General features: G+C 47.6%; 23 protein-coding genes and 2 long non-coding RNA genes across 25 annotated transcripts in view; 12 read left to right on the forward strand and 13 right to left on the reverse strand.

Moving 5' to 3' along the window:
- The window catches only part of DDX47 (DEAD-box helicase 47), an 8,181-nt gene extending 1,994 nt beyond the window's left edge, over positions 1 to 6,187 (reverse strand). The window contains exons 1-9 of the mRNA XM_042793221.1: positions 6,096 to 6,187; positions 5,320 to 5,413; positions 3,748 to 3,936; positions 3,027 to 3,098; positions 2,366 to 2,484; positions 1,784 to 1,855; positions 1,543 to 1,659; positions 1,241 to 1,387; positions 800 to 937 (exon numbers count right to left, since the gene is read on the reverse strand). Of these exons, the coding sequence (XP_042649155.1) occupies positions 800 to 937; positions 1,241 to 1,387; positions 1,543 to 1,659; positions 1,784 to 1,855; positions 2,366 to 2,484; positions 3,027 to 3,098; positions 3,748 to 3,936; positions 5,320 to 5,413; positions 6,096 to 6,173 (1,026 nt within the window). The 5' untranslated portion in view covers positions 6,174 to 6,187. The remainder of the gene's footprint in view (positions 1 to 799; positions 938 to 1,240; positions 1,388 to 1,542; positions 1,660 to 1,783; positions 1,856 to 2,365; positions 2,485 to 3,026; positions 3,099 to 3,747; positions 3,937 to 5,319; positions 5,414 to 6,095) is intronic.
- Positions 6,188 to 11,157: 4,970 nt separating this feature from the next.
- APOLD1 (apolipoprotein L domain containing 1) lies at positions 11,158 to 15,975 on the reverse strand. The gene is made up of 2 exons (XM_032995467.2): positions 15,917 to 15,975; positions 11,158 to 13,747 (listed from the first exon to the last, which is right to left on the reverse strand). Exon 2 carries the CDS (start codon positions 13,740 to 13,742, stop codon positions 13,005 to 13,007), a length of 738 nt encoding a protein of 245 aa, XP_032851358.1. The 5' UTR covers positions 13,743 to 13,747; positions 15,917 to 15,975; the 3' UTR covers positions 11,158 to 13,004.
- A 16,400-nt stretch (positions 15,976 to 32,375) lies between these two features.
- LOC122153365 (histone H1.10-like) lies at positions 32,376 to 33,322 on the forward strand. The gene has a single exon (XM_042791944.1). It carries the CDS (start codon positions 32,391 to 32,393, stop codon positions 33,060 to 33,062), a length of 672 nt encoding a protein of 223 aa, XP_042647878.1. The 5' UTR covers positions 32,376 to 32,390; the 3' UTR covers positions 33,063 to 33,322.
- On the reverse strand, positions 33,278 to 34,077 carry LOC116962243 (histone H2A-IV). The gene has a single exon (XM_042791949.1). The coding sequence runs from the start codon at positions 33,984 to 33,986 to the stop codon at positions 33,597 to 33,599; it is 390 nt and encodes a 129-aa protein (XP_042647883.1). The 5' UTR covers positions 33,987 to 34,077; the 3' UTR covers positions 33,278 to 33,596.
- A 148-nt stretch (positions 34,078 to 34,225) lies between these two features.
- On the forward strand, positions 34,226 to 34,778 carry LOC122153371 (histone H2B 5). The gene has a single exon (XM_042791955.1). It carries the CDS (start codon positions 34,306 to 34,308, stop codon positions 34,684 to 34,686), a length of 381 nt encoding a protein of 126 aa, XP_042647889.1. The 5' UTR covers positions 34,226 to 34,305; the 3' UTR covers positions 34,687 to 34,778.
- Positions 34,779 to 36,076: 1,298 nt separating this feature from the next.
- On the forward strand, positions 36,077 to 36,521 carry LOC116962247 (histone H3). Its single transcript, XM_032995506.2, has one exon. It carries the CDS (start codon positions 36,111 to 36,113, stop codon positions 36,519 to 36,521), a length of 411 nt encoding a protein of 136 aa, XP_032851397.1. The 5' UTR covers positions 36,077 to 36,110.
- A 249-nt stretch (positions 36,522 to 36,770) lies between these two features.
- LOC116962254 (histone H3) lies at positions 36,771 to 37,354 on the reverse strand. The gene has a single exon (XM_042791947.1). The coding sequence runs from the start codon at positions 37,318 to 37,320 to the stop codon at positions 36,910 to 36,912; it is 411 nt and encodes a 136-aa protein (XP_042647881.1). The 5' UTR covers positions 37,321 to 37,354; the 3' UTR covers positions 36,771 to 36,909.
- Positions 37,355 to 38,652: 1,298 nt separating this feature from the next.
- On the reverse strand, positions 38,653 to 39,195 carry LOC122153370 (histone H2B 5). Its single transcript, XM_042791954.1, has one exon. The coding sequence runs from the start codon at positions 39,123 to 39,125 to the stop codon at positions 38,745 to 38,747; it is 381 nt and encodes a 126-aa protein (XP_042647888.1). The 5' UTR covers positions 39,126 to 39,195; the 3' UTR covers positions 38,653 to 38,744.
- Positions 39,196 to 39,279: 84 nt separating this feature from the next.
- On the forward strand, positions 39,280 to 39,926 carry LOC116959391 (histone H2A-IV). Its single transcript, XM_032983831.2, has one exon. It carries the CDS (start codon positions 39,472 to 39,474, stop codon positions 39,859 to 39,861), a length of 390 nt encoding a protein of 129 aa, XP_032839722.2. The 5' UTR covers positions 39,280 to 39,471; the 3' UTR covers positions 39,862 to 39,926.
- Positions 39,927 to 40,649: 723 nt separating this feature from the next.
- Positions 40,650 to 41,357, reverse strand: LOC104355690 (histone H1.11L). The gene has a single exon (XM_009972044.3). It carries the CDS (start codon positions 41,336 to 41,338, stop codon positions 40,652 to 40,654), a length of 687 nt encoding a protein of 228 aa, XP_009970346.3. The 5' UTR covers positions 41,339 to 41,357; the 3' UTR covers positions 40,650 to 40,651.
- Positions 41,358 to 59,847: 18,490 nt separating this feature from the next.
- Positions 59,848 to 60,361, reverse strand: LOC104356348 (histone H2B 1/2/3/4/6). Its single transcript, XM_032983832.2, has one exon. It carries the CDS (start codon positions 60,304 to 60,306, stop codon positions 59,926 to 59,928), a length of 381 nt encoding a protein of 126 aa, XP_032839723.1. The 5' UTR covers positions 60,307 to 60,361; the 3' UTR covers positions 59,848 to 59,925.
- Positions 60,362 to 60,576: 215 nt separating this feature from the next.
- On the forward strand, positions 60,577 to 61,846 carry LOC116959390 (histone H2A-IV). The gene has a single exon (XM_042791948.1). It carries the CDS (start codon positions 60,650 to 60,652, stop codon positions 61,037 to 61,039), a length of 390 nt encoding a protein of 129 aa, XP_042647882.1. The 5' UTR covers positions 60,577 to 60,649; the 3' UTR covers positions 61,040 to 61,846.
- Positions 61,847 to 69,042: 7,196 nt separating this feature from the next.
- Positions 69,043 to 69,921, reverse strand: LOC104361490 (histone H2B 1/2/3/4/6). The gene has a single exon (XM_009967637.3). It carries the CDS (start codon positions 69,757 to 69,759, stop codon positions 69,379 to 69,381), a length of 381 nt encoding a protein of 126 aa, XP_009965939.2. The 5' UTR covers positions 69,760 to 69,921; the 3' UTR covers positions 69,043 to 69,378.
- A 177-nt stretch (positions 69,922 to 70,098) lies between these two features.
- On the forward strand, positions 70,099 to 70,576 carry LOC116959389 (histone H2A-IV). Its single transcript, XM_032983829.2, has one exon. It carries the CDS (start codon positions 70,116 to 70,118, stop codon positions 70,503 to 70,505), a length of 390 nt encoding a protein of 129 aa, XP_032839720.2. The 5' UTR covers positions 70,099 to 70,115; the 3' UTR covers positions 70,506 to 70,576.
- Positions 70,577 to 70,648: 72 nt separating this feature from the next.
- On the reverse strand, positions 70,649 to 72,248 carry LOC116959388 (histone H1.01). Its single transcript, XM_032983827.2, has one exon. It carries the CDS (start codon positions 72,183 to 72,185, stop codon positions 71,523 to 71,525), a length of 663 nt encoding a protein of 220 aa, XP_032839718.2. The 5' UTR covers positions 72,186 to 72,248; the 3' UTR covers positions 70,649 to 71,522.
- A 9,479-nt stretch (positions 72,249 to 81,727) lies between these two features.
- On the forward strand, positions 81,728 to 82,162 carry LOC122153372 (histone H4). The gene has a single exon (XM_042791957.1). It carries the CDS (start codon positions 81,764 to 81,766, stop codon positions 82,073 to 82,075), a length of 312 nt encoding a protein of 103 aa, XP_042647891.1. The 5' UTR covers positions 81,728 to 81,763; the 3' UTR covers positions 82,076 to 82,162.
- Positions 82,163 to 83,089: 927 nt separating this feature from the next.
- Positions 83,090 to 83,627, reverse strand: LOC122153368 (histone H2A type 2-C). Its single transcript, XM_042791950.1, has one exon. The coding sequence runs from the start codon at positions 83,563 to 83,565 to the stop codon at positions 83,176 to 83,178; it is 390 nt and encodes a 129-aa protein (XP_042647884.1). The 5' UTR covers positions 83,566 to 83,627; the 3' UTR covers positions 83,090 to 83,175.
- An 819-nt stretch (positions 83,628 to 84,446) lies between these two features.
- Positions 84,447 to 84,920, reverse strand: LOC122153367 (histone H3). The gene has a single exon (XM_042791946.1). It carries the CDS (start codon positions 84,886 to 84,888, stop codon positions 84,478 to 84,480), a length of 411 nt encoding a protein of 136 aa, XP_042647880.1. The 5' UTR covers positions 84,889 to 84,920; the 3' UTR covers positions 84,447 to 84,477.
- A 1,286-nt stretch (positions 84,921 to 86,206) lies between these two features.
- On the forward strand, positions 86,207 to 87,567 carry LOC104355659 (histone H2A type 2-C). The gene has a single exon (XM_009975003.3). It carries the CDS (start codon positions 86,269 to 86,271, stop codon positions 86,656 to 86,658), a length of 390 nt encoding a protein of 129 aa, XP_009973305.3. The 5' UTR covers positions 86,207 to 86,268; the 3' UTR covers positions 86,659 to 87,567.
- A 104-nt stretch (positions 87,568 to 87,671) lies between these two features.
- Positions 87,672 to 113,753, reverse strand: LOC104355901. The gene is made up of 3 exons (XM_042793125.1): positions 113,410 to 113,753; positions 111,559 to 111,988; positions 87,672 to 88,086 (listed from the first exon to the last, which is right to left on the reverse strand). The coding sequence occupies exons 1-3, from the start codon at positions 113,717 to 113,719 to the stop codon at positions 87,759 to 87,761; spliced, it is 1,068 nt and encodes a 355-aa protein (XP_042649059.1). The 5' UTR covers positions 113,720 to 113,753; the 3' UTR covers positions 87,672 to 87,758.
- Positions 93,871 to 95,145, reverse strand: LOC122153375. The gene is made up of 2 exons (XR_006165264.1): positions 94,997 to 95,145; positions 93,871 to 94,058 (listed from the first exon to the last, which is right to left on the reverse strand). It is a non-coding gene; the product is annotated as an uncharacterized LOC122153375 (long non-coding RNA).
- On the forward strand, positions 95,623 to 96,385 carry LOC116962878 (histone H1.10-like). The gene has a single exon (XM_032998030.2). It carries the CDS (start codon positions 95,633 to 95,635, stop codon positions 96,320 to 96,322), a length of 690 nt encoding a protein of 229 aa, XP_032853921.2. The 5' UTR covers positions 95,623 to 95,632; the 3' UTR covers positions 96,323 to 96,385.
- Positions 96,941 to 99,736, forward strand: LOC116962876. The gene is made up of 3 exons (XR_004407856.2): positions 96,941 to 97,184; positions 98,040 to 98,257; positions 98,612 to 99,736. It is a non-coding gene; the product is annotated as an uncharacterized LOC116962876 (long non-coding RNA).
- On the forward strand, positions 105,079 to 105,976 carry LOC116962871 (histone H4). Its single transcript, XM_042791956.1, has one exon. It carries the CDS (start codon positions 105,118 to 105,120, stop codon positions 105,427 to 105,429), a length of 312 nt encoding a protein of 103 aa, XP_042647890.1. The 5' UTR covers positions 105,079 to 105,117; the 3' UTR covers positions 105,430 to 105,976.
- LOC116962864 (histone H3) lies at positions 107,114 to 107,566 on the forward strand. The gene has a single exon (XM_032998016.2). It carries the CDS (start codon positions 107,137 to 107,139, stop codon positions 107,545 to 107,547), a length of 411 nt encoding a protein of 136 aa, XP_032853907.2. The 5' UTR covers positions 107,114 to 107,136; the 3' UTR covers positions 107,548 to 107,566.
- Positions 113,754 to 121,896: the final 8,143 nt, after the last annotated feature.

Below are 121,896 nucleotides of genomic sequence, written 5' to 3' on the forward strand. Positions count from 1 at the left end.
GTGTGTTCTGACATGGTTAGACAAGAGAGAAGGGCACAAAAACTGTAACGATGTCATTCAAGTTGCTGCCCCCACCATTGTTTTTTTTAAACTTTCATCCTGCAATGTCAAAAGCAGTGTCTTCAAAAGAACCAACATACTTTCTTCCATTTGCAGTGCGTAGTATCTTCAATCATTATAAGGAACAACAGCAATTCCTCAAATCTACGTTAATCGTATGGTTTCTGTAACTGGGCTGGGAAACAAAGTCACACCCCTAAGATAATACAACGCTTTCTATAAGGTACAGTTAGTAACTCACTTTTTTCAGTTTGCTAAACTTTTGTGGTATGAAGGTGAAATATAATAAAGACCTTTTTCTTGATCAAATCCTCATTGAACTTAATAGGAGAATTTTTATGTATTTTTTTGTTTTAAACACAGTTTAAAGTGTAAAGGCAGACCTGGATCACCAGAACAGAGATGACTACCCGAAACTAGTAATACGTTAAAAACTATTTTCAAAGTCTAGAAGCCCTCTGATGTAATATGGCAAAACACATACTCTGAGCAGAAATACAAAGACACAGAATGTCCCTCACTTCCCTTCTTCACTTATGGGATCAGTTCTACAATCCAGATGAGGCCATCCAAAAGTGAGATACCAACTCTATTGCAGAGGCTGAACTACATCTTTTAATCTACAGAAGTGTGGACTTCCAGTCAGTAGAACTGAGAAAAGGTGTTTCTGTTCCTTTGTTTAGCTTCACTATGCCTCTCAGTGACCAGAAGTTCTCAGCCAGCACGCAGACTAGCTTACCTTAGAGTGTGTAGGAATATCAAAGTTTATCACCACATCTACATGTGGGATGTCCAAACCTCTGCTTGCAACGTCAGTAGCCAGAAGAATAGAACGTGCCTTTGCCTTGAACTTGTTTAGAGAGCCCAAGCGTTTATTCTGGAAGAGAGGAGGACAAAAAGGGAACAGGAGAAAAATGTTTTTTGGTTAATATGCTCTTGTTATAATACTGGTACAGAAGAACTGGGGGAGAAACTACTCAAAAATCTAATTTCTCTAATTGCTTTTCAAACTATTAAAGGATCAGTGGCAACATTCATATTAATTAAATTTCTAGGGACCAGTCCAGTCCACTAGCTGTGATATGCTGTTTCTGCAAGGTAGTTGTGACTCAGTATGGTGTAGCCCATTTCCCAAGGAACAGGCCTCCTGTCTACTACATTCTGTGGGGTACGCTCATACCTGACTCATCTGCCCATGGAGAGGAATGGCAGTGAACCCCAGGTTACGAAGCAGTAGAGCAGTCCTCTGAGTATTGTTACACGTACTACAGAATATCATGAAAGAGTTTCCAGCTAGTTCATTCAAGATATAAACCAGGTAGCTGTCCTGTAAAGAAAGAGAAGGAAAAAACAACGCCAAAAAAATCACGTTACCACATTAAAGAGTGAGTATAAGCCAGAAAAGATGACAAGATATTGGGCAGATGGGGGAACAGCAAGACAAGACACAATCAGAATAGGAAAGAAGAGAAGTGGCATTACCTTGAATTTGGAGGGGATGAAAATGTAGTACTGCTGTAGTTTTTCAACTGTCTGATATTTGGAAGAAACAGCACATTTGACAGGATTCTTCAGAGCAGCACGCTGGAGTTTTTGAACCTGGGAAGATCAATGTAAGTTAGTACTAGATGGACAGAGATCTTGTCAGAAACCTGTATCATACAGTCTAGTCTAGAGTATAGCCTGATGGAAGGAGAACTAAAGCAGAACACTCTGCTCTCACCTTCTTGGTCATGGTAGCAGAAAACAGGAATGTCTTCCTGTCTCGAGGAATCACTTTTAAGATCTTATCCACCTGTAAAAATAGAAAGGAAATGGAAATGCTGAATACAACAGCAAACAAGACATAAGCTTCCTCCAAATATAATGATCATCCAAACGAAGAGTAATGCATGTGTGCAACTTAGACACACAGTAGGAACAAATTTCCCCTCTTCTGAAGGGAAGATGCAGGCTGATAGCTTGTTGACAATGAGGCAGTGTGAACTCCAGAAATCCAATAAGCAGTGCAAATATCGGGCAATATTCCTGCAGGAACATGCGCATGATCATGTTCTACAGTAACTGTGTCAATATCAGGCACTTCAGAGAAACCAGTAGATTTCAGAGCAAAATGCCTTGCTAGTGCTCTGCAAAACTCTGCAAAATTCTGTTCCCAGCACAGACTTTTGTACAATTACTAGATCTTAGTTATAATTTACTATTAATTTCTACAGAACAGATCAGTGTTTACTATGTGACTGTATAAAGCAATTTTAAAGGGACTCATCTGGTGTTCCAAACTCTTCTTTTAGCAGACTCCTACCTCTGTCTCAAAATCCATGTTAAGGATCCGGTCAGCTTCATCCATCACTAGGAACTTCAGAGCTCGCAGGTTGAAGCCCTTTGTGTTCTCCAGATGATCAACTAGGCGGCCAGGGGTTGCTACCAACAAAATCAAGAGAGCAAATTTAGAATGAAAGGAAAGGAAAAGATCCAAAGAGGCAAGAGAGTCATTCATTACAGAAATGGGATTCTTTACTCAAGAGAAGTAAAGGCAGATTTCTTTGTGGGAAGGACTCTTTCATAGGATATCTTCAGAGTGTTTTGAAATAAGACTAATGGAGTCAGACTCTGAAGCACGCCCTTTCTCTCCTTTTCCCCCCTAACAGAAAAACAAAACAAAACAAAACAGACTGTAGACAATCTGTACTGAGAAGGATGAGACTATCATTTGAATACTTGAGAATGAAAAAACAAGCTGAAGACAGTCTAGCAGGAATGCTTTGGAATGAGCTTGTAGCAGTAACACTGCTACTGGTATATACTTTAAAAACATTAACAAGCCAGCACTCATAACTCAGGACAAGAACAAATGAAGGATGCACTCTCACTTCTCCAAATGCACAAAAGCTTTTGCTACTCTTTCTTTGGACAACTGCAGTTTGATAATATTCATACCCTGTATCCCCAACATATTAACTTACCAATTATAACATGTGGCTTCTTGGCTAAGGCTAGAGATTGTGACATTGTGTCAATTCCACCCACAATAACCGCTGCAGGACAAACAGAATATAGTGAGTCTCTCAGTGTAGCACCAGCCAGACTCTGGCACCATAGTGTTTCCTCCTACTCCCTGCCACCCACAACTCTGTACAACAACTCTGCTACTTATCTTTATGAGAATTCACTTTATTTTAGCACTCCTGACCTTCGCAGGCTTGTTAAACCATACAATTAAGTCCTTACTGACCCCAGGCATTTTATTTTCACAGCTGAAGAACTACAGGCAGAACTCAGCTGCAAAGATCTAGGAATTCTCAAAATTCCCACACAATTTTTATGTTTGTAGAGAGTATCTAAAGGAGCAATACAGTCTGTCTGAAGGAAGATTAAACTACATGACACTATATAGAGTGGAGCTCTATGTAATTTCACTGGACACAACCTCACTATTGAGAAGACTATCTTCTACTTCCATCTTTAACTGTTTGGACATAAAATGCAGAAGAGCTGCAGACTACTCCATGAGGAAAGACCATACAGTCCTTCTTTCCCAAACCTGATACCAGATCTCTCTCACAAGCTTTTCTCACCTTTTGTTCAACACTCCATAAAAATACACTCTACTTTTTTCCTTTGCAATCTAGAGATGACAAACTTTAGTCTTCAAGAAAAATACTCCAACATCACAAAGCTACTTACTACTGTGGACACCGATGGAGGATCCAAGAGCTTCAAACTGCTCTGAGATTTGGAAGGCCAGCTCCCTCGTGGGTGTGAGGACAAGAGCGAATAATCGCTGAGGTGTTTCTAGCAGTGCTTGAAGAATTGGCAAAGCAAAGGCTCCTGTTTTTCCAGAGCCAGTTTCTGCCAGTCCAATAATATCTCTGCCTACAAGGAGCAGCAAGGAAGGCAAAAACTGTTACAAATCTAGACCAAAAAAAGAAGCCTTTAAAGCACTGTGCAATAAGGTACAAGAATTCCCTAAGGGTAGAAAGATACACATACACAATGGGTAATGAAGAACAACGTGTCAATATAAAGAATTTCAGAACATCTCTGCAGACCTTTTAGAGCTTGACTTCATCTGTACAATAATTTCACTCTCAATCTTTTCCATTCTCTAGTTAGACTTCTGCCAATATACAGGTTTTCATACAAACTTTAGGTTCAAAAAAGGCTTTACTGTATTATTTCTCAAATCTGTCTGTCAATTTACAGCATATTGCCTCTAGCTGGGTAGGACAGGTATTCTACACCAACTGTTGTCTGTTTACAGGCATACAACAGGACTACCAAACTCTCCTTCTGCAAGCTGCAATCAATTTTGTGCCACTGATTAAGAGAGTAATCTAAACCAGTTTGCAGCAGGAAGGGTTAAGACAGCAAGCTCTCTGCCCAAAACCAGTGCAGGCAGCAGGGTAGAATTCATCAGTATAATCCATTCTGACCTCCTAAACTCCTACAGCTGAGAACATGCTACCAACAGGCCTTAAACTAGAGGACTTCTCAGAAATGCAATCTTACTTTTGCTTTTTTCAACAGAATCTTATACGTGGAGTAAAAGAGTCTGACAACAGTTAAGTACTAGGACAGAGTAGACACTGGAAGTTTATTCTTACTCTGTCATTACATTGCTCTGTCCCTGCTTCACAGTGTTTTTTTTTTTTTTAAAAAAAACACCACAAGCTAAATATTCTAGAGGCAGAAATGTTTGCTGAATTCAGTAATTTATTTTAATTCCACAATACTTACAGAAAGTCACTGTGGTTTGGTTATTATTTATTCCAGAAAACTATTTTCAAAGGATTTCCTACTCTCAGCAAAACAGATTATACAAGCTACGTAACTAGTCTGCAATTTCAGACACTGTAGGTCTCTATCAGAGGCACAGTCCTAAATCTATCAGAAGTTTCTTGTGTATCCCTGAATATTTCAGAAAGACAATGGTCAATGCAGACTAGCAGCTCAAATAAGTGATAACAACTCCATTTAACTTAGAGTGTCAGAAACATGCAACTGTAATGAACACTCAAGAACTCAGGTTTGTACTCATGTGAAAGCCTGCAACTGCAGGCAGTATTACAGGAAAAATTAGTATTCCAGACTCCACCTAGGAAGGACACTAGAATGAATACAGAGACTACTAGACAGAGATCTTCAATGATGAAGTGCAAACACTCTCATTCCTGCCACTTCTCACTCAGCAAAACTCATTCACATAGAGCTACTGGGGCATCCCCAGATTCACGATCAGAGAATCACACTGCTCACCTTGGAGAGCCACTGGAATAGCCTCAACTTGAATCTTTGTTGGCATCTTCCATCCTAACTGGTCACAAGCTTCACACAGTACGTCTGTCACTCCCTGAATATTATTGAAATGAAAAAAGGGAAATAGATGTCAACAAGGACACCTAAATTAAATCACAGAATTAAATACATGCTGCAACAGAGCCAAGCTTGTCTCTAGCAGAGATAAACCCCATCAGGCCCTCTATGCAACTACACGAAAGAGCAGGCCACTCTCTGTGACCCCCACCTCCATCAGTACAGAAATTTGTTCAGCAGTGTTAAAGGTGACTGCCATCAGTAAGAAACTATTCATTTATTCCCTAGTTTACACAAGCAACTTCTCACACACACACCCAGCTGTCTCTCTTTCCCTCTGGCCGTACTCCATTAGCATGGAAAAACACCTGGGCAAGTTCACACAACTGAAAACGCGGGCAGACGGCTGAGGAGCACAGGCCAGAGCAGCAGCGCCAACCTCCCCGGAGCGGGGGCCCGCACGCCCGGGCACGGCACCGCGACCGCGTACCGACGCGGCGACGGCGGCGCAGGCGCCCGCCACCCGCGCACCGGCGGCTCCGCCGGGCCTGAGGCCGCCTCCAGCCCGGGGCCGTGCCACGGCGGCGCGGCGGGGGCCACGGCGGCGCGGCGGGGGCCACGGCCCCGCACACGGCGCTGTGCGAGGAGCTCTCTTCCTCCCCCCCGGCCTGGTACGCGGGGTGGGGGAGGGAGCAGAAGCGGCTCCAGCCCGGCCTTACCAGGTCCTTAAAGCTCCGCGGCTGTTCCACCGCCACCTCTGGCTCCGCCGCCTGCCCTTCCTCATCTCCTGCCGCCATTTTGGGCCGTCCCCTCCAGGAGCGGCGCAGGGCGCTCTGGGAATTGTAGTTTCCATCCCTTTGGGGGGTGCTATGGGATTTGTAGTTCGGAGGAAAGGGCCAATCGGAGCGGGCGGGGCGGGGCTCGAGGGGCCACGCGGGGCGGCCGTTGCCGTTACCCGACGGGGCGGCCGCTCGCTCTCCCAGCTGTTGTGGGCGGCTGGGGCTGGGCCGGCGCTCCGGGGTGGACGGGCGGCTCTGTCAGAGCCCTGCGACGGTGGCAGCGCTGCCGTGAGGTACCGGTGGTCTCATTTTCTTGAGGTCAGAAGGTGCCTTCTGCATCCGGCGTTCTTCAGAGCGCAGCCCTCCGGGAAGCGGGTGTAATGCTCGGGGTACCAAGCGCTGCCGTTTTCTCCTCTCCTGATGCGAAGGAGCCGACGTCGGCCGAGTTGCCGTGTCTGTGGAAACACCCTGACGCTGCACAAGGTTATTGAGCAGCACACTCGATGAGGCCTTTCTTCTAAATATGTTCAAGGCTTGTTTTCTTTAAACTTAATTTGGCTTATGCTTCTGCAAGGCGAGTTGATTTATGTGGCGAGTGCTATGCTTTGCTAAATGAGAAGCGGTGAATGGATTTTCACTGAACTTCCGAGAGGTCTCCAGGGAAGGGGGAGTTACGGAGCCATAGCCGTAACTCTACATTATAATACATATATGTATTGAGATAAGCACACACTGAATTGGCTGTGTGACAACCTGCCTGCTTGGCGCTTGCCACAAATGGCCGAGCCTCCGGCCCACAGCTCGCATTTGCATTGCTTGGGCAGTGTGCGTAACGGTGTTCTCTGTTCATAAATTCTACAGCTGTGAAAGAACAAGACAGAATGAGCTAGCCAGGCAAAAAAAAAACAATAATATATATAAACTTACATATATAATGCATATAAAGAGCAAATAAACTTCTTCAGAAGTGCTGGTATGAAAAATGTTGAAATACTAGTGAAGGGAAAAGAAGTCAAGAGCTGTCATTGTTCCACCTTGCTTTCCTGTTTGTGGTAAATGCCCATGTACAACTTTGAAGTGCCAGAAATACATAAAATAAACTGAACAGTGGCAACTCACAGCACAAAATGGAGAGATTAGGGGATGGGAATAGATGCAAACATTTCCCCAGCTCTCTTGATTGCTTTTGTGATTCGGGCAGGGAGCCTGAAAGTGCACAGAGAGGGGTGAAAATGGTGATGGACTTAGTGTCCTTTAAGGTTGAGCAGCATCAAAATGTCATGTCATGATGGTAATTCCTGAGCTCCTCAGTTTCCATCTGGTCTGAGTGACCTCTCTGATCTGTAGTCCCAGGCAACCTTCTCTCTTGGTGAACCTCCTTTGTTTTAAGGAAAAGGATGCTAATATATCCAAGAGCTCAGACTTCAAAAGGGCAGCAGAGCTGACTGTAAAATGGAACTCATGACTGCATTTCTGAGCAGACCCCCCTCACGCTTGCTGGTTGGGAAGCCTGGCTGGGTGTGCTTGCAGTGGAAATGCTGACGTACCTCAGCATCTGTCACTGGATTCCAAGTGTGCTATTTCCTCTGCTCCCAGAACAATGAGGAAAGTGAGGGGAAATCTGAACAAACTCTCTGCGTGACAGAGAGGAGAGGAAACCTGAAACAATTCACTGGGCAGCAGTGGAAATGAAACTGCTGCATCCCACTGTGCTCAGAGGCAATGATTTTAAAATAAAAAGAAAACAACAAACAAACAAAAAATCAACAAGAACCACCCAGTGTAGATTCTAGTTATGACAGTATGTTTCAAAAATTACAACGGTCTGAGCCATGAGCTTGCTATATATCAGTGCTAAAGGTTAAGCCTGGCCAGCACTTAGACATGAACCTTTGTAAGGGTCACTGGGATGCCTCAGGAAATGGAATCAGGGATGTGAATGAGAAGTCACTGCCTGTGATTCTTTGTTGAACTCATTGCACATATAATATGGTAGGTGCTGTTTTGGTGAAAAACAGGGTGAAGCAATTATATTCTGGTGAAAACCCAGTTTGAGTAATTCCCTTTTATCAGTAGATATATTTGAATGAAAGTTCCCTTCTGTCCTAAACTGCTGGTGGGAGCACTTGTGTGGTAAAATAAGTACCACTTCTAAATGGTGATTCCATTTTTGTGCTTTTTTGGCACAGAACACTGCAGATTATACTGGATTTAAAAATTTTCACTTCAGGGCTTTTAGACTTTGCTTTTGATCAATTATGTTCCTAGCCCTACTGCATGTTACAAGCTCAGTCTTCCTTAGGGGGAACCGGGTGAGAGCATTGGCAGCAAATGAATTTTAGTGCAGGTATAAATGCTGACTATTTCATAAGAGATGCATAATAAACCAAGATGGGCAGTGTGTACAGTAGGTCACAGTTAATTGTAACTGGTCCTGTCTACCCACTGGGATGCCCAGAGAGAGGTTATTGGGATATCCAGACTCCCTGACTGTACTTGGGCTCCTTTGTCATGGACGCCTTTTATTATGCTTTCAAAACATACTATGGGATTCTGTGTTAAAATGTGGTTTGCATTTCTGCTTCACTGTTGAATCATTCTTTCCTGCAGCAGTTTCAATAAAAGGGGAGTAAAAATGGCATCAGGAGGCCAGGCTTCATAACTGCAAGCCCCAGCTAAACATCAAATCACACACGTACCCTTCTCCGCCTGCTGCTTACCTACCAAAGGAAGGGTTCCACCAGCACATCTACTACTTTGAAGGGTAAATAATGCAACTACTAGCAAAAAAGCTGCTTATCAAAGACAATTCCCACAAATGTTGCATGTGACTACGGAACTCTTATGACCAGGACTGGGACCCCAGAGAGTTGTAAAGGTTCTATGATCCCTTCAGGTTAAGTTAAGGTGGAACAACAACAGATGACTGGTTAAAATGTTTTACTTGTCATAGAAACAACTTAAACTTGAAAAAGGCTAGTAAGCAATGAGGTCTCTTAGTGACAAATGTATCAGAAAGAAAAGAAAGGAAAGAATATGAAAGGAGAGGAAAAGAGTCCGGTCACTACCCCAGGCTCCAGTGTTGTCTCAGGTCTGTAAATCTTGGGTGGTGGGTGCACACAAAGCAAAGTTTTCTGTTGCCTTTTAAGTTCACCGTTATCAGCTGATTAGCATACTAGACCAAGAGAGGCAGGCATTCCACAAACTCATTTCCATGAGAGATGAGGAAAAAGTGGAGCATGGGTTCTGCACATGCACTGACAGGGAATGGGGTGTACCAACCCTTTTGTCCAATTGAGTCAGCGGTCGTGCATGCCCCCCTCACCCACCCACCCTTTATTTTTTCCTCATTTTTTGCTGAGGTCCATCTGCTGCTGGTTATTTATATCTCTTAGCAGTCTTTTGACCTGAACATATGGTTTCACTCAGTCCACATTTCCCTCCTTTGAGTCTTATATAAGGAGTTTGGCAATACAACGGCAAGTGAATGAAGCCATGCATCCTTTGATACACTCCACGCTTCCTTGGGTGGCGTTCCTGAGACTGATCACAAGGGCCACAGCTTGTCAAAGTTTTCTATGTCATTGAATGTTTGAGGCATTAATTCCTTCAATTCCTTACAGGGAGTCACAATATTAGAACTAAGCCAATACTAATACTGAAGTAGGTGCACCCCTGTCTCAGCCCAGGTCACTTCTGCTGCTTTTTTAGTACCAGTTCTGGTGCTCATCTGACCCAGCAGTGAGCTGTTTCAGGGAGCAAAATGAGTAACAAATTAATCTTACCCCCAAATATGGTAGGTTTCTGCCAGCACAGCTTCCAAGGCTGGCTCTCCAGGGTATCACATGAAATCCAGTGCTGACTGCATGGGAGGAGACAGAACAGCATGCCCGGAGGCTGGTAAGGAGGATCTGACCACCTCCTGCCCTGCCTGCTGGCTGCTAGATCAAGTGTAGCTGAGGTGTGAGGCTGCAGACTTAGATTCACAGGACCACCGGACTTAGAAGGTGTCCAAGAGCACTGGATGGGTTTTGGGGCAAACTAAGTCACACAGCTCCTCTATCTTGTGTAGGTCTTCCTCTGTCTTGTGTACAGATTTTCCAGCCTGCAAGCCCCACTCTCTGCCTGAGCCTCCCTTTGCATTCCTGGCAAACCTGGAGAGGGGAGTGGCTGGGACCTGGCCAGGAGAGTGTGGTACCTTGGGCTCAGTTACACTCGCACAACAGCACTGTGCAACAACCCAAATCCTGTCTTCGAGTGAAAGGTTAGTCTAGGGAAAAAACAGAACAGAAACAGGATTTTTTGCCTGTGTGGCTAAGACTGGAACCAAAACTATCTGACTTGTCCTCAGCTGCTGAAGCAGTGGCTGTGATTGCAGTGCAGGACTGTGGTGAGCAGAACAAACCAGCCTTTGTGAAGCTCTGAGCTATCAAATTCAGATCCTTTTGCCAGTCAGATTAGTCTGTTCAGAGCTGTTGTTCCTATGTTGTTCCCTGTGTGTGAACACATGGACAAAGCTGCATTGCCAGAAAACTGGGGAGAAGATAGAAGTATATGTTACATATTTAATCTGTAATGATAAAACCAGCCATTTCAGAAGCATGGAAAAGTTGTAACTGATCTGGTGGACTTAGCTGGAGATATGCTGGAGCACTAGGAAAAAAATCACATTGTGTCTGCCTTTGCATAGTGTGGAGTTTACACTCCAAAAACAGATGCTCAGACATATGCACCTCAGTGTTTGCATGTCAGAGACCAACATCCACAGCGTACATGGGCACACCAGGATATGCACTTACACAGACATAAGCGCTACACTCTTACACAAATGCCAGCTGTGTGGTATGGAGCTGATGACCTCTTCATTCTCACCTTCTGAACACGTCCAAGTGCTCATATGGATTCCCTGGCACCAGTGCCCGAAGCACGAAATCGAGCAGGGTGAGCCAAGGGGCAGGAATGTGATCACATGCAGGTGTGCAGAGAGACACTGACACAAAAGTGCTTCATATTCATTTAATCGAACTAGCAGTGTACTTGTTCATTTCTGGCAAACAGGCCTGGGCATTACAAGCATCTGCGTCACACTCTGAGGGACCAAAGCTTTTGTTCTTCTTATGTGTAAAAACAAATGTTGTCATGAGAGGAAGAGACAAAAAGGATGAGGATTCAAGCTTTGTGAGATGAAATGTTGCCCTTCCTAAGAGTTTGCTCAGTGTTACAGAATTAGAGTGGGTTTTTCTGATTGTTTTGATTCATGTATTTGTAGGGAATTTTCCCGTATCCACTGGGGCATACTTATGGAGGTGGAATTATCTCTACATTAACTCATCTAGTTGTCTCAAGCTAGTTTCTGGGGTCTCTTCCTTGTACCTCTTCCAGGTACAGACGCGATCCCCATCATCACGGTACTTGAGCATTTTTCAATATTTGTCCAAGAAACATCCTTGTGAGGTAAGGTAGTGCTACTATCACCATTTGTAGACAGAGAACTGAGGCACTGAGGGGTCAAAAGTCATGAAGGACGTATTTAGCAGAACAGTCACTTGAAACTTGAAACAGGGTCCCAATCCATCCTCCTGCTCTGCCACTGAATCATCCAACTCCTCTGCACCCCTCCTGAGTATTAGTACCAGTATATATTTTGTTAACATGAAGCCTTCCCTGGGAAGCATTGCTAGGAGTATGTGTAGCTCTCCATGAGTGCTGCCTCCTCCCTCACAGACAAACTGCTGTGGGTCTCACAGGCTGCTCAACTGCATGGAGAGTGGCATCTCCACCCCTCAGATGTGCTCCCATCACAGCTGGGCTCCAGCTCAGACCAATAATAACACCAACCTACGCTTCCCTCCATGCTGCAAGAAATATAACTGCTTTCTTCCACCAGTGCCCTGAGGCAGGCTCTGGGCCCAGGGTCATTGACCTGTCCTTCTCCCTGTTTTCGTTCCTAAGATCTGTCACTGGTTGACCCTGTTTCACCTGTCTTATAACTACTAGCACTCAAGCCATGTTTTTCTTTTCCTAGAGGGACTTGCCCTCCCTCACAGCCAAAGAACAGGTAACTTGCTCTCACATTCCACAGACTTGCTTTGCCTCTAAGAACAGCTGCTTTCCTTTGGAGTAGAGGCCTCCTTTATAAAAGAAAAAACCTATATATCTTTAAATACAATATCAAAACATTAAAATAACCCTATGTAAATAAATAGAACACAAATATCACAGTTCTGAGCCTGGAGAGGTTTCTTTAAAAGGGATAACAATTTCTGCCTCTGCTATTTCACCCTGGGATGATGATCCATCCATACAGTCTGTCATATCTGGACCTGCTTCCTTCAATAGCCTTTCCAGATGTACCTTGGTAATGGGACTGTACTCTTCTGGAAATTGGCAGCTGCTGGCTTTTTGAGATCACTCCATCCCTTTTAGCACTCATAGATTTGTAAGTTATTTACAAACCAGGTTCAGTCAGAACCAGGACTACAGGGATTTCATCAGCCTCTTGACCCAGTTCTTTTTGCTGCCTTGGGGAAACATGGCTGGGGAAACATGGGTCTGAGGAATGACTGCCTACTGCTGCCTTCAGGCTCTGGGATCAGCTTCTGTGTACACAATAGTCCACGTGTCTATCGTAACCTCCAACGTGCATCAGTTGTTGGGAAGTGTGTATGTGTGTGGAAGTTTTAGCTTCCTATCAGGAAGGAGTTTGTGTTCAGATATAGATAAAACACGACAGATGTGCACAGCTGTGTGGATTAGCACCACCAATATTATGATAGCAACAGTGCTAACGGTGACAATTAATAACATAATATCTCCAAGCTTGGTTTTAATTATGGGGCAAATGGTGTTTCAGCTGGATGGTCTCAGGATCTCAGCAGTGGTTTTTGCACTCAGGTTGAGTCTTCTGTGTGGGGAAAGCTCTGTCCTGGACTCAAGAAGTTCACAGACTTCATCCATCGCTCTGGTGCAGGTCTCGAGGTTGGCAGCCAGCTTCTGGATCTTGGCCTTCAGAACAGCCTGGCTCACTTTTGTGACCTCCTTTGTGTATTCTGGCACGAGGAAGCTGTGGGAGCTGCAGAAGACCATGAAGCAGATGGAGTTGTACAGTGAGATGGAGGCCCTCTTCTCCGACTGGCGCAGTGTGGGGTCCCCCGGGCCCTGGCCCCGGCGAAGGAACTCCAGGCAGCTGAGGATTTCCCTCATCTGTTTCCTACAAGTCATTGCGATTTCCTGCACCTTCTTCACCTCCTGGGAATTGCAAAGCACTAAAGAGAGATCGGAGGTGATGCTGACGGCCCCCCCAGCAGTGGCCAGACCCAGACCCACAGCCGATGCCAGGAGAGAGGCTCCCAGCGTCGCTGGGCTCAGGGACAGCCCCACAATGGCTGTGACTGCTCCCGCAGCGGTCAGGGTGCTCCCGCTGACATTGGCAATCAGGGACCTTTTGCGGAGCTTGTTGAGTTTACGAGCCACCTTGTGAAGGTGAGCAATTTGGCCACGCAGCCTCCGTCTCTGATCCAGCAGTGCTATGTGGAAGTGTTGTGTAGGGTCTGGTGTTTGGGGAAAGGCAGCATCATTTCTCTCCATGACCTCTGTCCAGAAACAGAAAAGGCTGGGTTAGGATTTATGTTAAAAAACCCTCCGTGAGACATGCTCAGCCTGGACCACCATTTCAGGGGTGGCATCCAGCCAATTTTTTTTTTGCTTCAGCCAGCTACTTGAAAGGTTTGCTGTCTGCACACACATACACACTCACGTACACACACACACATCCATGCACATACACACATGTACTTTTAATTACCATGTTCCCCTGTAACTTTCAGACAGATGAACTTTTAAAGGTTTTTCTTGTTCCCTGAGAAGACTAAAATATCTGGAAGGCTGGGGTCAGAGGTGCTGTTGTTATTACCTCTGTGAAGACACAGACCACCTCTTCCAACCCTGGGGACAGAAATTCCCTTGAGACTAAGTGACTCAGTGCCAAGAGTAGTAATGCTGCCAGAAGTAATGTGTTCTCCTCATGATGGGATTCAGAGGATCTGCTATATTGAAGTGCATCTTTCACAAGAAAAATCAGGCTCTGAGGAGATGAAAGCCACCCATCCCCGGTTGCTATTTAGGGGACATTTGCCACTAAAGGAGGACAGATGAAAACTGTTGAGGGGAGTCAAGGTCTGGGTTTTCCGTCTAAGAGGTGAGAAGCTCACTGATGCCTCAGACGGGTATTGTGAACATCATTCCTTTCTTTAAGCCTGAGCAATTCAAGGTCCTGCAGTATTTTTTTTTCCTATTGTAACCTGGTGTCAGGGTCTGGACAAAGGTGAGAACCACTGTTCTGTGGTAGTTAGCCCAACCTGTGGTGGTGGATCCCCAGTGACAGTGGCAGGGAGGCCTATGGACTTTGTTTAAAAGGTTCATGCAGGGCACATCAGAAAAGTGAGCCCACTTTCAGTGCACACTCCCTTGGGGATGCTGGAACAGAGGAAGTACAGGGGCCTGTGAATAGAAAAAGTTTGAAAACTGATGGGTATGGCAACCTCCCCTGGCAAGATAGCAGGAGAGTGTCTTCCCTTCTAGAACATGAATATTCAGAGCTTTGGTGCTAGGTGATCTCTGTTCGCTCTCTCTGTTCTTTGTCACAAGGGTAGAAAGAAATGTTCCAATAAATGTTTGCAGGTTGCTCTAGGGCTGCAAAGTGCTTTACAATGGAAGCCTTAACCCTGCTTACATGTAGGGCAACTGAGGCAAAGGAGGTAACAGGAGTGATGTAGCATCACCAGTTGTCTGGTGAGAGAAGAGCTTTTGTACTCCACAACACTCTCTATGCATAAGGCTGTGCTGCCTCTGCACCTAGCACAGTCTAGCCATAGAGTTAAGAAGCTGTAAGTCCATAATGCCCTCATAGCCAAAAGAAGTCTCTGTAGCAGAAAGATCCTTTCCCAGAGCCAACTAAACAAAATTATCCATTGCTGAAGCCACCTTTTCACTTCTAAGTCTTAGTACTGTGTGAACTGGAGGTGCCTGGTCCCTTACACAGACATACTATATAGTTAGGATCCATGGGGCTTTCATTCTGCAAAAGCCCTGTGTTTCAGAAGGAGGAAACCTACCATAGTCTTTCTATCTTGAAGCATGTAAGTAAATAATTCTCACTGTAATTTTTTTCCCTTCTATTTGTCCTAATCCATCTCACACAGAATCCTTTAGGACTCTATGCCCTTCAGAACAACAACCCCAGTCTCTCTTGGTACCGTCAGGCCATTTGAACTACTTAGTACATTGTTCTTTTCTTAACTGGAGGCAGCATCCTCTTATTTTTTTAACACTGTAGTCAGAGATAAAACTGAAAGCCCAGGGACTAACACTAAACTAAATGGATGCCAGCATTGAAATAACCAATGAGCATATCATCAATAACTTAACAACAGATCGATATGATGATCATTAAATATACTGATTCCTGTAGCCACTTAACAATTTGTTCTGCAGATTTTCTTGCTGAGAACAGTCTCAGGTAATAACAGTGGCCATCTCACTGCAGTTAATATAACAGTCATTCAATATATAGCGTAAGTCATATAGTGATGCATGTCTTTTGAATACACTGATTTATGCCAGCATAAAGGAAAACAAACCCAACTTCTACTCTTAGAGAAAAATCTCCCCAACAATAAAGACTAAAAATTAGTTCAAAACCTGCAAACGCTTTCCTAATACAGTACCCAGAAAGACTCCAAAAAATACTGGTTCAAACTTACCTTTAGTTTCCAGCCAACCTCCCCAAAGACAAGTTTTGATCTGTTTCTGGAGGAGACCAATTTATAGCTCCTGTGGACCAATTGCTGCGATGGGAATGCTTTGCCTCATACTGGGAGTTTGCCATTTCCTGCTCTCCCTCGTGCAGAAGGATGTGACACACTGGAAAGTGACCTGAGGGACAGCGAGCACACATCATGTTCAGGAAACGATCCCTGCAAATGAACATTGTGTGTTCGCTTTTCCTGAAGTGTAGGGGGAAAAAAAATTAAAAAAATCTCAGCCTATTCCTGGCGCTGAGCTAGTGCAGTCATTCCCTCCAGGGAACTGTTGCCTTTCCTTCCCCTGAAATAGCAACTGACTTTACTCTGTGCTGGAGCCGTTAATTGCTTGATGACTGAAGTTTCCCCTCACCACACATCTAGAGCCAGGGGAGCATCAACCGGCCAGCTACTTCATTCAAGGCCGGTGTACTTTTAAAATCCCAACTCTTTGGGACCATTGTGTGTGTGTGACTGGCTGGAGCACAGCAACGCTGTGTGAGAGCTGGAGCAGTGCTCCACTCCATAAAAGGGAAGCAGCTCCACAGCAAGATGATTGCTCTGAATTCCCATCTCTTCTCCTTCTGAGTAGATAAAACTGTGCAGCATCTTCCAAAATGAGTGATGTCCCTGTGTTTTTGCTCTGTTTCTTAACCATGGGCACTGTGATGGTTGAGGAACTACCATGTTGTTTTCCTAAGGTGCCTGCCCATCAATCAATGATCAGAAAGAAAGGGTCATGGGGATCCCCTCTTTTGCTGCCCACTGTTGCCTGGCAGTTGTGGCCACATACAGATGTGGCCACAAGGAGGAATTTATAAAGGAGGAACAGCCTATATGTTTGAGGAGGAACAGCCTATGTGATACTCCTGGCTCTGCCTTTCACACTGAGCCAGGGTCAGCTTTAATCAAAGACAGATTCTTTGGATGGGTTCAGGGAAAACGGATTTTTTGGTGGCACTAAGTGGTGGAGCCTACCTTAGACCAAAGTGGCATGTATCCTTATTGATACTGGGCCTGTGGTGCCAGAGGCACCTGTTTTGAGCAGTTGTGCTTGAAGATGGGACATCTACTTTCTTGCTTGGTGGACTCTTACTCCTCAAGACTGTTTGTTGACAGGGAACCACTGATTGTGCTCTAGTGTCCCCCTGGCCTGGCTAACATGAAAGCTACCTAGCTGTCACTGAGTGGCAAGGCTTTACTGTTGAATGTGTGAGATGCATAGCCATGCAATTGCTGGAGCTGACCTTAGGAAGGGACAAGGGCTGAGAGGCAGCAGGCAGGGAGAGAAGAAGGCTGGGATTATTAATTTTAATGGCAGCTTGGTTTTAGATCATCTTTAAATGACTGTGAAACAGTATGTCAAGTGTTTTGTCAGGGCTGGACCTGCATAAGATGAGACATGAACAAATAAATAAATAGCATTGAAGAGCTACTTCAACCTGTCACAGACCTGAAAAGAAGAAAACATTATTTTTAAGATGCTTAAATCTTGGTCTGTTACACTTCGTACATATTGCACGTTAACAGGAAGGTGAGTTTTGACAATGAAGGAAACTGTGCTTTAGCCCTTCCCTTTGTTTTAGCAGACGTGCTTGAACTGGAGCCCATCTGCCTTGGCAAAAGTTTACAGTTGATAGACACAAGAGTTCTTTAACACATTCCCAAATAGAATAGGCTCTTTTTATGTATCTGCATTAGGACTTATGCCAGCAGAGGTGTCCTTGTTAGGACAGTGAGTTTTGGTAAAAATGAAATAACGAAGGAAAAAAGATTAATGGTCTAGAATGAGCCTGAGAAGATGACATAGTTTTGGTTGCCTTTGTTCCTTTTCCAGTGCTCTTCTTTCAATATTCTCAGCTGAAAAATGTTAGCTAAAACCCCTGTGATGCTCAGTTCATGGGTGAGGACATGATTAGAGTGCAGAAGAGACAATTCATTTTTTTTTTATAGTATTTCCTCACGGAGTTTCCTATATACTGAAAGACCTGCACTTTAAACAAGACGAGAGGTCTCAGACTAGGATGGTTTCTTACAAGGGTCATCCCTGGGTTCCTTCACCATCTAAAGAAAATGTTTCCTCATAATCCACCCCAATAATGAGATGCATATCCAGAAAGTCAGGACTTCCCATGAGGAGTTACAGATGTCAACTTGATTTTTAAAAAGAAATGTGTATTAGAATAAGAAATATTATTTCCTAGGGAGTTGCCCTGCATCAGCATGCTGGGGTCAGGTTTTGTCCCTGCTGACGTTCTCACAAGCATCCCTTTGGTGAGAGTGCTGGTGTTCTCTCCCACCGATAACTTCAGAAACCCCCTCTAGCCAAGGTGAGCAGGTAGGAATGGGAGGAGGACGAGAGAGGAGCAGCTTCTCTGAGCACCTCCCAAGGACTGAAAGGCTTTCAGTGCCATTAGAGGGTCTGCACAGATGTCACCAAGTCGGTCCCAGTGGCCTGCTTGCAGTGAATCTTAGCTACCAGGGATGTCAAGACTTGTGAGGTAGGTGTGACCTTCCCTGGGCAGTCCTGCAAGCCAGTGGCGGCCTCGCCACCCTGCCTGCTGTATATGTTCACCCAACCCCTCTGCTGATGCAGTCTCCTCATTCTTGGCCTACAAAGTATTTGGGCTTGAGGGTGGAAGGGGCACAGCAAGTGTTTCACAGCTACCCCAGCCAAAAATGGTCCCTCTGCTCCACCCTTTCCCATCTAGCCACATCCTTTTGAAACGGGCAGAAGCCAGACCCATGCAAAACCTGCCCTGAAGGCATTTTGTGGGAGCAGATGACCAACAAGGGGAAGGAAGGATGTTTTATTGCCTCAGCTCTCTTCCTTCCAGTGGATTTTGGCAGAAAGGACTGGTCTTTCTGCTCTTGCTCTCTTCCAGCAGAAGTGTTTACTCTGAAGCTGCTCAGAGCTACTGCAACGTAACATTTGAATGTAAATTTGTAACATTTGAAGCTGGAGTTTCAAAGGTACACTTCCTTTATTAATATTGTCTTGATCAAATAATTGAGTAAATTTGATCAAATTTACATTCGAATACCGTCTTTTTAACAGAGAATTTCTGTCATGCTTGGTACTTTCAACCTTAACTGCTGGATCCTGGGCTAAAAGTTGTTTTGTTTTGTTTTGTTTTGTTTTGTTTTTCCTTTTCTTTATCCTGTGGTCAACAATCAATGACAATCTTCACAGCAAGGCATTTATTCAGATTCAGTGGGAACATGAATAGGCCAAAACTAAAACAAATAAAGCAAATTAGATCAAAAGGGCTGCACTGGCTTTTAGTAACCTTACCAGTAGATCCAAATTAATTTTCTGAAAGCATTCCAGACTGAGACAGGCTGCTCTGGGCTCTGGTCACCGGTGTGTGTGGGGCTTCAGCTGGGTTTGCAGAAAGCTAGGAAGAGCAGAGCAGGGTGGGGGGAACAGGACAGCTTGTGGAATGGAAACACCTCTTGTTATTTCCAATTATGTAGGATATTAGCCAAGTGCATTGACTGTGCCTGTGCTTGCTTTGTGAGCAGGCATTCATGTAACAAAAATACCATCATAAATTGCCTTGTCAAAACACTGCCAACAGTGTTTGCAGAGACCAAGTCTTTATTTGGACATGGAGAGTGAATTTCTGCAATGGACTTAAACAAACCAGTTTATACTGCCATTTGACACCTTTAATTATATGTTTCAGTGCAGGCTGTATGGCATAAGGCTTGTTCTCTGACGCACAAAAAAGCAACTCCCCACTTAGCCTGTGTGCCTCCAGCCTTGCCTGTGGAACAGCTGACGTGACTGAATGTGGTCATATGTGGGTTCTGCTGAGACTCGTGCTGCTGGAGGACTTTTCTCTCTTCAGTGTCTCAGCAGTGGCAGCAGCAGCACCACAATGAGCAATCTGAGTACCTGTACCCTCAAGCACTGTAGAGAACAGAGAATCTTTACCGTGTTTCCAGAACTGCAAATAAACCTAAGAGCTTGGTGAAAAGTAGAAATTAGGTAGCCTAGTTTCTTGTGGCTCTTTTCCTGTGGATTTCTTGATGGCTGAGCTGATGTTGCAATATTTCTCTTGAAGGAAACAAGTCTGGATTCTTCTCATCTACAAAACTACTTATTTTCATGAAACTCGCAAGAAGTCAGTGTCTTTAAAACCTTGACTACTTTGTCAAATTCTGGATGAGGTTGCCCTGGAAGCTGAAAAGCTACTGGTTGACAAAACTGCCAACAGCCCCGTTCCATAGCCCTCATTTCTGTAGGGAGTCAGGATAGAATAAATCCCTGTGTCCTGCATCCGAAGCACAAAACACAGATGTCCCTGGTTTCTTATTTCCCTTTGCTGGCGTGAATCTTGCCATGCTTAGCCGGTCTTTGGTTTCATGTACTGCTCTGTGTACTTTCCCCTTCCAGGGTGATGTCTGTGGCCTCCAGTGCAGGAGGAGTTGCTGGTGTGGGAGCCTTCGGGGGTGTTCCTGTACCACATGCTGGCGGGTCTGGGCAGTGCCCCCAGGACCACAGTTTGAATGGGAAAGAAAAGCAGCTCAGCTGGGAAGCATGACACCAGCAGCATGTCTTTACCAAGAAAACTAATGGGCTGGGAAGACTCAGGTGTAAATCCCCAAAACCAGTTTTGGGAGCCTTGGGGTAACAGACTACTGGGTAGATGTAGCCTTTATTAGCTAGGAAATGAGAGTGTCTGTGTTTCCATTAGGCAACGCAGGATAGAGCTTTTACCTGGATCCCCTATTTGCTTCCTGCCAGTAGCAGACTGCTGTGTGGATTAGTGATCTCTAACACTCTCACTACCTCTTTCTCCTCAATTCTTGCTCTCAGTTCCTCTGATATGGCCTTTGGTGAGGTAACAAGTCTCAGGTTTGAGGGTACCTAGAAAAGTTAAAATCAGAGGCTTGAGGGCATCAAACAACAACTTACTAATCAGTCATGGAGGAGGGAAGGGCTAGGAAAACACATTTGTCAGGAAGATTGGATTTGGAATCATTCTGTATTTGCACAATGAAAAGTTCCTGATCCTGTCTCTGTACTTGGCACTGGCCAAGGCCAGAAAACTGCAGTGACTGAGTTCACCCCACATCCCTGTGCACTTCCCTACCAGCTACCTGGGCTGTGGCTGGGCAATGTGATTTCAAATGTGCTGAAAAAGCATATGTTCTGATATTGAACCAATGCATAAATAAATAAAAGTAAAATAATAAATAAATAAAAACAAAAAATAATGATATGTATTCTCAGTGCATTGACATTGTCTGACTTAAATTTTATAAAGAAAATGTTACTATTTTACTATTTTTTATGAACAGTGTTTCCTTTTAAATATATGAAAGAAAAATATGTTCTTAGAATTTGTGTTCTTATTTAATCTTAATTCTTCTCTTGCTTCTTCAGATTAACCAGCTGCTCTATTATGCATAATTTGTAGCTAGTCAAGAGAGATATTTAATATTCATGACAACACATGGGCATTTCATTGAAAAATAAATTAGATAAGAGGGCTTGTAATCAACTTTAGGTATTGGAGACAGAGTGATTTGGATAGATTGAGGCTGCATTGCAGGTCTGCATATTAATTCCATGCTAGTTTTACTAATGACATTGACTTTGTGTTGGGAATATTTGGCTTGAAAACCTCAAATTTCATAAAGGGGGATTTATTTGACTTGTCCTGAAATGGTCACAGTCATGTGTCACTGTTGCGTTCTTTCATCATCAGAGAAGAGAGTTTATCTACAATTCTTATATAAATCGGCACTACATTTGAAGAAGATGAACCAAAAGCTGAGAGGTTTGGACTGTGATGGAAGACCGAATTCTGGACCCTTCTAAATTTTTCATGTCTCCTCTCAGTTTTCTGAAACACTTGACAGACTCCTTTTTTTTTTTTTTTTTTTTTTTGGGGGGGGGGGGGGCGTTGTTTTGCTTTGGCTTGGTTTGGTTTTAAATTATGATTAATTTCATATTGTTAAGGTTTTACTAACAGGATTAAAGTTCAGCAGGAAACATTCCATCTAAAAAACACACTGTGACGAAAACAAAATAGTGGAATTCATTACATTGATTAACCCTCCCATCTGTCACTGTAGAAACATGACAGACACACAAGGGCCTAAAGAAAACCAGGAGAAGTTAACAACTGTTACCTTGAACTTCAGGCAGGGATGCATCTCAGCTAATTTCAGCCCTCCTCAGAGATTCACACGCAGGCACTTCATTCACTTTCCGAAGCTCCCTCTAGAGCCAGGAGAAGAAACAGCTATCCCCAAAAGCTGATTCAGTCCATCTTTCAGGCACCTGCTCTGTAATACGTGATTTATTATAGACAGCAATTCTTCATCACTCTCCCACCCCGCTCGATGTCCCCTGGGTTTGTTAGGTTAATGCTCCAATTTCAAAGGTCCTGACCACGGAGACTGCTCTGAGCCAGAGATGGTCGCAGTAACCCAGCACTTGGTGTCCTGCAGTGCTGGTAGAAGATGCTATTGTGGAAGAGTGAGGGTGGCAGTGGTACATTCCTGCCTGCCCCCTTCAATAGTCGGCCCTTCTTGCCCATGGATTTATTTGGTAACTTTTGACCCTGCTGACGCCAGCTGCCTCCACTGCCTCCTGAGACAGTAAAGTCCAGAAGTTCCCAGTTACTCATGGTATAAAGAAGTATTTTATTTTGTCTATTTTCAGCTAATGTCCTCCTTTCATAGTGACCCTTATGCTAGCTATGTGGGATCAGGGAAATAAAAATCCATGGGTTTGGTGATCTTGCACTGCATGGTACATGGCACATGGTCCCTCCTTATGCCTGTGAGTGACAAGTTGTCAGTCACATTCTCAGGATTAGCAGAGGACATGTACAAGCCAGACATGTACAGAGGGACACAGGGCTTTGCAGAGATGCACTTGGGAGTGCAAAGAAAACACGTGATGGACAACATCACTGCATCACAGTCCTAATGGTTTCTTCTAGGTCCATGGAGAGATTCAGTTTCAAATGGCTGAATCTGAACTGAAGAAAGAAAAAAAAAAACACAATTCACATCATTATTAGTTTTGTCAAGCCAGGACTTTTATTTTCAGGTCAGGTCTTCCATTCTCAAAATATTATAGTTGCAAAGTGATTCCTCTTGGTAACCCATCAGGGCTGGGAAAAATAATCATATCATAGAATCATAAATCATAGAATGGTTTGGGTTGTAAGCGACCTTAGAGATCATCTAGTTCCAACCCCCCTGCCATGAGCAGAGACACCTTTCACTAGACCAGGTTGCTTAAATCAGAAACATTTTGTCCTATTGCCAGTGAGTTTAGAGGAAGGGTGAAAGGGAAATACTTCCTCACCAAAGGCCATATAGATTTCTTTTATACCTTTGTTAGCATTAACATTAGCACATAACCTGGTGTGAGGGCCTCACAAATTACTTGTTACACACTACCCAGACCTGATTAGAAAGAATAGCTGTCAGTAATACAAAACTCTTTGAAGGGAAATTTATGAAGAGGGGGTGGTAGTCTCATGAAGAAGCTAAGGGCATCTTTCAAGCACAGCACCAAATCTGCTAATGGGAGATCTGGTGAGAGCAAGTCACCACTCCCGTGAAGACTGGGAGCCTGCACTTCCAGAAGAGGGGAAGCTGGCCAGCTGCAGAGCCATGACATGATGGGGATGAGAGCTTGGCATTTCTCTCAGGCTCCTAGTTCAGACATGTGCTGTGCCTGAGCGCTCTGCTGGCTGGTGTTCCTGAAGCAATTTCATAAGACTACAGGGTTGGTCAGCAGATGCTCTTGGCCCAGGTGGATTCAGCCTGCTTCCTGCACCCTCCTGAACAAATGATCAGGACATGGGATGGAGCAAAGGAAACATGGGAGAGAATGTGCTTCCCTGCATCTGTAGATACACCCTGTATGATTAGGAGAAGCCATAAGGGCAGGGCATGGGTGAGTGATCCTGTGTTTTGCAAACACATGCAGTTTTAAAAAATACTTTCTAAAAATGGCATCATTCTGGGAGCTACAAAAAGGCCTGGAGGGGCAGTAAGCCTCTCTGGTAGTGTTTCATCAAAAGCAGTCCTTGAAAAGATTAGGTAGTGCTTCTTTTTCACCAGTCCAGCCATACAAAAAAAACAGCCCACCCAAAACCAAACTAAGTAAGCAAACAAACAAAAATGAAAAAAAAAAAAAAATATATTTCCTTAGCTATTCTTTGATTTTTTTTCTAACCCATCCCAGACACAAACAGTAAAGAAAGACCTGGCTTTTGGGTCTAGTTGATCTGGGCCTAGAACAAGACTTACAGAGGACAGTAAAGAGGTTTGTATCTCCCCAGGCTGGATGGAGCCAAGATAAATCCTGTTGTCACTGAGGACAACCCAGAACAACTTCTACCTTACACTCTGCTTCTCACTGCCAGAAGATGCTCTGCTGGCAGCTGGAAATTGCTGGGGTGAGATGAGGGGATTCTCCTCTGAAATACCAAAAATAGTATTTTCAAGGAAGATTCTGCAAAAAAACATCTTAATAACAGAATTTCCTTTGAGGTCCATGACATTTGGAGCTCTGAAGAAAGGTAAACCCGAAGCTGCACCAAGGAGGAATTAAATTACCAAGGACCACTCTTCTGACTCACACTTACATCAAGATCACTGTCCATACAAGTACTATGCAGGAGAGATGCTTGTGTGGAAGGCAATCTCCTCTTTATTTCCTCATAGACTACATGTGTCTACATGTTTAATTTAGCTGTTACAGCAGCTTTTCCCAGATTATTTTGTAGCCCGTCTCCTCATTATATGAGCTCTCCCATTCACTCTCCCTATCCCATTCCTGATTAGAGGACACATCCATGTGGCTTGGCAGGACTGCTCCAGAGTAAGCCGCCAGACTGAAGTTATGCCATTCCCATGTGCATTCCTATTCCCACCCCTCATGTTCCCATGAGCCACAATACAGGGTCTTGTGGCTCGGGCTTGCTCCACACCATATATACAGAACCCACTTCTACAATGCACGTTCCTTGCAGTATCCACAACAGGGCCCTTTTAGCCCTCATCCTGTCCCCTCTTTGCGCACACATGCTAGATCCAGCATCCAGCTTTCCAGCTTAACTCCCTGTTTTGAGACACAGGTGGGGAAGAACTGGGGCTGGAGGGCCAGAGGAGTTTCCCACTACTCCCCAGAAAGACATGAAGATGACAAGCTTCACAGGGCACCGGGGGGGCTCCTAGGATAAGCCAGAGAGGAATGCATTGTCACAGTCTACTTCAGTACCCGTGTCATAGTGAAAAGAAGGAGAAAAGCTCTGGATGCAATGTGTAGGCTCCTGAAGAAGAAGATGAAAATCAGAATGTACATGCTCATCTGCAGCTGAAAAGCTTGGGACTAGGGAGGGACGTGGATGGCAGTTTCACAACCTGGCTGAGAATAAGGTTCAGCAAGAGCTGGGAACACTTCTGTACTACAGAGTAGTTGCACAGGAGGGATGGACCTCGTCTGGGTCCAAAGAGAAATGGGCTTCCAGCTACGAGCATGCAGGAGGTTGTCAGTATGTTTTTTAATTGAGGACTGGGGAAAGCCAACCAGTGCTGACATTTTTCAGGACAGTGTTCCCAAGGACAAGACATAGCAACTCCTTGTAGCCTCTAGGGAATGATACATCAGGGATAGCATAAAACAAGAGGGTTAGACTTCAAAGAGAAGGCCAGGGAACTAAATAAGTGCTGTGATTCTCTCAATGTCAGGGCTTGAAGTCTGGGAAACAAGACAGGAGCACTGGCACATTTTATTGATATAGTAGGCATTTTGGAAACCTTGAGCTTATTAAATAGCTCAAAGGAACAGCTGGGAGGATTAAATCCTCACAGGTGGGTGGAGGTGGCTGAAGTAATCATGCTGAGACACACTGACAGGGCTACCGCCCACCCAGAAAGGCCTGAAAAGGGGAAAGATACCGGTGCTGATAACAGGAGGGAGGGTTGAGAGTAAGAAAGCATCATTCAAAAAGCCGCAGGTGTGTCCGAGTAAAGAACACAGAAAAGAACATAAATGGTATCAGATTAGGCATAAAAATATAACTGAGATGTCCAAAAAGGGATTAGAAGATCAGCTAGTTAAAAAAAAAAAAAAAAAACAAAACAAAACTAGTACTAAATCCTCCATCTGTCACAACAGCAGCAAAAATCCTGCTGATCTTAAAGAAAAATCAACAGCAGCAGGATAAAAGAGAAAATCTAGCATGGATAGTTATTTGACAGAAGGCTGAAAAAGCATAGGACTAAATAAAGAAAGGTCACCGGGGAGCCCTGTAGGTGTCTGCATTAGGATCTGTGCTCTTTAACAAGTTCCTAAATTATGTGGAAGAGGGGGTGAACAGTGAGATGATGCAGTTTGCTGACAATATGACTGGCCAAAGCACTGGTGCAGTTGTTTGTTTATAGAAGCTTTTGTATTAGTGAATATCAACACAACTGCAATATGAGGTTGATATCCAATAAATATCATCTTAATCCGTGTATGCTCTTACAGCTCGGGTCAGCGTGGGATGGGGTAGGATAATTAAAAAAGAACATTTGGAACCTTGGCCTATAAATCACATAACTCAAACTGAAACTTTTTAATTGTTATTAGTTGTCCTACGCCTCATTCAAGCTGAGAAGCCTTGCAGTAGATTAACGTGAGAGACAGCAGAGCTGCAGTGTGGAGAGCAGTCACTGGTCTACCATTTGCTGCTGCTGTGAGCAAAGACACTTTTGCCTGGAGCATCCCCTCCTCCAGACACCCCAGACCTCCCTGGACTTGTGCTGTGCACTGTGGTGGTGCCATCAGAGGACCGTGACCTCCAAAACTACCAGAGCAGTCTCATGAAAAAGGAATGATAGACATGAATGTATTCAGGGTCCCAAAACTAAGCACTTTACATAACACACCTTACATATGCTCAACAGGAAGGTGGCAAAGCAACCCACTGGAAGTATCCCTCCTCCTCCAGCTCTTCTCTGAAGATATCTGCTTGCCTAGCTCCATACAGCTCCTCTGTTTTCACAGGTGCAGTGATGCCAGCAGCTATTTTTACACTTCACTGAGGGCAGCACTTCAGCTGCTGGACATCAGTGACAAACTGCTCCTCTCCTTTGCAGACCCTGCATCCCAGCGTCCTCTAGGGAAAGTGCAGGGAACATCATCTCCAATCCCTGCCCTCCAACAACAGAGAGAGAGGAGCCAATCTCTTCTCCCTCAAGAACATTTGTCCACCTGTGCTGAGCCACGGTGAGCTTGTTTTTGTGGGGTGGCAGCTCATCTCTGTGGCTTCTCTGCAGAAAGTAGAGAGGTTGCAAGTTGTATTTGGGCACTGTGGGTCACTGACAGTGGAAGAAGGGGAGCAAGAAGAGTCAAAGCTATCAGTTCATAAAGGAGACATAAAGCTAATAATGCAGGATCTTTCCATGGAGGCTGCAGAGGTGACTAAATTCAATGAGTGCTCTTCTGCAAGCAGGTGTTTTCCCAAAACATGGGTCACAGCACTCGAGAGGTGAAAGAGGTTCAAAAGGCAGCTCTTAAGTGTCTAGATTAATCAGAAAACAGCTAATATGCTTCGCTGCTGATAGCAAGTAAAGGCAGTTATCCTCTTGTTGGCCAGGGTGGGCACCAGTGGGGAGCAGGTGAGCCCCAAGGGCTGCACGTCAGCTAGAAGTCTGAGATCAGCTGCCTTAGAGGAAATTAAACTGTCTGAGGCACCCCTGTGACATGAATGTCATGGTTCAGGGTGCGACAGGAAAGGATGGGAATTCCCACCAGCAGTTACTAGGGAGGCTTGTACTTTGTCACCCAGACCAAAACTGTGGGTCAGCATTTTCTCCAGCTAGCAGCTAAAAGGTAGAACAAGGAGCTCTTTCTACTGGTCCCTTCTGGGTTTTGTGACTGTCCTGAAGAGGATAGAAATGCTTTTATCTAGAAGGACAGTTTGGCAACTGAAGCTGGCTGCTGCTAGTCCTAAACCTCTTGAGATGTTTCCTGTGATGGTCAATGAAATGAAGGTGGAAGGGTGATTCATATCCAACTGTGGGTCTTATACCAAGTCAGCCAAGCCATTCTCACATTTTGTTGTGTTTGATGACAAAAGAGTTGGGAATCACTAAACTGAGGTGCAGGAACTGTTGTTCTCTGCTGTCTTGAACCTAAAGCTGGTGACCACATCCAATGTTAAGTGTAAGTGGCAGTAGAGTTTTGTTATAACTGAAATCTACTTCTCTTTCTACTAGGACTATAATCCAACATTTGCATGAACTTGGCCAAAATTGCTCTTTATTGTCTGGATCTAGAGGGTTGATGAAGCAGTAGCTTTGAGAGCCTTTTGTAGTCCCTGCTACACCAAGAAGGGGTTCTGTCAGGGCACCACCAGCCCTGCCTGTCCCTCCCCAGCATCTCCTGGGGCTCTCCCCACCCTGCCCAGGTCCCAGGACCTCATTTCAGCCTCCCGGGGCCACCAGCGTCTGCCCCAGTGACACTGCAACAGGGCCAGTCTCCAGCTCCCCACATCCCTGCCCGGCCACAGCCCCACTGCACCAGGGGGGTGCCCGATGCCCCGGGCTGGGGCTGCGTCTGACCCCAAAGCCCCTCACCAGGCCTGATCCTGACCCACCTGCAGACTGATGGCCTGGCATGGCATGTGTGTGTATGGGAGGGAGCTGAGGTTTGTGACAAATTAAAAGTTAAAATGAACAAATGAATTCATTGCATTTGGAGCAGGTTTTGTTGTTTGGGGGTTTTGGTTTTGTTTTTTTTTTTTTTTTTGTTTTGTTTTGTTTTGTTTTTGTTTGTTTGTTTGTTTGTTTTTGGTTTCTTGTTTGTTTTGGTTTTGTTTGTTTGCTTGTTTTGTTTTTTTTGTTTTCTTTTCCCTATGAAATTAGATGAATCATCTCTGAACTGTTTTTCTGCTGACAGGAAATGGTGAGAGTTAACATGTATAGCTGGGTCTCAGCAGGAGGTGGAAAACCTGAACCAGACAAAAATTGAGGATTCAAGTAACTGTTTTTAAGAGATGTGGATAGATAACTCTCAGTTCTCCCATCTTCACAATGGGGATGTGCTTTATGTGTTTGGGAAAGGCATGGCAATGTGAAATGAATAATGCAGTGCATTTAGATACCCATGTGGAAAAGTCATAAGGAAGGGAAGGAAAAGGAACAAACCGTTCAGGAAGGATTATCCTCAGTATGTGTATAAATAGCTGAACACTGAACCTCTATAAGGTGCTCTTCCTAGGACTTGTAATGTCATCTATGGTGGCCACTATACTCTGTCACCTAGTGCCAGGTTAAGTATCACAAAAGGGACATGCAATAAATAGAAAACTGCCCTGATGTTGAAAAATTACTTGTTGTCTTGCAGGAATTAAGTCTGATTTGAATTACTATACATATTTTCAAGTTAGTAGGCATATGTTACTGATTACAATATTCTATACTTTTCATGCTGGCTGGGAAGTTCTCTAAAGAGGTTTTCAGATCTAGCCCTGCAGTCTGATTTGGTTCACATTGGTAGCACTGGCAAAAAAAAAAAAAAAAAAAACCCAAACAAAACATTCCATAGGATTTGCTGGCAGATTTTTGTTTACTATACCAGATATTTCTGTCCATAGTGACAGATCATGTAGAAACGAACAGCACAGAATACCACTGAGGTCCTGTTGTTCTTGATGGTCACCTCTTCTAAGGTGAGACAGCAGAACCTTGCTGTAATTGTGATGGCAAATGCATAAAACAGAGGGAGAATGTCTCCCAGCAAATATCCTCCCTATCTGCTCCTTTTCTGTGTCTGCATTGCAAGGAAATGAGTACTATTTCCATGTATCCTAATTAAGCTTGATCATGACTAGTGTGATGACCTCTGGTGCATAACTTCAAGTGTTTCATGCTGCTAATCACACAAGGAATAGCAGTATTTGGGGAAGGAGGGTAAACCACAATCCTTGTGTATTCACTACTGGACGAAATGATACTGTACTCAGCTTTCCTTGTATGTCTTGATTCTTCTCTGGTACTTCTGCATTTTCCCCCTAATACACATGGATTGACTGCTTGTTTGTGAAATGGTCATGAGAATATATTGTCTTCTTAACAATAAGGGAAGCAAATAATGGAGTACACGCATAAGTGGAAAATCAAATAAGTAGAAGCACTGAAGATAGTTACAAAAAATAGCTTCAAGTTGCCAAATGGCCACTTAACATTTGATGGAGATAGATAGCCTCAAATGTGGAGTAAGGTAAGGACTACAACAACGTGCTGCAGTGTTGCTCTGGCACATACCGAGAGGCTTTTCCTCTGGAGATGGCTGATGTTGTAGTTATCACTGCTATACAGGATTGAGACATACAGCTGTATTCCATCTGACTATGTGTGTGTATGGAAAACAGTCCTGAGACTGTCAAATTACAGATTGGAGGAAAATGTGCTATTGTGCTGCATTATTACTCTTGCAAAATAAGAGTTGTAGAGAATGGGGGGGAAATTGTTTTGTTGTGAGGTAGAAAGGCCCAACCCCAAGTATTGGTATTGGTAATGTGAAAAGAGTTGGTAAGTATAAAAAGATTCTGTTTACAGATACTGTAACAAGTTTAGTTTTTAAAGGACATCAGGGCTTTTACCAGACCTAGATGGGATGGAGCACACATACGGTAATCCACCTGGTTTCAGGAAACTGCAGGAGACGTTAATAATTTCCTTATTTGATTTCTTATGCCCCCTATTACTACATGAAGTAAACGTGCTACAGTCGAGTTCTCTTGCCTTTGTAAAATTCCCTGTGAACACTGCTCTATAAACCATCTCACTTCCAACACAGCTTTGAAAGCCCAGATCCAGATTTGTTGAATTTGCCATCTTGTTCACCCTCCCTGTCTCAGGGGTAACTTCTCAGCTAGGAGACCTCAGTGATGAGGAGGACGTAGAAAGAAAAGATAAGTGGGAGAGAAAAATATTTTCATTTTCCTAACGTTCTTTTTACCATAAATATACAAGAAAAGGTCAAACTGCCTATATGAAGTTTTAAAGTCTGGGACTTTGTGAATTAATTGAAGACAAAGGGTCACCCAAAATCTTCAATAGGTTCATTTCTCTTTCTTGTAGTGGAATGAGAGAGGAGTGAGGCGATACTTTTCCACTCACAGATCTTGCATTTTGTTGAAATAGTGAACTTGATCATCTGGTCAGCGTTGTACGTAAACTGTGCAAGTACAGTTTGTATACATCAGGTACAAATGCAGCAATATGACGGTGCTAAACTGGCTGATGGCCATTCAACTTTGGGGTAAGTGAATTAGGAACTCCTGCCTGAGACACAAAAATTTATACAAAGTTTTAGCTGATAAGGAGGTGTGCATGCTAACAGAGTAGTCATCGCATTGCACATCTCTGTGCTGCAGCCAAGGTTTTACGTACAGAAGCTGCTGTGACTTGATCTGTAACCTGGCACAAGAGCAGTGAGCCAAAATTGTGATTTTTCTTCTTAGCTTGGCATCAAAATATGAACAAAATGGTGCATTCACATCTCTTGCAGACTCAATCTCTGACAATTTATTTTCCACATTACTGAATCATACCAACAGATTTTACAGATATAGCACTGTGCTTTATTTAGAGTGTGGCCTGTTTCTGTATGCCAGAGACTTACACAAACCTCCGTGATTCAACACCTTTTCATTTTTGGTCTTTGTGTACCAATTTATTCTAGTAACATTAGAGAGCCTTTTGCTATATTAACAGCAGCAAAGAGTTGAAGAGAAAGTAGCCCATTCTGAGGAAAATAAAGTATATGCTATCTACTATTTCATGCATGGACTTGGTAAACTTTAGCTTTGGAAGTACAGGGGGGGAAAAAAAAAAAATCCCTCATTGAGTGTTTCGCAGTAGCCAGAGGTATAAACCTCGGCAGAAGCGGAGGCACGGCTTGTGAGAGTTTGTGCTACCTCACTCTCTTTGAAACCGTTTTATTTTAAAGAATGAGATTCTAACTGCCCTCTTTCTTCTCTGATGTGTAAAAGACACCCTGAAGATTAACACTGAGTTTCCTGTCTCACGTCAACTTCAAAGGAGAATTTCTAATTTACAAAGAAAAACAAAACTTTCACTCTCACAAGGTCCGTTCGGTTCCAGGACTCAGGATTTATCGGCCGCTCTGTGACCACACGCCTCCCTTTCCGCGACGAGACACCTTTGGGCGAAAATAGGCACTCCCACGGCCTCCGGGATGTGGAAAAGGGGCAATTCCGGGACAGATAAAGTAGAAAAAACCCCTTTTATTACCCCCGAAGAAACACAACCCGGGGCCGGGAGCGCCGGGCGGCGGCGGGGCGGGGCGCGCGGGCGGCACCAATCAGCGCGCGCCGCGCCGCTATAAAAGGGGGCGCCGCCGCGGCCGCCGCCCAGTGCTCCGCGCGCTGCCGCCATGTCTGAGACCGCCCCCGCCGCCGCGCCCGCCGCCGCCCCGGCCCCCGCCGCCAAGGCCGGGGCCGCCAAGAAGCCGAAGAAGGCGGCGGGCGGCTCCCGAGCCCGCAAGCCCGCGGGGCCCAGCGTCACCGAGCTGATCACCAAGGCCGTGTCCGCCTCCAAGGAGCGCAAGGGGCTCTCCCTCGCCGCCCTCAAGAAGGCGCTGGCCGCCGGCGGCTACGACGTGGAGAAGAACAACAGCCGCATCAAGCTGGGGCTCAAGAGCCTCGTCAGCAAGGGCACCCTGGTGCAGACCAAGGGAATTGGTGCGTCTGGCTCTTTCCGCCTCAGCAAGAAGCCCGGGGAAGTGAAAGAAAAAGCCCCCAAGAAGCGGGCGGCTGCGGCTAAGCCCAAGAAGCCGGCGGCCAAGAAGCCCGCCAGCGCCGCCAAGAAGCCCAAGAAGGCGGTGACGGCGAAGAAGAGCCCCAAGAAAGCCAAGAAGCCGGCGGCTGCCGCGGCCAAGAAGGCGGCCAAGAGCCCCAAGAAAGCGACAAAGGCTGCGAAGCCCAAAAAACCGGCGGCGGCAGCAAAGAGCCCGGCCAAGGCGAAGGCGGTGAAGCCCAAAGCCAAGCCCAAGACGGCCAAGCCCAAAGCGGCTAAGGCAAAAAAGGCGGCGGCCAAGAAGAAGTAAGTCCCCGTGGAAGAAAGCTCTTGCCCCGCAGTTAAACCCAACGGCTCTTTTAAGAGCCACCCACCTCCTCTTAAAAGGGCTGAAACTCTGGCCGGCACCCTTTTGGGCGAAGGTGACAAGGGGGAGGAGTTCAAGGGAACGGCAGCGCGCTAGTGTAACTGCTTTGTATCAGTTCAGGGATGCGCAGAGGCGGAGCAGCCCAGACAGGACTCTCGTTTTAAACTTCGCCGCCCCTCGCCCAGGCTGGGGAGTGAAGCAGCGCGCCGGGGGCTTCAGAAAGGCTGCGGGGGGCGGGGACTGGCGGCGGCCCCGGCAGCGCCCCACGAAGGGGAAAAAAGGGGGCCGGGGAGGGCGGCCCCCGCACCTGCTGCGGGAGCATCGTTACCAGCCTCGGGTGGCCACTTCAAAAGGCGCCGCAGATTTTTGCTACTTTATTTAATGAAATTCAAGCTCTTTTATTGAATCCGTTGGTGGCTCTGAAAAGAGCCTTTGGGTTTCTCTGGGAAAAGCTTCCCGGGCGTTTTTCTTCGGTGCTCACTTGGCTTTCGCCTTGTGGCTGTCGGTCTTCTTGGGCAGCAGCACGGCCTGGATGTTGGGCAGCACCCCGCCCTGCGCGATGGTCACCTTGCCCAGCAGCTTGTTGAGCTCCTCGTCGTTGCGGATGGCCAGCTGCAGGTGCCGGGGGATGATGCGCGTCTTCTTGTTGTCGCGGGCCGCGTTGCCCGCCAGCTCCAGGATCTCGGCCGTCAGGTACTCCAGCACGGCCGCCAGGTACACCGGCGCGCCGGCGCCCACCCGCTCCGCGTAGTTCCCTTTCCGAAGCAGCCGGTGGACGCGGCCCACGGGGAACTGCAGCCCGGCCCGCGACGAGCGCGACTTCGCCTTGGCACGCGCCTTCCCGCCCTGCTTCCCGCGGCCGGACATCACTGCGACTAAGCAGGAAGAACCGTACAGTAACAGATGTGGTTCCCCAACTCGCCCTTATATCCCTTCTCAGCCAAAGTAGTGGATTTCGATAGGCTGAGAAGGTGACACTGCAAAAGTGGCCAATGGGAACGTGGATCGAGTTCTAACCAATGACGATGAACTACGGCCAAATGAGTAAATCCTCCCTCGGCCAATGAAAACTAAGTCTGGAGGAACCCTTAATTTGCATACCGTCCCTATAAAAGGAGGGCGCGTACGCTGATTCTTTTTGCCGACTGGCGGATTTCTCTGCAATTGCAGCAGAAAGTCTGTCATAATGCCTGAGCCGGCTAAATCTGCCCCCGCGCCCAAGAAGGGCTCCAAGAAGGCGGTGACCAAGACGCAGAAGAAGGGCGACAAAAAACGGCGCAAGAGCCGCAAGGAGAGCTACTCGATCTACGTGTACAAGGTGCTGAAGCAGGTGCATCCCGACACGGGCATCTCGTCCAAGGCCATGGGCATCATGAACTCCTTCGTCAACGACATCTTCGAGCGCATCGCCGGCGAGGCCTCGCGCCTGGCGCACTACAACAAGCGCTCCACCATCACGTCGCGGGAGATCCAGACGGCCGTGCGGCTCCTGCTGCCCGGCGAGCTGGCCAAGCACGCCGTCTCCGAGGGCACCAAGGCCGTCACCAAGTACACCAGCTCCAAGTAAGCCGGCTCTGCGCTCCGTGGCAGCCCTGCTCAACCCAAAGGCTCTTTTAAGAGCCACCCACCTTTTCAGTAAAAGAGCTGATGCTGTGGCGATTTCTCGATGGTCCTAGGTATTTCTCAGGGAAGGCGGCGTTAGTGCAACGAAAGCGCTGCCTGTACCCGGGGTGTACCTTTTTGCCGTAAGCCGTGTGTTCTACACCTGCCTCGGTGGGGCAAAGCGGGCTGACGATTCGCTGAAAACACGCGGGCAGCCCGCTTGGCTTTCGTTTCCGGTTTATGGGGCCGTTTCACAATAAAAGAACGATGTGGTATTCTTTTTCTAACGTACCCGAAACAAGCCTGTTCTGGGGAGGCGGTGCTCGCTCCTTTCCCCCCCGGGGCACTTTAGGGGAAAGAGAATCCAGGGAAAGCGCAGACGGTTCAAGACGAGAGTGTGCTTTTTCTTCAGCACATGCCCAGGCCCCCCCCGCCCCGCTAGCGTCCTCACGGGCTACCGGGGAAAGCAAACCGGATCCCGTCACGGCGTTCTCGCCGCCGAACCGCGCAGCCCCGCCGGGGGTTCCCGAGCACGGTCTCCCCGCACCGCTCTGCCCCGCGCTCTCCCCGCTTCTCTCTCCGGGGCTCCCGTGGCCGAGGCTCGGTCCGACCTGAGTGAGGACTGCTCTGGCGCGCCCCAGCAGGCGGGCCCGGGCCCGGCCCCGGCCCCGCCCAGCGCAGCGGTGATTGGTCGCGCTCGCGGCTCGCAGCCCGTCCTCGCTTCACCCGGGCGCGCTCCGCCGCAGGGAGCCGGCCCTCGAACCGCGGCGGCCGAGCAGCGGCGTCACGGTCGCCTTGCGCGAGAAGCCGGCTGCCGCCCGCGCCCGCCGCGGCCCCGAACCGAGCGCGGTTACGGAGCGGGAGGAAGCCGCGAGCTCTCGCGGGAGGAGCTGGCGGCAGCTGCCGTGCGAAGGAGCCTTGGCGAGCAGCCCCGATGCCGGGGGGAGATCGGGAAGCGGCCCGAGAGCGAGGCGCGGGCGGCGGGACCCCGCTACACCGGTCACCCACGGTGGTTCCGGCCACCTCCCCGCCGCCCAAACCGCTGCTCCTGGGGACGGTGCACGCATTCCTCCTCAGACGGCGAGGGAGCCGGCGCTAAAGCGCTCCGCAGGGCCGGAAAAGGAGCAAGCGGCCGGGCCGGCGGAGGCAGCGGCGGGTGCGGGAAAGGCGGGCCGGTTCGGCGGGGGCGGGGCGGGGGCAGGGAAGGCGGGGCGGGTTTCCCGTCGGCGGGGCGCGGGCTTTTCGACTGCTCGCGTCGCCCAATGGCAGCCCGGCCCGTCGCGGGCGGCCAATCGGCTGGCAGCTGCGGCTATAAGTGCCGTCGCGGCGGGGCCGCGGCCACGGCTCGTTGTGTGCCGAGCGAGAGCGCGGAGCGGCGAGTGCGGAGCGATGGCGCGCACGAAGCAGACGGCGCGGAAGTCGACGGGCGGGAAGGCGCCCCGCAAGCAGCTGGCCACCAAGGCGGCCCGCAAGAGCGCGCCGGCCACGGGCGGCGTGAAGAAGCCGCACCGGTACCGGCCCGGCACGGTGGCGCTGCGCGAGATCCGGCGCTACCAGAAGTCGACGGAGCTGCTGATCCGCAAGCTGCCCTTCCAGCGCCTGGTGCGCGAGATCGCGCAGGACTTCAAGACCGACCTGCGCTTCCAGAGCTCGGCCGTGATGGCGCTGCAGGAGGCGAGCGAGGCCTACCTGGTGGGGCTCTTCGAGGACACCAACCTGTGCGCCATCCACGCCAAGCGCGTCACCATCATGCCCAAGGACATCCAGCTGGCCCGACGCATCCGCGGCGAGCGCGCCTGAGCCCCCTCCCTGCCGCCGCCGTGGCCCAAAGGCTCTTTTAAGAGCCACCACAAACACAGTAAAAGGAGCTGTAATACTGTAACCAAGAATCTTTTAGATTTTGTTATCATAACCCACTCAGTACAGTATTCTCTCCACATTACATTTGAAATGGCGGATGGTGTAATAATGTGGTTATGAATTAATTATACTGCTTATATACACTCTCCACGGTGCAACACATGGTGGCAGTGAGAAAAATAAACCCTCAAAAAAATGTAATGTAACAAGCATTAACAGCCCTTTTATTGTGCATGGAGTGGCTCTTAAAAGAGCCTTTGAGTCTGTATGGGGTGCCCCGGCCTCTACCGGAATCTGGGAGGGGCCACGGCGGCGGCAGGGAGGGGGCTCAGGCGCGCTCGCCGCGGATGCGTCGGGCCAGCTGGATGTCCTTGGGCATGATGGTGACGCGCTTGGCGTGGATGGCGCACAGGTTGGTGTCCTCGAAGAGCCCCACCAGGTAGGCCTCGCTCGCCTCCTGCAGCGCCATCACGGCCGAGCTCTGGAAGCGCAGGTCGGTCTTGAAGTCCTGCGCGATCTCGCGCACCAGGCGCTGGAAGGGCAGCTTGCGGATCAGCAGCTCCGTCGACTTCTGGTAGCGCCGGATCTCGCGCAGCGCCACCGTGCCGGGCCGGTACCGGTGCGGCTTCTTCACGCCGCCCGTGGCCGGCGCGCTCTTGCGGGCCGCCTTGGTGGCCAGCTGCTTGCGGGGCGCCTTCCCGCCCGTCGACTTCCGCGCCGTCTGCTTCGTGCGCGCCATCGCTCCGCACTCGCCGCTCCGCGCTCTCGCTCGGCACACAACGAGCCGTGGCCGCGGCCCCGCCGCGACGGCACTTATAGCCGCAGCTGCCAGCCGATTGGCCGCCCGCGACGGGCCGGGCTGCCATTGGGCGACGCGAGCAGTCGAAAAGCCCGCGCCCCGCCGACGGGAAACCCGCCCCGCCTTCCCTGCCCCCGCCCCGCCCCCGCCGAACCGGCCCGCCTTTCCCGCACCCGCCGCTGCCTCCGCCGGCCCGGCCGCTTGCTCCTTTTCCGGCCCTGCGGAGCGCTTTAGCGCCGGCTCCCTCGCCGTCTGAGGAGGAATGCGTGCACCGTCCCCAGGAGCAGCGGTTTGGGCGGCGGGGAGGTGGCCGGAACCACCGTGGGTGACCGGTGTAGCGGGGTCCCGCCGCCCGCGCCTCGCTCTCGGGCCGCTTCCCGATCTCCCCCCGGCATCGGGGCTGCTCGCCAAGGCTCCTTCGCACGGCAGCTGCCGCCGGCTCCTCCCGCGAGAGCTCGCGGCTTCCTCCCGCTCCGTAACCGCGCTCGGTTCGGGGCCGCGGCGGGCGCGGGCGGCAGCCGGCTTCTCGCGCAAGGCGACCGTGACGCCGCTGCTCGGCCGCCGCGGTTCGAGGGCCGGCTCCCTGCGGCGGAGCGCGCCCGGGTGAAGCGAGGACGGGCTGCGAGCCGCGAGCGCGACCAATCACCGCTGCGCTGGGCGGGGCCGGGGCCGGGCCCGGGCCCGCCTGCTGGGGCGCGCCAGAGCAGTCCTCACTCAGGTCGGACCGAGCCTCGGCCACGGGAGCCCCGGAGAGAGAAGCGGGGAGAGCGCGGGGCAGAGCGGTGCGGGGAGACCGTGCTCGGGAACCCCCGGCGGGGCTGCGCGGTTCGGCGGCGAGAACGCCGTGACGGGATCCGGTTTGCTTTCCCCGGTAGCCCGTGAGGACGCTAGCGGGGCGGGGGGGGCCTGGGCATGTGCTGAAGAAAAAGCACACTCTCGTCTTGAACCGTCTGCGCTTTCCCTGGATTCTCTTTCCCCTAAAGTGCCCCGGGGGGGAAAGGAGCGAGCACCGCCTCCCCAGAACAGGCTTGTTTCGGGTACGTTAGAAAAAGAATACCACATCGTTCTTTTATTGGGAAACGGCCCCATAAGCCGGAAACGAAAGCCAAACGGGCTGCCCGCGTGTTTTCAGCGAATCGTCAGCCCGCTCTACCCCACCGAGGCAGGTGTAGAACACACGGCTTACGGCAAAAAGGTACACCCCGGGTACAGGCAGCGCTTTCATTGCACTAACGCCGCCTTCCCTGAGAAATATCTAGGACCATCGAGAAATCGCCACAGCATCAGCTCTTTTACTGAAAAGGTGGGTGGCTCTTAAAAGAGCCTTTGGGTCGAGCAGGGCTGCCACGGAGCGCAGAGCCGGCTTACTTGGAGCTGGTGTACTTGGTGACGGCCTTGGTGCCCTCAGAGACGGCGTGCTTGGCCAGCTCGCCGGGCAGCAGGAGCCGCACGGCCGTCTGGATCTCCCGCGACGTGATGGTGGAGCGCTTGTTGTAGTGCGCCAGGCGCGAGGCCTCGCCGGCGATGCGCTCGAAGATGTCGTTGACGAAGGAGTTCATGATGCCCATGGCCTTGGACGAGATGCCCGTGTCGGGGTGCACCTGCTTCAGCACCTTGTACACGTAGATCGAGTAGCTCTCCTTGCGGCTCTTGCGCCGTTTTTTGTCGCCCTTCTTCTGCGTCTTGGTCACCGCCTTCTTGGAGCCCTTCTTGGGCGCGGGGGCAGACTTGGCCGGCTCAGGCATCGCAGCAAACGCGCAGCGATCAGACACTCACTCAGCAACAACGACAAACTAGGAGCGAGTAAAGCCGCCCCGCGCCGGAGCCCTTTTTATAGCGGAGCTGCGCAAACCGCAGCTCGGCAGCGTCTCTACGCTATTGGTTGAGAGTTCTCCTTCGTGTCGTCACACCGTCCTAAGCATTGCGATTGGGCACCTTTGGATTCGCGTTGCCATTGGCTGCCGGAACAACGCCTCCTCCGGAGCCTATCAGAGAGAGCGCAGCCGCTCCGGCCGAGCCGTATATAAGCGGGCGGGCGGGGGCGAAGAGGCGCAGGTTGGTGTTTTGTGGAGCTGTTGGTGAGTGTCTGCGATGTCCGGCCGCGGGAAGCAGGGCGGGAAGGCGCGTGCCAAGGCGAAGTCGCGCTCGTCGCGGGCCGGGCTGCAGTTCCCCGTGGGCCGCGTCCACCGGCTGCTTCGGAAAGGGAACTACGCGGAGCGGGTGGGCGCCGGCGCGCCGGTGTACCTGGCGGCCGTGCTGGAGTACCTGACGGCCGAGATCCTGGAGCTGGCGGGCAACGCGGCCCGCGACAACAAGAAGACGCGCATCATCCCCCGGCACCTGCAGCTGGCCATCCGCAACGACGAGGAGCTCAACAAGCTGCTGGGCAAGGTGACCATCGCGCAGGGCGGGGTGCTGCCCAACATTCAGGCCGTGCTGCTGCCCAAGAAGACCGACAGCCACAAGGCGAAAGCCAAGTGAGCACCGAAGAAAAACGCCCGGGAAGCTTTTCCCAGAGAAACCCAAAGGCTCTTTTCAGAGCCACCCACTAAATCAGTAAAGAGTTGAATTACTTTAAGGGCTTTTTGCAACACCTAAAAACCCCCAACATTTGTATGAATTACTTTTTAAATGCTATGCTAGAATCTTCTAAAATGTCTTAGTTACTGATTTTTTGTGCTCTATAGTCTCAGAACCTGAAGTCTTTCAGTTATTTCTTGCACTTCAAAGTACAAAATACATTTTCTCCTGCCCAACCAGTTAAAGAATCTTGTAGCAAGTAAAACCTCTCCTCTGCTTCCCTGCTCGTGTTGTACCGCCCACGGATGAGAAAACGAAAGAGTTAAATGCTGGCTACAAAACCGTACAGAGGAATTAATTTCAAGACTTGAGTACTTAATGTGCCTTAAAGTAACGTCCGTTCTCAACAGTGTGAGGATCTCCCCTTTGTGGTAGCAGGAAAACTATTGAGCTGCAGCCACAGCTGCTCCTAAATCGGTGAAGCTCCTCCCTATCACGGCGCATGCCTGGAGCTCCCGTACGGGGCAGACTCGTAAGACTATAAAGGCGTTTCCACTACCTACCCAGGATACTAACAAAAAAAAAAAAAAAAAAACGCACACACTTCATTTCAGCAAATTTAAGAAATCTTGTCGCCTTCCCGCCACCGGGTGCGAACAATAGCATTTCAGCCCTTTTTAAGAGGAAGTGGGTGGCTCTTAAAAGAGCCGTTGGGTTTTAACTGCGGGGCAAAAAACTCTTCCACGGGAGCTTACTTTTTCTTGGCCGCCGCCTTCCTTGCCTTGGCCGCTTTCGGCTTGGCCGTCTTGGGCTTGGCTGCTTTGGGCTTCACCGCCTTCGCCTTGGCTGGGCTCTTTGCTGCTGCCGCCGCTTTTTTGGGCTTTGCAGCCTTAGGCGCCTTCTTGGGGCTCTTGGCCGCTTTCTTAGTCGCAGCAGCCGCCGGCTTCTTGGCTTTCTTGGGGCTCTTCTTTGCCGTCACCGCCTTCTTAGGCTTCTTGGTGGCGCTGGAGGGCTTTTTGGCCGCCGGCTTCTTGGGCTTGGCCGCAGCCGCCCGCTTCTTGGGGGCTTTTTCCTTTACTTCCCCGGGCTTCTTGCTGAGGCGGAAAGAGCCGGAGGCGCCGGTGCCCTTGGTCTGCACCAGGGTGCCCTTGCTGACGAGGCTCTTGAGCCCCAGCTTGATGCGGCTGTTGTTCTTCTCCACATCGTAGCCGCCGGCGGCCAGCGCCTTCTTGAGGGCGGCGAGGGAGAGCCCCTTGCGCTCCTTGGAGGCGGACACGGCCTTGGTGATCAGCTCGGTGACGCTGGGCCCCGCGGGCTTGCGGGCTCGGGAGCCGCCCGCCGCCTTCTTCGGCTTCTTGGCGGCCCCGGCCTTGGCGGCGGGGGCCGGGGCGGCGGCGGGCGCTGCCTCGGCGGCAGGGACGGGCGCAGTCTCGGACATGGCGCCGCTGCGCGGGCGGGAGCGCTGCAGCTGCTGCAGCCGCGGCGGCGCCGCTATTTATAGCAGCGCTGCGGGCGCTGATTGGTGCGTTGCCGAGCCGGCCCCGCCCTCCCCGCCCGGAGTTCTGCCGCTCGGCTTGTGTTTCTTCCTTCTCAAAAAAGTGGGTTTTTCCTAAAAAAACGTGAGCGCGGAACCTCATTTCTTAGCATTCTTGCTGGGGACAGAACCTATTTTTGGTTTTCGGCGTTTTTTTTATCTGAGAGTTTAAATGAGTTTCAGGCAAGCCAATAATCCCCGAGTTTGGGGATTGAACGCAGAGCCGGTCGGTGAGATTTTTATTTTTCCTTTTAAATTAAAACTTTGCTTCTGACAGCACTGTCACATTGGCAGCGGATTCATGTTCCTGAGACGGTTTTTCATCGAGGTAGTGCAAAATGGAGGTAACCTCGAGACCTTTTCTTAGCGTAAATCAGTTTTGAAAAGCAGCAAGTAACACAGAGTATCCTGCGAGCTCTGTATCTGGGTTACAAGTAACTCGGCTTCATCTCTTAAAAATAATGAAACCTTTGGGCGCAGTGCCCTATTTAACTCTACTTGTAGCTAATAAAAAGTAAAAGAAAGTGTGTTTTCACCAGAAACGTTAACGTGAAAACGAGCTCTCTTGAATCAGCACATACCTTCAACAACCCATAAGAACACAGAGAAGTTCTTTTGCTGTTTCACTCAGCTTTCTGTGTCCTCGTATTAATATTTTGATGAACTATATTTCCATTTTTTTTCTTCAAAATACTTCTTTTGAGTAAGCACAAAAGGCAAACCCATTCATTTATTTGTTCTTATTTTAAGATAGAGTTTGATTTTGTGATAAGTTTTACACTGTACTTCAGGCTTTTTATCAGGCAGAATCAGCAGTTGTACAACAAAAAAAATATGGTATGTCTGCTTTCTTTATGAAAAACAGGTAAGGCTGCAGGAATTATTATAATAAATTAATATAACTCAAGTGACTTAATCAAACAATTCAGTCCTCAGAACTGTGGAAATAAACTAAGGCATGGCTTTTTCCAAACCATGATTTTTGTGATGTGGGATAAACTAATTATACATAAAATGATTTTTTCTTGGTATGAGTTTGATAGTGTCAGGTTCAAACATGGAGTACAATGTGGGAAAGAATAAAAGACCCTGGTGTTTATTTCTTGTGATTGAAAATGCAGTCATTTGCCTTATTTAATTTTTTTCTTTCAATAATATAATATCACACAGCACCTTGTGGAGTTTTGGAACTGGGTGGCCAGCATGTCAGTTTTAAGAGCTTGTCAGTGGTGCTCATTTAGTATGACAAGGTTGCACCTAAAGTGTGAGAAACTTCTGAGAGATGTAGTAACATTTCAGAGGGGGTTTTGTCTAGAGAAGAGAAACAGCAGAACAACGTCATATGTGTGAATATAAAATTGTGTGGATTTGAAGCCAACGTTTGCACTGGTGGTTTCATCTTCATGGTGGTTTCACCTGCTGACACCACGCTGGACTGTGGGTTATGAACTATGTTGTCACAGAAATGAATCTGTTGGGAAGGACATATACCACTGAGGACAAATTTCTGGGGATTAGTTCTGTAGCATACATATTTCCTTCAAATTCTGTATTTGACTGCATTCTATTCACTCATAAGAGAGTCAGTTCACCAGTAACTTTCCCTCTAAATTCTTTTGGTCCCTTGCAAATGCCTTCTCTTGGGTTTAGGCTGGGCCTGTATCCTTCTTCCAAAACTGTGATGTAGCAGCACAGTCCTGGAGCACTCTATATGCTTTTCTAAAAGCTCATTTTTCTTGTCTTCTAAAATTTTGACCACATACCTGGACTTTTTTTTTTTTTTTTTTTTTCAATCATTGACAGTTAGTTTTAGGCTCAGCAACAGAGGAAATGCAAAGAGATCTTGCAAATATTGTCAGGTGGAGAAGAGGAAGGGGGAAATAATTTTGAAAGTGCCCCTTAATTCCTTTAATTTAACAGAAAACCTTATTAGAAAAAAAAAAATCATTGCTTATTTCAATTATTTTCTTCAAGAAAAAAGATCTTCACTTTTTTTTTTTTTTTTCTGATATGAAGCTTTGTACAATTATGTACCCAGTAAAAGACAGGATGAATTCTGCCTTCTATTTTTCCCTGAAAAAAATAGTCAAGGAAACATAACATTTATTAAAACACAAAAGATAGGAGGTACTGCTCACAGTGGACTGGGATATTTGGATGTGACAGAAATTTTTCAGAATGTTGGTCAAAAATACAAGGACTCATTTTTCTCCTACTCTGGTGTTGGATAAATGCTTTCTTAAAGGCTCTTCTTTTGAGCCTGTATGACTTGGTGCTCTGTAGAATCATAGAATGGTTTGGGTTGGAAGAGATCTTCAGAGATTATCTAAACCAACCCCCTTGTCATAGGCAAGAACATCTTTCACTAGACCAGGTTGCTCAAAGCCCCATCCCACATGACCCTGAACACTTCCACTGACAGGGCATCAACAACTTCTCTGGGCAACCCACTCCAGTGTGTCCCACCACCTTCATCATGAAAAATTTCTTCCTTAGAACCAATCTAAATCTACCCTCTTTCACTTTAGAATCATCATCCCTTGCCCTGTGTCATGGGTTTGAGTGAGTGGTGGGATTTTTGGGTAGCAGGGGAGGGGGGCTACAGCAGTGGCCCCCTGTGAGAAGGTTCTTGAAGCTCCTTCAGCTCCAAGTCAGACCCATCTCTGCACCAGGGCCAAGCCAGCTAGCAGTGGCAGCTGTGCCTCTGATAACATGTTTAAGAAGGAATCTGAGAGGAGGAGTTGGACTTGTGAGGAGGAGTTCTGACATCTATGTCGAACACCAAGGTCAGTGGAGGAATGGAGGAAGAAAGATGGGGAGGTGTGCCGGAGCAGAGACCCCCTGTATCCTGTGCTGAAACCACAAGGCAATTCCCCCTGACACCCATGGAGGTCTATGGTGGAGCAGATGCTGCTATATGGCCTGTGGGGAGCCTCATATAGTCAATTAAGGTGGCTGCACCCAAAGGCAGTTGGTATCTTATGAGAAGAAGCAGCCCCCACTGTTGTAGCTTGATTCTGAGAGGATTTCAACATGTGGGGGTGTCACATGCCAGAACAACTTGGGAAAGGCTGCAGCCCATGGGAGGGACTAAAATTTGAGAAAGTTGGTGTTCCACGCCAGAGCAGTGAGGGAAACACTGTGGCCTGTGGGAGGGACTCAAGTTGGAGAAAAGTTGTGGAGGAGTGTCTCTAGTGAGAGGGGGGCCATGCTGGAGCAGAGGGAAGAAGTTCCAGAAGTTCCGCCCTCAGGATGAAAGAAGCAGCAGCACTGACTGCACCCCACCCATTCCCTGCCCCTGTGATGCTGTGTGAGGGAGCAGAGCTAAGACCAGGAAGAAGGAGAGGTGGGGAAAAGTGTTCTCAAGATATGGTAATGCTTCTCACTGTCCTACTCTGTCTGTTAAGTGTTGTTGTTGTTAGTGTCTGTAATAAATTTATGTTATTTTTTTCTTCCTCTAACAAGTCTATCTTTTGCCCATGACTGTCATGGGTGATTCATCCCTCCTTCTCAAATCCCAAACCTTGGCTTATTTTCTCCTTCTCATCACTGGGGGGGAAAGGGGAGAGTGAGCATCTGCATGGTGCTCAGTTGCCCTCTGAGCTCAAACCATGACACCCTGTCACTATAGGCCCTTGTGAAAAGTCCTTCTCTGTCTTTCTTATAAGCTCCCTTTACATATTGAAAGACCGCAATAAGGTCTTGTCTTACCACAGCCTTCTCTTCCCCAGGCTGAACAACCCCAACTCTCAGCTTTTTGTCATGGGATAGGTGTTTCAGCCCTCTTATCATTTTCATGACCTTTCTCTGGACCCGCTCTAACAGGTCCATGTCTTCTACTGGGGGCCTCAGAGCTTGATACAGTACTGCAGAGGGGGTCCCATGATAGCAGAGTAGAGGAAGAGGATCACCTCCCTCAGCCTGCTGGCCATGCTTCTTTTTATGCAGCCCAGGATACAACTGGCTTTCTGGGCTGCAAGCACACACTGTTGGCTGATGTTCAATTTTTCATCCACCAGTAACTCCTAGTCTTACTCTGCAGTCAGTTCATGCCCTGGTCTGTACTGATTTTAGAGATGGCCCCATCCAGGTGCAGGACCTTACATTTTGCCTTGTTGAACTTCATGAGGTTCACATGGGCCCATCTCTCAAGCCTGCCAAGGTCTCTCTGGATGGCATCTCTTCCCTCTAGCAAACCAACTGTGCCACTCAGGTTGGTGTCATCCACAGTCTTGCTGAGGCTTCTCCATGTCAGTTGTCACTAGAGCTGTCTTATTTACTGGGGGGTGTATTTTCTTTAGTCTTTCTTTTCTGATCAACATACCTACAAAACCCTTTCTTATTCTTCACATCCCTTGCCAAATTCAGAAACAGATGTGCCTTAGCTTTCCTGATCCCATCCCTACATACTGGGTGGCATCTCCACATTCTTCTCAGGATGCATGTCCCTGCTTCCACTGCTAGTGTATTTCCTTTTTACGCTTCAGTTCTGTCAGAAGGTCCTTCCTCAGCTATACTGGTCTTCCGCCTTCCTAGCCTGCTTTCTTACATGTGGGTATCAAGAGCACTTGTTCTCTAAGAAGAATGTTCTTAAATAGCTGCCACCTCTGTTTAGCTCCTTTATTTCGGAGGGCAGTTTCCCAGAGGGTCCCATCCACTAGTTCCTAAAACAACTGAAAGTTTACTTTGCTAAAACTCAGGGTCTTGACTTTATGTTTTGCTTGGCCCTTATCGCTCAAGTTCATGATGGGCCTGGGCCCAGACTACAGCCCAGGCTGCCACCAATCTTGACCTCTCAAATTAGTTCATTTGTGTTGGTGAGCAACAGGTCCAGTATTTCTTCCCTTCTGATCGGGCTGTCTTTCACCTGGAATTAAAAATTATCCTCAGCATGCTTCAGGAGTCTCCTAGATGGCTTACAACTTGTGCCACTTTTCCAGCAGATGTCAGATTGATTGAAGTCCCCAAGCAGGACTGGAGCCTGTGACCATGGTGCTTCCTGTAGTGAAAGAAAGAAAGCTTCATCAACATCTTCCCCTTGATCAGGCGACCTGTGGTAAATACCAACCATCAGGTTTCCTTTGTTGGCTTGGCCTCTGATTTTTACCTATAAGTTCTCAACCATTCATCGCTGATTTTCAAAGACAACTTTGTGCGATCAGTCCATATTTTTACATACAGGACAGTAACCCTCTTCCTCTCTGCCCCCCCCCCACTTCCCCTTTCCTTGAGTGCCCCTTCTGAACAGTTTATAGCCATCAACTGCAGCACCTCACTCTTATGATTCATCCCACCAAGTGAACTATGACTATGCTGGACTTTTACTGTTTACCCAGGAGGATATAGGGAGGCATCCATCTCACAAATGCAGCTGAGGAGGCAGGACTGCAGCATATGTATACATATTTCAAACAGGCTGATCAAGGTCATGCATTAAGCCTATAGCTGCAAAGCCCCATTAACATGTTTTTCACCTTGGGCTGCCTGAGGCTGCACAGCATCTTCAACATTTTCTCAAGCATGTAGCCCTTCCTGGTGCCTCTGCTGCTGAGCATTCGTACTATATATATGTGATCCAGTTAATTGATTCTGAATTATGGGTGCTCCATAAGAAAAATAAAAGAAGTCATGGAGTCAATGCAATTCAAATCTGCCCTTGATGCAATTGCAGACTTTGGATGATTTTGGAGATATCTTTTGTCCTTGAATGATGGATTTTATTAAAAAAAAGATTTATCATGCTGTTTTAAATCATAACATATTGTTACATTAGTAAGAAAACTTCATGCCTCAATATGGAAGGTGTTATGACTGCATACTGTTCAGTATCCAGCAAAGGACTCTTCTTCATCATAAAAGGGTCTTTGTATTCATATAGATCTAAAATCCACAGATAGAGCAGGAGTCTCTTAAAATAGGAAATCCAAGACCAGAGCTATGGCAGGCATTAGGCAGATAATGTAGTTATAAGGGGATCCACAGATAGAGCTTTCTTAATTTTTCTTAAAATTATCTCCTTGCAAAAATATTCAGTTGCTTTGGGTTGTTTTGTTTGGTTGGGGTTTTTTAAGTTTTATTTCAGCTCAAAGCAAGAAAGAAATAGCTCCTTGATCATTCCAGTCCACATAGTTTTGATAATTTCCAAGCTCAGTTAAGGGGTAACTCCAAAAATCAATTCAGATCAATCACTCATTCAACCAATCAGTCAAATTATAAAGTTTCTTGTTTAGTATTTAATGTTTAAATGTGATATAAATATAATATATATGAAAATGTTACTGGACTGGATGAATTTATATGTGTATATTAATGGTTTAATAAAAAGCCTACTTTTGCCAGTAGGGAATGTGAATACAGGTAGAGGGAAAGTAGCCAGTCACCAGTCTTCCCTCCTGCTTAACCCATTCCTGGAATAAGCTGGGAGGGTCACAAGGAACACAAAATATGATGTGTCTGGAAAATATGTGCCTGAGCTGGAAACCAGAAGGATGTGTAGAATGGAAGCTCCAGGTATCACTACTTTGAAAATTTCAAATTATTCAAGCAAATGTTCGAGATCTTTTGAGGGAAACATGAACATGTGAAATAATGCATTTCAATGCCACATGAATGTGACATTTAATTTGCTGCTGCGCACTTTGTGCATGTGATCTGGGATCTCCCAGTGCAGCATGTCTGGACTGCTTTTGCCTGCCCTTTGCGTTGGGGAACAGCAGCTTCTTCCTGCTGTGGGTTACTCTGGGGAAGGAGGTGTCACCCTCTTTCTTAGGCCGTCGGCTCCACAAACAGCCTCAGCACAGATGCTGTGCCACACAAACAAGTTTTCATTTGAATTTCAAGACTGTGAGAACAAAATTTTAGTTTTGAATTCTGCCTGGCCCATGCAGCAGTGTGGGTCTAGGTTTTGTCAGGGTGAAATAAGAAGTGACAAACATGTAACAGTACACCTTGTTGCAGAACTGAACTGTTCTGTATGGTCTCCTACAAGCTGCAAGAAGTCCAAGCAGAGATTGGGTGGCTGAGCAACCTCCTAGCTGCCCAGTGCCAGGATTCAGAAGACCTGTGATCAATGGTGGAAAACAATACTACACAGATGGAAAGAGTGCAATCAGCTGCAGTACTTCAGGGTGTGGAAGACATCTAAGCTGCCCATCCTCCTTGTCGGCTGTGATAAATGAACAGCAGAGCATTTCAGGTGAGCACTGAGAAGAAAGCTGAGACACTGGAAAGCTGATATACATGGCTCCTTCCCAGACATTTTGAGGTTGGGAAGACCCATGAATCTCAGGAGCTTTTGCTCCTCCCCTTCAGGTGATACTCAGGAAGTCATAGTGGGCTTTTTGCTCCCAGGAACCACTTTGGTTGTTTGCTACAGACACTAACTGCTGTTTTCTCCTTCCCTCTCCTCAAAAAAAAAAAAAAAAAAAAAAGTGTTAGAGGCCTTGCAGATTATTCTGGAACCTTCCCAGACAAGGTTGCTCTGCATGCAGCCCAGTAATCACAGAATAAGTGAGTCTCATTCACAAAATTAGATCAGCAAAATCAGTGGCATGTACCTACAACACTCCTCATTTTTGATGATTCCTTCTCATAACCTGGCTCATGAGTAGCCTGGCTGCCCCACCTGTTAGAGGAAAGTCCTGCAGGAGCACTGCAGAAGAAAGTGTGGGGCCACCACCAGCATCCACTTCCCTACAGGATGCTGCCAAGTATCACATGGGCATACAGGAACTTGAGGCTGATGGTCAGTGCAGTTCAGCTTTGATTAACAAGCTCATTGGGATGTCTTTCTCTCCTTAGGATATCATGAATTTGCATCACTAAATCACTCCTGCCACTAGCTCTCACCTTTTCCCATCTCTTTATTCCCTGACTGCACACAGACAACTGAAGCAAGATAGTGAGAGTGGTAACTATTCTCTGTTCAGTTGGACAAAGAAATAGTCTGTCTTCTCTGATGCATAAGAATACCACAAGTTTCTCCTGTCTGTCTAGGCTGACTGTAGCAATTTTCATCACATTCCTTGGCTGAGTTGCTACAGCTTAAAAGCACAATTCAACACCACAAATCAGGAACCAGGACATTTGATGAGGCATGGAAGAGGTGGATGCTACATGTTCAGTAAAGACAGGCATGGCTTGCATGCTGTAAGGAAGAAATGGTCTTTCCCTAGGAGGAGGAGTGGGGATGGGAGAGTGCTGGTATGTAGCAATTTCCTGGGAACAAGGTGAATAATGAACAAGAGGCACCCTCAAATGGGTGAGGAAGATAGGAAAAGGACATGAGAAGGAAACAAGAAGGAAAGGCAGAAAGGACAAGCTGATGGCCAATATTATTGACACCTATGATACTTTGCAGCCAACGTTCATAGAAGCAGGTGCAATGTTGAACTGTGTCACTCCAAGTCAGCAATAGGTCGTCTTTATGCAAATCAAGAGGAGCCTGCCCTGATACTATCTCAGCATCAGGTATTTGAGAAGGTGATGGCATGTTGAGCTAGAAAAAGTGATCTGTGCAGGATCAAGTGGCAGCTGATGTCTCAGGAATTGGTTTGAAGTGGCTGAATTTTTACTTCAGTCCTCATAACTGTGCTCCCATTACTAACACACTAGATGGGGACAGATGTGTAAATGACGGCTATTTGAAAGGGGAAGAGATTCTCTATGAAGTCTAATTTAACTTCAGTAAATACATTCCTAGGTGGACAAAAAAGTTCAACAAAGTTTGTGGGGGGACAGCAGGAGGGGGCTGTCCCCCAAAGGCAGGGGAGCTGGGAGGTGAAGGGGAAGCAGGACAGGCAGGGCCACGCTGTCATCAACAAGGACACAGCCCTGCAGTACCCACACAAGGTGAGTGGGACAGGGATGGTGGCAGTGGCTGGGGACAGCCACAGCCCTGGATCACTGGCTAAGTCCATGGGGATGGGGCTGGGATGAGGTCAAGCCAGGAAAGTTCAGCTAGCGGAGTCAGAGATCACAGAATCATAGAATACCAGGTTGGAAGGGACCTCAAGGACGGTCTGGTTCAACCCTTCTTAGCAAAAGCATGGGCTAGACAAGATGGCCCAGCACCCTGTCCAGCTGAGTCTTAAAAATGTCCATTGTTGGGGATTCCACCACTTCTCTGGGGAGATTATTCCAGTGGCTGACTGTTCTTATTGTGAAAAACAATGTTTGTGAAAAACACTTGTGTGCAGTCAGAATCTCCCCACGAGTAACTTGTACACATTACACCTATTCTTTCCATCTGACTCCTTGTAAACAGGGAGTCTCCATCTTCTTTGTAGCCACCCTTTAAATACTAGAACATGGTGATAAGGTCTCCCCTAAGTCTTCTTTTCTCAGGGCTGAAGAAATCTATTTTCTCAGCCTTTCCTCATATGGCAGCCTTCCCAGTCCCTAAATCATCTTTGCGGCCCTTCTCTGGACCCTCTCCAGACTGTCCACATCCTTTTTGTATAGCAGGGACCAGGTACAGCATGTAAGGTAAAGCCTGATCCTATATGCAACCTCAAAGCCAATAGATTAAAACCAGTGGGTGGAGGGCAAGACCTTGAGAAATCCTCAAACAAGTCACCTTCATCTCTGGCAAAGGGAAAGGAAGAAAGATGCCTTAGCAGCAAGCAGCATGCTTTCCTTATGGGAACAGAGTCTGACTGGATGTGGAAGCACAAGCAGAACTGCAGTGAAATCTGCCTGTACACAGTGAATGTGATAAAACATTTTTGCTCACGTGCCAGCCTAGGGTCAGATTTTCCATCACGTGGAACTGGTGCCCAGAACTCCTCTTCCAAATCTGTGATTCCCTGTGTTCAGGGCATCAGTTCTTCCATAAAACCTGAAATCACACAAAAAGTTAGGAGAGGTGTAGGCCAGCCGAATATCTCTGTGCTCTGTCCCAGCAAGAAAGACAGGACTTTGCAAGACAAAAGGGTGCTAAAACCCCTGTCTTCAGATGTGCAAATTTTTTTCTTCCTCTTCCTCTTAGAAACATTCACATTTCCTTTGACGTCGGGTTGGTAGACCCGCAGTGAACAATGAGTTCGATTTACTAGTTTTCAGCTCTCCAAACATGATAGATCTTATCTAGAGAGACATCAAACTAACTTTTGTGGCTCGTATGTTTTTATTTCCTTACACTTGTGGCTGCCGGACGAAGTTTGTTAAGCGGATCCTAAAGAAAAACTGATTTATACTGCCTCGGATTTTTATTTATTTTTATTTTATTATCATTTTTCCCAGCGCCCTCTGATAATAATTCAGCTGTTTATCACCGTCTCTTTCCATGGCACTTTCCTCCACTCCCAGGCAGGATGCAATACACACCAGTGTCTATTAGGGAGAAGACTTTGCAGGCGATAAATGGCAGAGTGGTGACATGTCTGCAAACATCCCACGGGGATGGAGTTTTAATTTAGATTTCTTCATCACAAGAAAAAAAAAATAATCCTGGAACTATGCGACTTTCTAAGGGAACAGATCGTATGCAAACGAAAGGCTTAAGTTATTTGATAACATATTCTCTTTATCTGTGATGGCTGCCATAGTTTTGGGGAGAAAAGGCACTTCATCCCTCCAGTGAGAATAAATTTACCCACACCTCATGCCAAGCTTTTCTCACCATGTTGTTAATTATCCCACGCTGAAGGGACCGTATAAACCTGTTCTTGGACAGCTAAGGATAACGAATAAAATCTATTAGCGATGACTAATGTGTAGATCTTAACTAGGCGAAGGGTGGCTTCCCTGCCAAATCTGTGCACATGAGTACGTACTACTGCCAGAAGGCTGAGCGGGTGGAGGCTAAGGGAGGGGGGGGGGGGGGGGGGCACGCTGCCACTCGGTGCCCGCTGTGACTCAGCCCCGAGCCTGCCCGCCGCGGGCTCCCTCCCCTCGCCGCCTTCTCCCTTCGCGGCTCCTGCCCGTGCGGGTGGGCTCCGCCTCAGCGCTGGGCACCGGCAAACGGAGGGAGACTGGGGAGGGGCCCAAGATTTCAGCGCACAGCTCGCCCTGCGGGCGACAGCCCCATCGCCCCGACCCCAGGGAAACGCACAGCGCTCTGGCCCCACCGGCGCACGTCTCTCCGCCCCCCGAAGACGCTCCCCTCGCCCTGCCCCGACAGAGAAACACAATTCTCTGCGCCGCACGAGCAAACATCGCCCTGAGTACGGCAGTGCCATCGCTCGGCAGCTGCCGAAGCGCACATCGCTCCGGAGCCCAGGGCGGGGCCCAAGACACCGGCGGTTCCCAGGCTTACAAAAGTTCCCCGTAGACTCGCTTTCCCCTCGCCACTCAGCCAAGACAGAGCCTCAGGCCCGAGAGGAGAAGCAGGGCAGGATCGCTGCCGGCCCCACGCCGGTCCTCCGTGGCCAGGGCGGGGCGAGGAGAGGAGCCGCTCCGGGACGGGGCTGGGAGCGTGCGCAACCCCTCCGTTCCCGCACCTGCGGAAGGATTAATTTGTGTCCTCTGCGTAGCACAGCTCCGTTCAAGGACTTCGGGGAGCGCTGCGAGAAACGGACGGTAATTGAGCCCCTGACACGACCGCTTCGGGAAAGGGACAGCTGGAGGAGCCAGAGGGAGAGTCGTTGCAGGAACGCGGGTGTGATTAACAGCCCGGGCACAAGGACGGGCCGGGAGCGGGACGCGGCGCCGGGGCCGTGGCCGGACGAGCCGCGGCTTTACGGGGGGCGCAGCCGCCGCGCTCCTGAGCGCAAGGAGCGTCTTGGCGAGCAGCTCGGCTTCCCCAGGCTGAGCGGCGGGGGGGTTGGGGGGTTGGGGGGGTGTCCCGGGGCCGAGGCAGCCTCGGGCAGGGCGGCCAGGGCCGTGCTCGGCAAACGGCGCCCGTGGAAATCCGCGAGCGGGTGGGTCGTCCCGGCGCTGCGCTGGGGAGGCTTGCGCAAGCAAGAGCGGAGGAACCCGAAACGAAACTGCTCAGAGATGGTCTACGCCAAGAGCAAACACACTCACTGGCACGTCGCCAAGCAGCAGGAGAAGGGAGACCTGAGCTCCTCTTCCGAAAAAGTCACCGCACCACAGAACACACCTTTAGTTTCCGCTCCCTGACGCGAAAATCAACCGTACATCGCCGACAGACACCTCGCCCTGCGGGCGACAGCCCCATCGCCCCGACCCCAGGGAAACGCACAGCGCTCTGGCCCCACCGGCGCACGTCTCTCCGCCCCCCCGAAGACGCTCCCCTCGCCCTGCCCCGACAAACACAGTTCTCTGCGCCCCACGGGGCACACCCGCGTACAACAGTCCGAGCCCTCTGCAACTGCCGACGCGCACATCGCTCCGTAACCGGTGGACGCCGACACGACTCCGGAGCCGATGGGCGCCCACATCGCTCCGGAACAAACAGGTACACACATCGCTCCGGAGCCGACGGACGCTCACCGGTGCCGACGGACGCACAGATCTCTTCGGCGCCGACGGACTTGCAACGAAGCCGATGGGCTCATACGCCGTTCATCGTTCTGTTTCGGGGAACGTTAACTTTATCTGGCAATACCTTTTCCAGGGAATGTGAACTTGATTCCTCTGCGCCGCAGCGATGCGCGCACATCGCTCCGGAGCCGAGGGTCTGGGGCGGGGTCCAAGACATCAGCGGTTCCCAGGCTTACAAAAGTTCCCCGTAGACTCGCTTTCCCCTCGCCACTCAGCCAAGACAGAGCCTCAGGCCCGAGAGGAGAAGAAGGGCAGGATCGCTGCCGGCCCCACGCCGGTCCCCCCGTGGCCAGGGCGGGGCGAGGAGAGGAGCCGCTCCGGGACGGGGCTGGGAGTGTGCGCAACCCCTCCGTTCCCGCACCTGCGGAAGGATTAACTTGGGAACTCTGAGTAGGACTGCTCTGCCACTCCGGAAACACACATCGCTCCGCTCCTCCCCTATATATACATTCCGACCATCTCCCAACAATGCAAACGTCGCTCTCCTCCGAATGAGAATCATCACACCCGGCGCCCGGCGGCGAACACCACATCGCTCCCCTCCCCGAAGACATCGCTCCCCCTCGCTCTGCCCCGACACAGAAGCGCATTTCTCTGCGCCCCACGCAGCACACCGGCGTACAACAGTGCAAGCCCTCCGCTAGTGCGGAAACGCACATCGCTCCCCAACCGATGGGCGCGCACATCGCTCCGGAGCCGATGGACGTCGATGATGCGTCTCCGGAGCCGATGGAGGTCGACATCTCTCCAGCAACGATGGACGCACACACCGCTTGGGAGCCGATGGACGCGCACCGGCGCGGATGGACGCACAGATGTGTTCGGCGCCGAGGGACGCGGATATCTGCCCGGCGCCGAGGGACGCACAAATCGCTCCGGAGCCGCGGGATGTCCACAGCCCTCCCGCGCCGACGGACCTGGGCTGTTCTGTTTCAGGGCACGTTAACTTTCTTTGGGTAACAAGTGATTTGCCGCAGCTAAAGTTTTGGGTTTAAATATAGTGTTCTTATTATGGTTGTATTTTGTTTCTATGTGATATTTTTTCCTTAATTTATAGCTCGATTACAGTGTTCCTTGAAGATTGTGGTATGTGTGTGGTGCAATACATCACTCAAATCGAAGTACGGTCATGTTATATGCGTTGTAAATGGAAGAAAAGGCGGCTTCCGCACTTTTCTAGTCGGGAAAGAATCGAAATTATTAGTAATGGAAACTTGTCCACGTACCTCGCAGTAACTGCTATAACAAAATGTACCGTTTGATGGTGCTCGGTCTTCTGGCGCTTTTTTTTTTTTTTTTCCCCCTCAGGAGTGAGAGGTGTCTACTGTGTACTGTACTGTGAAAGACTTTAGTAACAAGGGGCATTTATCTAATAAGCTGTCACCAATAGCCTAGTGATTAATACAACACAGAAGTCCTTTCTAGAATTTATCTTCAGCACTTCTTTGTTAATATTGATGCGGTGCATGGGATTTTTACGCTACCTTGCGTAGCTTCTCATTGATGAACTATATTCCGATGGATTTTCTCGAAAATACTTCTTTTGATTAAGCACAATAGGCAAACTCATTCATTTGTTTCGTCTTATTTTCAGATAGAGTTTATTCCTGTGCTTACTTTTACACTGTCCTTCAGGAATTTTGTCACCCAGATTCAGATGTGCAAAAAAAAAAAAAAAAATATCAAAATATGGAGAGCCTGTTTTCTCTCTGAAAAAAAAAAAAAGAAAAGAAAAGTAAGGCTGAAGGCATGTCTTTAATAAAATAACATAAATCAAGTGGCTTATTCAACCCGTTTTGTCCTCAGAACCGCCGAGATAAAGTAGGGCACGGCATGGCTTTCTCCAAGCCACGAGCTGTTCTGGGACAGCTAACGGGATACCACGGAAAATCGATTGGCGGTACCTCATGTGCAGCTCGTAATTAGGCGCAGGGTGGCCTCCCTGCCAAATCTGTGCCCATGAGTATGTGCTCCCGAGGGAAGGCGGGGAGGTGCGTGTCCGTGTGCAGGGCGGCTACGAGAGGCTGCGTGTCTGTGCGTCCGTAGGTCAGGAGAGTCTGGACTGCCGAAGGGCAGGGTGCCGGGCTGCCCCGAGAGCTGCCTAAGCCGGCTCCCCCCGTGCCACGGGGCGCGAAGGGACGCGGCGAAGGAGCCCACGCCGCCCCTTCGCGGCGGGCTCTGCCGGAGCCTCCCTCCCGGCCCGGCCGCAGATCCCTCCCGGCCCCGGGCCAGCCCGTTGGCGGGGCTCGGAGCCGCAGTCGCAGCCGCCGGGGAGAGGCGATGGAGTGTGCCGGCCTAAAGCCTGAGGCAAGCGAGGAGGAAGCAGCGTGGGGAAACGGAGCGGAGCGGGGCGGCGAGGCCCGCTGGGGTGTGTAAGCAGGCTGCCACTCGGTGCCCGCTGTGACTCAGCCCCGAGCCTGCCCGCCGCGGGCTCCCTCCCCTCGCCGCCTTCTCCCTTCGCGGCTCCTGCCCGTGCGGGTGGGCTCCGCCTCAGCGCTGGGCACCGGCAAACGGAGGGAGACTGGGGAGGGGCCCAAGATTTCAGCGCACAGCTCGCCCTGCGGGCGACAGCCCCATCGCCCCGACCCCAGGGAAACGCACAGCGCTCTGGCCCCACCGGCGCACGTCTCTCCGCCCCCCGAAGACGCTCCCCTCGCCCTGCCCCGACAGAGAAACACAATTCTCTGCGCCGCACGAGCAAACATCGCCCTGAGTACGGCAGTGCCATCGCTCGGCAGCTGCCGAAGCGCACATCGCTCCGGAGCCGAGGGCGGGGCCCAAGACACCGGCGGTTCCCAGGCTTACAAAAGTTCCCCGTAGACTCGCTTTCCCCTCGCCACTCAGCCAAGACAGAGCCTCAGGCCCGAGAGGAGAAGCAGGGCAGGATCGCTGCCGGCCCCACGCCGGTCTCCCGTGGCCAGGGCGGGGCGAGGTGCGGCGCAGCGGCCGGGGAGAGGAGCCGCTCCGGGACGGGGCTGGGAGCGTGCGCAACCCCTCCGTTCCCGCACCTGCGGAAGGATTAATTTGTGTCCTCTGCGTAGCACAGCTCCGTTCAAGGACTTCGGGGAGCGCTGCGAGAAACGGACGGTAATTGAGCCCCTGACACGACCGCTTCGGGAAAGGGACAGCTGGAGGAGCCAGAGGGAGAGTTGTTGCAGGAACGCGGGTGTGATTAACAGCCCGGGCACAAGGACGGGCCGGGAGCGGGACGCGGCGCCGGGGCCGTGGCCGGACGAGCCGCGGCTTTACGGGGGGCGCAGCCGCCGCGCTCCTGAGCGCAAGGAGCGTCTTGGCGAGCAGCTCGGCTTCCCCAGGCTGAGCGGCGGGTGGGTTGGGGGGGTGGGGGGGGTGTCCCGGGACCGAGGCAGCCTCGGGCAGGGCGGGCAGGGCCGTGCTCGGCAAACGGCGCCCGTGGAAATCCGCGAGCGGGTGGGTCGTCCCGGCGCTGCGCTGGGGAGGCTTGCGCAAGCAAGAGCGGAGGAACCCGAAACGAAACTGCTCAGAGATGGTCTACGCCAAGAGCAATCACGCCCACTGGCACGTCGCCAAGGAGCAGGAGAAGGGAGACCTGAGCTCCTCTTCCAAGTGCTCGGGGGTTGCAGCTCGGAGTGCTTCTTTACAGTGCCCTTAGTGACCGCTTCTCTCCACAGCCCACTGCTGAGACTTTGTTCCGTGGACACATTCTTGTTTAACGTTCCAGAATATGCTGGCCATAACATGATATGCAAACAGACACAGTGTGTCTCCGACACACACCTTGCCCCGAGTCTCACTGAAACAAACCTCACACTGCGCTCCTGAGAAAGTCACTGCACCCCAAAACACACTTTCTGTTTTCACTCCCCGATGTGAACATCACCGTACACCACCGACACATACCTCGCCCTGTGGATGACAGCCCCATCACCCCGTGCCCTAAAACCACACACACCGCTCTGCTCCCTTTAACACACGCTGTGAGCTGAGCCCAACGAGAAACCACATCGCTCTGCTCCCCCATGGACACACACAGCACCCAGCGCCCCGCCACACATACTCCTCTCTGAATGCGACTCAACCTTCGGTCTGCAACACCAGTAACACACATCTCTGCCTCCATCCCACCCAAAACTCACATCGCTCTGCATCCCCCAAACCACATTGATCTCGCGTCCTGACACACACATCAGTCCTCTCCCCAAAGACTCTCCCCTCGCCCTGCCCCACTTGAGAAACACAATTCTCTGCCCCACAGAGCACACACACACCTACAACAGCCCCACGGCTCTGCTTCTGCCAACGCGCATATCGCTCTGGAGCTGATGGAGATGTTCAGCGGTTGCAATCAGAAGGAGAACTTATCTACATAAAGCAGATAAGCAGGCGCGTCTTTATTCCAGCACTGAAGAACACAGGGGATAGCTCCACCAAAGGCTTGTTCACGAACAGGTACAAAGCACAACATATTTATACACTTTTTCTGCTGAGTCATAGTTATGTAAGATTTAATAAAATGAATTGAATGCTTACTTCTTAATTTGACCTCTATAATGATTTGCTCTCAGTTACCTCACCTTACCTATATTCATATTCTACAGAAATCATTAGTCAATTTTACTGATTGATTTGTATACAGAGAGGGGAAGGTAATGGTTAGCATATTCATGTTATTTCCTGGAAGTCATTTTCATGTGCAAATGTGTCTAACACATGCCTTGTTATGTTGGACGGGGGTCCTCTGGTGGTCGTTGATAGTCTTCCTCACTCTGTCCGCTGATTGAACTGCATCCTTACACATGTTCATTTCATCTTTGGCTGATCTCCCAAACTAAAACCAGTCTCTTCTGGTACATATTGTTTTGACTCAAGGTCCATAACCAGTGCCCGCTGTTTTAATTCAAAGTCCATAGCAATTCCTATAGTGATCAAGGCAAACATCACACTAGTTACCTGTTCCTAAGGGCTGTAACACACCTTATATTCTCATAGCTGCTATAACTCCATATTAAAATTAAAATCATATTCTAGGATTCAAGCTATTTTATTAGGGTGACTGTACTCATCACACTTGCCTGACAGAAAGGCACTTCTAAGAGCCATCAATCCTGTAATTTAAAGAGGTTTGCCACTGAGGTTTTTCAACAGTTTTTAAATTTCCTCGTCTTCTAAGTCTCGTTTCCACAGTGTCCTTCGGGACCCGATTTTCATTGACTGTTGCTTTTTTACCCGTATCTCGCAGTCTTTTGTCTTAACCTGATGCTCTAAAATGTAAAATGACAGATATTCCCGAAACTCCCATGAGGGGGCAGCAGGGTCTGAGCCATCGCAGCCCCGGAGGCCCGTTTAGACCTTATGTTTCTATACGTTAGCATGTTCTGAAACCCTTAACGATCTCGTATCAGGAACCTTAGAATAAAAAAATAATACAAAAATAGGAAATTGCTTAATTAATCCTTTAAAGGTATATGTTTGAAAGAGATTTTTTTAGACGTAGGGAAGACAAATGAAATAAAGCAGTAAAAAAAAAAAGTGTTTCCTTACTGGTTACTTAAATCCTTGAAGACACTTTTAAATGTATTGGTATATGTCTATGACTGATAAAATAGAAGTTTATCATATGAGAACAGGGAGGGGGGACTGACTAGGGCTGAAACCAGCCTAAGTCGAGTAGAGGAAACGCAACAATCACTTTCCCAACTCTCATTTCAGACACCAAGGACTTTGGCACACAGGACACACATGATGCAGTAAAGGTGTGCTACAGCTAGCAATTGAAGCAGCCAACAAGGCTGCACACACAATAGGAAAACTCAGATAATGGCTAGGTTCACTAAGGCAGAAACACGCAAAGACGCAAGACCACAGGAAGCAGGACAAGAGATGGGGGTTGTGTTCTTAATGCTTAGCTATGCTAGGGCTTTTATATCATTGGGATTGAACGTTTATTGTTAAGATAATCAGATAACATGCCATCAGTAAAACAGAAATTAAAGCTCTTTTAATGATTAAGTGGGTGGCTCTTAAAAGAGCCTTTGGGTTAAGGGCCAGCACAGGGCAGAGCCGGCTTACTTGGAGCTGGTGTACTTGGTGACAGCCTTGGTGCCCTCGGAGACGGCGTGCTTGGCCAGCTCGCCGGGCAGCAGGAGCCGCACGGCCGTCTGGATCTCCCGCGACGTGATGGTGGAGCGCTTGTTGTAGTGCGCCAGGCGCGAGGCCTCGCCGGCGATGCGCTCGAAGATGTCGTTGACGAAGGAGTTCATGATGCCCATGGCCTTGGACGAGATGCCCGTGTCGGGGTGCACCTGCTTCAGCACCTTGTACACGTAGATCGAGTAGCTCTCCTTGCGGCTCTTCTTGCGCTTCTTGTCGCCCTTCTTCTGCGTCTTGGTCACCGCCTTCTTGGAGCCCTTCTTGGGCGCGGGGGCAGACTTGGCCGGCTCAGGCATCGCAGCAAACACACAGCAATCAGTCACTCACCCACGAACGACAAACTAGAAGCGAGTAACACCAGCGCGCGCCGGAGCCCCTTTTATAGCGGAGCTGCGCAAACCGCAGCTCGGCAGCGTCTCTACGCTATTGGTTGCGAGTTCTCCTTCGTGTCGTCACACCGTCCTAAGCATTGCGATTGGGCACCTTTGGATTCGCGTTGCCATTGGCTGCCGGAACAACGCCTCCTCCGCAGCCTATCAGAGAGAGCGCAGCCGCTCCGGCCGAGCCGTATATAAGCGGGCGGGCGGGGGCGAAGAGGCGCAGGTTGGTGTTTTGTGGAGCTGTTGGTGAGTGTCTGCGATGTCCGGCCGCGGGAAGCAGGGCGGGAAGGCGCGTGCCAAGGCGAAGTCGCGCTCGTCGCGGGCCGGGCTGCAGTTCCCCGTGGGCCGCGTCCACCGGCTGCTTCGGAAAGGGAACTACGCGGAGCGGGTGGGCGCCGGCGCGCCGGTGTACCTGGCGGCCGTGCTGGAGTACCTGACGGCCGAGATCCTGGAGCTGGCGGGCAACGCGGCCCGCGACAACAAGAAGACGCGCATCATCCCCCGGCACCTGCAGCTGGCCATCCGCAACGACGAGGAGCTCAACAAGCTGCTGGGCAAGGTGACCATCGCGCAGGGCGGGGTGCTGCCCAACATCCAGGCCGTGCTGCTGCCCAAGAAGACCGACAGCCACAAGGCGAAAGCCAAGTGAACTTTTTTTAGACTGGTCAGGAAACAAAACAGACAAAAAGGCTCTTTTCAGAGCCACCCACAATAGTCAAAAAGGGCTGATTCACTGCCTGTGGTTTTGGTTCTACTGGAAGCATGCAACAACACGTAAGCATTTTTTTTAAAGTGTTTATTTTACCTCTGACTTCCTGCCTGCTTTTGTTTTTTCTGTAAGGAGATTATGAATATTAAGTGTTTTTTTTAGAAAGAATTTGTAGCTGTTTCACGGAGTGATTCAATTTAATTGCTTGTTGATTATTTTTTTTTTAGAATTCCTATTTTTTAATAAAACGTTTTTCATGATGCTTGTAATGTATTAGCAGTGGCAACTATCCTTTTGTATGATATTAGAATAAATGTGCCTCTTAATAAGCAAATTCTGCTTTTGCTGTAAGTGCTTTGCAGTATCTGTTAGAAGATGCAAGTTTACATCTTTATATATCTGTATTTCTATTTTGTGGGAGAGCATCAAAGTCTAGTTGATTGCTGTTGTAACTGGCAGAGTCAGTTTTCAGACTTGAGGGGAGTGGAACAAAACAGGGAAAAATAAAATGCTGAAGAAATCACGTTCCAGTGGTGTCCTTCAACCAATTCTTTTGTATCAGGAGGGCTGTTCCTTGCTTCTGGCCCCCTTGCTGATTTCCATTTCTTACTGTGCTGTAACGCTGTTATGTGAGAGCTTACTGCTGGCTTTCCTTGGCAGAATTAATTGCAGAGCCCTGTGGAAGGATTGGAGGCATGACAGTGTTAGTAGTGGTTTGTGTAAACTGCCTGATGTGATGTGCCACTGTGGTGACAGCTGTTGTGTTACACTGGGAAGAGCACTATTGTTTTTTTTTTGTTTGTTTTTTTTTTTTTCCCCTGACACTACTGGCTGGTCCTGTCCCTTCTCCATGAGGGATGGGGAGTTTGTGATGCCACTAGCTGCTTGAGTTTCCTGGGGCTCTTTTTTTGTTCTCCAAGGTGTGGACATGACCTTGGTGATCAGCTGGGTGGCACTGGAGCAACAGGAGTGTTTTTCAACATGATCAGTTTTCCCCATCTCTGTCCTTCTGTATAGAGTAAATAGGTGGGTTAATGTACATGTGGAGCTGGTGTTCACTGAGTTTAGCTTTCCTAAAACTGAGTTGGTAATAAGTTCACCCATCTACAAGAGAGGGAATTCTCCACTCCTCCCTGTGTCTGTGTGTTCCATTTAACAAAACTGGCACTTGCATATAGAAACCACTGGGAATTGTAGGGGAAATAGCCTGTGAAATCCCCTGTGTACAAATATGTTATCCTGAGGTTGTGTGAGAGGATTTATAGTCTAGTTTCTAGACTGTAGAAACTTTCAAGAGGACAGTCTTTTGGACTACTTTGCCTTATAAATGAATGCCATGATATCAACAGTACAAATGCGATAGTACAGAAGATACAGTATTCATTTATATCCTTGTAGTTGTTATTCCTCTTATTTCCCTATTGCAGAATGCATTTAGGCATTGTGTAGCTCTAGTTCCATATCACATATCTGGGAAACAAAACCTTAAAAAAAAAGTGTTGTTATGTGAGGTCTAAAGTGTGAATGGCCACATGGACTCTAATGTATATTGTACAACCAGACACTTCTGTGAAGATGCTTCATAGATGTGGTTTAACAACATTGGGGTAAGCTTACCAAAACTAGGGCAGTTACATTTTGAAGATATATTTCTTAACAAGTTGGGTATGAACACCTGCAGTTTCCTATAAATGGCACAGATGGATTCCTGGTTATTTCATAGAATCATAGAATGGTTTGGATTGGAAGGGACATTAAAAATCATCCAGTTCTAACCCCCCTGCCATGGGCAGGGACACCTTCCACTAGACCAGGTTGCTCCCAGGCCCATTCAGCTTGGCCTTGAATACTTCCAGGGATGGGGCAGCCACAACTTCTCTGGGCAACCTGTTCCAGAGAACCTCCTCAGTAAAGAATTTCTTCTTTGTATCTAATCTAAATCTACCTTCTTTCAGTTTAAAACTGTTGCCCCTCATTGCTGTATTCCCTGACAGAGAGTCCCTCCCCAGATTTCCTGTAGTCCCCTGAAAATACTGGAAGGCCACTGTAAGGTCTCTCCAGAATCTTGTCCAGGCTGAAGAACCCCAACTCTCTCAGCCTGTCCTCAGAGAGGAGGTGCTTCAGCACCCCAATCATCTTTGTGGCCTCCTCCATACCTGCTGAAGCAGGACCCTGTCCTTGTTATACTGGAGGCCCCAGAACTGAATGCAGCACTGCAGGTGGGGTCTCATGAAAGCAGAGTAGAGGGGGCGAATCCCCTCCCTTGACCTGCTGGCCACACTGCTCTTGATGCAGCCCAGGACACGGTTGGCTTTCTTGGATGTGAGCGCATGTTGCTGGCTCATAGACAGTTTTTCATCCACTAATACCCTCAAGTCCTTCTCTGCAGGGCTGCTCTCAATCCACTCACCACCCAGACCGTATCTGTGTTTGTGATTGCCTTGACCCATGTGCAGGACCTTGCACTTGGCTTTGTTGAACTTTGTGAGATTTGCAGGGGCCCACCTCTCAAACCATTAACTCAGTTTTGCAATGGTAGCATGGGAGAGGAAGATGAAAAAGCCTGTGATTAAGAGACAAAGAGAAATCTGCCTCCCCAAGCTCGTGTGAATGCAAACACTTAATGACTCAGACAAGCTGGCACTCCAGACAGCCTGGCAGAAGGTAAATGGAGATTTTCCTGTTCCTCCTGCTGGTGCCAGAGATGGGGATTTGAGAATTGATCCACCTCCAGGGCCAGAGGGAGCCTGGGTCTGCTGCAGAGGAGTCAAAGGAGGGAGTGCCGTGTAGGGTGGGGCAAATTGAGAAAGGAAGGAGGGAGGCCAGGTCTGGGCAGAGAAGGATGATATGGAGGGGACGGGGGTGTCGTGGGGGTTGGCAGCAGAGTGGGCTACACTGCTGTGTAGCATCCTCCAACACCCTCCCCCCCACACAGCAAGAGGCACCTGAGAACGGTGGGGAGAAGGCAAAGAAAAGGGCAGGATATCTTCGGGAAGGGCAGAGCAGGGCCCTGGATTTTGAAATCCATAAACAAGCTATTTCTCTTTTACTTTTTCACCAATTACATTATTTTAAACTTTTTCATTAGCAAGAAATAAACCTGTAGGTTAAGCAGAAGAGTCCACATTACTCAGTTCAGGTAAACGCTGTAAATAAACCCCAGCTTTCTGAAGTTTCCTGATGTCCCTTGTTGTTTATACCCTGTGTCATTTCCTGCTGAGAAACACATTTCATGCCAATGTTCTCAGGTGGAAAATACTGTAGAAATTAAAAAATAGTAAACAACTTACCTGCCTTCATGGTGTCATGAAAAGGGTTAATCGCTCTGATTGTCCGTATCACTGTTTTAGGAAACCGTTCTTGTTTGATTTTTTTGTCCTGTCCATAAATGCGCAATTAGAACCTGCTCTTACAAGTCTGAAGTACAACACATACACTTCCCATGAGGTTTTGCGTGACATTTAAGAATCCGTTAACATTAAAACTCCAGGAGCTAAATATGCCTTATACCCCTATGACCATGACCATTTCACTACTACTCTGGGATTTGTACCAACGGTTTCAAAAGGCTGAGTTTAAAAGCCCCTGTATGTAGGGAGTGGAACTGATTCAGATAACTTGGCTGGGCTTCCTGAGCCAGCTCAGCTGAGCCCAGGCACCCAGGTTTGCTTGTGATGAAGTTAAGCCCAGCCTGCTGGTGCTTGGAAGACAGGACAAGGCAGCCCTGTTAAAGACATGATGTGTAAAAGAACTGGAGCTATGTCACTCCCATGGTAATTCTTGTACCCTTTTCTAAAAGGGATGATGAAAGATGCTAACTTTGCTGTGTCCCAAGCACACAAGGCAAAAACTTTATCATGTGAAGCATTCAGATTGTTTTGCATTGCAGTGGCTGCTACTTGCTACACAAGGGAAAGGGGATGCATACAAGAAATTCCTGCATTTCTTCAGATCTCTGATCTTGCACAAAGGTAGTGCAAGGTCCTTTACTCTTCATGAAGTCCAAATTTCGGTTTTAACTCTCCATGTGTGCCCCCTTCTTATTTTGGGAATTATTTCTTCTATTTTCCTATGATCCTTTCAAGTACAAAATCTACATGCAATGCAAGTAGGACTACAAGTACAAAGAGGTTGTGGAATTTACTGGAGATTAAAATTCCAGTTTGTCCTGATACTCCTTTCACACACAAACTGTTTATTTTCTAGTTTTAAAATGCAAGTATGTCCCAAATTGCTTCCTGAGCTTTTGTGTGTTAAAAAAAAATGAATAGAAGAACCTTTGAGATTAATACTTAGTATAATTTTTTACAAAGATTGCTTTTGGAACAACCTTTCTGTCAGGACAGGCCATCAAATAATTTAGTTCTTTGCAACCACCAAAGAAACTTAAACCAAAAACTAAAAAGCCCTTTCCACCTGCACAGGCCTCTGGTACTATGACCCCAGCACTCGAGGGAAGAGCTGCCCATTCTCATTGCAGTTCTTCTTCCTTCCTTGTAGGTATGTGACCTGGGAAGGGAGAAAGGGTGTTTTCAGCTGCATTTCCCTCCACTTCTCCTGGCACATTTTTGTCATGTCTTGAGCTGTGCTCTGCTCGGATATGTCACAACAGCAAGACCAAATTTTTGGAGCCCAAGGACTCTGGTTTTTCCTTTACAATCTGAACCAGGCACATTTTTAATTACTGGCCAAAAGCATTCCATAAAGGTGTATAAAAGACCAAATATTTTTTCATAGCTGCAGTTAATACTTTCTCCCTCAATGCTAAATTATTTTGAAATATATTATTTTATATTAAAACTGGAAAATAATGTCTCTAGGAAACTAACATAGTAATAAATTCCCCTGTGGGTTGAGTAATTAAAATCTCTGACCGTTAGGAAAAACAATTTGATTTCATAAGTAGGTGAGCAGCTATTGATTTACTTCATTAAAAAAAAAAAAAGGATCAGGAAGTAGTATGAATTTACTATAGCCCATGTGTGATCTGTTGAGGTGTTGAATCAGGTGTATGGCATCTATTTCTTGTTTCAAATTCACTGTGCAGTCAGTTATATAAAGTTATTTGTTTACCCAAAAGGTATATTTATCTTTTGCAGCAATAAAAGCACAACTTTTTAAAAATGTGATGATTAATAAATAGAAATTTTACTGTAGGTATGCTGATCTAGAGAAGATATATCTTTCCAAGAATGCTACTAACTTTATTATTCTAATAAAAATAAAGTAGGGGATTTTTTTATAACTGTTTGGATTGTTCTTCGGTTTTCTCAACGGCTCATTATTCACTACAAGTCTAAACTGTAATGTAACTGTGATAATTTGGTATACAAAAGTTTGCTGATCTAAAAAAAAAAAAAAAAAAAAAAGTATTTTGGCAAAAATATTTGTTTAACCAAAAATAAATATACCCTATATTTCAGTTTCTGTTAATAAAGAGGTATTTTGAAAATGGACATGGAAGGTACATATAAATACAGCACAAAGGGCCTGTTTAAATGTTATGTATTCTAGCAGTTCCCAATGTTGGGAATTGTTAGGATTAATAGCCTAGAAGCTAAAGTAGTTGAAACCTTAGGCTGCAAGAGCTGATGGAGGGTAAACTCTTTGCTAGAAGTAATGCTACAAACACAGAACTACTTGAAACTGGCAGATATGAGCAGAATGAAGATAAAGACCAAGGAAACAATGCCAAGAGAATGACGTAACTTCAGAGAGCGGCCACCCCAGTGACCAAAAAAGCCAATTAGAAATCGAGACAACTGACCAGAATTAAGGGATTCGGCAGTGGGTGGTACAGGTATAACTTGGGGGGGGGTGTGTGCAACATGCCGTAGGGGTTCTTCTTTGGAGACACCCAGCTCAAGCTGCTCTGCGTGTCAGATAAATAAACCACTAATTACCCACTGGATTGGAGACTTGTTTACTTTGGGCAGGAACCTGGGGCCAAGCCTGATTGAGGTGGCAGCTGCATAATTCCTACCATGGTCTAAGTGGTGGCAGCATAATTCCTACTACACCAGGGTGATGTATTTGAACGCTCTGTCATCTGACTGTTGCTGACTGATGTCATCTGGGTAAAATGGATTTAGGAATATGAAGAAGACTGCTTTGAACTGAATAGGAATGAACATGAATGATAGAAGAGTATGCTATCATATGATTTTATATTCGCATTGTTAATTTTGAATGTCCATCCTCCTGTGGGATGAAATTGTTACATTTGTTATTCTTGCTGAGCTTAAATCCTATTACTTTTATCTCCAGTGAAAAGAACAAGTACACAAAATTTTCCCCAGTAGTTGTTTTTTCTCATTTCAGAGACTTTGGTCTCAGCACTGATAGAAAAATAATGGATGTGTCAGATCTGGTCACATGTGTGCATGCAGAAATGCTGTGTCCATGTTATAGTCCCCTAATACCTTCTCATTCATACACAGAAGAAAAAAATCATAAGCAGCTTTTTCTTTTCCATTGGGTCATGAGTTTCATAAGCCTAGAAACAATTTCACGTACTGAACAGCCTTTTTTTAAAAAAAGAAGGGAACCCCTGAAATTTTTGTGAAAGCTGTGTTAACAAAGTGTGCAACATGGAGCATAGAGGCAGGAAAGGGGAAAAGAGTGCTTATAGATTCTTGAGTTAGGAGGCTAAAAGTCACCTCAGAGCTTCTACTTTAACTTGGCAAGAAGGCTGCCCTGTATTACCTCTAATTTGAACTAGCCTGTTGGCTGTTTTTTTTTTTTTTAGGACAACATAACTGAATTTGACTCTTACATGACAGATTATAAATAGTTACAGCCACTGACAACTTCTTTTGATGATTATCATCACAGTCAAAATATGAGCACTTTCAGTACAAGATATTTTGTAGGGTCCCTTCCTAATCACCCACACATCCCCTTATACAAAAACCTAGAGACTAGATTATAGCATGATTTATTCATCTTTTTAGGTATTGGATGTATACAGGGGCCTAGAATATGCAAACTGTGTCAGAGTTTGCACTAAGGCACTTGCAGAGCAGATCTCTAAACTCCATTTCAAGCTGCTGAAGAACAGAGCATAGAGAATGCCTCTTCCCACTTGATATCTGAAATCCAATCTGAGGGGTTCCCAGGAGTCTTCAAGCTGAAACTAACTTTGATAAATTGGTGGAAGAGACCTGCTGCCTCTATCTCTGTACCACCAAACAAAATGCAGTCACTACCAGAAAGGTTGACATTTGTGATTCTGTGGTCCATGTATGGATTGCGTTCAGAAGTCCACAGAATATGCTTGGAATTCAGGATTATTCAGATACAGTTTGAGAAAAGGTGATAATAATTTTGATTTGCATCTACAGCAGCATCTAATTACCCAAGATGTGATGGAGTGATTCAGAAAGCCTGTGATTTGCAGCTGAAGAATTTAGGGCTGATTAGTAGCTGTATGATAAACTCTGATAGTTCATTAAGTCAGCCCACAGTTACCAGTTTTAATATAATTAATGACATATAAATACAGGAAAGGTCAGTTAGGTATGAAATAACGTTAATCTACACTTTGTTGTAGAATATTCTCTACCTAAAACAGTTGAAGAGAGATGTTTTGAAAGCTTCTGTAAAAATTAGATGAACAGAAGTATTAAGAAAACTGCTGAAAACAAGTAAGTTTACAAAATATTATCTGTGTTGTATTAATCACTGATTGGTAACAGCTGATTAAAATAAATGCCTCTTGTTACTGAAGTCTTTTACAGTACAGTGCACTGTAGACACCTCTCATTCCTGAGGTGAAAAATAAAAAGAGTGAGAAGACTGAGAGCACCATCAAGTGGTAGATGTTATAGTGGTTACAGCGAGGTATGTGGACAAGTTGCCATTAGTAAAAATTTCGATTCCTTCCTGACTAGGAAACTACAGAAGCAGTTTTTTATTAAATTTACAGTGTATAAAATATGAATGTACATGATCTAACTGAAGTATTGCACAACACATGTACCACAGACTTCAAAAGACATCTGTAATACAACTATACATTAAGGAAACTAAAACCTAGAAGAAAAACACTCCTACAGTTAAAAAATTAGCTCCAGCACGTTATTTCCTTCCAAATAGAGGTTTTTTAACACAGAAAACTGGGAGAATATTGAAATTAATTTCAAGCGGAATTTAAAAACTTTAATTTTTAGGAATTAAAAGCTTTTTCTGTATTGATTGTACAGCCCTTTTCTGTGAAAAGGTGGGGGTGGCTCTTAAAAGAGCCTTTGGGTTAAGGGCCAGCACAGGGCAGAGCCGGCTTACTTGGAGCTGGTGTACTTGGTGACGGCCTTGGTGCCCTCGGAGACGGCGTGCTTGGCCAGCTCGCCGGGCAGCAGGAGCCGCACGGCCGTCTGGATCTCCCGCGACGTGATGGTGGAGCGCTTGTTGTAGTGCGCCAGGCGCGAGGCCTCGCCGGCGATGCGCTCGAAGATGTCGTTGACGAAGGAGTTCATGATGCCCATGGCCTTGGACGAGATGCCCGTGTCGGGGTGCACCTGCTTCAGCACCTTGTACACGTAGATCGAGTAGCTCTCCTTGCGGCTCTTCTTGCGCTTCTTGTCGCCCTTCTTCTGCGTCTTGGTCACCGCCTTCTTGGAGCCCTTCTTGGGCGCGGGGGCAGACTTGGCCGGCTCAGGCATCGCAGCAAACGCGCAGCGCTCACAGCCACCAACTGCCACAGAGAAAACAACACAGAAACGAATGAAGAGAAAAAGCAGCGTGCCACTTATTTATAGTTGCCTTATGCAAACGAGTAGCATTCTCTCTGCGTGCCTTCATTGGTCAGAATACAACCACGCGTCATAACGCCCGTATGACCGTTTTTTATTGGTCGGAATTCGATTCACCTTCTCATTGGCTGGCCAAAGGAGACCTACTTCTCAGCCTATCAGCGAAGGGGCGAGGTGGGGAAGCGAGACTATAGCTGCGGAGCGCCGGCGAGTTTCTACGCTCAGCTGCTCGTTGTGTTTAGGAGCGACCGAGCGATCAAGTAAAGATGTCCGGCCGCGGGAAGCAGGGCGGGAAGGCGCGTGCCAAGGCGAAGTCGCGCTCGTCGCGGGCCGGGCTGCAGTTCCCCGTGGGCCGCGTCCACCGGCTGCTTCGGAAAGGGAACTACGCGGAGCGGGTGGGCGCCGGCGCGCCGGTGTACCTGGCGGCCGTGCTGGAGTACCTGACGGCCGAGATCCTGGAGCTGGCGGGCAACGCGGCCCGCGACAACAAGAAGACGCGCATCATCCCCCGGCACCTGCAGCTGGCCATCCGCAACGACGAGGAGCTCAACAAGCTGCTGGGCAAGGTGACCATCGCGCAGGGCGGGGTGCTGCCCAACATCCAGGCCGTGCTGCTGCCCAAGAAGACCGACAGCCACAAGGCGAAAGCCAAGTGAACGCAAGGCGAAGGCAGCACGTTGTTTCTTCCGGAATAAAATAATCCAAAGGCTCTTTTCAGAGCCACCCACAAAATCATAAGAGAGCTCAGTTATCGGTACTATAGTTACACCATTTTATATGAATTACTCAACCCATTTTGTCTTATTTTCTGCATGTTTATTAACACTATTTTTGGCTTGGTAATAGTAGCAACGCTTTTCACGTTTTCTTTAACAAAGTCGTGCCAAAACGTCCTCCTCCCAAAGCAAGTAATTCCTGGTATGGATTGTTTTCCGTTTAGGTCTTTTGTCAGAGAAGATGGGAACACTGTTTCGGCGAGAGCTGCTGTACCTCCTCCCCCCTCCGTGTTTCTCTCCTCCGAGAGCGGCGGAAACAGCACCAGAGATACGAGGCGGAATCGTCTTCGGGGAAGGGGGGGGACAGGGCAGCGAGCCGGGCTCTCCGCTGGCCAATCCTTGGTCAGGGCGGGCTTTTTCAATCCTTAAAGCTCTTTCTCATCGGGAACAAAAGGAATGGGAAAGCTCGGAGCCATTATCGGGTCGTTAAGGAAACCCTCCCCTCCTCCCCCAAATACACAAAAGCATTTAAGGAGACACTTTAAGAGAATTAACACAATAGATTAGACGTGGCTCAGTAGTAGCGTGCCTGGCATATCCACTACTTTTGTTACAAAATATACCCTTAAAAAAAAACACATACATCTGATTTTTATCAAATCATTATTATAAAACATTGCTTCCTGGTAGACAAACCAATTACTCGGCAGAAAATAATGTAAAAGTCTACACACTTCCCTAAAGCCGCCGCGGTATACCGCGCTCAAGTGCGTTTCTTTCGGTAATCCTAGGGAGAAAAAAAGCCGTAATTGACCTCTGACGACTTACGAATTACTGGATCCTTGCCGCAGGTTACTGACGACCTCGGTGCCTCAGCTCCTTTAGGGAAAGTGTGGGTGGCTCTTAAAAGAGCCGTTGGATAATAAAGTATGTAGAGCAGGACTCTTCTGGTATAATTTACTTCTTTTTGGGCGCCGCCTTCTTCGCCTTGGCTGCTTTCGGCTTGGCCGTTTTGGGCTTGGCTGCTTTGGGCTTCACCGCTTTCGCCTTGGCCGGGCTCTTCGCTGCCTTCTTGGGGCGACCTGCCTTGGCCGCTTTTTTGGGGCTCTTGGCCGCCTTCTTGGCCGCGGCAGCCGCCGGCTTCTTGGCTTTCTTGGGGCTCTTCTTCACCGCCGCCGCCTTCTTGGGCTTCTTGGCGGCGCTGGCGGGCTTCTTGGCCGCCGGCTTCTTGGGCTTGGCCGCGGCCGCCCGCTTCTTGGGGGCTTTTTCCTTCACTTCCCCGGGCTTCTTATTGAGGCGGAAGGAGCCGGAGGCGCCGGTGCCCTTGGTCTGCACCAGGGTGCCCTTGCTGACGAGGCTCTTGAGCCCCAGCTTGATGCGGCTGTTGTTCTTCTCCACGTCGTAGCCGCCGGCGGCCAGCGCCTTCTTGAGGGCGGCGAGGGAGAGCCCCTTGCGCTCCTTGGAGGCGGACACGGCCTTGGTGATCAGCTCGGTGACGCTGGGCCCCGCGGGCTTGCGGGCTCGGGAGCCGCCCGCCGCCTTCTTCGGCTTCTTGGCGGCCCCGGCCTTGGCGCCAGGCGCGGGCGCATCGGGGGCGGCGGCGGGAGCGGTCTCGGACATCGCGGCGGCGGCGGCAGCGTCCTCTGCGGAGCAGGCGAACACAATTGGGCTGGTGCGGGTCAGCTGCCCGGCTTTTTAGCGAGGAGCCGCGCGGTGATTGGTGCGTTGCAGAGCCCGCCCCGCTGCACGGCCGGGGAGCCCTTGGGTCTGCTCGATTTGTGTTTCTTTGGACTAACAAAAGTGTATTTTCCGCGGAATTTCTGCCACCAAATCGGCCCGTTTCCCCGGTGAGGGAGGGGAAGAGCAGGTACTTGCGTTCGGGAGAGTTTCCAGCCGCAAACGCGCGGGCTGAGTTAATGGAGAAGCGATAAATCCCGTGTGCTGCTGCTGGAGGGACCTCTGAAGAGAGAAACTTTTGTTTTTCCTTGCAAATTAAAAATTTCCTTTTGACATAAATGTTACAGCAACGACTCAGTCTGATTCTTTAGAGGGTTTTCTTGGGGTCAAAGTTGAAATCTGCCGATTTAAAGCTATTTTGACAGTTTAAATTGATTTTGAAGAGGAGGAAGTAACACAAACTCCCCTTTCAGCTCTGAATATGGATTAAGAACCGGTTCCTTTGACCATGTGTTTTACCTCCTAAAACGCTAAACTCTACTGAAATAGTGTCTCGTACAACTTCCTATTGCACTTTTTATAGAGCCATTAGGTATTTGTTAATATCTGGAGACTGACGAACATACAGTTGTTTTATTTTGGCTTCCTGGAATTGCAGTAGAAGGGAGGCAAACTTACCCTGATACCTTGTATTGGGTGTTTTCTCTCTTTTGTTTGTTTTCCATACGAATTTCTATACCAATTATTAAGTAAATGATGCTATTTGCTTTTCATGTTGCATTTCAATTTCAAGTAAGCAGTCATTTGCTATCTGATGTTACAAAACTGCAGCTTTATAACAGAAAGGAACCTCCTAAACTTCTGGAGGTATTTATTGAAATTATCTTTGTCTCTACTAATTTAAGATGTGCAAGGACTAGCATAGTAGTCTAGTAGCTATGCTCTTTGTGCCCAGAGAAGATTATCACGTTCTGTATTTTCTCTAATAGTAGTAGAATTTAATATGATAATACAGTTTGGGTTTGGTTTTTTATTTTTTTTTTTACACATCTCACACCGTATGCCTACACAAAGGTTTATCTAAAGGCAATTCTGAATCCGCTTCCCACTCTAAATAAAGCCCACCTAATTCTTCCTTATGCTTTTTACAGCCATCACTGAAATGAGGAAATCCTTTCAGAACAAAAACTAGAGCGCTTTGTGATAACCTGAGTTTTAACAAGGGGAGAGGTAGGCCATAGGTCGCTCCTAAAGAACCAGGAAGGATTCAATCAATATTGGTATCTGGTGGAAGATGATTTAATATGCTGGACAGAACAGATCTCCGGAATAATCTTTCATTAATCTGTACATGTTTATAAACAAGTATCTTATTCACCGCCTTTTGTAGTTATTTAAGAATCGCAGAGACTATACTTCAGCCCTGTCCTCTGATTTCCTTTGATATTATCAGATATAACATATATTATGAATACAGTATTTAAGTACATGTTAGCAAGCAAAATTTCAGATTGTATGAATAGGTAGTTTTAAGTAAGTGTAATCCTATTTCCACCTCATTGTTTCATTTACAATGGGTGTTTTGTAAATACCGAATGTGTTTATAACATGAAAACATTTTAGTTTGCTGTACAGTTGGGTTTCAGTGAATATTAAACTATGAGTAAATACAATGAAGTGAAAAATTGCAACCCGCACTCTAGGAAAAAAAAAAAAAATAGAAAAAAGATTGCAGGAAAAATGCACCTGAGCTCTGTAATGCTTCAACAGGAAGATAATTCAGAGAAGGGCTAATCAAATCAGGACTTTCAAGGCCTTGTTTGCAAAAGTGATTTAGCATAAAATAAGAATACAGGAATTAAATAAATTGGAGTGGATGTGGGTATTGAAGATACACCTTCAAAAATATAAACATATTTTCTAGATGTATATAATAAATATATAATTTTTAAGCCTCTATCCTATATGTGTTTGTAAATCAATGAATGACACTTTCCATTGCCTTGACTACATAGTGAAATAAAGTAATGATGCTGGGAGGAGATGACTTTTAGCAGCTACCAAGACACTTTATAGCACAGAGAGAGGGGAGAAGCATAGACCATGAGTGGCATGTCCACAAAATGAAAACTCATGTTACCTACACTTGTCATTTGGAACTCATACACATTTACTTCACTAACCTTCACTGGAGGACATTTAAATACCCCAGCCCTCTGTTGTGGCTTCACAGAGTCTTGATTCATATTTATTGGTGGCTGAAATTAAGGTGGTTAAACTGGTCACCATCCCAGTTGTCTGCCTGGCTTTTCTCCCAGCAGTTGCCACCCTCTCCCCATTCCCAACAGGGACAGCTAATAATACGTATAGCAGCTTCTGATCTCCAACAGTAACAGTCTACTATCTTAAAATAAACTGAAGTAACTTCAGAAATTTCATGACACAGGGAGAAGCTCTGATCTATCTTTTTTAGTGGCTTTGCTGAAAGGACATAAAATAACTTTAATGGTGTAGAGTTGCTGCTTGGAATATGTGTTCTCTACATGAAAGACATGCAGGAACAACATTTTGGGAAGTTAAGGTGCATTTGGCAGTTTTAAAAGAGTTTGCTCTGCAGTCAGAGCAGATAGTTTAGAAGGAACGGACAGATGTACTCAGACAAAGAAATAATGTGGTAAAGGATTACATAAAAGGCAGGAATGGCAGTTTCACCTCAAAATGAGAAAATGAGAAAATTAAATAATCCTGTTTTAGGTACATGATATTGTAGAAAGACTTAATGAAGAAGTTGCCACATAGAGTCTGACATATAGTTTGGCTTTCCCAATGATACTAGAGGGAGATAGACTTCATCTTTCATTAAAAGAGGAGGAGAATGATACCAGGATACCCAGAGATACTTTTGGAGAGAGCATTGCTGTAATGGCTACTACATCTGAATGACTTAAATCCTTCTCACCTCATGGGCACCCAAGCAGGCCACACAAGATTACAATCTGAACACTGCAAGTAACTTCCTCTCAGGTGCCCAGGTCTGTCCAACTTTTGAAGTTGTCTATTAAGGCCTGTTAGCATAGGAAGGGAGGCACATGAACCACAGCCAAGGGCTGGCACTGTACCTGGGAGCTATCAAACATTCCCATCTCCAGCTTAGGACCTGCCAGTACTTGTTCCTAAAAAAATGAGCTCTGGGTTATATTTAGATATATTTGTAATAATGAGAGATAGCATGGTACTTCTTCTTCTCAAGCAATTTTCTTAGGAGGCGTTAGCATGAGAGCTAGCTGCACAAATGCGGCTAATGGGCTGTTCTACCTGCAGTAGGTGAGTCCCATGGTCAGTCATTCTTAGACAGCTGGATGAAGTTGGAGAGACATGCACTTGATTGATGGACCACTCAGTGGATAAGGAATTGACTGGATGGTTACACTCAAAGAGTCATGGTCAATGGCTCAATGTCAGTGACAAGTGGCATTCCTCAGGGGTCGGTATTCGGACCAGCGCTGTTTGACGTCTTTGAGAGAAACATGGGCAGTGAGATTGAGTGCGCCCTCAACACGTTTGCCGATGACACCAAGCTGTGTGGTGTGGTCGACACGCTGGAGGGAAGGGATGTCATCCAGAGGGACCTGGACTGGTTTGAGAGGTGCCCTGTGAGAACCTCATGAAGTTCAACAGGGCCAAGTGCAAGGTCCTGCACATGGGTTGAGGCAATCCCAAGCACAACTACAGGCTGGGTGATGAGCGGATTGAGATGAGTCCTGTGGAGAAGGACCTGGGGATGTTACTGGATGAAAAACTGACTATGAGCCAGCAATGTGTCCTTGTAGCCCAGAAAGCCAGCCTTGTCCTGGGCTGCATCAAGAGCAGTGTGGCCAGCAGTTTGAGGGAGGTGATTCTCCCCCTCTACTCAGCTCTGGTAAGACTCCAGCTGGAGAAGTGTATCCAGCTCTGAGACCCACCCAGTATAAGAAGGACATAGACCTGCTCACACTGGTCCAGAGAAGGACACAAAGATGATCAGGGGTTGGAACACCTGCGCTATGAGAACAGGCTGAGAGAGTTGGGGTTATTCAGCCTAGAGAAGAGGAGGCTCTGGGGAGACCTTATAGGTCTTATAGTTGCCTTCCAGTACTTAAAGGTGGCAACAGGAGAGCTGGGGAGGGACTCTGTCAGGGAGTGTAGTGATAGGATGAGGGGTAATGGCTTTAAACTGAAAGAAGGTAGATTTACATTAGATATAAGGAATAAATTCTTTACTGTGAGGGTGGTGAGACACTGGCACAGGATACCCAGAGAAGCTGTGGCTGCCCCCTCCCTGGAAGTGTTCAAGGCCAGGTTGGACAGGGCTTTGAGCAACCTGGTCTGGTGGAAGGTGTCCCTGCCCATGGCAGGGGGGTTGGAACTGGATGATCTTAAAGGTCCCTTCCAGCCCAAATCATTCTGTGATTCTATGATTCTAAGTACAGCTCATAAACCTGTGTACCCACAGCCCCTCTCCTTCCTTCAGGTGACAATTTCCAGAGAGATTTAGGTGAGGGCCTTAACGTTATGTGCTGCACTCCCTTGCATATGTTCCACAGGAAAGAGGTGTAAATACTCCCTGCAACCATGATTACTCTCCTATTTCAGTGTTACACCCATGCCTTACTTGCCCTCAGTGACTTCATCCTTCATCTGAGTTACAAATGTAATAACTCCTGTGATCAAACCAGCCAGCACAGTTTAACAGCTTTTAACCCTTAGCTAAACAATTTTAAAGTGGTACCTACCAAACTGCAAACTTGTTGCAGCTCAGCAAACAAGTCTCTGCCTACATAATACTAATGTTGCTACTGATGGTGTTGTTATGACTCCTAAGTGTACTGAGGCCACACAAGGCGTTTTAAATCCAGTGTATGTCTGAGCATCTGCAGTGGGCAGGTCAAATAGGGTAGGGCAACCGATGACTGTCCCTGCAGACTCAGCTTCCTGGAATGTTGCACACTCCTCCCTGTATTCTTGGTTAAGGGTTGGGGCAGCTGTTGTGGCCTCTCTTCATCATTGCCATGGCATGTCATTTGGGAATTGAAAAACTATAGTCCAAAACCTAGATATGTCCATAGGTAGGAGGCACTGGGAAGGATGCCTTTCCTGGGGGAAAAAAAAAAAAAAAAAAAAAAAAAAAGTAAAAATGCAGAGGGTCAAAACCCTTCCCAGAACAGCTGATGAGGAAAAAAAAAATGCACTCTCCGTTGTCCAGGAGTTTATCAGTTTAACACATTTTTACTTTTCTCACACATAGGCAAAGAAAAGGTTCTCTCTGTCAATCAGATAACAAAGAACAGAATATTTTATGTCTAAAAATTCTTTGGTCTTCTAAAACTAACCTAAGGCAATAGACAAACTGTCTTCTGGACCACTCTGGCATGCTTTGAATGTAGTCATGAAGCAGCGATTGAGCAGCTCAGGCCCTGAGACAAACTGTCCATGAAAGGTAAGCAACATTAACAGAAGCTCCATCAGCCATGGCTTCCCAAATAAATCATTTCCTTCTGAATTGGCAGTGGCTCTCTCTAACTTATATTTAATAGTGAATTCTACCAAGGAAGAGTGCTACCACACTGTCTGTTCAGAGCAGCCTCTCAATCAGCACTGTGGCCTGGCTGCTCAGACCAGCGAGCAGCTCACAGAGTGATGCCGTGAGCAACTCGCTCTTCCTCCCCACAACAGCCTGGCACTCCTGTGTGCTTTCTGTCCTCCACCCTTTCCTATCTGTGTGCCCGTGCTCCCCGTGACTGCTGGTAAGAGAGAGGGAGCAATGTGATCAATATATGCATCCCCTCCCATTTCAGCAGAGCGGTGTTTTGTACCTATGAAGGGACAAAGTGTCCTTGAGCATGCAGTGCATGCACAGCTGGGCTGCAATTCACCATCTCCCCGGCTGGTGACACCCCAGGTGCTGATGTGACAGGCATCCCAGCTACGTTCGGGTTGGCAGGAAAGCCTTTATTCTTTCCTGCACAGGCAGTGATGGTGGCACCCAGACTGGTGTAGGCCAGACTACTGCCATTGCTGAGAGCCAAAGCACTGTACCACACACCATGTGAAGGCACTCTCATTAAGTGATGCTGCCTTGCCAGTTTTCCTCAGCAGTATGGGGATGAAGTAGGCACTGGCTCCAGATAAGGCTCATTGTGCCATGTTGGTAGAGCAGGAGTATCGCAAGGTAGCGCTTGGGTGCCAGCAGTATAGGCTGTCTGTCTTCCCATAGAAGGAAGTAAAAAGGTTTTGAAGAATTGTTCAACGTGTAAAAGTGCTGGGCTGTAGCTTATTTTCTTTTACAGCACATGCTTCACAGCTGTGCAATCCATGGGCTGGTGCCAGAGCAGCACTGGCACTGGTTAGGATGTCATCCAGACTGCCAGGGGCACTGGAAGGGCCGGCTGGTGCCCAGATTTCCCCACAATATACAAATGAGGCCAGTCACTCAGCACTCCTGCTATCAGACAGTTAGGAAGTCAGGAGTCCGGCTTTGCAAGCTCATGAGAGTATGTGTAAACAGTGTAGGCACATTGAAGAAGAATGTATTTCACCGATTCTACTTTCTGTAATAAATATATTAAGACTAAATTTTGGTCTTCCTGACATAGGTTTTCTTTGGTTTGGACACTGAAAAAGCAATCAAGTTTTGGTTGATTTTTGCATGAAATAAGGAGTAGAACAACAAGGTTAACTTTTGTATGCTGTTTGAAATTGGTAGTTTGTAACACCTTACATTTAATTGTATGGTTAACAAGACTAGCCCACAAGGCCGACACTGAGCAGCTAGGAGCAGGGATCAGCCTGTGTGCAGCCATAGAGAGTTGGTAAATAAAGAAAAAACAGCTGGGGTTTTGAGTTTACCCAAACTGCTACAGGAGGCACCTACAAGAAAGGAAACTTAATAGCCCAAATCACTCAAAATTTTTGAGAAAAGGGTGTGCTGATCAATAAAGTAATCTTCTGGGTAATTCTGATTTTAACTGTCCCTATCTAATGCACGTTCATTTATAAAAACATAATTCCTGGAAAAAAAAAAAAAGAAAAAAAAAAAAGCCTAAGTGTACTAAGTGTAGACAAAGGTGTAATCTGTGCTTATTTTATTGCTTCTTTAGAAGCAAACAAGCCTTGACATGCCTGAGTACATGGAAAGACTTTAAAGGGTTACCACTCTCATCTGCGTCACTGGATGAGGACAGAAATGTTAGTTTGCATTTGGCACTAATGAAAACAAAAGGTTCTTAGAGTTGAAAAGTTCGGGTTTAGGTTTTTCTTTTTCTCATGTTACAACATGTTCTTATTTTCATAACATGGTGAATGGTCTTAGCTCTGGGGTTTTTTTCTGGTCACCACCACCTCCGTAGGGTATCAGGATCACCCAGGTATGATCTCTTCAGTGTTGAAGGACACACTAGCTCTACGGGCTATTATTGGGGCCTCACAAGCCATAAGACTGAGAGAGGACAGAGAAAGGATACAGAGTATAGTCGTAGAACTTGTTTCTGCAGTTAGGAATATCAGCATGGATCTAGAGTGGGGAGAAATGAATGGCCAATATGAGTGGGATACCTCTGAGATTGTTCTGCCCTTCAGATTGCATTCCAAACAGAGACTTATGATCATAACACTGGGAGACCTAAGTAATTCATAGGAAAATTCCACCTGGGACAATATCCCATCGGTGAGAGAGGCCAGTAAAAAAAAGAACATAAGAAGAATAACTGGTATCTCATCAAAATGATCCCTTACATCCTAGTGATTTATAGGCCAGAAGCTCCCTGAGTCGGTGGAAATGTCTTTGAATTGGAGAACCCTGAATGGATTTGGCTCCTGTATGTTTATTGATTGCTTTCTCTGGACATAATACCTCTCATTTTTCATGCTGTAGGATGTGGATTTAGCATGACATGTTATAAAAGACCGAGGAATAGGTACAGTAGGAGTGGCAGATGGAAAAATAGGTGATGGACATGTATACTACACGGAGCATAACCCTTTCATAGAAGAGAATCTCATTTATATACAGTTAAGTGTCCGCAGTGTCTGTGTGTGTGTAGCAATGGTGCTGGAAAACATGCTTCCTATGGTATAGAAGAAATGGGACACAGTGTCAACCAGTAAAGAGAGTGAACTGAACCCTGTTTCCTGTAGCTGAAGGGAGATGAAGAGAATATATTTGAAGCAGAGGGAATGACAAGTTATTTGAAAGAAAAATAAATCAGGAGTTTTCAGGGCCAGGCAGAGACATTCTTATATAAAATATCTGAGCTGAAAGATGCTGAGAAAGAATTACCTCACCATTATATTGTTAGATCCCATCCCTTGCACAGGCCTTGCCTCTTGGAGTCACTGTGACTGAGGCAGAACCAAATGCCAATGTCAGCAAGACAAAAGGTTATTAGAGTTCACAAAGATCTCCCTGATTCCTGTGTCTTGAAGGGCTCTCCTCTGTCTCTGTGTGGATAATGGCATGAGGAACACAGGCGAATTCTACATATTGGAATTATGCTAAACTCATAGCCCCAGTGGGCCCTGAGATACAAAAAGGAGGACTGTGGGGATAACCAGCAGAACTGAGGTATGTATTTAACAGTCGTGATGACTGATTTTCAGAGTTATGAAGTTGTACCAAAGTAATAGAAATGTTGTTGCTGTCAATGTACACTGGTGAAAGGAAAACATATAAAGTGAAAGAAAGAACATCTATCCATTCAGAACAATGTCAGCCCTTTGAAAACATGGAGGTATGTATGCACATAGCTGATGTAGCCAGTTTTATTCTACATTTGACATACATGACTAATTTTCATCCAGTCAGAAGTGGTAATCTAAACGGAAATATCATGCTTTTTAAATGTGACCAGAATGTCTTAATATGAAGCAACACTCCAGACACAGAATAGAAAATAAAGGATCTTGTTCAGTTCTGTGCTGAAAATGACCTTTGCAGCCTTGCCAGTGATGCAGTGGTCTGAAATACAGGCAGATCCAGCATCTAGAAAAACAGGCACGCTTCTCTGAACTCTGAGGTGAACACATAGATGTGATTTCCTGATGCTTCACAGCAAACAAGCTGAATACTAACAATAAGGCCGTGGAGGTGAACCTGCCAGGCCTACGTTTAGCAGTGGGTTCTGAAACATGGTGAGTGTGACCGTAAAAAAGATCCGCGCAGAGTTTAAGGCTGCCGGTTCCCTCGGCGGTGGAGTTCTCTGAACCCCTGGCAGAGAAGGCAGCGCGCGCCCCGCCGCCGCTCCCGGAGCGGAAGGTGCCGGGAAGCGGCGCCTCGGCGGCCCCGGGGCGGGGGGAGGGCGAGCGAGGCGGGGGCGGGGCCCCGGGAGGGGCCCGGGAGCGGCGAAGGGCGAAGGCCCCGCCCCCGGCCGTGCCCGTCCCTGCTCCCAATCAGGTCGGACCCACCGGTATAAAGGCCGCGGCGCGGGCCGTGGCGGCTCATATCTCTCTGGGGCAGCAGCGGTAGCGGCAGCAGTAGCAGCGTCAGCATGTCTGGGCGCGGCAAAGGCGGGAAGGGGCTCGGCAAGGGGGGCGCCAAGCGGCACCGCAAGGTGCTGCGCGACAACATCCAGGGCATCACCAAGCCGGCCATCCGGCGCCTGGCTCGGCGCGGCGGCGTGAAGCGCATCTCGGGGCTGATCTACGAGGAGACGCGCGGCGTGCTGAAGGTGTTCCTGGAGAACGTGATCCGCGACGCCGTGACCTACACGGAGCACGCCAAGAGGAAGACGGTGACGGCCATGGACGTGGTGTACGCGCTCAAGCGCCAGGGACGCACCCTCTACGGCTTCGGCGGCTGAAGCGTTTTGCTCCCGCACCATCTCGAAAACCCAAAGGCTCTTTTAAGAGCCACCCACTTTGTTCTTTGGAAGAGCTGTGTCGCCTCACGCTATTCGGCCTAGTTTTTGGCCCGCTGGTGCTCTTGTCTCCCGCTCTCCCGCTCCCTCCTTATGCCCACCCACGCCTCATGTTGCCGAGCTGCGGCCGAAAGGGCCGCTTGCGGTTCGGCTCCGAGTCCCCCTCTGGCCCCCTGCAGCCGCATCGTCCTCCTTGCCGAGCCCTTTTGCCGCCTCTCCCCTTGCCGGCAACTGCTTTCGGAGCAGCCGCCTGGTCCGCTCCGCCCCTCAAAGCGAGCGGCGCGCCCGCCCGTTCGTGCCTCTCTCCCCGAGGCGCTTAGCGCTCCCGGGCAGCCCCGGAACCTGCCGGGGCGCGAACGGGAGGGGCCTCGTGCCCCTTCAGCGACTCGCCTTGGGCAAAACACGGGCCAAGGGACCGGCCGCCCTGACCCAGTAGTAAAAGGAAAGGGCGAACCGTGGCTGTCTCGCCCCGTTCCCGACTGCGGGGCGGCGGACCCTCCGTTCCCTCGCGCCCGAAGGGGGAAGCTGCGGGCGCTGCACCGGGTTCGCTGGGGCCAGCGGGGCGTGGAAGGGGCCTCTGCGCTGGGGCGGGGGGCGGCGGCCTCCGTGGGCGGGGATCCGTGACCGGCGGCGAGCGCGTTAAGCGCCCTCGATGTCTCGAAAAGCCGGGCACTCGCCGCAGCACAGCCCCGGCGCCGAGCGCTACCCGACCGGGAGAGCGGCGCGATTTTCCAGCCGCCGGGCACGGCGGAGGTGAGGGGCCCATGAGCGACGCGCAGGCTTCCCCGCCGCGCCCGGGCTCTGGGGCGTAACCGCGCCGGGTGCGGCCGCAGGGCGGGAGAAACACCCACCCCCAAAACTCCCGCACACTCGTGCCACTGGAGAGCCAGCGCTCCCTTCGGAAACGCGCGCGCCCCGCTCCCTCCCCTGCCGCCCGTCCACCCGCTCGGAAGCGGCTCCAGCTCCTTCTCGGGGCCGTGGGTGGCTCTGAAAAGAGCCTTTGGGTTTCGCTTCTGGGCTCGGGACGCTTCCCCGGGCGCGGTCTACTTGCTCTTGGCTTTGTGGCTCTCCGTCTTCTTGGGCAGCAGCACGGCCTGGATGTTGGGCAGCACCCCGCCCTGCGCGATGGTCACCTTGCCCAGCAGCTTGTTGAGCTCCTCGTCGTTGCGGATGGCCAGCTGCAGGTGCCGGGGGATGATGCGCGTCTTCTTGTTGTCGCGGGCCGCGTTGCCCGCCAGCTCCAGGATCTCGGCCGTCAGGTACTCCAGCACGGCCGCCAGGTACACCGGCGCGCCGGCGCCCACCCGCTCCGCGTAGTTCCCTTTCCGAAGCAGCCGGTGGACGCGGCCCACGGGGAACTGCAGCCCGGCCCGCGACGAGCGCGACTTCGCCTTGGCACGCGCCTTCCCGCCCTGCTTCCCGCGGCCGGACATCCTCGCTCGCTCCCTCGATGCGCCTCTACCTCACCCGCGCTCGCCGCCCAACTCCCGCAGCTCCGCGGACAGGCCGGTGCCAGGCCCGCGCCCTGAGGCCCGCCCTTATATCCCTTCCCTTTGCGCGGTCCGCGGCTCCTGATAGGCCGAGGCACCCGGCGGGGCACGCGCACCCAATGGCGGGGCGAATCTCGCCCTGACCAATCGCCAGCGCCGCCGCGCCGAGGCGCCTCCGCCCGACCGCTCGAGCCGCCCGAGGACGGCCCGCGAGGGGCGGGCTTCGGCGCGCGCCCCCGCCCCGCGGGAGCGCCCGGACCCGCGCGGCCGCTCAGCTCCCCGCCGCGCGGCCCTTTTCCTTCCTTCCCCCCCCCTCCCCCCCCGCCGCTTTTCATTGCTGGAAAGCAGCCGGTGGCAAAGCGCGGGCTGGGCGGCTGCAGTTCGGGCGCTGGGGAGGAACAGACGGGCGGCGTGGCTCGGGCCGCGAGCGGGGACGGGCGGGACGCCTCCACGCGTTCCCTCACGCCGCGTCTTTGTCGCGCGGGGAGGTCTCGCCCCTTTCCTACACTGCGTCAGCCCAAAGCTTGCCGACCTTCCCAAACGACACTCGCTCCTTCGCGTCGCAAAAACCACCACACCTCCCGCCCTTCTGCCCCAAAAGCGCGGAAAGGAGCTCGGGCTGAGCGCGGCCCCTGCACGCTCGGCCGCCTCCCATCCGGCACTGCAGCTACAACCTTTAGGTAATTTACCAATCTAAACATTTTTATTGTTTACACGTAGGATTGATTTTGAATTAAATGAAGACAGAAAATTATATTTCTCTAAGTGCAACAGCTCTTTTTTCTGTGTGTGGAGTGGCTCTTAAAAGAGCCTTTGTGTTGTTTAAGTAAATATGCGGTAGTATTCTAAACCGGTTTATGCACGCTCGCCGCGGATGCGTCGGGCCAGCTGGATGTCCTTGGGCATGATGGTGACGCGCTTGGCGTGGATGGCGCACAGGTTGGTGTCCTCGAAGAGCCCCACCAGGTAGGCCTCGCTCGCCTCCTGCAGCGCCATCACGGCCGAGCTCTGGAAGCGCAGGTCGGTCTTGAAGTCCTGCGCGATCTCGCGCACCAGGCGCTGGAAGGGCAGCTTGCGGATCAGCAGCTCCGTCGACTTCTGGTAGCGCCGGATCTCGCGCAGCGCCACCGTGCCGGGCCGGTACCGGTGCGGCTTCTTCACGCCGCCCGTGGCCGGCGCGCTCTTGCGGGCCGCCTTGGTGGCCAGCTGCTTGCGGGGCGCCTTCCCGCCCGTCGACTTCCGCGCCGTCTGCTTCGTGCGCGCCATCGCTCTGAGACGAGCAGCTGCAACAGCGAGGAGCAAACACACACAGACACGCTGCTTGTGCTCCGGGAGTATTTATAGCACCGGTCCCTCCTCTGATAGGCGGGTGGGAACAGGCTGAATTCCATTGGTGCATTCAAAGTTTAAAATTCCCGCCACCGGCAGGAAGCTCCTACCCGGGGGCGTCTTTTTTCTTGCTGTATGCCGCCTAGAGACAGACTTTCTTTTATCATCAAACATTTTACGTTTCCGCGAACACTTCGTATACGCCTGTTTTAGAAGTCGTTTAGTCATCTTCAGTTAATAGTTTAGACTTAACTTAAATTTTTCTCTTTTTCTCGGTGCTTTGCTAAGTTACCCATATTCTTTTGCATGGCTATTTCTGTGCAGCAGTAGAGAATATAAAAAGTTCTCTGCAAGATATACGTTATTTTAAATTATATTTTGAAGGAAATCAGAAACAAAATGTAGAAGAGATCAGAGGGGGAAAGAGAATAAATGTGGAAGAAATATTGTAAAGGAAAAAATAATTAATTTGACTAGAAAAAGTTAAGTTTAAGGAAAAATTCGAATTCTTTCACGGTATATGTCGTTTGAGTGCTACAGGAACATGTAAACTCTACGAAGCAATAAGGACCAGGGAATGAATATAGCAATCAATGGTTGTAGCTGCAGTGCCGGATGGGAGGCGGCCGGGCGTGCAGGGGCCGCGCTCAGCCCGAGCTCCTTTCTGCGCTTTTGGGGCAGAAGGGCGGGAGGTGTGGTGGTTTTTGCGACGCGAAGGAGCGAGTGTCGTTTGGGAAGGTCGGCAAGCTTTGGGCTGACGCAGTGTAGGAAAGGGGCGAGACCTCCCCGCGCGACAAAGACGCGGCGTGAGGGAACGCGTGGAGGCGTCCCGCCCGTCCCCGCTCGCGGCCCGAGCCACGCCGCCCGTCTGTTCCTCCCCAGCGCCCGAACTGCAGCCGCCCAGCCCGCGCTTTGCCACCGGCTGCTTTCCAGCAATGAAAAGCGGCGGGGGGGGAAGGAAGGAAAAGGGCCGCGCGGCGGGGAGCTGAGCGGCCGCGCGGGTCCGGGCGCTCCCGCGGGGCGGGGGCGCGCGCCGAAGCCCGCCCCTCGCGGGCCGTCCTCGGGCGGCTCGAGCGGTCGGGCGGAGGCGCCTCGGCGCGGCGGCGCTGGCGATTGGTCAGGGCGAGATTCGCCCCGCCATTGGGTGCGCGTGCCCCGCCGGGTGCCTCGGCCTATCAGGAGCCGCGGACCGCGCAAAGGGAAGGGATATAAGGGCGGGCCTCAGGGCGCGGGCCTGGCACCGGCCTGTCCGCGGAGCTGCGGGAGTTGGGCGGCGAGCGCGGGTGAGGTAGAGGCGCATCGAGGGAGCGAGCGAGGATGTCCGGCCGCGGGAAGCAGGGCGGGAAGGCGCGTGCCAAGGCGAAGTCGCGCTCGTCGCGGGCCGGGCTGCAGTTCCCCGTGGGCCGCGTCCACCGGCTGCTTCGGAAAGGGAACTACGCGGAGCGGGTGGGCGCCGGCGCGCCGGTGTACCTGGCGGCCGTGCTGGAGTACCTGACGGCCGAGATCCTGGAGCTGGCGGGCAACGCGGCCCGCGACAACAAGAAGACGCGCATCATCCCCCGGCACCTGCAGCTGGCCATCCGCAACGACGAGGAGCTCAACAAGCTGCTGGGCAAGGTGACCATCGCGCAGGGCGGGGTGCTGCCCAACATCCAGGCCGTGCTGCTGCCCAAGAAGACGGAGAGCCACAAAGCCAAGAGCAAGTAGACCGCGCCCGGGGAAGCGTCCCGAGCCCAGAAGCGAAACCCAAAGGCTCTTTTCAGAGCCACCCACGGCCCCGAGAAGGAGCTGGAGCCGCTTCCGAGCGGGTGGACGGGCGGCAGGGGAGGGAGCGGGGCGCGCGCGTTTCCGAAGGGAGCGCTGGCTCTCCAGTGGCACGAGTGTGCGGGAGTTTTGGGGGTGGGTGTTTCTCCCGCCCTGCGGCCGCACCCGGCGCGGTTACGCCCCAGAGCCCGGGCGCGGCGGGGAAGCCTGCGCGTCGCTCATGGGCCCCTCACCTCCGCCGTGCCCGGCGGCTGGAAAATCGCGCCGCTCTCCCGGTCGGGTAGCGCTCGGCGCCGGGGCTGTGCTGCGGCGAGTGCCCGGCTTTTCGAGACATCGAGGGCGCTTAACGCGCTCGCCGCCGGTCACGGATCCCCGCCCACGGAGGCCGCCGCCCCCCGCCCCAGCGCAGAGGCCCCTTCCACGCCCCGCTGGCCCCAGCGAACCCGGTGCAGCGCCCGCAGCTTCCCCCTTCGGGCGCGAGGGAACGGAGGGTCCGCCGCCCCGCAGTCGGGAACGGGGCGAGACAGCCACGGTTCGCCCTTTCCTTTTACTACTGGGTCAGGGCGGCCGGTCCCTTGGCCCGTGTTTTGCCCAAGGCGAGTCGCTGAAGGGGCACGAGGCCCCTCCCGTTCGCGCCCCGGCAGGTTCCGGGGCTGCCCGGGAGCGCTAAGCGCCTCGGGGAGAGAGGCACGAACGGGCGGGCGCGCCGCTCGCTTTGAGGGGCGGAGCGGACCAGGCGGCTGCTCCGAAAGCAGTTGCCGGCAAGGGGAGAGGCGGCAAAAGGGCTCGGCAAGGAGGACGATGCGGCTGCAGGGGGCCAGAGGGGGACTCGGAGCCGAACCGCAAGCGGCCCTTTCGGCCGCAGCTCGGCAACATGAGGCGTGGGTGGGCATAAGGAGGGAGCGGGAGAGCGGGAGACAAGAGCACCAGCGGGCCAAAAACTAGGCCGAATAGCGTGAGGCGACACAGCTCTTCCAAAGAACAAAGTGGGTGGCTCTTAAAAGAGCCTTTGGGTTTTCGAGATGGTGCGGGAGCAAAACGCTTCAGCCGCCGAAGCCGTAGAGGGTGCGTCCCTGGCGCTTGAGCGCGTACACCACGTCCATGGCCGTCACCGTCTTCCTCTTGGCGTGCTCCGTGTAGGTCACGGCGTCGCGGATCACGTTCTCCAGGAACACCTTCAGCACGCCGCGCGTCTCCTCGTAGATCAGCCCCGAGATGCGCTTCACGCCGCCGCGCCGAGCCAGGCGCCGGATGGCCGGCTTGGTGATGCCCTGGATGTTGTCGCGCAGCACCTTGCGGTGCCGCTTGGCGCCCCCCTTGCCGAGCCCCTTCCCGCCTTTGCCGCGTCCAGACATGGTGACACTGCTGCTGCTGCCGCTACCGCTGCTGCCCCAGAGAAATAAGCCAGCACGGCCCGCGCCGCGGCCTTTATACCGGTTGGTCCGACCTGATTGGGAGCAGGGACGGGCACGGCCGGGGGCGGGGCCTTCGCCCTTCGCCGCTCCCGGGCCCCTCCCGGGACCCCGCCCCCGCCTCGCTCACCCTCCCCCCGCCCCGGGGCCGCCGAGGCGCCGCTTCCCGGCACCTTCGGCTCCGGGAGCGGCGGCGGGGCGCGCGCTGCCTTCTCTGCCAGGGGCTGAGCGCGTCGCCGCGCCCGACTCGCTGTCAGGGCGGCGTGGCCCCGTCTCAAGGGCCTCGCTGGGTCGCTGCACAGAGCGCCCGGGCGCCGGGAGTCAGTCGGTGGTTTTGCTGCTCCCGGGGACCTTTCGAGCTTGTTGGCCCATAGCTTGCCCGGGACAGTGATGGCAAAAACGGTTGCGGGCCGCTTTCCTGGACTTCGCCGGTCTTATTCTCTCCTGTCATGTGCTGGGCATCATTTCATTTTCTTCAAATATTTCATTAGTTTTACGACAAGATGACATCTGTGTTAGGATCATCTCTTGGACTTTCAATAGTAGTTGCTCTTTTTCACGGCGTTATCATGAGCATTTAGAATATGGCTGTTTTGCTGCACATGCAACTCAACTTATTCATCTTTCACATGTCAACAGTTCTGTGTTAATTTTCCTATTTCTCACAAAAACTAATTATTGTCAAGAAGGGGTGTAAATCTTATCAGTTTGGGTTTGGTTTGGTTTCCTTTGTGCATAGGACTAAATCCTTGAACTCCCGATCTCTAGTTCTTTTGACATTGTGTACTGTATAAAGGGAATGAGCATGGTAGTACATTCTAAAGTATGTGAAGCAGGTAGATTTTACAGTAGTTATGGTGGTCAGAAACTATATATCAAGTTTAGTTTACTTTCTTCCACTTGCCTTTTTTACATATGTTTTTGGAACCTACATATGCCCCGAAGTTTTTTCAATAGCATTCCATGTGAAAAGAAATATATATTGCCTACTATATACCTAAGGATTGTTAATAATTTATAATGCAGTAGGCCAACTACAGCAAATATGGTAGTAAGTGTTCCTTAAAATTCTGGAAGCACTTATCATTTTTAATATCTGTTTGTTCTCCTTTCAGGTTATGCCCACTTAAACTGTTCTTATAACTTTCTTCTTAGCTTCTTGAATCATCATCTCAGAGACCACAGTTTGTGGGTTTGTTGTTTGTTGTTCGGAAAATCAGAACAAAAATACTTTCATATGCAGATGAAATTCTGATTTATATGTTCCAAACACAAAGGTCACCTCTGCATATTTCATCAGTAAGGACCAGTGTTGAAGATCTGAAATATGAGCATGTCTGCTGTACACTGAATTTCAAAATTACTCCCAATTGCAGCAAACAGTAGTAATCACTTTGAATGGGCTGCCCTGGCCTTTCCTCCTGGATATGCCAAGAAATGCTCTCAAATATGTGGATCCTTAGAAAGCAATGCTTCACGCACATCTTATTTGACACTTTTCTGAATTGCATTTTCTGAATTACATTTCTAATCAGTTATGACTCTTATGATTATCTTCCCCCTCTCTCTCTGTACTTCAGTACATGCTGAAGAATTCACCTGATAATCTCTTTAAGTGTGAAAGGCTTAAAATCTTCACAAATAAATCAAAGCAGCAGTGTTTATGCTACTGGGACACAGTGTCCCCTGAATTTTTGGAGTTTTCTCAGGAATTCCAAGCACTAAAAACTGTGTGGAAGCTCTCTTGACAGCTTTGCCTCGTTCTACTCTCAGTTTGCAGCCATTAAGTTACAGGTAAATAGTTCTCTTGTGTTAGGTTCATCATCATGGTAGGTTCATCATCGTGGTATTAAAGGACAAGAGAAGCTTCCAGAATTAAAGGACTGATGTAAGTCAGCAGAAGAGGCAATCAACATTTTTTGTTAGCAAAATAGAAAGTGAAACAAAAAAATAAATCCTTATATATTCACATGTTACAAATTTTTCTTTGCTTATTATTTTAATTTTTGTTAATGTTACAACTACAGCATTGATTTAGCAGGCTGTGAAGCAGGAAGAGAGACATTCCTTTCAGTGTGTACGTATCTAGGGGCTGGTCTAAAGTAGCCCCCAGAGTTTGAGCTGTTACACAGTGTGGTGGTTTAGGCCTGATTGGCAGCCAACCACAATGCAGCAGCTCTCTCTCCCTTCCCCTCCGGCAATGAGAAGGGACAGAGAGCCAGGCTTGGGGTTCAAGATAGGACTGGGATGGGGGAAAATCCCCCTTTTATGATCACGAGCAACAGGCAGATTCATTAGGGGAAGGAAAAAAAAGAACATACATTTATTACAGACACTAACAACACATAACAGAGTAGGACAGTGAGAAGCATTGCCACATCTTGAGAACACCTTCCCCCCACCCCTCCCTTCTTCCCGGGCTCAGCTCTGCTCCCGATATCTCTACCTCCTCCCCCAGTGGCGCAGGGGCAGGGAATGGGGGCTGCAGTCAGTGCTGCCACTTCCTTCATCTTCGGTGAGGGGAGTGTCCGGAACTTGTTCCTCCTGCTCCATCGTGGTTCCCCTCTCACAGGAGACAGTCCTCCACAAACTTTCTCCAACTTGAATTCCTCCCATGGGCCGCAGCGTTCCCCACACTGATCTGTCATGGGTCACTAAATTCCTCTGACTGGATTCTCTCCCACGGCTGCAGCCCTTCCCGAGCTGCTCCGGTGTGGGACTCCCCCACATGCTGCAATCCTCCCAGCACTGAATTACAGCAGCGGGGCTACCTTTTCCCACGAGACCCCGGCCTTCTTCGGGCACAGAACCTTGATCAGGCAAGCAGGAGCAACAGGCCATAAATCAATGTCTGCTCCACCGTAGATGTTCATGGGTGGCAAGGGGGGCGCCCTGCCGTCTCACCACAGGATACAGGGGGGTCTCTGCTCTGGCACACCTCCCCCCTCCTTTCTTCCTCCGTTCCTCCACTGACCTTGGTGTTCATGCAGCTGCAGCAACTCCTCCTCACAAGTCCGCCTGCCTGTCACCACGTCCCTTCTTAAATACGTTATCGCAGAGGCGCAGCTGATTGGCTCAATTTCCCAAACAGAAGTGGAGCTGACGTGGAGCTGGGGGAGCTTTGAGAAACTTCTCACAGGGGGCCGCCCCGATAGCCCCCTCCCCTGCCACCAAAAAACTCCACCACTCACTCAACCCAGGACACACAGTAATCCCGGTTGGGCTAACAAGTATCAGTGGAGTTGGGGAACTCCCAGTGCTGCTTCTGACACATGGAGGAAAAGAAAAAAAAAAAAAAAAAAGAAAATCCAAGTGCATTAGGAGTTTCTCAAACATCCCTGACTTCCCTCATTTCTTTACCAAAACTTTATCTGTCTGTGACATATCTGGAGTTTCCAAGGGGCAGTAACTGCCAGTTGCTTGTGAGCCAGAAGGCCCCATTCACATCCCAACCCTCTAATTCTGGAAGGAGCTCTAATATGAATTTTAGAAAAATTCTGTAGGCCACATCATTCTTCAATCAGCTTTGGGAATTTGTGACCTGTAAAATGATTATTTCTAGCCCATTGTTACTATTACTAGATAGACATACTGTCGACTAAGTGTAAATTCTTCTTTCTTATAATCATCCTTGTGTCACTGAGCCAGATCCGGCAGCAGTCATTAGGTCTAATGCTGTGTCAGAAACTGCTCTTTCTCCTCATGAGAGAACAGAGAAAACAAACAAACAAACAAACAAACAAGCCAACCAACCAACCAAACAAAACATACTCCAGTCCATTGGAACTTCTGCATGCTGAGTAGTGGCATTTCCATCCTCTCAAGAGTGATAGTGGACAGAGGTTGGAAGATAGAGAAGTAGCTTTCATCTGTATTCGAATGGTGTTTCTGTGATTTGAGAAATGGTTCAATTTCCTAATAACAAGGCACATTCTGTTGTATGAAATAGAAAATACAATTTTGAGATGTCTTTCAAAGGTGGAATACAGACCCTTTCAAACATTTTGTAGTTCATATCCCACCATGAGCCACATCTTATATCCAAAAATTTGTCAGAAGAATAAGATTGCCCTACAACCCAGACAAGAACCTCACCATTGTTGAAGTCACAATTCACATTGAAGAAATTGGCTGCTGTTCGTTTGTGCATGGTGGGAATGAAAATACTGCATTGACATTTGTTACAGGGAATTTTCCATTTCCTAGTAATTCAAGAAAATATTTGTCAGTAGGCACAGAAGAAAACAATAGGAGCCTATGACCCTTTTAAGCAGAAAGAAGCAGAGATTCATGATTTACTGAACACTAGGACACCTGTGCTTGACATCAACTTTGAAAGAAGGCATTGTAACACAGGCAACAATCATTTGGTATAACCTACTCCATTCTTCCTTGGCAAAGGAGCAAAGGTAGATGTCTGGTTTCAGTAAGCAGTCTTCATAAAGTTGAACTGATCCAAAGCAAGTGTGGGGTGTTAATGCAGAACCTAAACCCATCACATTCTCCTGTCAATTATTCTTTTTTTTTTTGTTGTTTGTTTGTTTGTTTTCTAGCCACCCCTTAAAAAAATTCAGGGTAGAATCTCTCTATGGGCCTGTGTTAATTCATAAAAGTGTTTATTTCCTGGAAGGAAAATAACATTTTAGTAAAATATTTTAGTATTTTTGTTGACACATGCTGATTCTAAAAATTGAAGGAAAGGTGGACGGAGTGATGATACCAAAAGACAACTTCTGCCTGAAGGAATAATAGAATATCAAAGCCTGGGGAAGCTTTCCTGTTGTAATTCTGTAACTACACCAAGTTCCTGTGGTGGACACATGCTCTCTGTCTTGGTTTACATTCTACAGTGGCTGAAATTTTAAATTTTATTCTGCAGTGGCTGAGAAATTAAAATCCACTTCGTGAATTACAGTACAAATACCTGGATATTTCTAGGATATTATGCTTGAATATCCAAAAGCAAAATGTAACTCCATAAAAGAACCAGAGGGAGGCAAATGATCTGCAAATTGCTTCAACACTCATGTTTGTCCTTCCTGTCTTCTGGTTTATGCCCACCTTTGATTTGACCTACATCGAAGGGGAACTCATAATGTTTTTTTCCCATGAGAACCCACAGCCTGATACTGCCAATCTGCTTGTCTTGGTCACAAATCTCTCCATAGTGGGAGGAGATAATCTCTGATGTACAGAAATACATTTTACGTTTAGCAATGGCTGTCTTGAGAGATGAGAATCAGATCTCTAAACACTTTCCAGTTTCCAAATAAGTCAAGAAACAATGATGACAATGAAAGCAAAAAAAAAAAAAAAAAAAAAAAAAAAAAAAAGTTTTGTTTCTACTTCCAGGAATCTTGGAGTCCATTTCTGCCTTCAAGAATTCGGAAGAAGTAAAATGATGACTAGGAATTTTTAAAAGTTGGTAAGAATGACAATGTTCCTTGTTGTACGAGTTGAAAAAATTGACAGAAGCTGATCATTAAATGTGAACAGCTTGAAACAAATAAATCACTTCTCTACAGATATCAGTAGACTAGAGAGTTACCACCTGTTAGCTCCACTGCCTCTGGGAGGACTTGAAATCTCCGTTCTTTATTACCATGGGGTAACTACTACTAGTATAGAAAAAAGATTTTCCTCAGAGTGTCAGCCGTTCTGATACAGTGTTCAGTCATGTCACTGAGGACCTTAATCCTCCCCCATTGTAGGAAATAACCATCAGATAAAATGGGCATTAAAATTAGTTTATTATGTCTCTGTTTAATCAATACACAACGTGCAGTTCTGGTCTTACACTTTGCAGCTTTGCCATGATCGTTATCACAGTCTGATCACCCAAAACATGGATTTACCTTCCTCTCACAGGCTAAAATGCATTCGCTGGGAATCGTCACAAAGCTCTATTTCTTCCCACATTTCGCCTCCAAGCTGAGAAAAAAACAAAAACAAAAACAAAAACAAAAACAAAAACAAAAACAAAAACAAAACCACGGTACGTTAAATTACTAGAGTTATTCTAGTCCTTGCTTTGATTTTAGCACTTTAGCGTTTTCAGTTAACCACGTGTAATTAGAAAAGAATATGACATTTCTCGAATGTCACATGGAGATTCAAGTCAGTACTTTCATAGTCCCAGGCAGAGGGAACTCTGCGTTGTATCGTCACTTCATTCACCCTGTGCCACTTTCTTTTAGCCCAGACTAGAGATGCTCACTCCTTTTAGGAGCTGATGGTAGCCTGGCATCTAGTGTATGAAGCACAACATTATTGCAGGCAGACTTTTAACTGTTTCATATTAAAAGGAAAGCAACATGACATTGAAAAAGAAGGATGAAATTGAGAATTCATCCATTGTTTGGAATACGGAGCTACCAGTGACCCATGGAAGGAACCTTCTTGAAAAGGTGTAAATTCTTATCTGTCTTCTGAAAGGAGCAAAGTGGTAGATCACCAGATGCTGTTACCAAAGGAAAACACTTAGAGCATCAACATTCATTCATTAGAACAGAGGAAGGAGTTTTGCATAACAATGTGTCCTGATTACCGAACATACGCACAAAGGACCGAATTTTCAGCTTTAACACCCCATCCAGTTCAAATTTCATTACACAGCAGATTATATTTCCCAATCAATTTTAACAAACCGCGATGCAAAGACAAGTACTTTTTAAATGCGTCTTAAGACTGAACCCCGATGTATTGCAATTGCAACGATCCTGACTCCTGAACTGAATAAACGAAAGCGACTTCGTCAAGGCTACATTGGAAGCGCAGCGACAGGCACATCAGCCTTCAGAGGGGCTCATCGGTGCTTTGTCCCCCTGAAATAACTCAGCAAAAGGAACGGAACGCCGGCTTTCACTCACGCTGCTAAAACACGAAGGGCTCCCCCGAAGGCGGTAGCTAAGACGTCGTGGTCGCTGAAGGGATGTTCAGGGGGATTGTGCGATTTCTGAGGGAAGCGGCTCGGCCGAGGGAACCGGCTCTGCATCCGCGTCCGGCATCCCGGGGCGAAGCTGTGTTACTTCCTCGGTTTTAATCTCAATTTACCCTCCGACCAACCCTTCAAACCACTCTGGTTTTAACCCTACGCCGGAGAGGACCTTCTAAAGCACAAGATTTCACGCTGCCCGTGCCCATTTAGCCGATGGCATCATTTTAATTTAAAAGATAAAACCTAAGTTACCCTCTCCCGAGGTCTCTGCGGCTCCACGCCGCGGAGTTTCTGGGGTCGCTTTTCCCTCGTTTCTAGTCCTTCCAAGGGGAAAATCCGTTCACTGGCAGGACAGACCCCCCCCTCCCCGCACAGGAAGAAGTGGGGTGCGCCGGCAGTCAATTTCGGGAGGAAAAAGCCCTTTTTGGAGCTGAAAGAAACACAACGGGCGCGGCGGCGGGCGGCGGGGCGGGGGCGGGGCGAGCCAATCAGAGCGCGCGGCGCCGCTATAAAAGGGGGCGGCGGCGGCAGCGCCGCTATTGTTCGCGCCGACTCCGCTGGTGGCGCCATGTCCGAGACCGCCCCCGCCGCCGCCCCCGACGTCGCTGCCGCGGCCGCCGCCACGGCCCCCGCCGCCAAGGCCGGGGCCGCCAAGAAGCCGAAGAAGGCGGCGGGCGGCTCCCGAGCCCGCAAGCCCGCGGGGCCCAGCGTCACCGAGCTGATCACCAAGGCCGTGTCCGCCTCCAAGGAGCGCAAGGGGCTCTCCCTCGCCGCCCTCAAGAAGGCGCTGGCCGCCGGCGGCTACGACGTGGAGAAGAGCAACAGCCGCATCAAGCTGGGGCTCAAGAGCCTCGTCAGCAAGGGCACCCTGGTGCAGACCAAGGGCACCGGCGCCTCCGGCTCTTTCCGCCTCAGCAAGAAGCCCGGGGAAGTGAAGGAGAAAGCCCCCAAGAAGCGGGCGGCTGCGGCCAAGCCCAAGAAGCCGGCGACCAAGAAGCCCGCCAGCGCCGCCAAGAAGCCCAAGAAGGCGGCGGCGGTGAAGAAGAGCCCCAAGAAAGCCAAGAAGCCGGCGGCTGCCGCGGCCAAGAAGGCGGCCAAGAGCCCCAAGAAAGCAACAAAGTCTGCAAAGCCCAAAAAAGCGGCGGCGGCAGCAAAGAGCCCGGCCAAGGCGAAAGCAGTGAAGCCCAAAGCAGCCAAGCCCAAGATGGCCAAGCCCAAAGCGGCCAAGGCAAAAAAGGCGACCCCCAAGAAAAAATAAGTGGTCTTGAAAAAAAATCCTGTCTGCCTTATAGACAAACCCAACGGCTCTTTTAAGAGCCACCCAAGCTTTCACAAAAAGAGCTGAACCACTTTTTTTAATGTCTCCATTGTGTGTGTATAATCTGAATTTGCGTTATTTCGTTACTGCTCTTGCTTAATTAAGCTCGATCCGTTAACAGCACAAAGTTCCGCGCTTTTGTTCTCCGCGGGTGCAGGGCAGCCCTGCAGCGCCGGTCCCCGCGGAACAGCTCGTCGCAGCCCACGCTTCCCGTTAGCCGCAGCGAAATCGGTGCGAGCCCCAAGTCCCTGCGAAAGCTGGGCAGCGCTGAGGGCACTCCGACGGGGGGTGGGGAGGGGTGTGAGGTGTGTTGTTTTGGGGTGCTGTGGCTCCCCGCAGCTTCTCTCCCATCAGCCGTGGGACGAAGAGCCGCGCTCACGGCCCCCGGAGCTCAATCGGTTTCGAAAAGCCCGCGCTGCGCAGAGATTGGCCGCGACTCTCAGGCTTATCTGGTTAAACAGCAGTTTTCGGGTTAAACAGACGCTCCACTTTTTTTTTTTTTTTTTTTTTTTTTTTTTTTTTTTCTTACCCCGGCGGAAGAGACTTGTGAACTTCCTGGGTACGTGGTCTCCTCCCTTCCGAAGGGCTTTTTCACTCCCAGTCCAATCTGTCACCTATAAACTCGTCCCTTCCCTGGAGAAATCGTAGCCGAGAGGCTCGGTTGCTCCGGGCTGCCTTCCGAGCAGCTCTCTCCACTTCGGTGCTGAACCTTTCGCTCCTTGGAACTGCCGGGCTCGGTTCTTCGCCGGCTGCCGGGGGCTCATTTGGGCAACGGAGATGCTCGGGGGCGGCCCTGGACGCGGTAGGAACCCGCGAGGGTCGGAGCTTCCCGCGTGTCCCCCCAACCTCCCGCCTGCCACCCCCCCTCCCCAAACCCTGCGGCCACCTCCTTTCCCCGGCGAAGCAGAAGGGGAGAAGTGGCGGGGGAAGAGGCAGTTTCCTCGCTTTTAGTCACAGTGCTGGTGCTACCGCTTCCCCAGCGGGCGGGAGAACCGGGAGAACGGGGAATTTTCGTGGAATTCCCTCCTTAGCTCTCAACAAAGGATGGCTGATCTCAAGTCTGTAGCTGTTAACCTGTTATATCTGAAGGGTTTACCCGGAAACGGGATTGCTGCAGTTTGGAGAAATGGTGGAATTGGATTCCACCAGTATTCATGTTTTTGCAAAGAAATACAAAACAGAGCCTCTATATTTTAAGCTCTCTTCCTGAAATGTTGTTCTTGCTCTTCCTCTGCATTGCCCCTTAGGTAGCATCTGACTTTTCAGTACTTGCTTGTATTTATGACCTCTTCCTCTATAGAACGTACAAACCTGTATATATATCCAACTATTTTTCTGAAATCATTGGGCCGTGTCCCTTCACCCTGACAGCCCAAATTCCTGAGCTCACGTGCCTGTGCCCCTGTTTGGAACGGGGATGTGCCTACCAGACTCTCACAGTTAACGTAAGGGAAGGGTGTTGAGAGTCAGACCCACTAATTCTCAAAGGTTTTCACCCAACTAGGTGCACTAATCGCAGGAGAGTGGGTCAACCGAGATTCTCCAGCCCACTACAACTAGTCAGAGGGGAGTAGATTTTGACTGGATGGATATGGTCAAACAGCAGGTATGCTGCTGTAGCAAACATTATATTCATGCTTAATTTATTTCTTTACAGCTGAGCCAAAAAAGGCAAAACCCAGTTACAGTAACATGGACAAAACTGTATGATGCACATCCCTGCTAATTGAATTGACCTTGTCAGGACAGCCTTGGAATAAACAGTGCCTGGAATGAGTCAGGGTAATGACAGCAGTTCATTCTTGGCCTGTTGCAATTTATTCTCCCTGTTTACATGGGAGAGGCATCAGGGTGCTTCTTTCCCTTTTCTGAGAGGTAAGAGGAAAAACTCAAATTATTATAACTGTTTTTTTAAGAGAGTTCAGTTGAGTCAGTTACCCACCTCAGATGTTTCAGTAGCTGAGATTTGGAAAATTAGCACACTTCTGAACACAAGTACAGGTGATAAGCAATTTTATTGTGCATCACTTGTTTTGTGTATTTAGTAGTATTATTATTAATATTACTACTAATGTCAATATTACAATAAATGGTATAATTATTAAAAATATAATGCATTAATATTATAATAGTAATTCACCTTTCTTTTCAGTCCTATTAAAATGTCTTTATCTCAACTCATGAGTTTTACTTTTTTTTTTTTTCTGATTCTCTCCCCTATCCCACCAGGGAGGTTGGAGTGAGTGAGTAGCTGTGTGGGGCTCAGTTGCCAGCTGGAGCTAAGCCATGAAAATTGATACCCCAAAATAAGATTCCAACAAGACATTTGTATTATATGATGGGACATCCTGTGGCCATGGAACATCTATTTATTGAACTTTTTATATAGGCTATGTCATGTCTCTAGCCTGTTCCATATTTGCAAAGTGCTCAGATTAATGCATATTCTGAGATGTATAGTAGGTTTCTTAGATTTCTACAATGCCTTTCCTGCACGGACATTTCACCACACTACAGACTCTAAGAAACGTGAATACCACTGCCTGGAACATGAGTAATATGGCAAGAAGAGCTTTAGGTACTGAGGCACCAACCACATTCTATCTTTGGGAATAGTTCTGATCTGGGAACTGGATTGGAATCAGATTAATGAGTGATTCTGTGCAACTATTTGACATGGAGAACTGAACTGCTGGTGGCCAAAGAGGAGGTGTCAGAAAAAGGCCAGTGCTTAGCCAGTGGACATACTAAGACAGAAAACCCAAGTATCCACTTTTTTTATTTTAAATGCTGACTAAGCTGCTCAAAAATTAGGAAGAAGGTCAAAAAATGGATTCAGAATTGCAAATTATTACAAGGAAAAGATCTAGTTTCATTTATTTTCTCTTCCATGGAGTCAACTTTTTATTTCACAGATTTACCTATTAAGTAAATGATGATATCAAAAGTCTGTGATGTTCTAGCACTGGAGGTAGAAATGACAACAGAAAATAATGTCAAAAGAATGCATGAGTTAAAGTTCTCCATATAGAAGCACAGACTCTCAGCAGCCTGGCAATAATTCTGCTGAAGTCAAGTTGCTTCCTCACAGAATAAGAAATCACTTTGTACTGATGGACACTTCTGTCTTGTGGGGCGGCAGACTTTTTGATTTGCATTAGTCACCACAAAACCTGGTAATTTCTGTACATTTATTTCTTTATCTATCTGTTCTCTGTCAGTGGGTTCTGTTACTTCTGTGCTTTTTGTATATCTCTGACTCTTACTGTAATTGTCATGTGAGAGTAAGAGAATATTTGGCATACCGTCAGCATGTCATTGAAAAACAATAAAAATGTCTTTCTTAGAGATTCACTTTTGAAAAAATCAAAGCTGGAGTTTTATTTCAATTTTAAATATTCCAATACTAGCATCAAAAATCTCTATTTGTTAGAGAAAATTGAAAGCTAGTTTTCAGTAAAAAAGCTCAATAACATTAGTTCAGGCACAAAGATGTTTAAAATAGGGATATGCTGCTGTTGCACATCCTCAGTAGTTCCGAGGACCCTAAGCTAAATAAAGCAGAGAAAAAAGCCCTCCATAGTATCCTGGGCTGGATAAATGGAGATATGTAAATACATACATTTCAAGAATATGTTTACAGGTTCTCAAAAGGAACGAGCTGAGTGGGGAGATAACAATAGTGTATGGGCAGGAAGTTGGGGACAGACAGTGTGGAGTCCCCAAAAGTGAGAGTGTGATACGAATATCACTATTACCAGACCTGTTCTCTGCTGCTCACATGGCAATACAGATTTGGGCCAGCTTGAGTTCAGGTACGGAACCACTTTTCACCTACACACCTTTGTCTCAGCAAGATTACACAATAGCGTTTTTCTGCTACGAGTTTCTTTTTTACTACCTAGATGACAATTCACCAGTGCAGTGCTGGGCAGTGGGGGATACCAGCCACAATTCGCTGTGGGGATTTGAGACCCCTCTTCAGAACATGTTGTCAAAGCACAGCAAAGTCATCAGTGTGACTCCTCCCAGGATACTCGTTCATTCTCCATACTCAATTTTGGACAACTCTTTCTAGACTTGGAGTTGTGTTTTATTCTGCTTTTCTCTTTTCAGATTGTTTTTTGTGATCTCTTTGCACTTCCATTCCATGTGAGTTTTGTTCATCACTCATGCAGGTCTTCTGCTGGGACATCAGTGAAACTCCAGTGCTTGGTTTTCCCAAGAACTGCAGGGTTTTCTTTTCAAGGACTTCAGGACTAGGCTGCCAGGAGCTGTGGAAAAATAATAAAATGTAGAAAAATAGTAGTAGGATTATTGTTCTCATCGAACACTGAAAACAATAAAATTAATCAAAGCATAGGTAAGGACATGCACTAGACATAAAAAAAGAATTCCTGTTCTTTCAGCAACCAGTGTATGCTGGCAGTGTTCAACCAAGTCAACCAAGGCTGCATATACTGGATCTGCACAGTGCATATTCCTTCCCTCTCAGTTGTGTGTAACTGCCCTAGTGAAAATGTACATTGCCATTGCCACTGCAGTGGTTTGCCACTTCTTCCCTGCTTCTCTGGTTTCTCCACCATAGATTTATTGTCTTTGTAAAAGAACTCTGTGCCCGTTCCCTGATTGCCTGCCTTTGGCCATTTGGTTCTTAACTCCTTCAATATTTTTTTCCTTCTGTCAGAGAGAGCACATTACTATCACTAGCATCTCCTACCAGGATCAGATCTAGTGAGTTTGTGCACTCCTGAGGCAGGATACTTCTTTCATTAAAAGGGGGTATGTTTCAGACATATTTCATCTTCTCCACTGTCAAAGAAAAGCTAAATATTCCATGTGACAACTATCTCAAAAATCCTAGTTTCCTGGGCAGGAAAAGCAAGCTACACAAGGACAGTAAAGATTCTTTTTTTTTTTTTTTTTTTTTTTTTTTTTTTCTTTCAAAAAAAGGAAGATTAAAGAAAATATGCCCTCCCCACCCCTGGATGACAGGAGAACTAGTGACAACTGACAGGGAATAAGCTGAGGTACTCAACAATTTTTTGGCTTCAGTTTTCACTGGTAAACTCTCTTGCCACATCTCTGAAGTCCCTGAGCCTCAAGGCAGGGACTGGGGGAATGAAGTCTCTCCCATCGTAGAAGATCAGGTTCAAGATCATTTGAGAAGAACATGAACAAGTCTGTGGGGCCTGATGAGATGCATCCCAGGGTCCTGAGGGAATTGGAAGATGTAGATGCTAAGCCACTCTTCATCATATTTGAAGAGTCATTACAACCAGGTGAAGTTCGGAGAGACTGGGGAAAATGGAGTACCACAGTCATTTTTAAAAAGGATAATAAAGAGGACCCTGGGATGTACAGACCAGTAAGTCTCACCTCAGTGCCCGGTAGGATCATGGAACTGATGTCAAAATGTATGGAAGACATAGAAGTCATTAGAGACAGCAAACATGGCTTCACCAAGGGCAAATCACAACTGACTGATCTAGTGGCCTCCTATAATGGAGTGACTGCATCAGTGAATAAGGGAAGAGCAACTAATGTCATCTACCTAGACTTCTGTAAGACCTTTGAAATGGTTCCCCACAATGTTCCTACCTCTAAATTCGACGACTATGGATTTGATGAATTGTTAAACGGATAAGGAACTGTCTGGATGGCTGTTTCCAAAAAGTTACAGCCAACGGCTCAATGTCTAAATGGAAACCAGTAACGAGCAGTGTCCCTCAGGGGTCTATACTGAGTTGAATACTGGTTTATATCTTCATCAGTGACACAGATAGTGGAATGGAATGAATCCTCAGCAAGTCTATGTATGACATCAAGCCAAGTGGTGCAGCTGATTCACGAGGAGGGGATGTCATCCAGAGGGACCTTGACAGGCTTGAGGGGCAGGCCCATGTGAACCTCATGAAGGGACAGAAAACAGTCACAGGGCTGGAACACCTCCCTCGTGAAGAAAGGCTGAGAGAGTTAAGGGTTTTCTGCCTGGAGAAGAGAAGGCTGTGGCGAGGCCTAACCATGGCCTTTCAGTATATGAAGGAAGCTTATAAGAAAGACGGAGAAAGACTTTTCAGAAGGGCCTGTAGTGACAGGACAAGAGACAGTGGTTTTAAACTGAAAGAGGGTAGATTTAGATTGCATATAAGGAAGACATTTTTTTATTATGAAAGTGGTGGGACACTGGATCAGGTAGTCAAGAGAAGTTGTGGATGACCCCTCCCTGGAAATGTTCAAAGTCAGGTTGGATGGGGCTTTCACTTGATATAGTGAAAGATGTCCCTACCCACAGCACAGGGGTCATTTTACATGATCTTTGAACATCCCTTCCAATGCAAATGATTCTATGAATCTTAGGAACTTTCCAGAAGATGTTACATTTTTATCTCAAGTTACCATTACAGTTTAATTTTATCAGACAGATCTAGTAGACTAGATGAAATGTAATGTATAATTTGGAATCACCTGGGAGGGAAGAAAAGTAGCTGAGCTCCAACCCTGCTTCACTTTATTAGATGAACTTCTGTCATGAGTCCTATGAAAAAATATGTATCTACTTATTTTTAAAAAATCAATTTCTGAACAGGTTCTGCATTTTGCCAAGAAGAGCATGGAGACAAATGGACAGACAGCAAGAGACTGGGGGAATTACTATACGTAGTCACAGATTCCTGGGTAGAAGCATCTCATTATGGAGCAGGGTTATTTATAGTATGAAGCTCTAACTTATTTTTATCCCATGAAGAAAAGCAGAAACAAAACCTCAGCTTTGCAGAGCTCGATGTCTCAGCAGGGACTGCATGGGGAGATGATTTGGTGAAGCCCAGGACTGTCCAGGAACCTCATGGCAGGGGTCTGCGAGTGGTAATAGCTCCCAGGGCAGGGCCGTGATATAGTCAGATTCACAAGTATTGAACAGACCAGATTTTCATGGCAGAGTAGGTTCAGGAAGCTCTACAGCAGGTAGTGATAATCTACTCTGTTAGTAACACCCTGAGGACTTGCCTGTGTACTCAAAGAGTGATAAAGCCTGCAGTAAATGTTACACCAAGCGTCTTTCCCCACAGGTGCACAACACAGCTACCTTATTCTCAAAATCTCCTGGGAATGACAGAAGGCCTGACTACAGAGAGCCCAGTTTCTCATGGTAGCTCGGTCTCCCACATCAGTCCAGTCATGGTCCCTGAACTTCCCTCCCTGGAAGGGGCAAACTGGTGTTAGAAAAAGGCAACACCATGAAGTTAGCTGTGTCATCCCCACTGTACTCCAGAATTATCTCCATAACCCAACCTAGGATGCTGTCAATTTCCTCATGGAACAGGACATTTGTTGCTAGTTTGAGCCTTTAGGATGTCTCCTTCAGAGTCTTGGTGTTTGTCTTGCCCCATTTGGGTTTCATTTTGGCCTATGCTGAAAAGATTGTTCATGTACAACATGGCAGAGTACATTATCTTCATCTGCCATTGAGGGGCCACTGGAACAATAATTTCTCTGCTAGCAGATGCAGCATCTGTATCTCTGGCCTATGAGAAGATAGATTGATTTTTGATTAATCTTATGTTGTATCTTTGTGAAAGGATACATTATATAAAGCTGCTCAGATTGTAAGGCTAAAAGAAAAACCACAAACAAAACAAAAAATGTCCATGAGAGGGCAGCAAGCGCTCAATATTGCAAACTTTTTTCACTCTTCCTGTTCATTTTCAGGTCGAAAGCCAGATACCGAATGATTTGTGTTAAATAGCATTTCTTGTTTTCAACAGTAAAATCTCAGATGATTTTCCTCCCCAAAAGAAAGCAAACCCACAATTGAATACCTTCCCTTGTACTACAAAAACACCCTTCCTCTTCCATATTTAGTTTTTCAGTCTCTCTAAAAAATAGTCACATTATTTTCCATACAACCGTAAGAACTGAAAGTACTGTAAAAATATTTGTCCAAAATAAATGGTTTAACTTCCAAAAATTAAAGTAGAAGCACATAGGGGTGAAACCCCTCCATTAACGTACCTTGACTCCCTTTGAGAAACTCCCTTTGAGAAAACATTCAGTAAGGGTGGGAAATAGAGAAGAGAAAGAAATTTAAAGAGGGGTGGAATTTCTCAGAAACACGATTGGACAGATTTTGCTGCAAGATGCACCATTAAAAAAAAAAAAAAAAAAAAAAAGGAGCAGCTGTTTAAAGCACTGGAATCACACGTGAGAATCAATGCAGCTAGGCAAAATCGCAAAACATAACACATACCATATTTAAAAAAAAACATTTATAGGAAAAAAACAAATATTAATGTAAGTGATTCAGAAACGGGGACTCCTTTCTGATATCGAGGTTTTACTTCTAAATGATCATGATGCATCAGTTTTAATAACAATATATAAAGTATAGTACACACGGATCCGATTTCTTTACTATCTGAAAAAACAAAACAAAACAAAACACAAAAAAAAAAAAACAAACCAAAACAAAAAAACACAAACGTACCGAAAAAGAGCAGCAACACTGAATCCTTGCGCCTCGGGAAAGAAAAACTCGCGCGAAAGCCGCATTTTTGTGCGAGCGGGGCGCGCGAAACCAAAGCGAGGCCCGGCGGGAGCGAGCATCAAACCCCGCCCCTCCGCGCTGCAGTCCCCAACCAGGTCGGCTCCCAACACATAAAAGCCGCCGCACCGCCCCGCTCTCGCCACACATCATCTTTGCTGGAGTGCGCGCTCGCGGCAGGAGTAGCATCGTCATGTCCGGGCGCGGCAAAGGCGGGAAGGGGCTCGGCAAGGGGGGCGCCAAGCGGCACCGCAAGGTGCTGCGCGACAACATCCAGGGCATCACCAAGCCGGCCATCCGGCGCCTGGCTCGGCGCGGCGGCGTGAAGCGCATCTCGGGGCTGATCTACGAGGAGACGCGCGGCGTGCTGAAGGTGTTCCTGGAGAACGTGATCCGCGACGCCGTGACCTACACGGAGCACGCCAAGAGGAAGACGGTGACGGCCATGGACGTGGTGTACGCGCTCAAGCGCCAGGGACGCACCCTCTACGGCTTCGGCGGCTGAAGCGTTTTGCTCCTGCACCATCTCGAAAACCCAAAGGCTCTTTTAAGAGCCACCCACTTCCTCCGAAGAAGAGCTGGGACATTGTCGTCTGTAAAGGAGTGTCTGAAGCACCTACTCCCCATATTTCGAAGTTTGTCAAAACATGATTATGGAGTACTACTGCAACATTTTGTGCTTAGATAAGTGCGGTATAATGTCTTAAATTTGCTGTTAATGGCGAAGTTGTCTTTCCTGTGTAAAAACGCATTTTTCTTTGTGTACTTCTAAATTCCTGTGCAGATGTTGTACCCCACTAAAAAACATTTCAATTGCTCTTTGCAATTAAAAGTGAATGTTTGTTACACTTTTTTTTTTTTTTTTTTATTGTCGATTTAAGTATAATTGTCTGGAATACTCAATGTCTCGTATTTGGAAATTCTCATTTAACTAAGAGTTTCTAATCTGCCCTAAGAAAGGGAAATCAATTTACCCTACGGAAAAACATGAAATTTGCTCGAGTGATAAAAGTTGTCTCTATATTTCTAAATAAATTTTTTCTTTAATGTAACCTCTTCTCAATTCCTTGTCATCTTTTTTTCTTCCTTTTTGAAAGCTGTTTCAGGAGGACATCTAATATAGGTTTCTAGAGTACACACTGGGGGGGAGGGGCTTGAGCAAATACTCTGCACCTGACACCACATTTCAAGACAATGCATCAAAAGGAGCTTTGCCTTAAAGGTTTTTTTCATTCTCACACACAGAGATGCTTTTGTCCTGGCTGTGCTTCGGAAGTGCTGGTGTTCGGTTTCCTTCATCACCGGAGGAAAAACTGCAAACCCAGTGGTGCCTGTTTATATAAAACTATCCGTAGTCACTGACCACTTGCAGACAACGGAGATCGATAAACATTTGCGGTCAGTTATGGTTTTCTCACAGCCTTAATGAGTGGTGGCAAATTAAATGAAGTAATTTCATATTCCTTTTTAAGATCTTAATTTCATAAATTAAATCAAAAACTTAATTGTCTAAGCATTCTCAAAGTCACCATTTTACTTGACAAGAATTAAAATCTCTCCTGCTAAATTTTCTAGAGAAAGGAAAACATGAGAAAAATAGCATCTCCCTTGTTACATCTACAATCTTGCTTTATAGGATCTCTTAAGCGTCTATCTCTGTGTTTTGAGGTACCGGGCGATATTTCCTTTGTGGCTTTGGAGTTAATGTGTGCCTGTTACTGTAAGAGGGAGCTCTGTAAGGCATTGAAGAAGCTATTTTCTTATTTTTTAACCAGCTCACACACACACACACGAAAAAGAAGACAACAAAGAGAAAAAATGAGTTTTTAAGAACAAATCCTGTATTTGAGCCTGCATACGACTTTTAATCTGTAACGAGGCTGACGGACAGGGAAAGCCCGAGAAGCAGAAGGGATAGGAAAGCTGTTTCTGAAATACCGCCCGCTCTCCACCCCCCCACCCCCACCCCCTTACCACCCCCTCAGGGCCTCAACCTCCCAGCGGAGTCGCGGGGGGGTGAGGCGGAGCGGCGCTGCGGCCGGCGGCGAATGCAGCTTGCTCGGGCCTGAGCTGGGATTTCCGCAGTAGCCAATGAGATCGCGCTTCCCGTCGTCCAATGAAAGACGGGGCCGCTCTATAAAAGCCGGCGCAGCGCAGCAGCTCAGTATTCCTCGCTCTCTCTTGCGGGTCGGAGGGTTTCGTTGCTGAAGCGATGGCGCGCACGAAGCAGACGGCGCGGAAGTCGACGGGCGGGAAGGCGCCCCGCAAGCAGCTGGCCACCAAGGCGGCCCGCAAGAGCGCGCCGGCCACGGGCGGCGTGAAGAAGCCGCACCGGTACCGGCCCGGCACGGTGGCGCTGCGCGAGATCCGGCGCTACCAGAAGTCGACGGAGCTGCTGATCCGCAAGCTGCCCTTCCAGCGCCTGGTGCGCGAGATCGCGCAGGACTTCAAGACCGACCTGCGCTTCCAGAGCTCGGCCGTGATGGCGCTGCAGGAGGCGAGCGAGGCCTACCTGGTGGGGCTCTTCGAGGACACCAACCTGTGCGCCATCCACGCCAAGCGCGTCACCATCATGCCCAAGGACATCCAGCTGGCCCGACGCATCCGCGGCGAGCGCGCCTGAGACCCCTCCCTGCCGTGGCCCCTCCCGGATTCCGGCAGAGACCTAGGCAGCCTACACAGACCCAAAGGCTCTTTTAAGAGCCACTCCATGCACAATAAAAAGAGCTGTAGCACTTGTGTTTAAACGGTGTGCTTTAGAAATAACATCGAGTTCTTTGGCTTTATAGAACGTAAATTTTCTTTTAACTCTTGTGTACAAACATTTGTATTTGATAAACCCCCGAAGGGGCTAAACTTCCTGCTTTGCAATTCATCAGGGTACTTTGTAACTGCTGAAGGGGAGTAACAGGCAATTTCTGGACACTGGGTGGGGGCAGAGAGACAAAATTGGAAGGGGGCTGTGAGATTTAATTATTCACTTAAGGATTGTAAAGAGAGAACATCAAAGAAAATTGAGGGGTTTTTTGCATTGCTATGGCTGTGCTGTGCTCCAAACGGGTTTGAGGGAGAAGAGGGGTGGGGGACGACTCACATTTCTGTGTGGGTCACGCCTGGGCTCAGGAACTCTGCCTGAAACAATCCTGGCTGGCTGGATCTAGGCAGGAGCAGGAACTTCCCACGGCTCATTGGAGTTGTGTTTCTGCTGAACCTGGCTAAGGCAGTCTGACTTAAAGGGGGCAGCTGCTTTGCTCCCATAGTTGTTAATGCCAGGAGCAAGAATATTTGTCTCAAAAGATCGGTTTTGAGACCAGTCTCAAAATGATGGACGACTGTGCTGAAGAGACAGTAAGTGAGGCCTCCTTTTCACAATGCAGAAACATAGCTAAAAAGTCGAAGAAACTATAATTGAAAATTACTGTGCAGAGGAATATCTATTGAGTTTGCCTGTATTTGTTACCATATATAATAGTAGACTGTAAGGAAAAGGTGGTGCATTTCCTGAGTTTTTTGTGGGTTTTTTTTAGGGAGGATGTTTTTAGTAAGAGTTTTATAAAAATCTTGGAGTGGAAATGTGTTTATTCTTCCAATAATAAGTGTATATGCATTTATTTTTCAACTTGCGCTTCCCCAGGTGGTGATCACAAGATTTTATACAGTCAGAAAATATGCTGAGTTGTCTGATTTCTGCAGTCAGGTTTCTAGGATTCTTCAGAAGGTACTGGCAGGATATAGGTATATACGCATGCAGCTTTTAACCTTTATAAGGAACCACTTTGGCTTGAGTCATTACTATAAGACATGCATGCAGGAGTGACCAGCCTAACAAGAGCCTGAGTGTTAAAATAGGAAGTTAAAAATTAGGCCTCAGGTTCATAACAGAGAAGAGTTGCTGTTTCTCCCATTATTTTGGTAAACATCTTCCCATCTTCTCCCTATCTGTGAGAGCTCACAGTTGGTACCTGGGATGTAACAGTCCTGAGGGCTGGGCAGCACTGAAGGGAGCTACTAGAAGACAGAGCCGTCACGTCTTGTCATTAGCGGCTTCTGGGCACCATCTGTGTGATTTCTCCTTGAGATGCTTGCTGCGCGATAGCTACACTCTGTCAGAGAGAGCACTCGGATGGATGACAAAAGCTACATGACCTGGGAACACAACTTGTTAACCACTGGTCAGGCACAACAAATCATTTCCTCAATCACTTTTGGCAGCAGATTCCAGAGTCTGGTACCAGAGGTGGCTCCTGACAGAGCTGGGGTGTGCGCTATAATTAGGCACCAGTGTCCGTTTCAGTATGATCGTGTTTGTTCCTCTGTGTCTTCACTCTTTATATATTTACAATTGTAAAACATCTGAGGTTTTAGGCATTTTAAATTTTATTAACCTTGAAGTGGTGCCTAGCTACGCACTTAAGTCATTTTAATTAATAATACATTACCAATGTAAAATAACAATTAGAATCAGGATGGAGCCTACTGAAGTCTTAGAATGTAGCCAGACATACAGTTGATTTTAAAATTATAGTTATATAATTCCTTTCAAATTACACTTATAGGTATAGTGTCTGTAAAATTCAGCAGGAGCACTTCCACTCTCAACTTTATAAAATTGTCACCCGTTACGCTGCAAGTGGTGATGTACAGAGAAATGAAATTAAATGAATAGAATATTCCTGTTAGAAGGGACCTACAATGATCATCTAGTCCAACTGTGAAGTACCTTCCTCCATTTGATCTACTATATCGTACTGGTTGGACTACAAAAAATGAAGCCAGATGCATAAAGTCAGGTGGTGCTAGGGTGGAGGGGACTGAGAAAGACAGAGGCGGATGGATACTGAGAATAATTAAAAGTCATAGGTGAAGAAAATGCACATATATGTGTGTATATACATATAGAATATGTAAATATACATGTGGTTATATATATTCATACCTACATTGTTATGTTATGAATATTGTCTGTATCTACCATATTTTACTTCTTGTGCACTGTTGCAGAAATAGACCCTGTGAAACTTCTTGCAGGGTTTACCCAGGTGCCATATTAAAATACCTGAATTTGCATTCCAGACCAACTTGGCTGGTAACATTTAGAGAAGTGTATTGGACAAGCCAGACTCCATTGTCAAGGGCAGAGGAAAAGACGTTGTGACAACAAAGCAGCGAAAATCATAAGAGTCTGAATGTTTTATTTGTGAAATAATAGAAAAAGTGACTTATCTGAAATATTAAAACAGCTAGAGTCTGCAAGACTTCACACAATCAACCAAGAAACTGAACTAAAGACCAACTATAATTGTCTGACTAAAAAACTTTATTGAAACAACTAAATTCTAGTAAATGTTGACCTTCTGATCCCTCCATGTGTATTCCTTTACTGACTCCACCTTCTTTTCATCATCAAACACAAAATGATTGTTCTCAAATCTCAGAACCACATATATTATTTCCTACAGGCCTCTCATCAGTTCCAAAGCTGCCAAGGCTTGACAGGGGCTTCCTTTCCACCAGCTGTTTTGCTCCCAAATAAATGCCATGAAACTTTCTCCTGTGCTCATGCTCTCCATTTATTTGGAAAATGGGAAGGGAGATATTTCAGGAACATTCACCAGATTCTCTTTGCTTTTTCTAAGCTCTTCTTTGTCCTCTATTCCAGCCTTTCCTCAAAGCAAATAAAGAAAATTGAGAATATAAATTACAATTAGACAAATTTGTTGAATTTCCCATTTTTATCATTTGCATCAGACTTATTTTCTTCAGCACATTTTGTTTATTCATCTGATGCTTAGGGAGGTAATGCTCTCATATCTAATACATTGTTAAGGCTTTTAGAGTATATCTTAGTAAAAGCAATGATAGAGTACATTTGCATTTTTTCTTTTTAAATAAAAAGCTCTTTGAAGCTTGTCTTTCTATATTAATTCAAGTTATGCTTTCCACATTGCTTAAAAGTAAAAACCTGGATTCCTTCATAAAACCCATTGCAAAAATATATTTACAGGAAGTATTGGGGGGGAAAGGGGAAGATTTATCATCAACCTTCCATCCTACTCCACCTTTTTTTCTTTTTTTAAGATGTTTTGCCATGATCATTAGAAGTATTTCTCCTTTACCTTATCTGAGCATTCCTTTTTCTGTAGTTACTTTTCTAGTATGGTCAAATAGGTATTTCCAAAACCCTCAATAAAACAGTATGTAAATCTGCTGAAGAAACCATGGTTTGTAACAACTGCTTATGAAGGCTTATGACTTTGTTATCACAGGGATTGTGGTATCTGATCGCAAAAGCCTCTTGATGTGTCCTGAGAAACCAGATGAAGACAGAACTGGAGAGGGTGTCAGGGAAACAAAGGAGATGCTAACTGTTACAACTTACAGCAAGGGTCCTGAAAATAACACTACGCTGGAAGAACTTCACAATGATACTCTTCTATCAACATTGAAAAACCTGTGTCACAGCTCTCTTGTGCAATGTGGTGGCTCTTAAAAGAGCCTTTAGGTGCGGGTAGAAAGGAACACTGAAGGGAGGGGCCACGGCAGGGAGGGGGCTCAGGCGCGCTCGCCGCGGATGCGTCGGGCCAGCTGGATGTCCTTGGGCATGATGGTGACGCGCTTGGCGTGGATGGCGCACAGGTTGGTGTCCTCGAAGAGCCCCACCAGGTAGGCCTCGCTCGCCTCCTGCAGCGCCATCACGGCCGAGCTCTGGAAGCGCAGGTCGGTCTTGAAGTCCTGCGCGATCTCGCGCACCAGGCGCTGGAAGGGCAGCTTGCGGATCAGCAGCTCCGTCGACTTCTGGTAGCGCCGGATCTCGCGCAGCGCCACCGTGCCGGGCCGGTACCGGTGCGGCTTCTTCACGCCGCCCGTGGCCGGCGCGCTCTTGCGGGCCGCCTTGGTGGCCAGCTGCTTGCGGGGCGCCTTCCCGCCCGTCGACTTCCGCGCCGTCTGCTTCGTGCGCGCCATCGCTCTCACAGCCCTCACACACGCCTTCCAGCCGCTGCCACAGAGTAGCGGCGCTTCCCCGGCCGCGGCGGCTTTTATAGCCTGTTCTCGTCTCTGATTGGCTGCAGCAAAGCGCCGCTACTATTGGATACTTTCGAATTCGAAAAGCCCAGCTCGGAAGCGCGCCTTTTTCACGCAACCGCCTAACGGCGCTCACCCTCCCCCCCGCCTTTTGCACTCGCTGCTCTTGTTTTCGGGTTATTTCTTACAGCAATTTTTATATTCTATCCAGAAAAATTACAGCCTATAGTGAAAATTGTTCAGAAGGGAAAGGGGTAGTTAAAAATTATACTGTCCTGAAAGTATATATATCTTTATTTTACTGGAATTCCCAGAGTCGACCTTGGAGAAATATGTATTCTATACCTCTTACTCAATAGGAATCCTTACAATGGTATTTTGGGGCTTGAAGTTTTATGTAAGTTTGCCTTTTTTTTTAATTTATTTTTTTTCGGGGACTGAGGGTGTTAGGTTGTATTGCTTGGTTTGGTCTTTTTCATTTATAGTAACTTTAATCTGGAAATAGTAGAAAGTAATACCATAGGTGGTATGGTAAAAGTTTTTGGGTTGACATGAATTTCATGTGAAAACACTCTAAATTCAAGGGATAGTGTTTTAAACCATTTTTAATATCTTTCAGCACACCAAGTATTCCCAGGCTGTTGCTTGCTGAAATACAAGCTTTGTAGTTAGTAATCTTTCCCTTTTCCCCATTCCAGATTTCTGTTGTGTTTTCCTATGCAGGAGCGTTCTCCTTAGCCCCGAGTAGAGAAGGGCTTTCCAGCGAAGGGAAGACAGGTGCTGACCCTGGATACAGAGAAGTGCTCCAGCTTCATGAGCTTTAAGTTGAAAACAGCAGCTTCCTGAGATTTAACACACCATATGCTCAAAGTATAACCAACCACCTACATTCAGAGGACGGACTTGGGATCACTGTGGTACTTAAATTAGTATAAGAAGGGGTTCAGAGGGTGACCAGCTGCAATGTCTCCCACCCTGAGGCTGTACACGACCACCTACTGAGCATCATAGGGATTAACATCCTTTAAATACAAATACAGATCTACTCCTGCTACTGTTCACCCGATTAGTGAACACCAAACAATGTAGCCCACAGGGTGATGCCTCTAAGGTCCCTGCCTCTAAACCAGGCCAGCTCACCAAATAAAAGCAAGTATTTAGGGTGTTTTCCTATTCCTTTCTATTTATGAGTCATAATCCCATTAACGGTAATAATGAAATATTTTATTTCCTAATCTACTGAATGGGGATGGTCCGTAACACGTTAGTAATGCATATTTAGTCAGTTTTTAAGTGCTTAAAGAAACTCGTACACTAGCTTACTAGTAAAATTTCTAACTAATACAAAGACATTGTGAACATTTTTAACGTACTTGAAGCAACACAGCTCTCTTCCAGTTTAAGTGGGTGGCTCTTAAAAGAGCCTTTGGGTTTTCGAGATGGTGCGGGAGCAAAACGCTTCAGCCGCCGAAGCCGTAGAGGGTGCGTCCCTGGCGCTTGAGCGCGTACACCACGTCCATGGCCGTCACCGTCTTCCTCTTGGCGTGCTCCGTGTAGGTCACGGCGTCGCGGATCACGTTCTCCAGGAACACCTTCAGCACGCCGCGCGTCTCCTCGTAGATCAGCCCCGAGATGCGCTTCACGCCGCCGCGCCGAGCCAGGCGCCGGATGGCCGGCTTGGTGATGCCCTGGATGTTGTCGCGCAGCACCTTGCGGTGCCGCTTGGCGCCCCCCTTGCCGAGCCCCTTCCCGCCTTTGCCGCGCCCAGACATGACGATGCTACTCCTACCGCGAGCGCGCACTCCGGCAAAGATGATGTGTGGCGAGAGCGGGGCGGCGCGGCGGCTTTTATGTGTTGGGAGCCGACCTGGTTGGGGACTGCAGCGCGGAGGGGCGGGATTCCCGCCCATTTTTTCTGGCTCCGTCACAGGTAGTGATGGGAGATCGCCTGCGGTTAAACAGTGCTGTAAAGTCTGCGAAGTAAACAAAAAATTACATACACGCTCCCCCTCCCAAAAAATCCCAACGACTTTCATGTTCGTAAGAATTGGAAAGCTTGTTTCGCCCTCCTTGGATTTGTATAAACCCATTTGCTATGCATATGCTTATTTCTCTTTCTTGCAGTGACTGGGTTTTTTTAAAATTACTTTAAATTCTCATTATTTTAATTCTGTTCATTAACCATTCTGGTTTATTTGTATTCAAAGTTTTACAAATCTTTCTCTAGCAGTTTTAATATTTTGAAGTCTCCTACTGGCTTTCTGGAATTTTCTCATATATTGGTTTTGCATTTTGTTTTCTACCTCCCATTTCTTAAATGGGAAGTTTGATACTCTTTTCTGAGTTTTACATAAGCAATTTCGACTCTGTAAGGACATGTCAACCAGAAGGCAAAATAGAATCTTTCTTTATATAATTATCTTTATATTAGATTGTTTTTTTACTATTTTTGCTCATTTGGAATTACTGCTGTGGCGATTTTTTCCTTATTTTTATAAAATATCCTTTAGTAAAACTAGTGATTTACATTTCTGATATCTTAATTAGTAAGAAAATCACCTTGCTTTTTTATTGCATATCAAGCTTTTCAATCTTTAACTGATTTTTTATGGGTCTATATCTATACTGGAAAAAGTCGACATTCTGAATTAGTAGTTATGAAAGTAAGATGCAGTCCTTGTCTAGGGATGTTACAGAGGTCAGTATAAGAACATCCCTCAGCTAGAATAACTACTAGACTAAGACAAAGAATGGTTTCATTTTTAGGGGGAAACAAAAAAGTTTTAATTTTATTTTCTTCTGTCCATTTATGTAGGAAATGCAAGTATAATTTCTATGTACTCTCCTAAACTATGCGATATTAGAACATATAATAAGTTTATTGTGCTACTAGATTGTAAGGGGTATCTTCCCTCAGTCTATTTAACAATTATGAGATTACATTCCATCATAAAACTGAAGGAATGTTTTGCTCTCTACGGTCATATTAAAAGTTTAAAAGAGGAGCTCATTTTCCTGACACCTCAAATACTGTTTCTAATTCTGTCCCTAGATGTCTTCATGGTCAATGTCAAAGCAATGTCTTTCTGGGTTTTGACGGCTGTTTTTTTCTGGTTGGGGGTTTTTTGAGGAGAAGATAACAAATATGATCTAGATGAAAATTTTCTTCTCCTTAGCTAACCTGCACCACTTCAGAAAATGAGAATATTAAGAAACATGGGAATTATCTTTGCTTTACCCTTCTTCCAATATGAAGCAACCCGCACTGAACTCTTCTAATCAGTTACTACCATCCACCTAGCAGAGGCATTCACAGCTTTTACCTAGGCTGTAGCAACTGTGCTTCACGTTGCAGAGAGGTTCAGAGGGATGCATAGGCATAACGAGGAGTCTCCCTAGACATGGTGTCATCCTAAGCATACCTCCTTCCTCTTCCTGGAGGAGTGAAGAGGTGAGCAGACTATGATACTGGGGCTTAAAAATTGTGTTATGCTTGCTACAGTTCTTGCTTATACAGAATTGATAAGTCACAAATCAGTAAACAAACTCAAGCCTTTCCTACTGTAACTAGCCTAAAGAAGGATTCCAGAATAGTCTTGATGGGGTTTTAAATTACTACTGTATTTTCTTCACTTACTACTGCCTCACAAGTGGCAGAACACCAAACTTCAATGCCCCTCTCCTTCTGTTCATGAACCCCTGCCCATACTTGCTAGTGACAGTGCTCAAGCAAGAGCACTTAAAATTTTGTTCATTTAGCACATATGTAGACTAAGGACAGATTCACAAGATGGAATCAAGACAGATTTAATCCTGTGATATAGAGGCAAATAACTAAGCCTTTAGTATGCTGAGAACACTTGCTGTTTATCCCCATGATTTTTACACTCATCTTTTGGTTTCCATTTGAAAGTTTTCAGCTGCTTTACTTACATTCTGCTTTTACATTTACTAGGTAATGAATGTGATGTTTTTTCATATATGTTTAATGTCTAGCACGAGATAGGGCTGCTGTAGGTTATTGTGTCTGTATCAATAACCTCAGGGTGAGTAATTAGAATGCGTAGATATTAATTTAATCCTGACTTAAAAAATATCATTCATTAAATGCTACTGAAACTTCAGGCTTCAAGTTCTAGATCAATATTAGGCAAAAAATATACTGTCAGACATTATATTATAGGAATATATATGAGTAAGATTCTGTAAAGGTATTCATATTTTTCAAACTAGTAGTTTTGAATTTTGCGTAAGTATTGAACAAGTTTTCATATTCCTTGTGCTTTCCACTCACTGGCAGCTGGTGCTTCTTCCCCTGTTCAAAATATTCTGTCACTTTCAAAGGAGAAATGGAATTGCAATCTGTCCTTTGTGAATAAGTCAGGTTGTACAGACCCCTGCTTTGCACAGTTACCATGATCCTGTGGTCTGCCATGATGAAAACATTATAGATCTCATCTGGACTATCTGGGGGGAAGAAACAAATTGTTCCCTTGTACTGAAAACTTGGGCACTTTTGACAGACCTGCACAACCCCACAGTGGAGGAGAGCTCAGAGGAGAAAGGCAGTAAGACAGTGAGCTTAAGCAATAGTGTACTGTAAAAAAAGCTGCACTTATCTCAACACCAGGGAGGCTGGAGGGTTACCATGGTTTTAGATAAGACAGATGCACCGATGAATCACTGGATTCCCTCAGTCAACAAAGAATAATGTATTCTTGAGCAAGCCAGACCAGCATGAGGGGTGGGAAGGAAGGGTGGTGTATATGTGGCTCACCCCAACTTAAAGTGTAAAAACTGGACAATGAATAAAACAAAGTCTGAATAGAACAACGGGCTTGAGATAGTTTCAACCAACACATTCCTTCCCAGTGACTGGGGAGGCCAAGCACTGTGACAATGAGCATAAAGAGATCAGGCATAAGGATCATGTTTGCACTGTGATTCAACTTTATGTTGCAAAAGGTACATTGTGTTTGTGATGCGATTTCAGTACATTCTGTATCACTCCACTAAATCAAAATCCCATGTAATGCCAAATATCCTAAATAAGGAAATTTTATATTAAACATTACATTCACCTCATGCATCATATCTACAGGAACCTGGATGAAGGAGTATTCAACTCTGACAGCATGGAAATGTGGTCAGCTGGGACCTGTTTCTACATGTGGTTAAGACTGTAAACTGAACAAGATTTGACTTCTTTGACACACTTTAGGCTTCTCAATCTACCCCAGTGGTCCTCGTTCTCTGTATCCCCATGCCCACATACCCCACCTTCAGTTCAGGATGAAAGCTGTGCTACAAAGCTCTGCTTAGTGAGATCGAGCAGCCCACATGATATTGGTAGGAAATATTTTAAGTACAGAACGCTTTTATCTTGAAACTGAGGCCCAAGTCAATATTTATATACGTGGATTTGCCATTTGGAAGGAATCTCCTGGCAGTAGCATAGTTGCAGAATTGGTTTATGATGGTTAAGTAAAACTAGAAAACAGTGTCACCTAACGTTTAGATGTTACAGCTATCAACTTCCCAGTGTTTATTGTATCTATCTATTTGATAGGTATGACAAGAGATCTGGGGGGACTGTTATTGTGAATTTAGTTTAATTACTGGTACTTTGATAACTAATTTCATCACTTCCATCCCTCTTCCCCACCATCTGACACAGTCAGAGATGGAGACCCCCATCCTCATCTTTTTATTTAAGGGCTCTCCTCAGTCAGGGATCCAAGAGGTTGGGATGCAGCTCTGGTTTGGATGGTTTCCAATCTTCCTCTTGCTGCCAAGTCCAGAAACTACACAGGGACTGATAAATGAAGAAGAGACCTCTGTCGTAGCCCAGCAGCCTGGTCTGACCTTTGAGGATACAGTTTGTCATGCACAGAGAGTGGCTTCTTACAGATCAGAAGATAATTCACACAGGGGCAAAATCTTCCAGAAATCATCTCACTTCCCCTGCCCCATGACAGCTGCGGGTAAGGACAAGTGCACGTTGTCTGAGTCACTGCTCTGTTGCTCTGCAAACCAGCAGGAGCTGGATGCCGTTTCGTCATGGAAAACAGCATCACAGGATTAGTCTCCAGCAGCGGATCGCAGGAAGGGACACTACACACACGCTGCCGAAGGAATGTTGTACTTGGCAGGTACTGACACCCAAGCACTCACATGGCCCTGCCATCACTCACACCTCCTCACCAGGCCACATGTTTCAGGGTGCCTTTCAAAGCAATGCTGTTCATGCTAGAATTGCAAAAATACACTTTCTGAGGTGTTTCTCTCACACAACAATGTACTAGCTGTCAGGACGGCTGTTCATGGCCAGACTAGCATGACTCTGGAGTAGTGAGTGTGTTGTATCTCACTCTACCTTGAAAGGAGACAACTTGCATGGGCCTCACCCCCCGCCCCCCTCATACCATACACAAGCTGCAGTCTTGCACGCTCACTGAATAGCTGATATAGCTGAATAGGTCTATGAAGAAAGGCTGGAGGAACTCTAGACCAGGTTTAGGGTGTTGGGAAGATAGTAATATAACCATTTCCTCATCTGAAGCTGTTTTAGGACATGGAAGAGAAGGGTCAGTGTCAATATCCTGCAATTGGAGGCAGGGGTGCCCTTTTGCCCATGATGTATTTATTCCTGGGCTCTGGGTTTCTCCCAGGAAGACACCAAAGGACCCCTCCAGCACATGCTGTAGGTGGTTTTCCAGGACCAGGGTGGCCTGTGAAGCTCAGAGCTCTGTAGCACACAGAGCAAATCTGCTCCTGCATTCAAGTAAAGGACAGCAAACAGCAAACCAGCTACTTAGCAACCACAGCTGATGCTTGACTGCTTCTCTTAAATCCTTACTCTGCTTTCTAAACTGTCATTTGAAGCATCACAGGCCTCCTGATACATTGACCATGGATTAAACTAGAAAGACGTATCATGAAAGCATTGTAGCACAATGTTTCTTACACAGCTAAGACTGAACAGCCCCTCTCCTTGCCTGGGCTTCCACAGGGTTGCACTGTGCAGTAAATTTTGCTGTTGAACTCTGCCAAGTTGTATAGAGTTGTAAGAGCAGCTACTTAACAGCAGATGAAGCACTGTCCCATCCAAATAGTTTCTCTGGGGCATAGTTTTCTAAGAAATTAATGTACTGTGGTCATCCCTGTAGGAATGTATTGAATTTTGTCTTGGGCTTTGTGTTTCTGGAGGAAGCCAAGTCTGGAAAATAGTGACATGCATTGTGTCAGTGTCTCCAGACATTACTGCTGTGTTTTGTCTCAGTTACAGTAATACTTGGTCAGAAAACCAAATACTTTGGTTGGAAACTCCAGCTGCTTACAGTGTTTTGTTTATTCACAGGCTCTGGACACAGCAGCAAGCTTCCCTTTAAGGATACAGCAGTTGAGAAAGACCACCGCAACCTCCAAGTCCTGTCCAGGTCAGACCAGTCATTTTCCAGCCCATGCTGATGCAAGTAACTGTTCTGCTTCATGTGCAGTACTTTGCACTTCTCTTTGACAAACTGCACAAGATTTCTTTCAACTCATACCCCACGCTTATTAAAGTCCCTCGTGATTGAATGTTTTCCTTTTGACTCTGTCTACCCTCCCTAACTTAGTATCATCCATATATGCTAAGGATACATTTTATCTTATCATTCAGGGTGTTACTGAAAATACCAATTAATATCAAGTATTCATTCAGCCCTGGGGCATTCTTTTCTTTACTGAGTGCCCACGGTCACTAAGTTGTTAACTACAGCCCTTTGACCTTGTTCTACAGGCAATTTTCAAACATCTAACAGCCTGCTGATCTTGCCCATATGCCCACTGATTGCAAATGAGAACGATCTGCAAGATGGTTCCAAAAACCTTACTAAATGCCAAGTGTATTGCATCTTGCACTCCTCCCCTATCCACATAGATTTTCTCTAATCTACAGTTCTGCAATAATTACCACTACCTAGATATCAGCATTTTTTGTTGTTCTCCACCCATCATTAGGAGTCAGCTGAACACATTTAATTTCTGACAGCTGCTCAGTCTTGCTGATTCTTGGAGACATCTCTGTCTTCACAAGTAATAATTTCTAGTGTGTCACTCTACTCCATATTAGAAATTATTTCCTTACTGCTAACTTGCTGCAGCAAAGAACATTAGTTCTTGTATTTCCCGCAATGTATACTGAGGAAAGATGACTTCCTCTTCATGTTTTAAGTGTTTGAGAAGAAACTTTAGTTTTTCAGCCTCATCTTTGAGTCAGAAAACTCCAACTGTACGTGCCTTTCCATTAGGGAATAGTTCTTAGACCTCTCTGATAATTGTTGTTGCTCTCTTCTGTGTATTCTCTTATTGTTCACTTTTCATTGCCTTACATGCAGTACTAAAAACTAGGCCTAAAACTCCAAGTGTGACTATACCATTCCTGACTACAGAGGAAGATCTTCTTCATCAGTCTTGTAGATCCTGTCATTGTATTACTTTCCTAATACCTATAAACATCCTGTTGTTGATTCCTTGTCAGATTATAACCATAACAGGAAGATTCAGATCTACTCTGGTGCTAGTCAACTGCTACTGTCCAATATTTATAAGACTGATATATCACACATATATGAGGTATCTCACACATTTATGTATATCACACATATATAAAGTATCTCACACATTTTTGAAGACAACGTCTCCAATTTATCAGGCATTTTTCAATACATAAACTGTCCTCCATCACTGTAGCATTTCTTTGCCTATTGGTGTCCATAGCACTTCTATTCATGCCCTGTAGACTGTATTTCAGCTCATAAATAAAATTATACCAGGCCTAGGACTGATCCTTGCAGAAATTTGTTTGACACAGCATTTTAATGTCATAGTTGACAATCATAAATATTTAAATATGACTTTCTACCCTGGGGGCGAGGGGGTGGGGTGGGGAAAGTGATGGTGTTTGTGCTAGACCAAGTTTCCCTGATTATTAGTTTCACTTCCAAAATTTTTCCAAAATGAAATAAAATGAAACAGAGATAAAATCTGCAGTGTATCAGACAGCTCTAGGGAAACATTGCATCTTCTACTGAGACTCCTAAAGTTAATTTTTGAGTAAGCCAGTTAAACACAGTTTTAATTTCTTCCCTTATGTCTTACAAACCAATGTCTGTTTTCAATATTGTAAATTCTTGGGTTTATTCATATCCTCTTTGAATTTGGCTGAGGTTGTAATTAGTACAACTCAATATCAATGAGGTATTGCTTTCCCAGAGTGAGCTGAGTCTGTAAACCTGAGCAATGCATAAATCTGTAGCCCAGAATGCCTTATTATGTGCTTAGTTCTTGCCCATATTCTTCAGATAACTTAAGAGTAACAGAGTGACTTCATAGGCTGGGTGCACAGCTGGATCTAATATGTGTTATCACAGATAATCTTTCAGCACCCTGTTTTCCTCCACTCAGCATGAAGGGCTAGAACTATCTTTGATAGCTTAGCAAATGGCATCTAATAACATGTACAACCTGAGTGCTGCTGAAGGGGTAGGACGTAGATTTTCTATATTGATGGACTAGTTTCAATTTCCATCTCTGACTAAATCAGTATTTGGAATCTGACTCACAATAAAAGAATTGTCATTTGACTGTGTGGTGTACCTAGGGGAATAGACAGCATGTATGGTTCAGTTACCCTATTTCATTATTTTTCCAGGCACTCACTGAGCGCTACAGGTAGGGTTACATTTCCACATTTTTGCATGTAGGTCCCTATATTTATTTGTCTTTTCGCATTTACCTGCTGCTTCTTGTTCTTCAACTGAAAAAAAATACAAAGTTAATTAGTCTACATAACAAAGTAGAGCAAAATCCTGTTAATAACTGGGATTCCTGTGTGTGGTAACACTACTACTAATAATAATTCTCAGTCCCAGGGATGGGTGGAGAGAGGTAAAATTTGGCTACA

This window comes from Tyto alba, unplaced genomic scaffold (genome assembly GCF_018691265.1).
Source record: "Tyto alba isolate M040663 unplaced genomic scaffold, T.alba_DEE_v4.0 Super-Scaffold_2, whole genome shotgun sequence".
Lineage (NCBI taxonomy): Eukaryota > Metazoa > Chordata > Aves > Strigiformes > Tytonidae > Tyto > Tyto alba.

Bases quoted from the DNA above. Each gene is read 5' to 3' on its own strand.
- APOLD1 (XM_032995467.2), bottom strand. From the start codon at position 13,742: ATGGAGAGAAATGATGCTGCCTTTCCCCAAACACCAGACCCTACACAA.
- LOC122153365 (XM_042791944.1), top strand. From the start codon at position 32,391: ATGTCTGAGACCGCCCCCGCCGCCGCGCCCGCCGCCGCCCCGGCCCCC.
- LOC116962243 (XM_042791949.1), bottom strand. From the start codon at position 33,986: ATGTCCGGCCGCGGGAAGCAGGGCGGGAAGGCGCGTGCCAAGGCGAAG.
- LOC122153371 (XM_042791955.1), top strand. From the start codon at position 34,306: ATGCCTGAGCCGGCTAAATCTGCCCCCGCGCCCAAGAAGGGCTCCAAG.
- LOC116962247 (XM_032995506.2), top strand. From the start codon at position 36,111: ATGGCGCGCACGAAGCAGACGGCGCGGAAGTCGACGGGCGGGAAGGCG.
- LOC116962254 (XM_042791947.1), bottom strand. From the start codon at position 37,320: ATGGCGCGCACGAAGCAGACGGCGCGGAAGTCGACGGGCGGGAAGGCG.
- LOC122153370 (XM_042791954.1), bottom strand. From the start codon at position 39,125: ATGCCTGAGCCGGCCAAGTCTGCCCCCGCGCCCAAGAAGGGCTCCAAG.
- LOC116959391 (XM_032983831.2), top strand. From the start codon at position 39,472: ATGTCCGGCCGCGGGAAGCAGGGCGGGAAGGCGCGTGCCAAGGCGAAG.
- LOC104355690 (XM_009972044.3), bottom strand. From the start codon at position 41,338: ATGTCCGAGACTGCGCCCGTCCCTGCCGCCGAGGCAGCGCCCGCCGCC.
- LOC104356348 (XM_032983832.2), bottom strand. From the start codon at position 60,306: ATGCCTGAGCCGGCCAAGTCTGCCCCCGCGCCCAAGAAGGGCTCCAAG.
- LOC116959390 (XM_042791948.1), top strand. From the start codon at position 60,650: ATGTCCGGCCGCGGGAAGCAGGGCGGGAAGGCGCGTGCCAAGGCGAAG.
- LOC104361490 (XM_009967637.3), bottom strand. From the start codon at position 69,759: ATGCCTGAGCCGGCCAAGTCTGCCCCCGCGCCCAAGAAGGGCTCCAAG.
- LOC116959389 (XM_032983829.2), top strand. From the start codon at position 70,116: ATGTCCGGCCGCGGGAAGCAGGGCGGGAAGGCGCGTGCCAAGGCGAAG.
- LOC116959388 (XM_032983827.2), bottom strand. From the start codon at position 72,185: ATGTCCGAGACCGCTCCCGCCGCCGCCCCCGATGCGCCCGCGCCTGGC.
- LOC122153372 (XM_042791957.1), top strand. From the start codon at position 81,764: ATGTCTGGGCGCGGCAAAGGCGGGAAGGGGCTCGGCAAGGGGGGCGCC.
- LOC122153368 (XM_042791950.1), bottom strand. From the start codon at position 83,565: ATGTCCGGCCGCGGGAAGCAGGGCGGGAAGGCGCGTGCCAAGGCGAAG.
- LOC122153367 (XM_042791946.1), bottom strand. From the start codon at position 84,888: ATGGCGCGCACGAAGCAGACGGCGCGGAAGTCGACGGGCGGGAAGGCG.
- LOC104355659 (XM_009975003.3), top strand. From the start codon at position 86,269: ATGTCCGGCCGCGGGAAGCAGGGCGGGAAGGCGCGTGCCAAGGCGAAG.
- LOC116962878 (XM_032998030.2), top strand. From the start codon at position 95,633: ATGTCCGAGACCGCCCCCGCCGCCGCCCCCGACGTCGCTGCCGCGGCC.
- LOC116962871 (XM_042791956.1), top strand. From the start codon at position 105,118: ATGTCCGGGCGCGGCAAAGGCGGGAAGGGGCTCGGCAAGGGGGGCGCC.
- LOC116962864 (XM_032998016.2), top strand. From the start codon at position 107,137: ATGGCGCGCACGAAGCAGACGGCGCGGAAGTCGACGGGCGGGAAGGCG.
- LOC104355901 (XM_042793125.1), bottom strand. From the start codon at position 113,719: ATGTCTGGGCGCGGCAAAGGCGGGAAGGGGCTCGGCAAGGGGGGCGCC. The intron at 111,989-113,409 runs GAAGCGTTTTGC...GCTTTGCTGCAG, and splicing joins CCTCTACGGCTTCGGCGGCT to CCAATCAGAGACGAGAACAG. The intron at 88,087-111,558 runs GTGCGCCATCCA...CGGTAGCGGCAG, and splicing joins CTCTTCGAGGACACCAACCT to CAGCAGCAGTGTCACCATGT.